This window comes from Vitis vinifera, chromosome 14, assembly GCF_030704535.1.
Source record: "Vitis vinifera cultivar Pinot Noir 40024 chromosome 14, ASM3070453v1".
NCBI classification, from domain to species: Eukaryota; Viridiplantae; Streptophyta; class Magnoliopsida; order Vitales; family Vitaceae; genus Vitis; species Vitis vinifera.
The window spans coordinates 28,163,820-28,285,715 of NC_081818.1; the positions used below are offsets into that span (position 1 = coordinate 28,163,820).

At 36.2% G+C, this 121,896-nt stretch overlaps 13 protein-coding genes, 2 long non-coding RNA genes and 1 other non-coding gene across 24 annotated transcripts; 10 read left to right on the forward strand and 6 right to left on the reverse strand.

Annotated features, from left to right (window-relative positions):
* The first annotated feature begins 817 nt into the window (after window positions 1-817).
* LOC100243919 (potassium transporter 8) lies at window positions 818-6,792 on the forward strand. The gene is made up of 8 exons (XM_010662640.3): window positions 818-1,576; window positions 1,671-2,157; window positions 2,254-2,307; window positions 3,942-4,202; window positions 4,290-4,342; window positions 4,843-4,966; window positions 5,065-5,319; window positions 5,416-6,792. Exons 1-8 carry the CDS (start codon window positions 1,538-1,540, stop codon window positions 6,492-6,494), a joined length of 2,352 nt encoding a protein of 783 aa, XP_010660942.1. The 5' UTR covers window positions 818-1,537; the 3' UTR covers window positions 6,495-6,792.
* A 283-nt stretch (window positions 6,793-7,075) lies between these two features.
* LOC100266244 (uncharacterized) lies at window positions 7,076-12,062 on the forward strand. Of its 2 annotated transcripts, XM_010662643.3 has the most exons (9): window positions 7,076-7,253; window positions 8,391-8,614; window positions 8,735-8,815; window positions 8,945-9,121; window positions 9,978-10,148; window positions 10,416-10,628; window positions 10,719-10,807; window positions 11,151-11,175; window positions 11,344-12,062. In XM_010662643.3, the coding sequence occupies exons 2-9, from the start codon at window positions 8,530-8,532 to the stop codon at window positions 11,841-11,843; spliced, it is 1,341 nt and encodes a 446-aa protein (XP_010660945.1). In that variant the 5' UTR covers window positions 7,076-7,253; window positions 8,391-8,529; the 3' UTR covers window positions 11,844-12,062. The 2 variants fall into 2 exon arrangements, with proteins under 2 accessions (XP_010660945.1, XP_010660944.1); XM_010662642.3 differs by having other exon boundaries at window positions 11,151-12,062.
* Window positions 12,063-12,540: 478 nt separating this feature from the next.
* Window positions 12,541-13,638, reverse strand: LOC109123936 (uncharacterized). The gene is made up of 2 exons (XR_002031802.2): window positions 13,157-13,638; window positions 12,541-12,786 (listed from the first exon to the last, which is right to left on the reverse strand). It is a non-coding gene; the product is annotated as an uncharacterized LOC109123936 (long non-coding RNA).
* Window positions 13,639-15,822: 2,184 nt separating this feature from the next.
* Window positions 15,823-16,921, forward strand: LOC104881674 (uncharacterized). The gene has a single exon (XM_010662641.3). It carries the CDS (start codon window positions 16,195-16,197, stop codon window positions 16,657-16,659), a length of 465 nt encoding a protein of 154 aa, XP_010660943.1. The 5' UTR covers window positions 15,823-16,194; the 3' UTR covers window positions 16,660-16,921.
* Window positions 16,922-22,706: 5,785 nt separating this feature from the next.
* Window positions 22,707-26,258, reverse strand: LOC104877278 (probable inactive receptor kinase At2g26730). Its single transcript, XM_002275052.5, has 2 exons — window positions 23,601-26,258; window positions 22,707-23,502 (listed from the first exon to the last, which is right to left on the reverse strand). The coding sequence occupies exons 1-2, from the start codon at window positions 24,856-24,858 to the stop codon at window positions 22,928-22,930; spliced, it is 1,833 nt and encodes a 610-aa protein (XP_002275088.2). The 5' UTR covers window positions 24,859-26,258; the 3' UTR covers window positions 22,707-22,927.
* A 1,876-nt stretch (window positions 26,259-28,134) lies between these two features.
* On the forward strand, window positions 28,135-38,395 carry LOC100245663 (DNA repair protein UVH3). 2 transcript variants are annotated; one of them, XM_002275076.5, is made up of 15 exons: window positions 28,135-28,279; window positions 28,361-28,611; window positions 28,704-28,873; window positions 28,968-29,073; window positions 29,697-29,774; window positions 29,891-29,944; window positions 31,131-31,315; window positions 31,519-33,115; window positions 33,623-33,817; window positions 34,457-34,542; window positions 34,839-35,124; window positions 35,243-35,379; window positions 36,157-36,241; window positions 36,802-37,353; window positions 37,619-38,395. In XM_002275076.5, the coding sequence occupies exons 1-15, from the start codon at window positions 28,192-28,194 to the stop codon at window positions 38,288-38,290; spliced, it is 4,542 nt and encodes a 1,513-aa protein (XP_002275112.1). In that variant the 5' UTR covers window positions 28,135-28,191; the 3' UTR covers window positions 38,291-38,395. The 2 variants fall into 2 exon arrangements, with proteins under 2 accessions (XP_002275112.1, XP_010660946.1); XM_010662644.3 differs by lacking the exons at window positions 28,135-28,279; window positions 28,361-28,611 and having other exon boundaries at window positions 28,760-28,873; window positions 28,976-29,073.
* LOC132255141 (small nucleolar RNA U3) lies at window positions 30,454-30,655 on the reverse strand. The gene has a single exon (XR_009467759.1). It is a non-coding gene; the product is annotated as a small nucleolar RNA U3 (small nucleolar RNA).
* A 1,432-nt stretch (window positions 38,396-39,827) lies between the features above and the next one.
* On the forward strand, window positions 39,828-43,130 carry LOC100264674 (WAT1-related protein At5g40230). Its single transcript, XM_002279740.4, has 7 exons — window positions 39,828-40,390; window positions 40,500-40,568; window positions 40,663-40,776; window positions 41,886-42,126; window positions 42,246-42,404; window positions 42,498-42,649; window positions 42,806-43,130. Exons 1-7 carry the CDS (start codon window positions 40,200-40,202, stop codon window positions 42,957-42,959), a joined length of 1,080 nt encoding a protein of 359 aa, XP_002279776.1. The 5' UTR covers window positions 39,828-40,199; the 3' UTR covers window positions 42,960-43,130.
* A 1,832-nt stretch (window positions 43,131-44,962) lies between these two features.
* On the forward strand, window positions 44,963-47,578 carry LOC100259498 (WAT1-related protein At3g28050). The gene is made up of 7 exons (XM_002279726.4): window positions 44,963-45,432; window positions 45,552-45,617; window positions 45,771-45,884; window positions 46,510-46,753; window positions 46,845-47,003; window positions 47,095-47,246; window positions 47,342-47,578. Exons 1-7 carry the CDS (start codon window positions 45,242-45,244, stop codon window positions 47,496-47,498), a joined length of 1,083 nt encoding a protein of 360 aa, XP_002279762.1. The 5' UTR covers window positions 44,963-45,241; the 3' UTR covers window positions 47,499-47,578.
* Window positions 47,579-48,011: 433 nt separating this feature from the next.
* On the reverse strand, window positions 48,012-54,673 carry LOC100267985 (protease Do-like 9). Of its 3 annotated transcripts, none has more exons than XM_010662646.3 (10): window positions 53,986-54,673; window positions 52,112-52,311; window positions 51,474-51,654; window positions 51,079-51,270; window positions 50,490-50,722; window positions 49,037-49,138; window positions 48,823-48,873; window positions 48,619-48,723; window positions 48,381-48,498; window positions 48,012-48,222 (listed from the first exon to the last, which is right to left on the reverse strand). In XM_010662646.3, exons 1-9 carry the CDS (start codon window positions 54,560-54,562, stop codon window positions 48,400-48,402), a joined length of 1,740 nt encoding a protein of 579 aa, XP_010660948.1. In that variant the 5' UTR covers window positions 54,563-54,673; the 3' UTR covers window positions 48,012-48,222; window positions 48,381-48,399. The 3 variants fall into 3 exon arrangements, with proteins under 3 accessions (XP_010660948.1, XP_010660947.1, XP_002275131.1); XM_010662645.3 differs by having other exon boundaries at window positions 48,356-48,498; XM_002275095.4 differs by having other exon boundaries at window positions 48,012-48,498.
* Window positions 54,674-59,547: 4,874 nt separating this feature from the next.
* LOC100254380 (alpha-dioxygenase PIOX) lies at window positions 59,548-77,782 on the forward strand. 3 transcript variants are annotated; one of them, XM_002279848.5, is made up of 10 exons: window positions 59,548-59,696; window positions 59,810-60,073; window positions 60,252-60,401; window positions 60,506-60,639; window positions 60,762-60,975; window positions 61,066-61,211; window positions 61,466-61,693; window positions 61,776-61,978; window positions 62,077-62,320; window positions 62,415-62,732. In XM_002279848.5, exons 1-10 carry the CDS (start codon window positions 59,577-59,579, stop codon window positions 62,638-62,640), a joined length of 1,929 nt encoding a protein of 642 aa, XP_002279884.1. In that variant the 5' UTR covers window positions 59,548-59,576; the 3' UTR covers window positions 62,641-62,732. The 3 variants fall into 3 exon arrangements, with proteins under 3 accessions (XP_002279884.1, XP_059598492.1, XP_002275161.2); XM_059742509.1 differs by lacking the exons at window positions 59,810-60,073; window positions 60,252-60,401; window positions 60,506-60,639; ... (4 more) ...; window positions 62,077-62,320; window positions 62,415-62,732 and adding exons at window positions 75,047-75,310; window positions 75,381-75,530; window positions 75,620-75,753; ... (4 more) ...; window positions 77,076-77,319; window positions 77,437-77,782 and having other exon boundaries at window positions 59,552-59,696; XM_002275125.4 differs by lacking the exons at window positions 59,548-59,696; window positions 59,810-60,073; window positions 60,252-60,401; ... (5 more) ...; window positions 62,077-62,320; window positions 62,415-62,732 and adding exons at window positions 74,766-74,955; window positions 75,047-75,310; window positions 75,381-75,530; ... (5 more) ...; window positions 77,076-77,319; window positions 77,437-77,782.
* Window positions 77,783-88,900: 11,118 nt separating this feature from the next.
* On the forward strand, window positions 88,901-90,253 carry LOC100249281 (uncharacterized). Of its 2 annotated transcripts, none has more exons than XM_002279889.5 (2): window positions 88,901-89,026; window positions 89,410-90,253. In XM_002279889.5, the coding sequence occupies exon 2, from the start codon at window positions 89,476-89,478 to the stop codon at window positions 90,025-90,027; it is 552 nt and encodes a 183-aa protein (XP_002279925.1). In that variant the 5' UTR covers window positions 88,901-89,026; window positions 89,410-89,475; the 3' UTR covers window positions 90,028-90,253. The 2 variants fall into 2 exon arrangements, with proteins under 2 accessions (XP_002279925.1, XP_010660952.1); XM_010662650.3 differs by having other exon boundaries at window positions 89,004-89,292.
* Window positions 90,254-94,577: 4,324 nt separating this feature from the next.
* Window positions 94,578-97,584, reverse strand: LOC100257711 (xyloglucan O-acetyltransferase 4). Its single transcript, XM_010662651.3, has 3 exons — window positions 97,163-97,584; window positions 96,792-97,075; window positions 94,578-95,534 (listed from the first exon to the last, which is right to left on the reverse strand). The coding sequence occupies exons 1-3, from the start codon at window positions 97,371-97,373 to the stop codon at window positions 94,770-94,772; spliced, it is 1,260 nt and encodes a 419-aa protein (XP_010660953.1). The 5' UTR covers window positions 97,374-97,584; the 3' UTR covers window positions 94,578-94,769.
* An 882-nt stretch (window positions 97,585-98,466) lies between these two features.
* Window positions 98,467-107,451, reverse strand: LOC100252575 (uncharacterized). Of its 2 annotated transcripts, none has more exons than XM_003633786.4 (4): window positions 106,527-107,451; window positions 104,167-104,544; window positions 99,554-104,079; window positions 98,467-98,947 (listed from the first exon to the last, which is right to left on the reverse strand). In XM_003633786.4, the coding sequence occupies exons 1-3, from the start codon at window positions 106,632-106,634 to the stop codon at window positions 99,595-99,597; spliced, it is 4,971 nt and encodes a 1,656-aa protein (XP_003633834.1). In that variant the 5' UTR covers window positions 106,635-107,451; the 3' UTR covers window positions 98,467-98,947; window positions 99,554-99,594. The 2 variants fall into 2 exon arrangements, with proteins under 2 accessions (XP_003633834.1, XP_010660954.1); XM_010662652.3 differs by having other exon boundaries at window positions 99,554-104,097; window positions 106,527-107,423.
* Window positions 107,452-108,566: 1,115 nt separating this feature from the next.
* Window positions 108,567-111,572, forward strand: LOC109123810 (uncharacterized). Its single transcript, XR_002031669.2, has 2 exons — window positions 108,567-111,205; window positions 111,299-111,572. It is a non-coding gene; the product is annotated as an uncharacterized LOC109123810 (long non-coding RNA).
* A 6,628-nt stretch (window positions 111,573-118,200) lies between these two features.
* Window positions 118,201-121,188, forward strand: LOC100244115 (xyloglucan glycosyltransferase 4). Its single transcript, XM_002280088.4, has 4 exons — window positions 118,201-119,357; window positions 119,482-119,790; window positions 119,873-120,277; window positions 120,371-121,188. The coding sequence occupies exons 1-4, from the start codon at window positions 118,719-118,721 to the stop codon at window positions 121,010-121,012; spliced, it is 1,995 nt and encodes a 664-aa protein (XP_002280124.1). The 5' UTR covers window positions 118,201-118,718; the 3' UTR covers window positions 121,013-121,188.
* The last annotated feature ends 708 nt before the right edge of the window (window positions 121,189-121,896 follow it).

Below are 121,896 nucleotides of genomic sequence, written 5' to 3' on the forward strand. Positions count from 1 at the left end.
ATTTCAAATCAGTTCCCCGTGAAGAAAGGTATAAGAATAAGAATCAAACCCTCTCAATTTTCATTTACCTTTAAGCTTTTTATCTGGTACAAGACTCATGGGAACATTTTGAACTGGACAAATGAATACAAACCCATTTCTGAAAATTCAAAGGCAGCCTGAATCTACGGTCCAATTGCTCCAAACCCATTTTTCCCTAGTAAATTCAAAGACAACAACCAAACACTGTGGGCCAATTCCTCCATGCCCTCTTGCCAACGGTGGGTTTTCTCTGCTTTGAAGTTGATAAATAAGGCATTCAATTATAATAACTAAGAGAAAATGGCCATACAAAAAAGAATACCAAACTTTTGGTGCTAGGTGAGTCAAACTCCATTATCATCTGCAACACGTGTTTTAGAAAAATACTTCATAGAAAGCAACTGCTTCATTTTCGTTGATAAGTAAGAAAGCCAGTAGGTGATAACTGATGAGCAAGAGCCTTGTTCTTGACCAGAAACTCGTAATAAAACAAGAGACTTTGGCCTTTCCAAAAAGCTTAAAATAGGAGGTGTGGCGGCTGACACTTGTGTGATCAGCAGTCTCCTCGCAGAGATGGTCCTTGAACAGGCTTAAATCCTCCATCACAAATTTTTACAATTTGAAAAGATATTTTCAAGTGGTTAAGATAATAAATGCCTTACACTCTTACTACCAAACAAATGTTCAGTTTGTTGAAATTTTATTTTATTTTGTTTTATTTACAAAAAATTCATTTTTTGACTACCAAACAAGCTCTTTAAAGCTTATTAATAATTGACAAGAGGTTTCTTGTTTTGATTTCCTTCTATGATTATTCATTTATTATCCTCGCTTATCATTCAGACTTGTTTCTAGCAGGTGGGCTCCGGAGAAGTGGGTCAAAACTGGTTGGAGTTGCTGAGTTGAGTGTCTCACTTGGTGTTTGTTTCAGTAGAAGTTTAATAGGCATATTAGAATATTGATTAAGGGGCATATCAGCAAGAAAAGTAGCTTTCAGTGGTCAGTGTTGGATGTCAAAGAATATCAGTAGGAGTAGTGCTTGCTGGTTTACAGAGCACTTCCCAATCTACATTTTTATCTCTTCAGACAACCCAATTGTTGGAGTTAACCCCTTCTCTGAAAATTTAAAAAATATTCCTTCTTTTTTTTTTTCTTCTTCTCTGAAAGGAATTCAAGGAAACAGTGTCTTTTTCTCTCCCCAGGCACACCCATATTATTCTAATCTACAGCTCCAATTCCAACCACCATCCTCGTTTCAAATACCATTCTCTGTATCCGTTTGTGGTGTTTCGTGTTTGCTCTTCGTGTGTCTCCATTGGTGGTACTTGAATTGCCCTCCCCACTCTCATAAAAACAGTGTCTTATCCTTTCTGAGAATTTATTTAGTTGCTTCTCCTTTTTGTTTTTTTTTTTTAGTTTTTGAAAGTGGGGAGAGTGTGAATTCATCTGGTTCATCTTTGTTTCTCTCGCAACCTGATTGGAATATGGGTTTTTCGTGGTTTTGAGGGAGCTCATCATGGATCTGGAACGAGTAAACCGAAACGGTCGGACCAAGGTGAGAAGGGTGTGTCCGAGTGTGGTTAAGAGGTTCTTTGAAATCTCCGCCGTTGTTTTTTTTGGTTCATGTTGTTGTTCTCTTTTTGTTGCAGAGGGAATCATGGAGGACAGTGCTGACCCTGGCTTATCAGAGCTTGGGTGTTGTTTATGGAGATTTAAGCACTTCTCCTCTCTATGTGTACAAAAGCACTTTTGCAGAGGATATTCATCATTCAGAGACAAATGAGGAGATTTATGGGGTGTTGTCTTTCGTATTCTGGACATTAACATTGATACCACTCCTCAAATATGTGTTTATTGTGCTCAGAGCAGATGATAATGGTGAAGGTGGGACTTTTGCTTTGTATTCATTGCTCTGCCGGCATGCCCGGGTGAACTCAATACCCAATTGCCAGCTTGCTGATGAGGAACTGTCCGAATACACAAGGGACGGTTTTGTATTGCTCGATAAAAATTCTGGTTCAAGCCTGAAATCGACATTGGAGAAGTATAGAGTGTTGCAGAGGGTATTGCTTGTTCTGGCTTTGATTGGGACTTGTATGGTTATCGGGGATGGAGTCCTCACACCTTCAATTTCTGGTATTGGATGTTATGTGTTTGTGGTTTTAGGTCTAAAGTTGGAAGGTTGGGATGCTAATATGTGATTATTTTGTTTTGTTGTGATAATTTCTGCAGTTTTTTCGGCAGTGTCGGGTTTGGAGCTTTCAATGTCAAAAGAGCATCACCTATGTAAGTTCTGATTCTATTATTCGCCAATATGTTATTCCACATCAACAATCATTTTAATGTCTGAAGAATAAGAATTCCTTGTGGTGAAGGTGGATGACTGTCAAGTAGATCCTCTAATTGAAAAGGTTACTAATGTATTTCCTAGGTGTCAAATGTAGTTGCCCTCTTAGGCTGCTAAACTACTTGTCCTAAACTCCATCTCATCACAAGTAGGTTGGAAAACCAGATGTTTGAGGTTGTTAGGTAATCAAGAAAGCCTAGATCAGGTTCACTAAGGCACAAAACATGTGGGTGCTAAGTGACACGATTTTCTTTTATGGCCCGTCTCTTAGGTTTGTTTGAAGTGCACTTAGAAAACTGTTTAATCATCTTCATCTTATTCATGCTGTGAAACGAGGTGGTTCATAATTAGGTATCGATATCTTGACTTTATCATCAACCATTCAGAACCTGAATTTTATTTACAACAAGCTTTTTGTACCGATATTGCGGTTAGTGGACAAAGAGAGGTTACCAAATTGTAATAGAAACATGCATTATTGTGGGTCCCTAAAAGTATAACTAAGACAAAACTTTCCTGCTTTAATCAAAGTCAAATCACTATCAAGCCAATAAAATAAAGATGGACTCCATGGTGTGGAAGGCCAAATTGATGACAACCAATATATTTATAATAGATCAAGGATGTAACAGGAGGTCAAGAATAGAACTTTAATTTCATAAATTATAAGATGAAATAGGTAAAGTTATGCTTTTTTATAAAGTTGGTTCAGTCATAATAAACTGAAGCAAAAAGTAGTTTAGTAGGGAAATGGATGTGAGGCAAAAATGTATATAATACTCTAGTTTTCTCAGCATACTTATCCGAATAGTGGCAGTGATGAAGCATAGGCATTTTTAGAGCAGTCAATTGAGGTAGAACCATGATTGGAGTTCCCTATGGATAAAAACAATCATGACTATGGCATCAGCCACACTTTGACCTGTTATGACCAAGTTGTGGTGGTGAATGAACTACTTGAATGAAGCTGGTATCATCATTGTTTGATCAATTGGTGAACACGAATTTGGTGGTCCAATGATCTCCTTTATGGTTGCTACTGGAAATTTCCGAAGATCTTTCATTATATTTCATTTTCTAAGGCTCCACTAGTCATTCCTTTTTTCCTTTGTTTCTGTCATATATATGACTTACTTGCTAGTCATGATTTCCATGCTTTATTTTTATTTGGTTTTTTTACACTTGTGGGGCCTATCTGCAGTCCATGTTTAATTGCCATCCTTTGCTACTAATGGGAAACATATCCTTTGAGGCCATTTGATGATATTTTTCAACTATGACTTGGGGCAAACATAGACAGGAAGTTCAGGCTGGCTGTGGGTGTGCTGCTTCATATACTCATAATTTATGCTTGTTAGCTTACCCTAGTTTTGAGGAGATGCCATCAACTCAAGACTTGGTTTTCTTTTCCTACCGGTTTAACCTAAATAATTAACATTTTCACCTTTAACAAGTTAAGTTAGAGATGATTGTTTGATGAATTCTGTATCAAGTTTGCATAAATCCACTTATAAAATGGGATAAGTTACCTTTCAAACAGTACTGATTTTCCTTTCTTTTGAAATCTATGCAGATGTACAAGTTCCAGTTGCTTGTATAATACTGGTATTTCTGTTTGCTCTCCAACATTATGGGACTCACAGAGTAGGCTTCCTGTTTGCGCCAATTGTGATAACATGGCTTTTATGCATCAGTGCAATTGGTTTGTACAACATCTTCCACTGGAATCCCTGTGTTTATCAAGCTCTCTCCCCATACTACATGTACAAATTTTTGAAGAAGACCCAAAGGGGAGGTTGGATGTCATTGGGTGGAATTCTCTTATGCATAACAGGTGGAAGAGATGTGCATACTCTGTACACTTGCCATTTAAGCAATCGGCTCATTTTTCTTTCTAATTCAAATTGTTTTGGCATTTCAGGTTCAGAAGCTATGTTTGCAGATCTTGGACACTTTTCCCAGTTGTCAATCCAGGTACATAGGCTTGGTAATTTGGTTCAATGACTAAAGGGGACTTTATGCCTCTGTCAGTTTATACATAGAATAGGATTAATAAGCTAAGTTTGAAGGCCTTCTTTTTTCTTCGAAAAAATACTCCTATATTTTGAAATAAAACCCTGTGTTTCTTCTAAATCAAGGTAAATTCGAGTTGACAATTCACATCCCACAATGCTCATTAGATTCCTGCATTTTGCCAATATGATCTGTAACATGGTCACCTCTCAAGTTCAACAATTGATTGTTTTCACTCTAATAGGATCCGTGAAATTTTGATTAGATAGATTCATCATGCGATGGTTTCAAACTGCACAATTTTGGATGTTAACTGCATCTGATTTTTAGAAATCAGGTCGGGCACTGATGTCGACCATAATTAGTATTTCTGTGTAAAATGATTTGATTTCTCCACTAGAGAAAAAAAAAAAAGGAAAAATTAAAGCAACTTTTTTAATCTAAAGCTATATTCTCTGCAGATTGCTTTCACGTTTGTGGTTTATCCATCCTTGATCCTCGCATATATGGGACAAGCTGCTTATCTTTCCAAGCATCATACTATTGAAAGCGACTACCATATTGGGTTCTATGTATCTGTGCCTGGTACGGGGTTTTACTTTCTGTATAGAGAACAGCTACTTTTAACATGATATTAAGTTTGAGGTTTTAGCTAATTATTGGTACTGTTTTTCTTGTGTTAGAGAAACTAAGATGGCCTGTTCTGGGAATAGCGATACTTGCTGCAGTAGTAGGAAGTCAAGCCATCATCACAGGGACGTTCTCGATCATCAAACAATGTTCTGCTTTGGGTTGTTTCCCGAGGGTCAAAATAGTCCATACGTCATCTAAAATACATGGCCAGATTTACATTCCAGAAATCAATTGGACGTTAATGTTATTATGTTTGGCCATCACTGTTGGTTTTAGAGACACAAAACGCTTGGGCAATGCATCAGGTAGTATCCACAGTCTAAGTTATTTTTTATTTTTTAAGTTACTTATTTGCCATTTCTGTGTACTGGTTTACATTTTCTCCTTTTCTTCTGGAACAGGTTTGGCAGTTATAACTGTGATGCTGGTAACCACCTGCCTAATGTCCCTAGTTATAGTCCTCTGCTGGCACAAAAGTGTCATCCTAGCTATTTGCTTTATATTCTTCTTTGGCTCCATTGAAGCGCTCTACTTCTCAGCTTCTCTCATCAAGTTCCTTGAAGGGGCTTGGGTTCCCATTGCCCTCTCGTTCATCTTCCTAATGGTTATGTATGTTTGGCACTATGGCACACTCAAGAAATATGAGTTTGATGTTCAAAGTAAGGTATCTATTAACTGGCTGCTTGGCTTGGGTCCTACCCTAGGAATTGTGCGGGTGAGGGGCATTGGTCTCATACACACTGAGCTTGTATCTGGGATCCCAGCTATTTTCTCCCACTTTGTCACAAACCTCCCAGCTTTCCATCAGGTTTTGGTCTTCCTTTGCATTAAATCTGTTCCAGTGCCTCATGTGAAACCTGAGGAGAGGTTCCTTGTGGGAAGAGTTGGGCCAAAGGAATACCGACTCTATAGGTGCATTGCAAGATATGGTTATCGTGATGTTCACAAGGATGATGTGGAGTTTGAAAAAGATCTTGTTTGTAGTATTGCAGAATTCATCCGGTCAGAAGGGCCTGAATATGATACACCACTTGTCCAAAAAGAAGAATTTGGCACAGGAATTGAAGGCCTGGAAAAGAATGAAAGAATGACTGTTGTTGGAACTTCTTCAACACAATTAGATGGTATAAAACTGCGTGAAGAATCAGACTTGTCTGATACAGTGGGCACTTCAGAGCTGAGGGAAATAAGGTCCCCAGAGAGGCCGAGGAAGAGAGTGAGATTCGTTTTGCCAGATAGTCCACAGATTGATAGAGCCGCACGGGAGGAGCTGCATGAACTGATGGAAGCCAGGGAGGCAGGGATGGCGTTTATACTGGGGCATGCATATGTGAGGGCGAAGAGGGGATCAAGTTTGATAAAGAGAATTGTAATTGATATCGGATATGATTTCTTGAGGAGGAACTCTAGAGGCCCAAATTATGCGCTAAGCATTCCTCATGCATCTACTCTGGAGGTGGGGATGATCTACCATGTTTGATTTTGATTATAGAGTATAGTAGTGTATTCAATGATTTTCTGAGTCATTGTATATGATAGTTTAAAAGCTTTTTTCAAAATGCCATCTTATAAGGGTTCCAAGCAGTTGGTCCAAGATTTGATTTCTTTGGAAAATATTAAGACTAGTGAAAGAAACTCTTGTAACTCCTGCACTGTCATAGTCATGCCCAAGCAGTCTGATCATAGCGATTTACTTATTGAGAACTTCCAATTTTGTTAAAAATATGGCTATTAGGCCTATACAAAAGTTTACCAGAATGAAGAATGCTTTCTCTGAATGCTTAGCCATTGTGAGTAATGAGCAAATGAGTGACTGCAGATGCATGTGATTTAATCGAAGGGTGTCATCCAGTGCCAATGTTCAAGTTCAACCAGTTTTGTGATGTTCCAATTTGGACAATTTTCTTAGAGAAGGAATGAGAGGAAGAAACTACTTGCCATATTGCAGCAACCATCACCCAACAGAGACCCCAGTTTTGAGCCTCGGCAACTTTTGAACTTTAACAGCTCAATGTGGGCTAGATTTACTTGGAAGCATTTCTCACCTTTCCTTTCTTTAAGATTGTTTAGAAGTTAATGAAATGGCAGTGTCATATGATTGTGTAGCCATGACAAGGAAAGGGACAAATGTCATGCGGGGCACAGTGCCCAAAAAAAAGTAATTGATTTGAGAAAGATGGTCTCTATATCACCTTGCAGCAAAGAATGGCTACAGAATCTAGTTTCCCTACCATTGGAGGTAAGCTGGAGACAAAATTTGATTTTTCATGAATCTGGCCTTTTTTTTTTTTCTCCTTAATTTTTTTCCCAAGTGGGTTTTGGTAGTGATCTGTCAAAATGTTGTTAAAATGAACACAAGAAACACTATTTGATCAAAGTTATTGGCCTAAGAGATCATGAATGCACAGGGTTATGTGATAAAAATAATGCAAAAGAAAGGTGGTAATGATGACAAGATTGAGGGAGCTACTGATCTTCATGATGTATGCTGCAGACCTTAATGCTTTAAAGAAATCAAGAGACCAAATCCGTCAAAGAAAGAGAGAATTACACCAACTTTCACTCCATTTGGCACAGGATATCTGCCGAAGAGCACATGATGGATAAGGAAAGAAACAAAAAGAGGCACTAAAACAGACACCAAGTAAAGCATCAAAGAGAAAAAAAAACAGAATTAGAATAAGTAAAAGATTAGAGAGTCATCAAAAGGGATGAGTGAAGCCACTCACCTTTATTCTTGCAAACAAATTTGTTCTATGCACCACTTCCTACCCATAAACCCACAAGGCCACAATGCGGGAAACTCTCAGACATGTCCAAAACTGCATCTCATTGGGTGATGTACTAGCATATGGGTTTGTTTTGCCTTCAACAATCATACTAAATACTCTTTGGGTACTACTCATTTTTTTACCAATGAGCATTCCTCTAATTCAGAATCCATTGTTGGCCCTATGAAGTATAATTTTGTAATTTTACCTGCAGATAAATGATATTTCATATGGTAAAAAAGGAAGGAACATCAAGCTGAGAGAAAATACAAAGAAAATAAAGAAGGTTTTAGGTTATGGCTAGGTTATGGCTAGCCTTTAATATATTAATATTTTATTATCATATGATCTGGCTGTGTGAGCATATGTTGTCTCCTTACAAGAACATTCCATAAAGATGAGAAATAAAAAATATGATTTTTTTTTTTTTGGGGGTCCAAAATAGGAGAAAAACAGAGGATATGATACCCTGTCTACTGAGGCCCTCTCTTTTGACTTTACCTTGTTACATTTAACTTCTATCTTTACTGTTGAGCCTTAATCACTGTTGCTTGCTTTGTCTCTATCGTTTTCCTCTCTCCCTCTCTATATATCTCTCAAAAAAGGGGTGTGCTGATTAACATGTAAAAAGAAGCCAAACATTGTTGGTGGGGTATTCTACTTGAGAGTGTTTCTGACGATTCCAAGCTTGAATCTTCATGTTTGAGCACCAATGTTCTTTGGTTTTCTGCTGAAACAACAACAATGAGGAATAATTGGGTTGGTTTGTTTCTCATTCTCGTGGTTTTTGGTGGGTTCTCGTCAGTCTCAGCCTCCCCACCTGTTGCAAGTGAGTATAAGCTCCAGAACCCTTATGTTTCTTTTGCATTTACTCACCTCTCTGCTTCAAATGTTTGGTTTTGCTTCAACTTTCAACTCTGCCTTCATTTTCATATTCTCCTTTTTGCAGAAATTGTTAGTGGAATTGTGTCCAATGTGGTCTCTGCTCTTGTGAAGTGGCTGTGGTCACTGAAGTCTACCACCAATACAGGTACATATCCTTTACTGATCTCACATATAGCTCTGTCCCTCTGCTTCTTGCGGTTATTCACACCTGTAGGCTAGACATTGCTCTCTGCAATTTTGTGGTTGATGGGCTTGATGGGATTTGATTTTTCAGCAATTTCTAGCCGTTCCAAGATGAATTTTGAGGATGGATATACTGTGGAAACAGTGTTTGATGGTAGTAAGCTGGGAATCGAACCATACTCTCTAGAGGTATCCACAAGTGGAGAGCTTCTAGTTTTGGACTCTGAAAACAGTAACATTTACAAGATCTCATCCCCACTGTCTCGATGTAAGCTACTTTTTTCTATAATGGTTAGGAATTGTTCTTAATTAAATGTGTTTAGTTGAGTTCTATTATCTAAGTTCCATCTTCCCATAAAGTTGTTGTCATTACTTGGTTTTAGTAGGTATGCCTTAATACCCAGTTAAAGTTCCATATCGAGATTTGTTGTTTTGTGTTTTTGGCCTTGTGGAAGGACTTGGCTTCATTCTTTGGGGATACTTATTTTTCTGATTTCTTATTAGTTATTTCTTGAAAGATCTCTCACCCAATCCCAGCTTTTAGTTTTCATCCACTTATGAAAAATGAGGTTTTAATTTGCTTTTGTTTAGCAGAAGACTCCACTTTTGAAAGTACATTAGACCTTTTAGTTTTGTTTCTGGAGAACCAATTCCATCTTTTAGTGATTTGCTATCTTTCACTTTTGTGACGAAGTTTCTTTATTGACACTCTAGACTTGTTCTTCTGTCCTTTTTTCTCTATCAGTCTATGGTCCTTTATCTTTGTTATCTAAATGAAGATTCTCACGCACTTTTCTACAGAGCAAACTCATGATTGTATACTCTAATGTTTGGGAATCTCTTTGAGCTTCTACAAGAAGCCACACCCATTTTAATTTTTCTTTTTTCAAATTTATGGGTCCATTCAAATTTTTTGGTAAGGCCTTTTTTTATGTAGAACAATTTGGGTAGATTTTCTTTAATCACCACCTGCATTTCATTACCATGGCTTCTGTTTTATATGGTTCAGGCAAAGAATGTTGAGTCAGATTATGTTGTTGTTTATGGTTCTACCTCCTTAGTAGCTTGGTTGTTTTGGTACAGTTCTACATGTTTTGTATGTTAAAGTTGATGATGAACTGCAGATAGCAGACCCAAACTGGTTGCTGGCTCGCCTGATGGGTACTCTGGGCATGTAGATGGGAAGCTAAGAGAAGCAAGGATGAACCATCCAAAAGGGCTTACAATGGATGAGAGAGGAAATATTTACATTGCAGACACTATGAATATGGCTATCAGGAAGATCAGTGATGCAGGTAAACTTCAGGTGTTTAAGGCATTCCCTCAAATTAATGAACACAACTATCTTCTCAATTGATCATACATGATACTAATTTTTCAATTAAAACATCACTTGTTATTGTTGATTACAAATCTAATAATCTTGACTTCCATAACATAATTTAGCAGTTTACCTATTTTTCACATGCCCTGTCTCTCTATATTAATATGGCACTGTCTATTTGCCATAGATGAGCTAAATCATCAGATTGGTATTTAACCCAAGGATTTGCTTTATGCAGGAGTTACAACTATAGCAGGAGGAAAGTGGGGGCGAGGAGGGGGCCATGTCGATGGTCCAAGTGAAGATGCAAAGTTCTCAAATGATTTTGACGTGGTTTACATTGGAAGTAGTTGCTCTCTTTTGGTTATAGACAGAGGAAACCAGGCAATTCGGGAGATCCAACTTCATTATGAAGATTGTGCTTACCAGTATAATGGTAGTTTTCATTTAGGTAAACTCAGATTGGCAAACTTTGTCATTGCCATCACTTCTCCATGGTTATGGAGATTTATGAGACGGTTTTCTCTTATTGCTGTTGCAGGGATAGCAGTCCTTGTTGCAGCTGGTTTCTTTGGTTATATGCTGGCATTGCTGCAACGTAGAGTGGCAGCAATGTTTTCTTCCCAATATGTAAGTGATCCAGCATTTTTTACACTTCGTTTTTGGATCTTCATTTAAGGATCAAATTTCTTGAATTATCATGAACTTACTGAATCTTGAAAATCAATCATTAATTGTTCTTTAAATGCTCAAATCGTTGGAAATACCTCAAAGTTATGCATGTTAAGTTCCTAATGGTCAGTCCAAATCTGATCTGAGATTTCCCTATCAAGCCTGGTCACAGACTATTCCTGCTAATGGAAACTTGTCAAAGTTCATTTGCCAATTCTTTTCATGATAAGTCCAGTGTAAGTTCAAACTTATTTGACTTGTTTGATATGTTATAAACATCTTGCTCGTTCATACTTTCTAGGATTCAAGCACTCCTATGAAGAAAGGTATGCCTCCAGAATCATATCAGAGGCCTCTTAAATCAGTCAGGGCCCCCTTAATCCCAACTGAAGATGAGTATGAGAAAGCAGATGAGGGGTTCTTCGGTTCACTTGGGAGGCTTTTCCTCAACACAGGTTCAACTCTGGCTGAAATATTTGGGGGATTGTTTTCAGGTTCTAGAAAGAAGCCACCCCACCAGCAAATCCAGCAGCAGTACGGGCAACCGAATGTGCACTCAAATGGCTGGCCCATGCAAGAGAGCTATGTGATTCCAGATGAAGACGAGCCACCATCAATAGAGTCCAGAGCCCCAACACCCAAGAAAACTTATCCATTTATGACTCCAGAAATGGAGAAGACCCACCATTTCAGGCAAAGTCGGACTTTCTACAGTAATGGTTGGGATGGGAATTATCAACAACTGCAACAAAAGCAGATACAGCAAAAGCAGCAATACCAGCAGCACCATCAAAAGCATTACTCATCGAATCCCCAGACTTACTATGAGCAGAGCTGTGAGACAAAAAATGAGATTGTTTTTGGAGCAGTTCAGGAGCAGGATGGACGACGTGAAGCTATGGTGATAAAGGCTGTTGACTATGGAGATCCTGTTTATAATCACCATAACATTCGACCCCGTCTCAATTACATGGGTTATTCCCATGCCTACTGATCTTGTGTCCTAGGAATATATATGAAACTGGAAGATGATATTTTTGAAATGAAAGTAGGATTGCACTGTGATTTTCCTTTTTTTTTTTTTCTTTAAGAAGGAATTTTAGTTCTCCCAAGTTTCCTTCAGTGAATGAATGTATGACAAAGCAACACACAAACCATGCAGAATCTGTATCGTCTTTTTGACTTTGAAATCAAGAGAATCAAAGATTGGTCACTTTCCTTCTAATTAAGCTGGAAATGTGGCAGTTCCAGTATAATCATTAGTTTTGTAATTGGAGGATGGAATATAGCCCGAGAATTTGGAAGAACTAGTCTTGACAACTCAAACTTATTAAACTTTGGATTATGATTCATCGATTCCCAGAAAATTCATGAGGCTTCTTCTGCAGAAGCTAGTCTGGCAGGTTGATCTCATCCACCTTACCAATGAACCACCCAGCTTACATACCTTATCAACTCATCTTTTACCTCTGAAAAGTTCATATCAGGGAAAGAACTTGTGTAGCTGAGGACCATTGCATAATGCACATACTGAAGTTAAATTGGCTGTTGTGAGTGGCACAATCACCAAGGCAGGCAACCGGATCCCCCACAATTAATCAAGATCACATGTATTCTGATGGGGACCAGATAAAACTGTAGCACTAGGAGGTTTCTGAATCAGTCCATTGAGAATCAAACAAGCATGACGATGAAAAGAATTGACTGAGTCATATCTATTATTTTTTTCCATTAAATTCTAATAACCCAATTCCTAATTTTACACAGAAAGATACAATTGTACCTCTGTATTTATGGGAGCAGCAGCATGACTTTTATCTTACATTGAAAGGTGAAAATTATTGAGCTCACTCCAGAAACTCAAGGGCCCCATTGATCCAACACATGGCATTTAGCATCCCAACATGTGGGGATTCCTCTTTGAATTCCTTAAGCATCTGCAGAAACATGTTTTTCTTATTGAAAGAACCTCATAACAGGGGCCGGAAAAATAGAAAATAAGCTTCATATTCTCACATCCAAATGGGAGAAAATTCATACAAAATAACTCCATCTAGCATTGAGAATCATTCTATAAATTTCAGAAAGACTGAAAGAACCAACCGTGTTTGAAAAGAATTAAAGTATTAATAGACACAACATCTGCAATAAATTATGATCTTCATTTATGAACTACCCTGTAGTTGATGTGAATAACAGAACAATGATGAACAAAAGAATGGTTTTCATTCATTGGTTTCTATACTTTTTTTTACAAGTAACTATAGTTTCCTCTGACTTTTGACATGAACTAAATGGATCTCATACCGAGAGCAAAGCTGGAGTCCCATTAATTGTGTGCACCATTAACAAAAGAGTGGCCCTCCCCAGGACTGGGACCAGAGTTCTTGATCCCCCAGAGGCCAAGCACTTCAACATACCGGTTGGCCCTCTCCATTAGGCCAGGAACTGACTTCATCATGGCGCTGTGGTCATGTATGGGGCGGGCTTGTATGTAGGAAGAGAGCAGGATGAAGGTGATGAAGAAGAGAACTGAGAGGAGGGTCTTGGCCATGAATGAATGAAGAAAATGAGGAAGATGATTGGATTGTATAGAGATGGCTATGAGGTTTGTGTATATTTATAGGAAAGAAAAGGTCGTAGCCGTGTTTGACTACAAATGAAGGAGAAATGCTCCATTCAAACTAGTACTGTGGTTTCTAAGTTAGGAAGCTGGGGAGGAAACTCACGGTAGTTGAAGAATGGGTGTTTGGAGACTCGGAATTTGAGTGTTCAACAAGTCTTTTGAATTCTTAAATGGCATTTTCCATTGAATTTCTCTGCTTTCTGTGTCCCAAATCTTGGCATGTTGGCTAAAATACTAAATGCAACCTTCTTAAAAAAATACATACAAAAATTATTAATTTTTATGGAGGATTGAATTTTAATATTTAATTTATTTAGATTTTACATGTAAGTGGATATTTGATAAATCAATTTAATAACTTAAATTGACTTAATAACTTAATTTAAGACATTAAGTAAATTAAATATATTTTATAAAATAATTTAATGTATGATTTAAAATCAAAAATAATTTTAAATAATAAATAAAAATAATTAATTTATTCTTAAATTTGTATTTTTAATTTATTTTTTTATTTTCGTTTACCCTAATTACTTCAATAATTTCTTTTATTATTTACCATCTTGATTGTTACTCAATCTCCTTTATCATAATCATAATTTATAAAGATAAATATATCAATTTGATTTAAAATAATTTTTAAATTAATTTTATCAATCAATTTTAATACTTATAATAAAAATTAAGTAATAAGTTTTAAGTTAATAATTTAAATATAATTTAACTTAAAATTAATTTAAATTATTAAGCGTATTAAATTTTGTCAAATAGCACAATCATTTCATCTTTTGTATGCTTAATTAGTCGAAGCATTTCCTTATGTGTTAAGTAAGATTAAATAATAATAATATTAGGTATGGTAGATGAAATCGGTTAATGGGTATTTGTTTTTTAAAATATTAATTATTATATAAATTGTTGGAAAAAAGAAAAGAAAAAATGAAAACATGTGCCAGTAGACCTTTGAATACATGGGGGCCACGTTTCTTGCGTGTATGTGTGAGTGACTGATCAGTCAAGTCGGACCGTTGATCTGCTGACTCATCTCTTAGATAAAGATCAACAAAAAAAAGAAGTCAAATTCACCTAACAAAATTTCAAAGAAAATATTTTAAGAATTAAAAATTTCAACAAAAGGAAATCAAGCTTGACTTGAACAGCATATTTAATTTCTTTTCATATTTGGAAAAGAAAAAAAAAATTGGCATTCAAAATTGGACGTGGGAAGAGGAAAGTGAAAATAATAAAATAAAATAAATATACTAGAATAATATTAAAAAATTGTTATTTAGCATATATTATTTTTTAAAATATTTTTTTTATTTCTTTATAAATATTAAAGAAATAAGACAGCTAGAATCAGTCAGCCTTGGAGTTCAAAGAGGTGCACATGTTCCACTTTGGATTTGTACGAATAAACACATTTTTTATTTTAGGGTAGTTGGGAACTTGGAAGAGAGATTTATTTTAACATTTATTATGATTTATTTTATTTTATTTTTCATTTTTTTCTACACATTTATACTTGGAAAATGTTGAAGCGTGATTGATGGTGTGATTTGAAAATAGTTTTTTATTTTTAAAAATAAAAAATTATTTTTAAATTTTTTTAATATTATTTGGTTGTTGTTTTTGATAAATAATATGTAAAAATAAAGTAAACTAGAGAACAATTTTTAGAAAATAAATAAATTGTTTTTATCGATTTTTAAAAACAAATTTTAGAAAGCATGACTAAAGGAGCCTTCAATTTTTTTTTAAAATAGAATTTTAAAATTTGTCTTATTTTATTCTACTATTTGCTTCTTCGAATTCTAAAACTTTTTCAAATTGAAGTGACCGAACAACCCTTTTTTCCTTGATAAGAAAATACATATCTATGTTTTTATATCAACAATCAAATCACATAGAACATGAATGAAAATAAGTAAAAGGGTTTCTTTCATTCATTTTCTTGAGAATCAAACATGAAATTTCTAATCAAATAATTAACCTTTGAAGAATTATTTTTGGGCTTAAAATAATGTATTTGTCCAAATCTTTAGTCTATTTAAAAGGAAGAATTAGTTTAATAAAATGCTTGTATGCCAAAACAAGTGTTGGATTCGCTAGTGGCTTAGATCTTATAATGCCTAAACTTTGGCACCATTTGATTGAAACCAATCAAGGTGCAAAACATGGCTCTCTAAGGGAGTATTCAGTCATTTCATTGACAACGACCATGACGTGGCACTATTACAACCAATCATCAAAAAAGTTGCACGGAACCTGATGCGCAGTGGATCCCATCCACTGCGCGCCTTCCCACTTCTCGACCGTTAAAAACCGTTTAAATAACCGCAGAGAAGGCAGAGAAACGGATCTACCGGCAACGACAGGTGGACAACCGCTACTAAAACAGTAGTTTCGTCTAAGAGCAAGTATCCACTGTAAACAGCCTCAGAAGCTCATAGCTTCAAATCCAATCGAGGCTTTCCACGTCAATGTGACTGTATTTTTTATGACGTGGCTTCCACCTATTGGTACAGCTGCGTTCCCATGCTTGGATTAGCTGTTACCGCTTAAATTGTGTCCCCGTCATGAATACCTGGCAACTGGCAATTTCAGGTAACGGTAATAATAACAGTTTTCGTATTAAGAGAGGCGGGGGAGAGGACAGCGAATTGGGGGTTTCTGGAGATCGTCTTCTCTCTTCGAAATCCTGATTTCGAAGAAGGAGATGGCTTCAGGAAACACTGAAACCGAATCCGAAATGGCGGATATGGCGTTCGCAAAGCGAGGTTGTTGTTTCTGGATGCCGTGTTTGGGCTCCGAGCGGTCTGCCAGGGATGGATCAGTGTGGTGGGAGCGGGTAGGAGGCCCGGCCGAGAAGAAAGATGGGTGGTGGAGCAGAGGCTTGAACGCGCTGAAACAGATCAGGGAGTGGACGGAGATCCACGCTGGTCCAAGATGGAAGACCTTCATCCGGCAGTTCGGGAAAAGCCGCGGCGGTGGCGGAGGCCGGCACGGGAAATTCAATTACGATCCATTGAGTTACGCCATGAACTTCGACGAAGGACCGAGACAGTACGGTCATTTGGATGAGGACCACGGCTACCCTGATTTCTCCTACCGGTACGCATCATTGCCGCCGTCGGTAAAGTCGTCGATGGATCTCGGCAACGATGGGCCGTCATTCACGTGAGTGGCACACGATGACAGAGACGAAAGAACCGCAAGCGGTAGACACTTGGCGCGAACTTCGGCGTGGACCCGGAGCATCGTCAAGTGTAGCAGTTGGTTGACTTTTTGGACGGTATTGATTGCCTGGCCAATCAGCGTCGTATTTTTTTTCCAGTATTTTATAAAAAATTATTTAATAATTCCATTTCCCATTGTCAAAACTCAGAAGAGTCAGATAAAAAAATAAAAAATAAAAAGGAGAAAAATAGAAGGTTTTGATCGTCTATGAGGATGTCCAGGGTCTAGATGGTGGGGGAGCAAAAGGATTTCTTTTCAATAAGATAGTGCAAATAAGTTCTTCAGACTGCACGCCAACAAATTCAGACCTTTTCCAAAAGTCGATGGCACTTCAACCACTGCCTCACGTAATCGCAGAGCTGAATCACTAACCCACTCCAGTGGATACTTTATTTGTTTATTTATATGTTGAGTCTGAAAACAAATAAATAATTGCTGATGGATTCTTCTATAAAATGGGTTCACTTCCAAAAGTGAGATCAATGAATCTAGTAGTTTGTATAAGTCTAATCTTATTATTTTGTAATTGCTTTGCTTTGATGGTACTTTTTTTTAAGCAAAAGCAAATGGCATGCTACCCAATTTAGATTTGGCTGATGTTGAGTGGTGTTTTGAGGCGTGGGGATGGAAATGGTGTAGAAACTGAGGATGACTGTCGACCCACTTCTTCTTAGTGATGAAATCCAAAAGGGGTTTAGCACTGAATGGGTTCAATTGTCGACCCACTCTCTTTTGTGTCATTATTTCTCCTTTTTTCTTCCCATTTGGCACCTCTCATTTCTTTCCCTCATCCCATCATGCCCCCTTTTTCCTCCTCGTGGCCTATCTCATCCTCACCCACACCCCCAATTTTCTCTGTCCTTATCCTTGTTTTCTTGCTGCATTTGAGTTCTCACGGCTTCTTGATTGACTTCCGTGGTGTTGGTTGCTGTTAGTAACCACATGTGCCACGGTCTTCCCATCACCTCTCAATTGCTGTGACCTGTCTTTGCGGCAAAGCATCATCCCTTTGTCCATGGAAGTAAAGAAGTGCAGAGGGGGAACCTAAAAGGGATGGACAAAATGGGGTTTGAAGCAGAAAAGAGTGCAAGTAATCCTCTTGTTTCAGTGCTGATATGTCCACGGGCAAATGATCGCTGAAACTCACACTGGATGTGTTATTCATGGGTCTTTTTGCCACAAGATTTGCTAATTCTGAATATGAATCAGGCCATGAATGTGCATAAACATGTACTAGATGTATGATGATCTCTTTAGCATTCTCTCTCCTCTACATGCTGTGCCCCACACACCCTGTTCTTCTTGGGCTAAACTGCACTTTAAAGGAAGCTTGAGCCCACCAGTCCCCACCATTTATCGGGAGTGGAAGCGGGGCCTCTTACCATTTATTATACTGTGATTTGACCCACGCGCTTCTACGTTGATGGACATACAAGAGACAAATGTACCCGAGTTGTCTTTTTGAGATACTTCACATTAATCGAAGTAGTTGGTAGCCAGACTGTAGAGCCCACTTCATGGCAGTAGTTTGATGCAAATCCAAATCTGTAACTGGTTGGCAACCGCGTGGGGTTCATTTCTGTATTGGAGTCTACTGAGCCCATATCATTTAGTGGATGGATCACTCATCCTCCAAAGTTAAAAATAAGCGTCTATAAAGCAGTAAAGCCACGGAGGAAAGCAGGAAAACAAACTTGGGAAATACAGTAAGAGGGAAAAATCTCAGATGCCGTGGGTGGAATTCTTTTTGGGTATCCAATGAGAAGGTGGAATCCCACTTGATTATACAGCCAAAGATGATGACTGGTGAAGATGAGAGAGAGAGAGAGCAAGAGGTTTTTGACAAGGGTGAGAACTTCTACGAGGTCACATGGGTAGATGAAGGCATGAGACTCCACGCCATGGCCATCACTGCTACACCCATGTTATGAATCAAAGGTCTCATCGCCAAAACTAAAGATTCTGTTCACAGTGCTTTTCATGGATCCCACCACCACTGCCCAAGCCCAAAAGATCGTGCTCGCATTTATCCCAAAAGGTTTATGAAAAAACAAAGAAAAAAAATTGAACTAAAGACTCAAAAGACCAACAAAGCCAAAAGAAATCGGCCCCTCTGATCTGGATCGTGTTCAGACAAACCCTGAAAAAAGGGTAAAAGAGAGGGAAAGAACATCTCATGCATTTGAATGTTGGACCAATAAATGGAAATGAATTGTCACAAAATGTTCGCCCATGGATGGGGCCATGGCATACTTGAACTTTTGGAGTTGTCCGGAGGAATAAGAGCTGAGTTTAAACATAGTCGAAGCTCCAAATTAACAATCGATGCTCCAAATTAACAGTCGATGCTCCAAATTTTCAAGGTTTAAATGCAAATGCAATGATTAGGCAACAACATAGGCGGGAAGGGGAGACGACACTGTTTAGGAAAAAAAATGTTCATGAGTGCTTGTCTGCCAACTAAACCCTGCTTTAAAATAGTCTTATGGCACAATAGTTGGAATCGCGGAAAGAAAAACTTTTTCTTTTTGGTATTTGATACTTTATTGCAGAAGAACAAGAAAAGACTAAAGATTGCATCCTATAATTGACAGATACTCTACCATCCGTCTCCACAAGATCGATCGCCCTTGAATAGAAAACATGTTCAATGACAACATTCCCAATACCAGCGCCCCTAGGATAATGTAATCCCTCTTAAGATCTTTCCCACCAAGACATGGTTCAACAATTGTTGGGGGAGGGGTACAATTCACAGGATGTGCAAAATGTAAACAATATACACTCATATGAACATCTTCTTCTACAAGAGATAGGAGTTAAAGGCATTTCTAATTCATCACTTCGGGAAAAAAGAGATCAAAAGATGAGTTTGGGTTTTCGAGTTTCAATCAAGGATACAAGTACAATGGTAAAATTACCGTGAGAGATCAATCATATTCTTGAATTAGCATCCCAAAAATTGTAGGAAGAAAAGGCAAACAGTAAGACTAAAACAAGCTTTGATCAATGGATCAACAATGAATCATGGAAGCAGAACAGAAAATACCTTTCACATCTCTTGTTTTCTCCCCATCCATGGCAGGTCCACATTAAGAGAAGGCATACCGGTCTGGGTATTGTCTGAGGAGCTTGGAAATTTACCCTTCTTCGACCAAAGCCAGATTTTGGAAACAGAATAGCTGTCACCTTTAGTCACAAAACTATTCCTTGTCCCTTCTGTTTCCTCATTAATTGAAGGATTTGCATTATTTTCTATCCCTTTCACAATCTTCCCATCTGGATGTTGTTGTTCATGGTTCAGAGCCACCCGCAAAATTGAATCACCAACAACATATTGAAATGAACCCATGGAGTAGCATCTTCTTGCATCTAAATTACTGCTGCTGGTCTCTCCTCCTGCTGTTTCCCCTGATCCATCAGCCACCTTTCTGAATTTACCAAGTCTCACAGGAAAAACCCCCTTTTCTCCAACAACTTCTTCAATTTCTACTGTCTTTGGACCAGAGGCGAACCCATTTTCTCCATGACCAGGAAAACCATCTTCTTCCCTCAAATCATCGAAATCAAAAATTGGGTTTTCCATTGAGAAGCCAGGAGCAAAGAGGGTCCCTCTACAGAGAGGGCATGTTGAATTTGATAGGAGCCAAGTATCTATACAATTGATATGGAATGCATGGCTGCACACAGGAAGCAATCTCAGCTTGTCCTTCTCAGAAAATTCACAAAGACAAACAGCACAGTCAAATGGTTCTTTCAGACCCACTATCTCTTTGTACAAGAACACTGGGAGGGCGTCTATAAAGGCTTGATCCAGACCAGAGTCGTGAAGATGAAAGAGTTGCTGCAGCTGCCTTTGAAGAGCATCAGATTCAGAAATTTCAGGGTATCTATTAGATTGTGAGGATGTGGAAGAAGAAGGATGCCTTATGAGAAATCTAACAAGCAAGTGGAGAAGGCCAGAGATGAAGAACAGAACAGCTACAATCACTATAATGAAAAGAACAGCTGGACTTATTCTAGTACCAGAGGATGATGAAGATGAAGGTGCTGTTGATCCTTTATGAAAAGCAGCAGTATATGGAGATGAAGATGATGGAGTCAGAGGAGGTGGGTAGGTCAGATATCCATCTTTCTGCTTGATTTGATGCTGAATCCAAGACATCTTCAAATGGGTATGCCCAAAAAACCATCTATGCTCTCTTTCTGACATTGAACAGACCATCTGGGAACACTCAAAAACCATGCCTTTTCCCTCATAGATCAACCCAACTCATCTTCTCACCACTAGAGCTAGCACAAACAGTTTCTTCTTCCCCTAAATATAGAAGCACAAAACTCCACTCCCTCAACTTTTTCCCTCAGATTTGACAGAAAACAAGGGTGGTTCAGTAGGTTGTATGGTGCAACAAGTACCATTTTTTTATGCTTCCAGCTGAAACCCAACTCACTGATTGTTCAATAACAAGAGAATATGACATGACAAGTGTTAAGGTGAGAACCACCTACCTTGATTCTGAAGAGTCCACCATTAATATAGACTTAAAAGCTCTTGCAAATGGATGCTCTTTGCAGCATGAAAAACCCTAAGCCACAGGCTTTTTTGAGGTGATTTTCACTCTTATATCTCAAACGTGAATAGGAAAGTGAAATGTGGCTACTCACTTTCTCTCTCTAGACCACCCTTCTTTCTCTTTCTCTCTCTCTCTCTACTCTGGTAGAAACCTTGGAACCCAGAAGGCTGGCAGTGACAGCAGTTTCCTAAAGGAAGCCAAAAAGAACTGAAGTGGGTCCACGCGCCAATCAAAGCGAGTGGGTAAAATAGTCAACCACAAGCGACAAGGTACTGCTTCCAATGTGGGCTCTTCAAAAGTGGGCCTGGGCTTTCCCACTTGTGGGCTTGGTGAACAACGATCCCATGCAATAGGGTGCAGCACCAAGACCCTGATGCCTCATTTTCACACCTTAATCAAGGGTTGAAATACTCATCACTTTGTTAAACATTGGGTCCATGGCACCCTTATCAAGCCCATCACATATGGATCATCTTTAATCAAACAATCACACTGTCTCGATCGATCGCCACTCATGCATCAAACCTTAATTAGTCCATACAAGAAATGCATACAAGCATCTCCCAAATCCATTTCATTCATCTTTCCTTGAATTGTATCTTGCATTCACTTTCAAGTATTTATTACATTCAAATTGATGGTATAGCTCACATTTCTTGAGTGATTTGGATTAAGATATTACTTGTAGTTGTGGGTGTCTTTCAAGATTGGAACATGTGAATGCCTCTTTATCTTGTGGCCAAAGGCAATTAGGTGAAGATTTTTGGATGACAATCACATGTTAGTTGAATTGTTAGAGAGAAAAAAGAAAAAGTATAATGGAGATGGAAGTGACATAGGCATTAGGTAATGTGGAGTAATCCAATGCTTATCCACCATTTAAAGGAGGAGGGGGTTGTATCTCATTTTGATCATCATTGCCATTTGATCATGATTTGCCATTATTTTGGTAGGTTTGGTGGCACAACTCGATGAAAAAAAGGGCTTTGGCTTTAGCATGTGTAAAATAAAAAAGAAATCAATTTTTCTTTAGTTTTTTTACTTTTTAGTTTTAATGTCAGTGACCTCTGACAACCCAATTGACCCTGTGTCTCTCTTGGAGCCAAATGAGTGACCAACCTTCTGGACTCTTGAATGACCTGATTCTTGATATGAGATTGCCCTATCAAAGAAACCAACTGAGAAGTGAGAAGGCAATTGTTCTTGGCAGACACCAATTTCCCATGTAAAAGGAAAAGCAAGTGGAGAGCCAACACCCTGTGTCTCTCTTGGAGCCAAATGAGTGACCAACCTTCTGGACTCTTGAATGACTTGACTCTTGATATGAGATTGGCCTATCAAAGAAACCAACTGAGAAGTGAGAAGAAGGCAATTATTCTTGACAGACACCAATTTCCCATGTAAAAGGAAAAGCAAGTGGAGAGCCAACACTTGATCATTTATATATTTGACTCATATAAGACTTAATGCTGCCATCATTGAAATGAAATCTTGGAATTTTTGTAGTACAGCAGTTTCAGATTCTTAAAGTAGAAAGGAAAGCTGAAATGCAGATTAGGGAAAAATGAAAGTTTTCCTCTGTCTGAGCTTTTTTTTTTCTATGATTTTGATGAATGAGGGCATTTGCTTTCTAATGATTCAGACCTCAAAAACCATGGATCTCTCCTCTTCCTCTTTTATTGCGTTGATCATATAAGCAACTTTGCGCATGGTTGGCCTGGTCTCAGGGGAACGGTTCACACATTTTATGGCTGCCTGTAGGAGGTCTACCATCCTTGCTTCACTTGCACCATGGGAAATTAGCCTCTTGTCAAAAACCTCTACTGTCCATTCTTCTCGGACCGCTGAGTGAACCCATCTAGCCAAGTCGAATTCACTGTTCTGGACTAGTTTTCCAGTTAGTAGCTCCAGGAGAATCACACCAAACGCATATATGTCTGCATTGAAGGTGCTGTTGGATGAAGTGGCACCAGTTTGCTCAATGGCTCTACGGCTATTTGTAGCGGAAAGTGATGGCAGTTCTTTACTGTCTGCTTCCCTTAGCCCGTATTCGCTAATGCATGGGACCATGTTTCTGTTTAGTAAAATGTTGGAGGACTTCAGGTTACCATGGGCAATCCCATCTGAATGAAGCTCCTGATGCATGAAGGCTAATGCTTCTGCAATGGTAGCTGCAAGATTGAGCCTGCTGCTCCAGCCCAATGGTTGGTCCCCTGTAATTCACATGTACTCATCATCATTATTCAATGAAGGGCAATTTTCAGCTCTATGCCATAGATTTAGGCTGCAAAAGAAGAGAAATGGAAATTACCACTGAGAAGCTGGAAGAGGCTGCCATTCTGCTGATATTCATAGATCAAGAGCTTCTCCAGTTTGGAACAGTAGAAGGCAAGGGCAGGCAATACGTTTGGATGCTTCACTTGGTCTATTCTCTGCATTCTCTTCTTAAATTCATCACTTGAAATTGCCCAGTCCTTAATCCTTTTCACAACCAGAGTCATCCTTTTGTCGAAAATGACCTTATAGAGGCTGCCATGCTTTCCTCTCCCAAGCAACTCAGCAGGAGCAGTGAGTAAATCTTCAAACTTCAACCCATTTACCACTGGACTAGTAAGAACTACTAGTGATGTGCTCGACACCAAAGCACTTTGATCACCTGAAATAACCGAAAAGTCTGATCTGCTCAGGCCTGTTTTGTATCCACTATCATCCACTGCTACAATCTTGTTTGTTGCATCGACTTTCTCTTCTTTTGTCCTCCGTTTACAAAGCCTGAAAACCACAAACATGATCAAAACCAAAACTATCAAAGCGTAGCCCGAGTACATGAGAAACTCTTCCTTGGAGACTTTCTTTGGACATTTATTTGGCAGTGGATCACCACATAATCCAGGATTGCCCAAGAAACTGCTTTCATTGAAACGGTCCTCAACATCTGGAATAGGACCTCTGAACAAGTTGTTGGAGACATCGAACTGCTCCAGGTTGGAAAAGTCCAGTTTGGGAACCTTCCCAGTGAGCTGGTTGTTTTGAGCCAGGAAGGTCGTTAGACCAGAAATCCGAGACAAATCTGGCAGGTCCCCAGAGAGGTGATTGTTTGAAATATCGAGTTTTTTCAAATTATTCAACATGGGGAGGGAATCTGGAAGTTTTCCTGAGAATCGGTTCCCACTAATGTTCAAGCGAGCCAGTTGTTTGCAGTCTGCAATCTCTTTTCGGACATCTCCGCTGATACTGTTGTTGCCAACACTAAGATAATTAAGAGACGCAGCAAGAGATTGCTTAGTACAGAGGGAACCCACATCAAGAATTCCAGCCAGGCTCAGCCCATCGAGAGAGATTTTCTGCACAGATTGGTTCTTTTTATCACAAGTTACACCGTTCCACCCATCCAAACATGGATCAGTGTCTAAATTCCAACCAGCAGCTTGAGCAGCTTGGCCATTGCTGCCAGAGAGGCTCCCAAGAAAATTGATGAGGGCCTGCCTAACATCTGGTTCAATGGAACTAGTAGTGTGGAATAGGAGAAGGAATGAAATGAAGAGAACCCAGATGGGGACTTGATCCATTACTGGATGATCAGAGGTTTTCAGTGTGGCTCTCTGTAAGGAAGTTGGGAGTTGAAGGCATGAGATGCTTTTGTGCTGCTGGGATTATGGAACGAATGGAAGGAACAAGGAGAAAACCCCAACTATAAAATGGTTGCTTCACTAGTTGTAATGCCATTTGGCTGATTTTCCAATGACAAACTGTACTCTTATGCCATTGATTGCCGCTATAGAGTTAGCAAACAAACCATTCTCCTCCAAACTTATATTTGAATATTTGGCGCCGGCAAGTAGAAACTGCTGAATGGGCATTGTCATGTCCTTCTCAATGACGTGTTATCAATATTCATGAAGCTGATCATCTACCAAGTAGGGTTAAATTTCATCCAGGATCCAACTAAGTATGGTGAGAACCCGATCGGTACATGACTTTTATAAAGGGTTACATCACTTCGGCTTCGGCTGCTAATCGTAAGAAGACAAAGCATTTATACTATAAAAAAAAAAACATCACGGTATCCCTTGTGGCTTTCCTAGTTATCTAACCATTGTAACTTTCAAAGCCTGATTCTGGAGGACTATCAGAATGGGTTGGGGAATCAGGGGGCTTGAGGAATATTGTTAAGATCCACCTGCAGGTTTGGAATAAAAAAAGGGAGCTTCAGTTCAGAAAGGTCCAAGCATGTGGCAAACCCATGGAATCAAAACTGAAATTGCTGAAATTGGCATATATCCCTTTATCTCCATTGTTCATTTTTCACAATCATCTGACTGAAATCTCTAGGAAATAATCCATAGGTGTTTATGTTTGAAAGATTGGTCATTCCAAATCATAACCATTCATAAAACATGTAGAAAGTGACCCAATTAATTTAATTTTCATACTATGAAGCATTTAAAATGGTGAAGAATTGGAATTATGGACTGATTTGATTGTCTTAAGGTAAAATTAAGTACTATGCATGGACTCCCCTCTAAAGCATAAATTATTTCATTTATTTGTTGTAATTACTTTTGGTTCTTGAAAAGTAGTAAAAAAAAAAGAAAGAAAAATATTAAAAAAATTAATTTTCTGTATTTGATTTTATTATAAAAAATATGAAAAAATAAAATATAATTACAAATTTATACATTTATTAATTATTTAATTTTTATATAAAAGATTCAAAATAAAAAAGATAAATCTTAAATAACATAATAATGTAGGACTCAACAATTGCAATTTGCAAATAGGAAGCACCCTGTTGCTATCGACCTTTTTCTCATAAGTTATGACAAAAAAAATGAAGTCCTAGCATCATATTGGAATTGGGGTGATAAAATAGCCCATTGACAGAAACCAAGAAAACTGTGATCCTTCTCCTGAGAACAATCGTGTTAAAGAGAAGGAAATGACGAAAGGAACAAGAGAGGATGTTTTCATGGTTGAACTCCAGAATCACAAGCCACTATTTCTCCCCGTAGTAATAGGCAGTGCTGAGCATTAGTGCCACGGTAGCACCTTGAACGACAACACGAGCTCTCATTAGTTTCTGACCTAGATGGGAATTCCCTTTCTTGAAACTGATCAACCCAGCTGTGAGTACTCCAGCAGTTAAAAGTGCCCCTGAACCATGAAAAACCCGTCAAAGTTAGTGTTGGTCATGGAGAATAAATATACAAATTTTGCTTCAAAGATCAAGTCCCCTTGGACCATTTTGTTATTTTTCATAAAGGTCATCTCACAGAGAAACCGTAGATTGGGATAAATGGTTACAAGTCATTGTTTTGTTTAAACTGGCACATAGGTTTAGAAACAAAGGATGTCTGTGAATGGAAAGGAATTGACTACCCTGACTACTTTCTTTGAATGCCCTGACTGCTGTTATTCATATTTTTGCGGTTCAGAAGGAATATGAAACAGTATCTGAGACACACCACCAATCTATATCGACATTGGCACTACTACTGCATCCACCACAGTAACCATTATAGTGCAACTGCTGTCCCATGATTTCCATATTCATCATTTTCGATTCCTACAAATGCCAACAAGCTTGGCCGACACCGCTATCCCTATCATGATCTGCACATCCAAACAATCAGCAACCAAGGTCACAACCACTGATAATTCCACCAATACTACCTTCACTTCCAACACATCACTGCCGCTTCACAGCCAACCTACATTATCTTTTCTTTGCGGCGATTAGCACCACCTCTGCTCCCAGAACTCCCAAATCCATATCATTAAGTATACTGACCCACAAAGTGTGTATTAGACCCTTTAATTCAAAGAACTCCATGAAAAGGAATTCAGGTAAATCTAATTCAAATCTTGCCCCAAATCGATTTGCCCTCAAACAAACACTGTCACATTCCAACCAACAACTTGTAACCATGTACACAATTCATAGCTCCCATCACATTCTTAAAATCATTAGTTTTTTTAAACCCATAACCTTTTCAGTCACACTTGATCCCCATACGGCTAAAAATTGGGGCTTAAAAGGAATTTGATCATAAGATTCACCTGAAATTCTCATTTGGCACAATACCACACAAGTGATTGAAGCTATGCAAAAACCCTAGACATCACAAGATCTAAGAGTTGAATATATGCCAGTACGTAGGTTCCTTTCAGTAACTGTCTTTGATCGCAATGACGTTATGAATTCGATGCAGGTATGAAATACAATTAAAGTACTTGCATAGCATAACATGAATAAAGCATACAACTCCATGTTATTTCATCCCAAAGTTTCAATCTTTCTCAGCAGGAATGAACACCATCAACCATTTTCCAAATTCAAGTTCTCCAAAACAAAAAAAAGATAAAAGGGCATTTTCAGAAACCCAACATAATTCAAAAAGGCAAAGCATCATCTAAATCAGACCTAACAATTGCATAAAAAAAAGGATCAACATGAACAGATAAAAATGGTAGGAAAAAGAAAAGCGATTGAAATTACCGATGGGGACGAGAGGGTTTTTGACACGCTTCTTCTGCTCAAAGAGTTGATCCATTTCAGAATCAGCAGTTCCCATTTTCTCCATTAAACGCCCAAAACTCAGCTCCGCTTCCGCTTTGTGGTCTAGGAGACGACACAGTATCTGAATTTTGCTTTTTCCATTTACATATATATAGCTTTAGCATTTTGCCATCGGGACCCTGTACTTTCACATAATTTCGTTTTGGGTCCGATCCGGCCCAGAAAAATGAGCCCATACCCCTTCCTCCAAAAGTCAGCAGGCTAGGCAGGTAGGAAACGACGCCGTTTCATTCACCCAAACATCACTATAAAATGAGAGCAGTTCATCATTTTGGTCGTAGGCGGCAACGACAACAACAGAAGAGGAAGCGTAGGGAGCAAGATGGGAGTGCACGGTCTCTGGGAACTTTTGGCCCCTGTCGGTCGCCGTGTGTCTGTCGAGACTCTTGCCGGAAAACGACTCGCCATAGGTTCATCGTAACCCTAGCTTGAACCCTTGCCCTAAAACCCACATCATTTCTGATACGAATTTTAATCGTATTGTTCTGCAGATGCGAGTATATGGATGATACAGTTCATGAAGGCAATGCGAGACGAGAAAGGAGAGATGGTGAGGAACGGTCACCTGTTAGGGTTCTTCCGACGCATATGCAAGCTCCTCTTCCTACGCACTAAGCCCGTTTTCGTTTTCGACGGCGGCACCCCTGCCCTCAAGCGCCGCACCGTTGTCGCTCGTCGCCGGCAGCGAGAAAATGCTCAGGCCAAGATTCGGAAAACTGCCGAGAAATTGCTCCTCAATCACGTCAGTTTCATCAGTTTCTTATGAATTTATAACTTCTGATGCTGTATCTTAGTTATACTGAGTACCTTTTTGTGATCGATTCCTTTCAATAGCTTAAGGCAATGAGGTTAAAAGAATTGGCTAAGGATTTGGAGAATCAGCGGCTGAACAACAATGATAAGGGGAAAAAGGTTTTATCATATCAAACGGAAACGGCTGGAGAGGTTTCTGAAGGAAATAGTTCAGTATCCGGGACTTACAATCAGGAAAAGCTAGATGAAATGTAAGATCCCGTTGGTAATTGTAATTTCTGGGAATTATTTGTTGGTACAGGATTTGGATAATCTTTTATAGTCTGTTTTGATGAGTTGATTTAGGTTGGCAGCATCCCTTGCGGCAGAGGAAGATGGGAATTTTGTAGGAGATGCAGGGATTTCTAATGAAGAAGATGATGATGATGATGAAGATGAAGAGATGATGCTTGTGAGTATTCTTCATCTTATTTGTCATAACATTTGGTGTATGTCCTGCATACCTTGACTATCATGATTACTAGGTTGAATTGACTTTGCCTGTTGTCTTGATTCTGGACTGGTTTTAGCCGATTTTTTATCCTGAATGCGTTTAAAAATTTTAATTTGGGAATTATATTGGTTAACTTGTTGCAGCATTATAGACCCACAAGTGAAATCCTAAAAATGTTGAACACTTTCCTAGGCTTTCTTTGGTGCATCGAAAACATGTATGCTTTTCGAAATTATGTTTGAATCTAGGATGGGAATGTACTATCCTTTGCATGTATCTGATATTTAGTTTTATGATGTATTTGCAAAACAGAATGAAATATGTCAAGAAAGTTCTCATCATTATTTGGGTTGACGTTGAATTCATGACTTTTGCAAAATAGAAACCTTTGGTTGAATTATATGATCTTGCTGATGAGATAGTCATAATTTCCCTCTTGTACTGTCTGGATGGTACAGAAACCTAATAGGATTATCCATGTATTCAAGATCACATGTTATTTTCTAGGATCAACAACATTTCATTGATTTCAATTTCTTACTCATTATATTCTGGTTAGTTTAATTTAATCAATCTTGCAGCCAATTATGAATGGAAAAGTCGATCCAGCTGTATTAGCTGCATTGCCTCCATCAATGCAGCTTGATCTTCTTGTGCAGGCAAGTCATAAATATACATAATTATGGATTCTCGTGAGTTCTGTTTGTTCAGCACCCTTTCCCTTTGCTTTGTACTCATTTATTCTTATTTAAGACACTGAATTTCTGTTTTGTAGATGAGAGAGAAATTGATGGCAGAAAACAGACAAAAATATCAAAAAGTGAAAAAGGTAGTTTCTTGAAAACCTTAATATGGATGTTAGAGTGATTCTTTGATGTGATTCAAACATGAGATTGCAAACTTGGCATATGCACTGTAGCCAATAAATATGATCTGCTATGCTCAACTTATCATAGTGGTGCTTAGATGTGTGAATCGTTGCTCAATACTACAGCAACTGATAACTGAAAGTTAATGAATAATTACTGAAAGCACATGATTAAGGTTGTGACTTGGCATATTGTAAGAATTTTTTGTATGTACACTGAGAGCAATGAGACATATCAGTAAGCTTGACTACCCAAGTTGGCTAAGAATGATGGGATCAGTGTACCAGTGAGTGATGAGATACACCTATCATATTTTAAATTTTCTGCTCAGGTGGTGGAATTTGGGATGCTAAAATAAAAAAATCGATGAGATCATTTGCAATTTGGAAATTTTCTGTATAGATTGTGGTAGTACCTTTGGCTTTGTCAACCTGGTCAATCTATGTTTTGATAGTCAAAATTGAGGTGTAGTCTGTCAGACAATCGAATGATCATCCCAGTTTGAGCTAAATTGGCTGAGAATGATCCTTTATCCTTCAAGGCTCTGAAGATCACTAAACTGTTAATCACACTCTGATCATTTGGTCATAACTCATCCACTAACTTAGGTTCCTGCTTCCTTGGACTCAAGGAGGCCAAGGTATAGCTTATAGAAATTCTATTAAGGTCAGTCATTGATCTGGCCAATTTTTTACAATCCAATAGAGGCTGGATTCTGTGGAGAAAGAAATGGAGCTTCTCCTTGGGAATAGGGAGCTCAGTTGAATAAAACATCCTCCACCTTAACACTTTCTACATGATGCCTCTTGAGATGGATTCTCAATTATTTGTACTTTGAAAATGGGAGGAAAATATGTTACAAGAGTTAAGAATGGGAAAAAAAAACAGAACTATTATGTCACCTGCCCATTTCACCTTAATGTCAATCACTAAAGCACCACTGCCCCAGTTTTCTGTAATGTATTTGGAGATTTACAGACTTGAGATTTGTAAAAAGGCTGCTGTACTCACTTGTTGCTTCCCATATGAATGAATGCTTCTTTACTCTGCTTAAATATGCCTTTATATCACTGCTATTTTATCCCTTGGATATTCACAAAATTGTAATTCCTCAGGGATGTTGATCATTGTTTCATCTATATCTAGGCCCCCGCAGAATTTTCAGAGTTACAAATACAGGCTTATCTTAAAACCGTTGCTTTCCGTCGGGAGATAGATGAAGTGCAGAAATCTGCTGCTGGGAGGGGGGTAGGTGGTGTGCAGACTTCACGGATAGCCTCTGAAGCCAATAGAGAATATATTTTCTCCTCATCATTTACTGGTGATAAAGAGTTAGTAATCTTATCTTCAATATGTTGTCTGTTACTATCATATCTTCAACATTTTGTCTGTTACTTATGGGTGGCTAGTAATGGTTGCATTGCTTGACATCAGCTTTTATTATATCTGCCTTTATAATAATATGCTGTTTTGTTGGCATCTTTTATTGTGATGAAGACTAATATGATATCAATGACATGTTTAAATTTGCCAGAGCACTTACAAATGGTGGAGTAGAGAAAAATGGAGATAAGCAATATCAGATACCAACAGAGTGTCCTCCAGATTCCCCAAATAATGTTGCATCTACCAGTAAGTCCAATACTGCCGCAGAATCAGTTGCAGGTGAACCTGCAAGTGTTTTTAATGATGATGTTGAGACATACCTGGATGAGCGGGGGCGTGTCCGAGTTAGTAGGGTAAGAGCTATGGGAATTCGTATGACCCGAGATCTACAAAGGAATTTGGATTTGATGAAAGAGATTGAGCAGGATAGAACTAATGAGGATAATAACGGAATTGTTACATTAAACAAAACAAATGAGCAGTCTATCCCTGACAATGGGGCTTCTATAGAGATATCCTTCGAAGATGATGGTGAGCACAACTGTTTAAATGGTGATGACGAATTATTTGCTAGTTTGGTAGCAGGAAATCCAGTGATAATTTCTTCTTCTGATGCTGCTCTCTCAAACAGACGACCAGCTGATTCTGCTTCAGATTCTGACTGGGAGGAGGGAATCATTGAAGAGAAAGGTGGTAGCTGTATTGACAATGTTGGAGTGGAAATTAAACCATCTGTTATGGAAGAAAGAGTTAGTGATGATAGTGAAGTGGAATGGGAGGAAGGACCTTGTGATGTTTCAAAAAATGTGTCAGCATGCCCATCTAAGTTTGGAAATCCTGCTTCCAAAGGAAGATTGGAAGAAGAAACTGATCTCCAGGAAGCAATAAGGAGAAGTCTTGAAGATTTAGGTGGTGAGAAAGCTGTTGGTGAATCATTTAAAGATTCGGATATTAAGGAATATGATGAAAAGGTTCATGAAGTTAAAGATGATGCATTTCATAAAAAAAATGATAAGGCTGAACAAGATTTTCCATTGGAAAATTTACCAGAGCAAAATGGATCATTTTGTAAAATTGTGGATGTAGTTGAGAAACTTGATAGTGTGGATGGAATGAACACCTCACAGAGCATTGATGCATCAGGGAGACAGTTGACATCATTGCTGGAAGACAATCCTCATAAGATGGAAGTACTGAATAATGAACTGTGTGAAGAATACCAGAAAGATGTTGGTGAAAGTGGAAATGTGGGAAGAGAAACAAATGAGGTCTATATGATTAGGGAGCAGCTCTCTCATGCCTCAAAGAAGAGTGTTGATACATCTACTTTGGCTAACAGTTGTTCGGGAGATGGTTCACATATTTCTGATGCAATGTTGGGTAACATGCCTGACGCCACTCCTGCTGATTCAAGCAAGTATGATTCTGAAGCTGCACCAACATGGCATTCAAATGAGACAACTGACCCTGCCATTCCTCCAGGAGAAACTTGTATAAAAGGAAAAACTGCTGTTGAGCAAAAATTGGCTGAAGGAAATAATCATGTTAATTTTTTCATGGAAAAAGAGCGGAACATGGGTAATTCTGTAACTGAGGACAAAAAAAATGTTCAGTTTGGAGTTACTGAGGATGTTTTGGAGGAAATGATGATCCTTGATCAGGAATGCTTAAATTTGGGAGATGAACAGAGGAAGCTTGAAAGAAATGCTGATTGTGTCAGCAGTGAGATGTTTGCAGAGTGCCAGGTGTGTGTTTAGACTTGGTTATTAAATTAAGGAATGCATTATCACATCTAACAGACTGACTAGTAATAGCTTGTAATTTTTAATCTATGATTTTCATTGCATGAAAAATCAATTTCTGTTTACTATTTGTTAGACAGGATTCTTTGTATTTTTAATTTTTTGTTATTATACTGTTATTACTGTTACTATTATTAGCATTTGTCATAATTACCATGTTTACTACTACAGTGTTTATATTATTACTGGTCATGTTTTATTTTTATTTTTTTGGTTTTGGGTGTTTGCAGGGGTGTGGTGGGGAGTGGGCATGTGTTAGGGTTGGGTTATTGGGGGGATTATTTGTTTTGGCATGGGAAAGTTGTCATTTATCTCTTTGGTTTGGTTTTCCTTTCTTCAAAGAGGAGTTCAAATGTTGATCTGTATTTCTTCTTTTCTATTGATAAATTTCATTCTTCTAAAAGAAAGCCATCTATATTTAATGCATCTGATTTTCTTTTTTGATTGCAGGAACTTCTCCAAATGTTTGGCTTACCATATATTATTGCACCTATGGAAGCTGAAGCTCAATGTGCTTATATGGAACTTGCAAACCTTGTTGATGGAGTTGTAACAGATGATTCAGATGTATTCTTGTTTGGAGCACGAAGTGTTTACAAGAATATATTTGACGAACGCAAATATGTTGAGACCTATTTTATGAAGGTGAGGATAGAACAGTACCCTCCTGATTCTTCTCATAGTTTTTTTTTTAATTTAGTAGCAGCCTAGGTAATTGATATGTTTCAAGCATGGTAATATACATTGGAAATTTGATACCACATTAATGTTGTATGAACTTCAAAACCTTTATCTGAGTTGTCTTGCAAAGAAAGGTGGTAAGATATGTAGACATTAGTGGAATGGTTTGGAGAGGAGTAAGACGAATTGTTTAAGAGAAGGCAAGGCAAGAAAAACAAGATTAAAGGGAGAAGGGTACAGTCTTGTACCTAGGAGTTCAAGCTGAGCAACTCTTAGCAACTTCAAGTTGTTTTCCATTCCAAACTTATCTTCTTTTTTTTCCCCATGTTTTTTCTTTTCAGATTGACCTTATATATGAACATTAAGAGTCCTGACATGGCAATATGCTAACGTAATTTGTGGCATGCTATAGTTCCATTTCAGTAACTACTTATAAACTTAGCTACTAGCATTCCTTCTAATTAATTGGTATAGTAAAATCCCCCTTGGATATCGTAGTATTTCCAATAAAAATAAGTTCCCAAGTAAATTCAAGTTTCTTTTTTGATTATCATGCTCAGCATTTGCAATCGACTTACCATCATCCCCTTTTTTGGTTTTCAGGACATTGAGACTGAGCTTGGATTAAATAGAGAAAAAGTAATTCGCATGGCACTCCTTCTTGGGAGTGATTATACTGAGGGTGTTAGGTAAATTGCCATGTTGGAAGTTTGGCTTTCTGAAATATCAGCAACTAATGTTAGTCATGTTCTGTTCTTTTACATTTGGGCCTTGCCATGAGTACTCCTGTTTCCTCATTGATGCAAAGTCATTCTTTTAATCCTGTTCTTTTGGAAAATTTATGCATCATGATCATCATAAACAAGTGGTAGAAACTTGACAGTATTTATCAGTAGATACACAGGATGTATACACAGATGTTGAGTTCATGTTTATTAAGTAAATATCTAATTTTTATTTTTATTTTTTGGTTCAAATGATGTAGTGGAATTGGCATTGTTAATGCTATTGAAGTTTTAAATTCTTTTCCTGAGGAGGACGGTCTTCATAAGTTCCGGGAGTGGGTTGAATCACCAGATCCAAACATCCTAGGAAAGGTTAATGTTGAAACTGGATCCAGTTCAAGGAAACGAGGATCCAAGGTTGGAAGTGGCGACCAGAGTCACTCAAAAAACAATATGGATGCATTTGATGAAAATGTTTCCCAAAACGAGCACAATGAGTCTGTTGATGACATTCAATCTGGAAAGCAGATCTTCATGGATAAGCACGTAATTACTATATTACCTGCCTTAGGTTTTACCTTATTAATTTTGCTGTATTATTGAAGAAATCATTTGTGGCTTATGCATTGCTTTTGAATATTATGAATTCTTTTGTTTTATTTAGAGAAATGTGAGCAAGAACTGGCACATTCCTTCTTCTTTTCCAAGTGAAACAGTTATCTCTGCATATGCCTCTCCCCAAGTGGACCAGTCAACAGAGCCTTTCTCGTGGGGAAAACCAGATCTTTTTGTTCTTCGCAAGTGAGTTGGCTTAAAATTTCAACAATTTTTGAAAGAGATTGGTGTGTTGGATTAAACCTTGATGATTTGTTTTCCTTCCAATATGTCAAACTTCATAGCTTTAATAACCAGAGTCTGTAGATGCAGAGACATTAAGGAAACCATTAGAAGGTTAAAGATTCTAAATCAATTCTATTAATTAATTATAAAAATAATGCCATTTGTGTTGGAGATGGGTCCTTGTCCTTTTAATCTCACCTGTGTAAATTAATATGGGTAGAGCCATAATATTTGATATAATTTGTAGTGGATTTATGTGATTGGTGAATAACTTATAAGGATATTAATTTTACTTCTTAGCAGAACATGGGGATACGTGTTTCATGTCATTACATTTTTCCCATTTCTTGGAGCATTCCAAATATGTAGGTTTGGTTTTCACTGACCAAATGCTAGAGGATTATGTTCTTGTTGATGCACTTTTAACTTCTTGTCACCATGAAACCATGTTCCAGATTCCACCAATTTCCTTGTCAGCAAAGTTTTTGTCATATGGGAATGTATCTGTCACTAGTTATTCTGGTACTACCTGTCTGCTGCCTTGGAACTGTATTGCTGGCTTCCACCTAAGTTATATGCTGTAGCAAGTGGTTCATCCTGACTCCTTTAGCAACAGTGTTTCCATGTTATTATGCTGAACCAACTTGAGGTCCATATAGAACTCACAGAGAGATCTTGTTTGCATATTTTGTGTTGAAATTCATATTTGAGTGCCTGACAAGCTTTGTTTGCATACAGATTGTGTTTGGAAAAGTTTGGTTGGGGTAACCAGAAGGCTGATGAGTTGCTACTACCTGTTTTGAAAGAGTACAACAAACATGAGGTTAGGAGTCTCTCTTTCTCTCACTGATGCACACACCCACACATGCATGTTGGGATGCACCCTTTGCAGTTTGTTCATCATCTATTTAAAGTGTGCATTTTCAACTCGTTCATCATCTATTTAAAGAATAATTTGGTGCATAGAACTTAATCAATACCTATATTGTTGACTTTCTCTGCCTACAGAGAAAGAGAAGAAAAGAACACTTGATTTAGTACTCCAAATTCTTTTTTGTATTTGAGGTCTGCATTGACTCAGAGCAACTCTTTGTTTTTCATATGTTCATGGTGAACATATGTTTTTATCATGCTATTTTTTTTTTCTCAGAAGTTATTTACTCATCAGCATTAGTAGATTATTTTTTATTTCATCATCTCCTTTTTCATGTTTGAGGTTTTGTTTTTTGTTTTCCATTTGTGGCAATTTTAACACTCTTATGTGCCTATCAAAAAATTGTTTATTTTTCATTTGTTCCCTTCTACTTGTTTCGGTGAAAGAGGAAGCTGAACATTGATATCTTCTTATAAATTATGTTGTTTTCATTGGCTTGATTGATGAAGACTCAATTGCGGTTGGAAGCATTTTACACTTTCAATGAGAGATTTGCCAAAATTCGTAGTAAGAGAATCAAAAAGGCTGTTAAAGGAATTACCGGGAGTCAAACCTCAGAGTTGTTGGATGATGCTGTGCAAGAAGGTTCTAAACGTGGAAAGAGAAGCAAAGAGAGTCCTAGTAAACTTGACAACAAACAAGAAATTCCTATAAATGAAATAGGGAGTACTGCTGCTAGAAATGGGAGCAATGCTACAGCAAAAACAACTCCAAAGCAGTCAAGAAGAAGAAGGATCCGTAAGCCTGTTCCATCTGATGGAGAGAGTGCAGAACCTCCTGTGCAGGCAGGACAGAAGCAATGCAACGATACAGGATCAAGCAAGAATGGAAGAGGTAAAGGAAGAAAGAAAGGCCGGGGAGTCAGAAGGGGAAGAGGAAGAAGTAGGATACAAGAAAATCCTGGCTCTGAAATTAGTGGAACCAGCTCCAGTGACTGTAACAGTGGCAATGAGGAGGAAGTTCCAGCTCAAAAGTTGGACGGGTCAAATGAAGTGCGAAGGGTAAGTTTTTCTCTTTCCTGTGACCCAATCTATAGCATTGGCATATATTGTTGTTCTGGTAGAAATAGAACAGAGACCTAAATTCCCTTGGGTTGGTTTAGTTTTCAGGCATGCTTTGTCTGGTTATGGTTTAAAGATGTGAAGAGTCCACAGTTCGTACATTCTAGATTGGTGCCTTGCGCAAACCAATCTAAGTTGGGGACTGAAGCAATTTTTTTTTTTTTTTTTAATTTTTAATTTTTACATGTTCTTTATAATCTTCCAGTCAAAACGTCCTCGGAAGGCTGTGAATTATGCTAATGATGACTTAGAAATTGATGACGAGGGCAAGTCATTAGACCAAGGCAACCAAAAGTGCACCAATGAGGAGGCAGTGGAGCTTGAGCCATCTAGAGATCAGATTATATGTGGAGATGCTGCTGCTGATTTCAGTGGAAAGAACCAACAAAAAGCTGAAGATTCTTCACCTGGAGAAGACTTGTGTGGAGACTACCCAGAAACAGAAGGTGTCATGTGCATGGATGAAAATGAAATAGGTCAGTTAGATTCAAGAGATGATGATCCCACTTTTGCGGATGAATTTTCTGAAGATTACCTTAAAATGGGAGGTGGATTTTGTGTGGAAGAAGATGAGAAAGATAAGGACCACAATGCTCGCACATATGACCCAGCTAAAGCAGACACCATCTATGAAAATCCTGATCCTGAATCTGAACTCGCTATTCATCCAGCTGAATCAGTCTCAAGCCTGCAAAATACTGCAGGGGGATTTCAATCTGAACCAACATGTCAACCTGATACTGAACTGAATCTGGACTGTCCAAATGCAACAATTGGGCTGTCTATGCCGGAGAACACGGGAGACGACACTGGAACAAACACTGTAAAAGCTCTTCGTGCTATGCCTTTCTTAAGAAAAAAGCGAAGGTTGAGTTGAAAATATTTAGTTTTCTGAAGTAGTATATATGTTTTCTTCCTGCCACGCTGAGTAGTGATATTTACCCAATGATATAGAAAGCTTAGAGAGTGGCTGTTTGTTTTCTGATGTCTCCCATTTTTTTGTATGTAAAGAAGCTAGGGAGAATTTTTGAAACGGCCTAACCACTCTGGTTATACAGGGACCATCCACCATTGGTAATGGACTAGAGCAATTGGATGACCTAATTGCTAGCGATTTTAATGTCCCCCGAATGGAGTTTGAGGTGGAACTTTCCTCCCTTTGTAAAAATTAATAAATAAATAGAGAAATCATTGATGTCCCTTTCAAAATAATGCTCCAATTCCTACAAAATAACAATTATTCAAATCAAATGATAACAACAACATTTGTTGTTGCCATTATTATTATTGTTAATCACTATTATCTATCATTCACAAATCAATTATTATTTTTTTTCACATGAAATATGTATTAAATAAATTTATAATATTTGGGATTTATAACCCAAAAGTAAAATATCATACTACTAAACAGTGAGCCTGTAAGTATTAAGCTTAAAGTTTTGTTACTTATAGGTGCTTGAGTCTAATGGTAACTTGTCTTGACCTACCACATATTGTCAACGAGGATTGAAAAGTTTTCTACCTTGAAGTCAATTTGGTTTGGTCTGTTTTGGGTGTTTCATAACCCACTCTAATAAATGGAAATATAATTAATTAAATTTGCATTTCTATATTAAAAGTAATTAGGTTATGTTTGGATCCTGAAAAGTTCTAAGGAAAATGTGAGGAAAAAAGATAGAGAAAAAAATTAAATAAAAGAAAAAATAAAGGAAAATAAAAAATAGATTTAAAATTAATAAATTATATATATATATCGTATTTTAAATTTTTTTTACTTATTTAACTCTTTTATATAAATATATGAATTTTTTAATAATTTTAATTATATTTTATTTTCTTTTTTCTTTTTCTTTTTTTAATAAAATCAAATATAAAAAAATAATTTTTAAAAACATTTTTTTTTAATATTTTTCTAGAATCAAACATATCCTTAGGGTTTTAAAAGTTTTTGCAAGATAGATCCAGGTTTTGGTGATTGTACGATGTTGTGAAGGATCGGATCCAATCCCCTATAAAACCTAGCTATTATTTATAAAATCATATCCAACCTATTTAATTGTCCTTGTTTACATCATTGTAACAGGACCTTAATACATTATTGTAACTTGACTCTTATGATAAAAGAGTTAATAATCTATATTAATTTTATAATAAATTAGACGGGTTAATAATTTATATTAGTTTTGTTATATTTTTATAAAAATTTAACTATAACCCATAATTATATACAACCTGTTTAATTATATACATTTGTGTGGATAATTTATTAGAAAATTAAAAAAAGAAAAAAGGAAAAAGAAAATAAACCTCTTACCTTATCATAGAATATAGTGTTCCTGGCCTCATCTCACAGGGGGTCTTGATATTTTCAGGTGGGCCCAACACCCATGCCATTTTTGAACAGTCAGCATTTCAGCCTTCAAAAATACCGGTTCCTCCAAATTCAGACCTGCTGGAAGCAACATCTCCAAGAATGCAATGCTCTCAGTTTGCAATGTCTCACCTGTTTGATTCAGTAGGAACCTACTGAACCAAAACCCCACAATTCATCTGCAATCAGCTCAATAGGGTTCATCTATTTCTGCATATCCTCTCATGTCAGGTCCAGTAAATGCAACAAAACCCAAAAAGGTGAATCTAATTTCTGCTTTACCAAACTGCCCCATGACTGCCAAGCCAAAAACACCAACCCCATTTGCAGCCTAATTTTTGTCTATTAAATCCATCTTGGCGCACACAGTGGAAGTCATAGGCAAAGCCTTTGATGTTACAGAGGAAGAGAGATGGGAGATGGGCACTGTCTGAGGGACATGGTGCCATTTCTGGGCATGGTCACAGTGGAGGCCACCAATGTAGTCTTGAATGTCTTGTTTAAATCAGCCACATCTAGAGGGATGAGTGTCTATGTCTTCATTGTCTACTCTTATGCTGTTGCCACTCTCATTCTCTTCCCTTTGCTCTTCATCTTCAACGGGTTTGCTTCTCTATCCCCCAGTTTTCATCATCATATCATGCAATCTTTAACAGTACAACTTATGTCTACTTTTTTTGTTTTTTTGTTTTTATTTTTTCAATTTTTGCAGAAAGAGATTGCTTCTTCCCCCTTTCAAGTTCTCTCTCCTTTGTAAAATATGCAGCCTTGGATTCATTGGGTACAGAATTTCTACTAACAACCTGTGCATATATGTTATGATTTTTCTGTGAATTATGTACTCACTTTTCTTTTAATGTATTCTGAGGTTTTAGGTTTTTAGCTGAAATAGTCGCTTATAAGGGTATAGACTACAGTTCTCCAACTCTTGCTTCAGTTATCGGCAACCTCACACCAGCTCTTACTTTCATGCTTGCCATCTTTTTCAGGTTCTCCCTTTCTTCTTCTTCTTCAAACCTCCATTGTCTTTCCCTTTTTGTCCCTGCATCTTTTTCTTTTTTGGGGTGTTTATGTAATTGCAATTGTTCTCTTTCTCTTCATCCATGGCCATATCATAGAAAATAATCCAAAAAAAGGAAGAATAGATAGAAGTAGCAGAATTGCTTAATTATTAGTAGTCACAATGAGCAAAATATACAGAATACAATGCATTACAAAAGTAAAAAAGTGATTGAATACTCTATGTTTGTTTGTTAATGCGTCTCTTTATTTATTTTATTTTGTAGGGCTGTATAATAATGATTAGCGAACCATCCTCCTGTGTTACTAGCATTTCATTTAAATAATTTTTGTATGCTGTAGCTGGCGAGCCAAGTGAAGAGACCTTGTAATGATTGTTAGAATGTATGATTATAAAGAATTAAGTTGAAGTAAAATACGGGACGGAAATAGATTTTTCTGAATTGAAGAATACAGAAATGGACATCATTGTTTGTTCTATGATTAGGTGCAAGAATTGTAAATATTTTCGTGCTTTTAAAGAATTAAGTTGAAGTAAAATATGGGATGGAAATAGATTTTTCTGAATTGAAGAATACAGATATGGACAGCATTGTTTATTCCATGATTAGGTGCAAGAATTGTAAAATTTTCATGCTTTTGGAGAATCAAGTTGAAGTAAAATTTGGGATGGAAAAATATTTTTCTCAATTGAAGAATGCAGAAATGGACATCACTGTCTATTCTATGATTAGGTGCAAGAATTATAAATTTTTCATGCTTTTCAAGGTTTTACCTGAGGCATTGTTCGGTATTTCATGTAATGGAAAGGATGGTTTAATTCTGAAGTCGAGTTTTGTCTATATGATTATGATAATCCAGTATAAAATATTGAATTCAATATTTAGTTACTGCAGAACTTAGGAGGATGGAAATATAGCAGGGGTTTTGTGACATTAGAATGGTGATGATCCAATCTTAGATAATTAATGAATTCAATTTTCTATATGATTATGATAATCCAGTATACAACCCTTTTCTTCTTGATCACCATCTGCAACTTCCGTATCTGTTTTGTCTTATTGGGTGCACCGAAAAGGATGGAAAAGCTAGCTTTGAGAAGCTTGAGTAGCTGGGCTAAAATCACAGGGACCATAGCATCAATATCAGGTGCATTGATAGTAGTTCTTTACAAGGGCCTTCAACTCACTTCAACTTCTTCTCCGTTGCAATTCATTTCACTTCATCAGCCTCTAAACTCACAGCAAATGAAATGGGTCATTGGTGGCCTTTTACTTGTTGCTGAAGACCTTTTGGTTTCAATCTGGTACATTGTTCAGGTATATTTCTCTGATGGTACCATAAAAACCATTGCTAGAACTTGAAATGGATAAAAATTTGGTGAGGACCTGGAAACTAAGAAAATTAAGCTGAATTTGCATTTGCTGGTGTCTTACAGGCCCAAGTGATGGAGGTGTACCCAGAAGAGCTAGTTGTTGTCTTCTTGAGCAACCTATGCTTGACCATCATATCTGCGCCAGTATGCCTAATTGCAGAAAAAAACTTGAGTGTTTGGAGAGTTGAACTTGATATAGCATTGGCTGCTATTGTTTTCTCTGTAAGTACTATTGTACTACCATTACGGAGAATTTATCAGGGATATAGTGTTGGCTATCTGGAAATTCTAAATGTTGCTTCTCTTTCTGTTTAGGCATTCTGGGGGTCTGCCTTTGGAATGGTTGTACCCACATGGGTTGTGCGCTTGAAGGGCCCTGTCTATGTTGCAATGTTCAATCCATTGTCCATTGTCATTGCAACCGCCATGGGGGTTATGTTCCTTGGCGATACTTTATATCTTGGAAGGTAGCTAAATTTCTCCCTTCTTCCTCATTCTCTGTTTGGGCTTCATGCCCTTGGAATCAACTACAAGGAGAAGCTTTCAGCATTTATTTGATTTACTTGGATTACCTATTTGTTTTTGCCATCTATTTACTTTGCCTATTTTTCTTCTTTTTGCAGCATCATAGGAGCGATAGTAATATCCATTGGGTTTTATATTGTAACCTGGGGAAAGGCAAAAGAAGAGACAATTGAGGACTTTGGAGTTGGAAGCTTGGAATCCTTGTCTAACCCAAAGATCCCTCTGTTGCTAAGCTGTCAAAGTGAAGTATAGGATATATATATGATATATAAAATTCATTATTGTCAAAATGTAAATTGTTTTCTGAGTATCATTTTTCCGAAATATCGAAAGAGTCATTGGCTGGAGTGTAGCAGAATCATGGAAACCAGTCTTTCTGTATGCATTCACACCTGGAATAGAGGTACAATATGGGTTTCATGATCTTCAATTTACCAAACAACCCAGCCAGATTTTCAGTCTCGCAGTCCATCCATGGTATGTGTCTGAGTTACTATCACATGACACTGTCTAAATGGACTGAATTGGATTTTTCTTGAAGGCTTGGCCCTACCCCCGCGTGAATCTCAAGCTCGTTAGGTGCCAATCCCATCAAACCACTGCCAGTGATGGACAACAAATAATACCCCTGTAGTGTGAAACTATAGCTGATGGCTATTGGACTCTGTTTGCCAGGAAAACTTTACTGCAAATATATTAGTTTCCAAACACAAAGATAAAATAACCCTTGTGCAAAGATATATTGTGCAAAGATATATAAGGTTTTCAACGGAGTTTGACCCGATCATACTTATATTTATGAATGAGAAAGAATCATTTCACTATATCATAAAGAATATTATAAAAGATAATAAAAACAAATACAATTATTGGATTTCAAAAATATCTTACATTTTTTCTCACTTTATATTTACACCTCGAAGCATCTAAGGTTTTTCGTTCATTCCTTATGCCTATACCTTGAATTGATCCACTAAGCATTCCCTTTTCTTATTAGAAAATCTCATATTATAATGATAGGTGGATATGGGAAACATTTTATATTGTCAATTAGGAATCAGATACACTTCCTAGCATGATATTTGCCACCTAGCTCGCCATGTAGGCTAACTAGGCAACCGATAACATGACTCCATTGGTCCTCCCGCAACCGCTTTGGCCTGTGCTCTTTCAGCAGACTGAGAAACGTGTGGGGGCTTCTTTGATGTTACATCTTTCCCCCATGGAGTAACATTTTGTAATTAGCAAGGATGTGGTAACAAGTTACAGTGGCCTCTACCAGATTGTTTGACTGAATGGTACTCCTAAGGTCACTATAGTAGGTCTGATGCACTTTTAGAAAGCGAACTTCTGGTTGCTCTTTGCCCTTTTCATTTGTGAAAACCCAATTCAGTGGAAATGAGAGTAGTGTTGCCCCTTCGAAATCCCACCCTCCCCATATAATAACACTTGGGTGGAGGTGGAGGGGGTGGAGGCGGTGGTGGTGTCACTCTCATCATCATAAAAAAATGCCATGATATCCCATCTATCACTGGGGAAAGCCATGATTATGCTGAGATAGAATAAGCAATTGTAGCCATTATCATTATTTAAAATTTTTTTTTTTTGCTTGTGTCAGCCAAAAGCAATAATTCACAATCCTAAGACAATTATGGTTGGTTATTAGATTGTTAAACTTGTCCATCCAATTATCTCCTCAAAAAGGGTGGCTCTAGAAGATGAGCATCATAACCACTTGGTAAATTTGAGATGCTCAGTTGGTTCAATTAAGACCCAACACAGTTTTGAAGAGATCAAATACAGAAGGAAACAGAAATAGTTCATTTTTATCAGAATTGATGCTTGAGAAATATTCTCCCACTCTACTTGCCCATCAAAACCACCATAATTTTCTCCCACATCCTAATCCAACATGCAAAAACATCAGTCCTGTTGATCCCCAAAGCCTTCATCTCTGTTCTTTCCTTTCCTTGTCCTGGACCCAGAAGGATACAAAGTATAAAAGCAGATGCCATTGGAAAACCTGCCCCCATCCGAATCATCCAAAGCTTTTAAGAAATCAAGAATTGGCACACTTCAGTGGGGCCATGCATTGGCTTTTTTTTTTTTTTTTTTCCTTTCCTGACCTTTCTTTGTCATCTTCTTCTCCTTCCATTTTCCTGTGGCGCGTGGGCAGTGTTATTGACAAAAGATGACAACGTGGGACCGTAACATGTTATTGTGATTGCATGAAGCGTGAAACCACTTTTCATTATTATTATATGTCACAGGGCAAATGACTTTTTCCACCATATTAAGCCACACCCAACCTCCTCCCTCTAGGATGTCCAAGTCAGCATTCACCCCCAAATGCCGGCCAACTTTTGTTGATGATCTCATATAGAGATCACAGAAAACCGTCGAACCCAATTGTGGATTTTGATGATCTTTCATAGAGATCACCGAAAGTTCAACTCCATGGTGGGTTAGCAGAGAAAATTCTTGAAACCCAACTGCGTTTTTGTTCTCGAGAGAAAGAGAGAGCAGGAGAAGAGATGAGGAGGGGGGACTGGTACAGGGATGTGGTGTCATTTTCAGCCATGGTGGCTCTGGAGTGCACTAACGTGGGGCTGAACACGCTGTACAAGGCAGCCACCTTGAGGGGTTTGAACTACCATGTCTTTGTGGTCTATGCTTATGGTATTGCTGCGCTTGTTCTCCTTCCCTCACCCTTCATTACCCACAGGTCTCTCTCTTTCCCACTCATTTATTTTCTCGCAAATTTTTGCAAGTTTCCTGATTTTTTACAAGAATCCCAGCAACATGCATCCACCAATTCAGAATTGTATCTACGATGTTTTGCAGGAGAGGAGTTCTTCCCCCACTGAGCTTCCCCGTTCTGTGTAAAATCTTTGTACTTGGATTAATTGGGTAAAGTCATATTGTTTGTTGTTGCGAATTTCAAAGCAATCCCATGAATTTGAAGGATAATTGAAAGATGCTTACAATGCTTTAGTGCGAGGAATGAGTGGAAAACCAGAAACGATTAGGAACTAATTGTGTTTGGATGGTGGGGTTTTGCAGGTGTGCATCTCAGACAATGGGTTATAGAGGCATTAACATCAGTTCCCCAACTCTTGCTTCTGCCATCAGCAACCTCGTTCCAGCTTTTACTTTCATACTTGCAGTCATTTTCAGGTTTTGAACTTTACTCTTCTTCCCCTCGTGTAACTGCTTGGCTGCAGTTTTCAATTGCATAGGTAGGTGCGTCACCGGTAAAAACTAAAAAGTATGTGTTGGGGTGAAACAATTCGCCCATATGGGTGACCCACCTTTGGGGTCAAATATCATAAAAGTCTTACTCAACTCTCAGACATCAATTGGTGGTTTTCAGACGAGATCATCAAATCCAATACAAGAGTATTCTTTTCACAAAGAAAAAAAGGGATATTTCTTTTAATACTTGTAGGATATATTCATATCACAATCTAGCTAATTGAATCCATTTTTGAGTTGCTCGAATACTTGATATTTAATGGCTACACCATGAATTGAGGTCTCAAACTTTCCCCATTTTCTCCACCAGCATATGGAAAGTTGGATCATTATGGAAGGGCCCAGTTATTTGTCTTTTTCCTTATACTAGAGTTTGTATTTTGCGTAACGTCATCATCTAGCCTGAAAATAACGCGAAGGACCTTGAACCACAAGTTATTTCAATAACCAAATGGCCGAATCATTGAAAATTTCTCTTTGTGAAATGACTGAATCTTGATTCTGAGCATCCAATGTTCTGATTCTGTTCTTATTTTATAACAAAAAGGATGGAAAAGCTAGCTTTGAGAAGCTCAAGCAGCCAGGCTAAAATCATTGGCACCATAGTATCAATATCAGGGGCATTTGTAGTGACTCTGTATAAGGGGCCCCCAATCATATTGACTCCATCTCCATCCATTTCACTTCATCAACCTCCTCACCCTCTGCGTTCATCAGAATCAAGCTGGATTATTGGTGCCCTTTTCCTTTCAGTCGAGTATTTCCTGACTCCAGTTTGGTACATTGTTCAGGTATGATCCTCCTGCAATCCTCATAAAGAACTTCTGAAGTGATTTGAGAGTTGAGTCTTTCCAAATTTCAAACACGGTGATGTTTTTACAGGCACACATCATAAAGGAGTACCCCTCAGAACCAACTGTGGTCTTTTTCTACAACTTATTCGTGTCCCTTCTGGCGGCCATTGTTGGTTTGGTCACAGAACCAAACTCAAGTGTTTGGATAGTAAGGCCAAGAATAGCATTGGCTTCTATAGTGTGCTCGGTGAGAAACTAATGAACTACCACCACTGCAGTGTGATTGCCTAGATTGCTATATTGTTGTAGTCTAAATGTGGCTTTGTCTCTCTGTTTAGGGCATTTTCGGGTCATTTTTAGGTAATACTATCCACACCTGGGCGATACGCATGAAGGGGCCAGTCTATGTAGCAATGTTCAAGCCATTAGCGATTATCATTGCAGTTACCATGGGTGTTGCGCTCCTCGGTGATTCTCTCTATCTTGGAAGGTACAAACCAAAGAATCTCCCTGCAGGTGGGGTAATGCTATAAGGGTTCCTTTTTTGGTTCATTTTGCCTATTCTTTTCCTTGCCATTTTTGCAGTGTCATTGGCGCCACAATCATAACCATGGGGTTTTACACCGTGATGTGGGGGAAAGCACAGGAAGACATGGTTGAGGACTGTACAATCGGTAGCTTGGAATCACCATCTGCTCAAAAGGCTCCTCTATTGCAGAACTATAAAACGGAGGAAATTTAGAGCAAGTATGTGCAGATAATGCAATGTTAATACAAATGATTCCCTATCTACTTCTAAAAATGCATACAAGGCTTACAAAATCCAGCTGCTCAAAAGGGTTGAAATGTGTAATTCATCATGTGTTATATGCAGTCACAAAGAAAAATATGCCATAATATCTCCTGAACCAGCCCAAGTACCACACTAGGAATGGGACAGAAATGAGGAAAAAGTAACAAACCCGCTTGGAACTCCAGGTACTTCATTATATGAATTGAATTGGTGGGTTGGAATGCTTGTGTGCGCCACAAAGTGCTGGTTTTTACCCTTTTTTCCAGCAAAGATGGTACAATACATCCCCAACTTGGGCTGAGAACACACGCATCCTCCACTGTATGACTCATCTATAAATGGTATAACATAAGAGTTGAGATGTTCCTTCCGATGAGGTAGTAATCTAGATATGAATTGAGAATATATATTTTTTTCAGAAAAAAAAATGCTAATAATAAAGTGATAGGAAGATATCTCGAGTGGCTGATAACACTGGAGCCGATAAACAAACTTCCCATTCATATTTGGCAGACTGTTACAAAGTGACTGATAACCTTGGAGATACAAAACACTAATTTCAGATGCAATTTCCTCATCACTTGCTTCCAACAAAATATGGGAAAGCAGCATCTTAGTCCCCATTGAGATGTGCCTAAGTATTACAGAACTATCCAAAACGCAACTCCGTAGCCTGCATCAACAAATGAAAATGCAGAAGATATCAACAAGCAGCAACAGATTTCTGGCTTCCACAGCACTCAAGCGGGTGGAACTGCATTTTGTTACAGCACCCACAGTAGGAGGGAAGTGCAGAAGTTGATTACAGGGTTAGGCAAAAAACTGGCATACACTTCCACCAGATCTCTTTTCATGTCTTGAGATCATCTGACATAGCTGAAGGTATGCAATGTGTTGTTAAAATATCTAAAGTTGCTGCTTTGGCAGTTTTAGTTTGGAGGACCACTATCTGCATGAAAAGGAACAACACAAACTCAGCAAAGCTCAGAGAGAGATAGATGGATAGATAGATAGATAGAGAGAGAGAGAGAGAGAGAGAGAGAGAGAGAGAGAGAGAGAGAGAGAGAACCTGTTGATATTCCAGTTCGAATTTTAAAAATTCATCATCACAACTCTCAACCATGGTGGCCAGGCTCTTCAGATTCTTTACAGGCTTACCATTGAAAGAAAGAACCTATATTCACATGCCAAAAGAAAGAATAGGGAAAAACTTTATTATGAAAGTAATTGGGCAATGCTAATCATCAAGTTTGTATTCAAAGCTTTTTCTGACCTGTGTATTGACAATTTCCTCATATCCAATATTAATGTCTGCCACAAGCACCTGTCACAAATTTAGACATAAGCTATTTATTGGGTTCAGGATCAGAAAACTTGAGGATTCATGTGGATGAATGTCATGAATGATACGAGGAAGATAAAATACAGACACTGAGTGCAGACTCTTATCCATCAATTTGACAGGAGAGAGAGAGAGAGAGAGAGACCTGAGCAACCACAACAAGTTGTTCATCGACGGATTGTGCCATTGAGTACAGATGCTTATCCAACAGCTTGACTGGAGCATCAAATTCATAATCCTTGCCATACTATATATGAGTGCAAAAACAGAAGTTAAGAAGCAACAAAATCCAACACTTTGTTTACAAACTCAACCCTGAGTGGGTAGCTCCTAAAAAGTAGATACTAAGTTACATCATAGACATCAATTAAAGGCAGAAATCCTCCAAGAGGTCAACTGCTTGACATAATTAAGACATTATCCTATGTGGATAAAAATGATTCAATGAGCAAATCAAGCACAGAAGCATGAACCAACTCTCTAGCAGAAAAAATTTAAGGGGGGAAAAAGAAAAAGGCAAGACTCTAGCAGGTATAGCATCTAATATCTTATTGACATTCCTTATTGTAATTCTTAATGTGAAATAGAGTTTCCAAGATTTTTTATACACATGGTTGGGTAGGACACACGCATCCTGAAGAAAACTTTACATCCACAGGGCATTTGCTGTGCCATCTGTCCTGATAGCCCAAGAGAGAACTGGTTTGCCCATTTGAACCAAATGGAAACCAACACAATATCAGCTTACTGTTCTACCATTTTACTCTGTGCATAATATTTTACCACAGAGTTGCACATCCATATGAGGAAGGGGAATTGCCGCTTATCAAGCAGCAAAACAACAAATGGGCTAGGATTAAACTTGCTAGGCACAATTTCCTACTATTCATAAAAGCTCCTATTTATTATTGATATGTTAGAAGTGACGATGAGAGTTGAGTGGACCAAGAAGAGCTGTAGCATACTCTTAACAGTTGGAACAAGGTCTGGGTCAGAATAAGGACAGGTTGACGATAATACATGCATCCTCACAAATAAGAGCCTTTTTTTTTTTTCCATATAGAATCAATATATTTTGTATTCATTCCATGAGTCATTCACCAGTTGATGAAGTCCAGGCGGTCCTAGAATTGTATGGTTGAAAGGGACTTCATAGTGGTTATTTCTTCAACATGATATGGACTGACTGTGTCTTGGTGACCACCTCAAGAAGGGGTTTATGGCTTGGATTGGGATAATGGAGTGTGGGGCTGGGGATTTGGTTTGTTTTAGGTGTTTTCTTTACTGTGCTTTTTTCCCTTTTTTACCTTAATGATTCCTCATCCTTCTCCAAGTTTTAATCGATAATACTGTGGTCAGGACAGTCTGGTCTCAATAAAAGAAGTGGAAATGAAAGGTTGCCAGTCTTACAAAGAAATTACAAAGGACAGAAGAAGAGTAATACTCCAATCTTGAGAACTAAAAAATTCCTACAGTCAAACAATAAAATACAAGTTGAATCATCTCCACAACAGTGGACAAGTCAATGCAGATATAAAAATAAAAATTATATATGAATGCACACACATGTGGAGCAAAGACATGGTCAAAATGTGTACCTCAGAACGCAGATATGGAACAGATACTGCTGTAAAAACAAATCCACCAATAATGTAATAGGATGGAGGTCTGCCCTTGATGTGTGCAGCTATGAGCCGCTTGTGAATTGCAAGTTTTATGCAGAATTCAAGTATCTGTGAATTCCGGAGAACTTTAACTACAGCATTATCCCCCGTATACTTTTGAGAAACAAGGTAACTGAAACCAATGCGCTCTCCATGCCTAAATGGAACTGCAATTTTAATCCCAAAACAGAAAAAGTGAGTTGCTATTTTTTCCATTGCATTGTTTTTTAGGACAGTATTTTCTTGATTCTTCATTATGGAAGTCATGTTATGGTCACAATACAGCAAGATGGGAATAAAAAGTCCTTTAAGACAATGGTTTGGAAAACTACTTATTATGTAAGTACCCAAAAGGTAAAAATTATACAAGAAAATAAATAGCAACGGCAATTTTTTTCAATCAATTTTTTTATGGGATGTTTATCAGTCATAATAATGAACAAAGAACAAGAAAGCTGAATGAACTAAAAACAATACCATAAATGATGGTGAAATGCACAAAAATGTGAAAGATTTTTGTTACCTGTTCCATCATTGGCAATATTAACCCCATCAAAGCTAAGAATAACATCAGATGGCTTCAGAACATGAGACTCAGGAGCTGTAGGCTCAATTCTTCTAATACGGACACCCTTCTGATCAGGTCCCATCCCCATTGACACACGCAGATCAGGATTTTCCATCTTCTGCCATTCAACCCCAAGAATTGGGAATCCTGTGATGTTACAAATGCCAAAACGAGTTTAAGCGTAGGCAGCAATTTCAAGCAATATGCAGAACACAAAAACACAAAATTTGTGTTGTCTCCATTTTGCAAATAGCCAACAAGAACACATTTAGATAATTATATAAAGAGAGTAACTCGTGAGAGTTAAAACAGACACAAACTGAAAAGCACAAGACTACACTCTGATGCACCTGTATATGCACCATTCTTCTCATAATCCCGGATGAAGTGCATAATAACTGGCGTTGGTATGACATAACCTATATTCTCTACATCTTCATGTTTAAGGGACTGAAATGCGATACCCACACATTTGCCTTTATCATTAATTGCAGGTCCACCAGAATTTCCAGAGTTTATTGCAGCATCTATCTGCAAAAGCAACTCATGAACAACAAGAATGTTTAAGACATAATTTTTTTCCTGTTAGATAGGCAAAGGAGTGTGTTTATATGTAACAAACATATGAAACCCTAGCAAAATGGGGGTAATGTGCAGGAACTATATAAGGTACATGCAAATACCAGCCTGGGGTGTGTGTGAGAGAGAGAGAGAGCACTCATATGGAGACACATGCATGTAACATACATGACAACTAGCAAAAAGGGCATAATGTACAGGAAGCAGGAGGTATATAAGGTACACCCAAATACCAAATGTGTGTAAGAGAGAAAGGTTGGGTTAAGGGAGGATGGGAGAGAAAAACTTAGGACTTAGTGATAAGAACCTCAAGCCATTCACAACCTATCAATGAAATCGAGAATTACAAGCAAGAAATGTCAAGGCATTATGCTAACAACCAGGCTAAACATTATAAAGAATGGATAACCTGAAGACCAAGAAGCTCAGTTGAACCATGAACATAAGATAATATCTCCATGCGTGATACAACACCACTTGTGACAGAGATTGTGTCGCCCCCGATTGGGTAGCCTACAACTGTAACAGCATCTTGGAGTGCAGGCAAATCTCCAAATTCCACCGGCTTAACCCCATCCCAGAACTCATCATCATTGACAGTCAACAATGCTGTATAGATTAAAATAAAATAAAATAAAATAAAAGGAAATGATATCTTTCAGTTATGGAACTCATGACACATTAGATGGATTTTTTAGGTTTTCTTGAACTCATAGCAACAGTCCATATATTCAAACTACACAAGTAGATCAATGTTCATATTTCTTTCTTTATTAATTCAAGAAAATCATAGTAATTAGTTTTTTCCTTTTTCTTTTCTTTTTTGGCATTTTTGCAACATCATTAAAAAAGAAGAAGCTAATACTCCAAATAAGAAACCTATAAGTTTATGAAAAACAATACTTTGCCAAATGAGCACTCCAACACACACAATCACATGTTTTGTAATTTTCAAAAATCAAGAACGTTTATGCATTGTATTATTAACAAGGACCAAAAAATTGAATTCTTAAATCTATCTCCAATATTTTTCATGTTTCTGTCATCCTCAAAAATGATATAACAGGATACATCTTTTTTTTTTTTTTTTTGATGAGTAAAAGCAATTGTATTAAGAAAGCCTGATGTACACCTTAAAGTATACACAATGTATGCAAGGCAACAAGGCCAAAAAGAAAAGGCACAGGATACATCTTTTTGTCATAATATATCTGATATTTCTTCTATTTTCATAATGTTATTGATATTTTCAATATTTTTGCTATTCCGTTCCTAACACTCCTTTTGGGGAAGAATTCACAAAATATATGTGTTACAAATTTCTATCATTTTTCTCAAAGATTTCGTCCTTTCTTTTGAAATCTCCATCATCTCTCTTGATGTGCACTAATGGACATTGACCTGATTTGTATCTTCTTTTCAACAGGGGACAAGATTTATAAAAGAACTCCCAAAAAGGACATCACCCATGTACACAGGAGGTATACAAGCAGTAACCAAGGGGGAAAAGCAGGAAAAGTAACCAACAGGTCCTTAGCTCAACTAAACTATCAATGAATTCATAAAAGAAACCCATTTCACCCTGGGCCCTCTTCCCCCACAAATAGAACAAAACAAAACCCAACAAAAACAAAAGAATTGGCTGACCAAGCATTCAAAACATTTACAAACATGTTCTCTAGTTTAAACTCTAAATAGCTCCAAAATTTGAAAATTATGAGATTTGTCTACCTTCAAAAGCACCAAAATACATAAAGAGGGGTTGTACTCCATACATTCTTCAACCTTTACAATGGTCCTGTGCGAAATAGCCAAAGTTTCTTCCTTTTCCTTCCTATGTTGTTTGTAAAACAATTTGTAATTTAAGAAATGGATCTTTTATGAAATATTAGTGTTACACAAATTACAAATGGTTTTATACAACACAAAACAGATATTATTAGAAGAATATATATATGAATCCATCACAAGTTTGTGCTGTGTAAGACTACGATTGTGTTCATCCTCGCTTGTTAGGGAGCTCATCCACAGAAACTAGCATTACCCTAGATTCAACCTACACGACCAAATGTGTTATCAATATCTTCTCTACTCTAATAATTGGCATTTTGTTCTCATTCAAGCTCAATAAAATCATATCAATCTGCTTAGAAATGCTCAAGAATGATCCCAAAACCAAATCATTGTTCCTCCCACCAAAGAATCAGAAGATATAACCCATAAGTACAAAGATGTAAAAGTACCCATATAAGAAAACATCCCAAAACAAAGAAAGACACTAACCGATATCACACTCAGTCCCAATAGCTAGCACAGTAGCCAAGTATTTGGTATCTGAGCCGCGTTTCTTGAGCTTCACCTGCGTATGATGCTCAACCGAATGAGCATTCGTCAACACCCTCCTTCCCTCAATGATAAACCCACTGCTACTCGAACTGTATTGCCGCTTCCGCTGCCATGGCAGCGAGAAATTCGGCTCCGTGTGCACGCAAAACACCTTCACCACCGCGTCCATAGATGGCACCACCCTCACAACACTCTCCCACCTGGGCGGCGCCTCCGGAACAACCACAGCACCCACATGCCTCGCGTCACCGTTGCTCGATTCCACGAACCGGGAGCTCCGACGTTCGGGGGACTTCTCGACATGTTTACCGATCTTCCTGGGCCTGCCCCGACCCCGGCGAGCGGACGGGGGGCTGCCTTCAGTGAGTTCCACGGCGGAGGCAGATACAACGTCGTTGGCAGCAGCGGTGGCTGTGGCGGTGGTGCTGGGTCCAGGGTTCGTGAATTGGAAGTCCATGGATTCTGTCTTTGGGGCTTTAGGTTTGCGACCTCGCTTCCTCTTTGGCTCTCCCATTCCCAGAAAGCCACAACTGTGAAGACTCGATTTTTAGGGTTTTAATTCTTCGTAATGACACGGAAACGGAGCTCTGCATCAGAGCTGAACCCAAAATGGTGAGTTTACGTCTTCATGTTAGGGTTATGAGTTTGGGCCGGAAACGATTCGACTTCTTGGGCTGGGCCTCAACTTCATTCTATTTTCGGAAAAACAATTAAAAAAACAACCTATTCAATTCACATTTTAAGAATATTTTTCAAAAATGGACATCATCGTAATAAATCCTCAAACCAAAGACAAAATGGCCTATGGAAAATCAAAGACCCCGAAAAAGGGCCTAGAAGCCCAAATCCTGACCAGATCTGATCCGAATTTTCTTTTGGGCCTACCGAGAAGGGCCCATTTCATTTGCCATAAAATGAATGGATATTCATTTCTTTCTTATCTCAACAATTTTTTCATGAAGAAACCATTTGAATGTATATTTATTTATCTCAGAATAATTTATTTTTAAATTTTAATTTTAATTTTAATTTTCTTTGTTAATATTCCTAGTTGTTTTGAAGCATTAGACACTTAAAAATTGACTGGTTGATACTTACAAAGAAGAAATAAGTGAAAAAACTAGGTCACAGGCACTCATGATAGAAGCAAGAAATAAAATTAATATTCTTGGAGGTGTTCTAAATCTTGAAAGAAAAAAAAATGCAAATTTGAAAACATATTAAAAAAAAAAAATTTGGCAAGTTTTATAAAATGTAAAAATATTAGTTTTCTTAAAAAAAAAAATATATATATATATATATATATATATATATATATATATATATATATATATATATATATAAATGTTTTCAAGTACTCATATAAAAGTAATTACAAAATATGAACTTTTTAAAAATAATTCAAGTTTTATGTATTTATCGGTTAAAAGTAGTGCCTAAGATGATAAAAAATAGTACATGTATCATTAAAAGGAAGTACTCGAATGGTCAAAGATAATATTTTTGACTTAAAAAAAATGCATGAAATATTAATTATTTTTAGATAGTTGTTTAAAATTTGTATTTTATAAATTTGGATTCTTATTTTATTGTTGTTGTTTTTTTTTTCTTATAAATGCGAATGAAAACACGTTTTTCCCAAATATATATATGTAGAAAATTATGAATATCATCATATTCGATGTTAAACTTTTCAAATATACATGTAACCTTCACAATTATTGTAAAAACATTTAGGATAGTAATAATGATTGTAATCCTCTAATACGACTAAGATTATTGAAATTTATAACTTAAAAGTTATAAATCTTCAATCTAATATTGCAATTCCTATGGGATCAATTAAACCACCATTCTATAAAGCCGTTTATTCTTTTTTTTTTTTTTTTCCTTTTATTTATTTATTTTATTTTAATTTTTGGTTTAGGAAACATTGAGTATCCATTTGAGATTCATAGATTAGATTTTAATAACCCTTCGTCAAACCACTTTGTCACATTTAAAGACAATACAAAAAGGAAAATCATTGTCAAAAGTAATATCGGGAATGATGTTTATTCTTGAAAATGTCATTCTTATTGATAGTCAACTATGTGATAAAAGTTTTTTTAAATCGTTTTTGAATGATAAAATCACTTTTATGAATCATGGAAATAAAAATACTTATACAATTGATATTAAAAAACATACAATTATGATAACCGTTCTTTCAAGCATAATGAAAGTTGGTTAGTATAGAAGGTTAGGATATGTAAACACGAACTTCATTCCACAACTCAAAAACTATGAACTTGTAAAATATCTTTTCATAATTATTTTTAAAAATGATTGGTTTGTAATGAATGTCAAATGGGGAAATAAATAAAAAGCATTTTTAAAAAACAAAAATACTATTTTTATATCAAAGCATTTAGAATTCCTTCGTATGGATTTGTTTGTTTCTTCTAGAACTTCTAGTTTTAAAGGAAAATATTATGCATATGTTATTATGGATGATTTATCTGGATTTGCTTGAGTTTATTTCTTAAGTCAAAAGAATGAAGTCTATTTTTTTAAAAAAAATCACAAAAAGATTTAAAATGAATATATATATAGAACACCTCAACAAAATGAGATTATTTGAAAGGAAAATATTGAACTTTGTAAGAAATGACATGAACAATGTTTAATGAAAATAATTTGTCAAAACATTTTTAACCTAAATAGTTAACATTGCTTATTATGTTTTAAATCATGTTTTAATAAGGTTCATTTTTAAGAAAATCTACTATGAAATTCGAAAAAATAAAAAACCTAATATTAGCTATTTCATAGTCTTTGAGTATAAATTTTTTATCTTAAACACCAAAGATAAATTGAATAATAAAATTTTCCTTGGTTATTCAATTACAACAAAACTTTTTAAGTGTTTAACGAGAGAAGCCTTGTAATTAGGGAATCTATCTAGGTGGTTGTTTTTTTTTTTTTCTCTTATGAATTTAACCATTTTCTTCAAAAAAAAAAAAAAAAGAAAGTGTCAAGATTGATGATGAAGTATGTTTGGAAGAGAGCTTAAACAAATTGAAGATAAGAGAGGTTCATCAATCTTAAGAGATCAATAGAAAATATTGAGATAAAAAAGGAGAGATCGATCACTGGCTCTTCTACCACTTCAAGGAGAATGACCAAGTCAAGAACTATTCGCTAAGAGTAGAAATTTGTCCCTAATCATCTATAAGAACAAATTATAGGTAATCAATATTTTAATAGAATGAAATCCATATTTTTACTTAGAAATCTTTACAATAATCTTGTTTTTCTTTCACATATTGAACCTAAAAATATACATGAAGTGGAAAATGATGAATTTTAGATAATGACAACGCAAGAGGAATTAAGTCAATTTAAAAAAGAAATAAGTATAAGAATTAGTGTCTAGACCTAATAATCAATCATTAATTGAAAATAAATAGCTTTTCAGAAATAGAATATTGGATGAAAATCACGTAATAGTAAGAAACAAAATAAGACTACTAATCCAAAGTTTCAAACAAGAATAATGAATTGATTATGAAATAAGTTCGATCTATACCCATTGATACCCATTGACAGGTTAGAAGTCATTAGAATACTATTACCTTTTGTATATAATAAAGGTATTATCTTGTATCAAATTGATGTCAGGAGTGCATTTTAAAATGAATATATTATGGAGGCAAATGATAAAAGGACAAATTATGGGCCTTGTCGTTTCAAATTTAAGGATATGTTTAATCAAAATTTAATTATAATCACAAAATATTTTGTATATGATGAGTTAGGTGGTGCTATAATATTTTATATGTGATGAGTTAGGTGGTGTTATAATATTTTATATGTGATGAGTTAGTTGGTGCTATAAAAAATTCTTCTATTTTGTTTGAACTATGTTAATAATTAAAGTAGGAGGGAATATTTTATATACGATGAGTTCTATTTTTTATTAGACTATGTTAATAATTAAATTTTCTATTTTATTTCAGACTAGGTTAACAATTAAAACATGTGAGAATATTTTATATACGATGAGTTGGGTGATAATATAATTTTTTTCCTTTTTTTATTTAATCTATTTTAATAATTAAAGTAAAACTTAAATTAAATGGGGGTAGTGAGGGTTGAATAAATTTTCCTTAATAAGAGACAAAATTATCTCTTATTTTTAATATAATATTAACATATATTAATTTAAAGAAAAATTTGAGCATGATATGTATGTTGTTGGATTGTGAAGCGTGAATCAGTTTTATTGCACTTCATTTGGGATGTTAGGAGTCGAGTTGTACAATCAACTCGTGGGATTAAGCTTCATTATTATAATTTTTCTTATTCTTTTTTATTAATGGATTGTTGAGTATTGGTATACTCCTTGATCGTAAGATGATATTGATTGTTGAACCACATTAAATTTTTTATTTTTTTTTAAATTTTTTGCTCACGTGTGATTGGTTTGGTTGACATATGTATCACCAAATGAATATGCCCATTATGTCATTTAAAATGCCTTGAAAATCTCTATGCATCCAACTACAATCCGGGCATGGAACTTGTTTAGACAATAAATTAAAAACCATCAATAATTATCAACAAGAGGACGAAAGAAAAATAATTAAAAACTAGAAATGACATGAGAAATGATCTATTCGATTAAAATTTATATTATCTTTGTTTTAGTTGGTTGTAAATTGAACAAGAAAACAAAGATTGAAAGACAAGAACATGGAGTGGAGAGACGACCACATGGCCGGCATGATGACAGGACCAATTAAAAATGCCAGCCAGGAAAGTCAGACAACACGAACGCTTCTCTCCGGTCCTGAGTTTTATAAGCGTAATCTCTTACGTGTTTGTTGGATTCCTAATTCTAAACTATTGCAACACATTGGAGAAGAGAGAAAAACAAAGGCAACAGTATAATATACAAAGGTAACACATTTGTCCAACGTTTTTAGAATGGCAAAGAGGTGGGTTCTCCATCAAAGAGAAGAATTCAAAATGGGTGGCAAGGGGAATTGACCCAGCCCATTCGGGCACCCAGATTTTGATATTTTGAAACATGGAATATGAAAAGTGAAAAGCACATGGTTTCTAGCGAAGAATAATTGCCTTGAAATGGTCGTCAATGTCACCCTATGTTTATCATGTTTCTAGTAGTATATCCAGCCACTTCATCTTGATAAAAGTCTATTTCATTTCAACATAGTCATGGAGCCTTCTTATTTAACTAGGGTTCATTGTATACCCTGGTTTTGTAATAATCGTTGTTATCTTTGCTTTTTTTACCTGATCGACCACTTCATCTTAAAAACCGATGACTAGTTAAAAACATGCACGTACGCATCTAAGTGAATGGTTTTTAAGATCAATTTGGCCACTAGATTAATTAATCGTCACAAGTTTCTCACTTTTTTTGTTTTTTATTGTTGAATTACCCACTTGGGCCTATATATATATATATGCATATGCTTGTTGGTTCGTGTATATTTATTCTTCAAAATAAGAGACTGACTATGTTCAAAAGAATGGCGTCCCTCGTATCCCTCTTGACGGCCCCTCTGCATCATTTCATTCATGAAGACTTTCATGAAGTTGTAGCAAGAATGACTCTCATAGATCGTTTTCTCTTCCTTGTAAAGCCTCAGCCACCTCGGTTTCTACACACCTCACGTTCTTGTTCACTATAAGCTTTTTGTTTTTCCAATTATCATGTGGCATCATTAATTTCTTTAATGTTTTCATGCAGATCATACACTCCATTGATAAGTTGGGCATATGGCATCGGTTACCTGTGTTCTTGGGTCTTATTTATCTGGCAATTCGTCGACACCTTCATGAGCAGTACAACTTGTTTAACGTTGGAAGCACCCCAAGAGGTGTTCGCTATAACCCAGTCGACTATCCTTATAGGACGGCGGATGGGGAATATAACGATCCCTTCAATGAAGGTGCAGGCAGCCAAGGGACTTTCTTTGGCAGGAACATCCTTCCTGTTGATCAGAAAGATAAGGTACTACTTAATTAGTTTCTTATCCTCTATTTTGAGGATCAGCTTCAACACCAAAAGTTCACTAACATGTTAAAAGTAACGATAGCAATGAATAAATGTGCAGTGTATGGCCTGTAATCTTGCAGTGATCTTTTTCTTAATTTTGATGATCTGATTGTAATTCAATACATTCATATAGCTAAAGAAGCCGGATCCAATGGTGGTGGCCACAAAACTTCTGGCGCGGAAAGATTTCACTGACACGGGAAAGCAGTTCAACATGATAGCAGCGTCTTGGATTCAGTTCATGATACATGATTGGATTGATCATATGGAGGATACCCAGCAGGTCTTGCCATTTAAGATCAACTTCTTACTTGAAATAGAATTTAATTTAATATTCAAGAATGAGATTATAATAATTATGAATCTATGGTCTGAATATCTTTGTAGATTGAGCTGACTGCGCCTAGAGAAGTAGCAAGCCAATGCCCCCTCAAATCTTTCAAGTTCTACAAGACAAAAGAGGTTGCAACTGGGTTCTATGATATCAAAAGTGGTTCATTGAACATTCGAACACCTTGGTGGTAAGAACTACAAACTGATTTCAACTAGGTCATTATATATATGCAACATGGATATGCCTGATTTTGAACATCTTTATTACTAATTTGATCACATAAATGGTGGTGTATATATAAATATGAAGGGATGGAAGCGCGATATATGGGAGCAATGAGAAGCAGTTGCAGAGAGTAAGGACTTTCAAAGACGGGAAGCTCAAGATATCAGAAGATGGGCTTCTTCTCCATGACCAAGATATGATTCCGGTGAGCGGAGATGTTCGCAACAGTTGGGCTGGCGTATCAACACTGCAGGCTCTCTTCGTCAAAGAGCACAATGCAGTTTGTGATGCCCTCAAGGTGCTATTATATAATTGCTAATATGCCCTCAAGGTGTCATATTATAAATGAGTAAATTAAAACTTTGATTTTGGTTTTGTGATGTTTCAGAAGGAATATAGACATATGAACGATGAAGAACTGTATCATCGTGCAAGGCTGGTGACTTCTGCTGTAATTGCAAAAATTCATACCATAGATTGGACTGTGGAGCTTCTCAAAACCGATACACTACTTGCAGGAATGCGCGCCAATTGGTAAATATTACATTTTCTCAAGAATCTAGCTAGCTAGGTTACTCAATTCAATGGATTTGAAAAAACCAGAAGCATGAAAGTACTATATGGTATAACCTTTATGTCCAAAACCTCTACGTGTGAAAATGTTTTACAACCAGTTCAATTGTAGATTAAAACTTGAGAGCTAAGAGCTAAAACACAAGATGCATATCATGTAGCTGTTTTCAGTTTCAGTAGAAGAGATTTGAGGATCTGGGTTGTTTAATTTTCAGGTATGGACTGCTGGGAAAGAAATTCAAGGACACATTTGGGCATGTTGGGGGAACCATCTTGGGAGGGCTTGTGGGCCAAAAGAAACCCAACAACCATGGGGTCCCATATTCATTGACTGAGGAGTTTACCACCGTTTATAGGATGCACGAGCTCCTTCCTGATCACCTTCTTCTCAGAGACATCTCTGCCGCCCCTGGACTCAACAAATCTCCACCCTTGGTCAAAAAGTAGAAATCTGTTTGAACTACTCTTGTAAATTTCTGCTTTTATGATTGGGTTTATGACTAGTGTATGTAAACAAAAATGTAGGCTTTCTATGCCGAATCTGATTGGTCATGAAGGAGAGAGGGCCTTATCAGAAATTGGGTTTGCAAGGCAAATGGTTTCAATGGGCCACCAAGCAAGTGGGGCACTTCAGCTTTGGAACTATCCGGTGTGGCTCAGGGACCTCATTCCACAAGATGTGGATGGCAAAGATAGATCTGATCACGTTGATCTTCCAGCTCTTGAAAGTAAGTCGAGCTTAAATTTGAACCCTCCTTAATTAATTAAAGTGTGAACACCATATAGTGATAGGGGAATAACCCATTTGAGTGATGATGGTTTGCAGTATACAGAGACAGGGAGAGGAAAGTTGCAAGGTACAATCAGTTCAGGAGGGCCCTACTATTGATCCCCATCTCTAAATGGGAAGATCTGACGGACGATAGCGAAACGATTAAAATTCTTAGAGAACTGTACGGTGATGATGTTGAAGAGCTTGACACTCATGTGGGCCTCATGGCAGAGAAGAAGATCAAGGGTTTTGCTATAAGTGAAACAGCTTTTGTCATATTCATCGTCATGGCTTCCAGGTAAACAAAACAAAATAATGGAATATTAAAATAGACCTTTAATTGAATTGGTTATTGACCGTATTTGGTGGGTTTGGCCATGCGTGGAATGCAGGAGGCTAGGGGCAGACAGGTTCTTCACAAGCAATTTCAACGAGGAGACATACACAAAGAAGGGACTTGAATGGGTGAACACCACGGAGAGTCTGAAAGATGTGTTGGATCGTCATTACCCAGAGATGACAGAGAAATGGATGAACTCAAGCAGTGCATTCTCAGTGTGGGACTCTGCTCCAAATGCTCATAATCTTGTCCCACTCTATCTTCGTGTTCCCCATTGATCACCACTGAACCATCATGCATTCACCACACTGCATCACCGGTGCTACGATATATTGTATCTAATTAAATAAATGGAAAAAGTGTTGTTCGTTAATTTCTATGTTATATAAATATAGTTTGTTTTAGAAATAAACAGAAACATTAGTTTTACAAAGTATGATGCTGGATGAAGAAGGGTTATTACTAAAATTAGATGAATAAAAAATATTCATGGGCACTAGCGGAGCCATCATATGCCCAGAGGGGCCAAGTGCCCCTCGAAAAACTAAATTCCCACTAAGTTAAAGAAAAAAAAGTACTTTATGTGACGGCATTGTCTCCCTTGAAACCAATTTTTTCTATTCCTCCCCCTACCCCCATGCCCTACATTTCTGGCTCCGCTAGTGATCATATATATATATATCTTCTTGACATGGGTTGATGGTAAGTATCAAAGCTTTTTGAAATGAGCAATAATTTTTAAAATTTTGTAGGGGAGCTTTTGCCCCTCTTAAACCTAAGGTAGTTCCGCCACTGCTTGATTCCACTCATTCAAACCTTTATTCAACAATTAAAATTTAGTTATACAAGTCACTTAAATTAAAAGTTTGGTATGATGTAAAAAACGTTCTATATAATTTTCTTATTAAAAAATATCTAATGATTAATGGTAAAAAAAAAATCAGACAAGAAAATATTTTTAACAATAACTTTCACATATTGATTATTTTCAACTCACAACTAAGGTTTTAAAGATCCATTTTATTCTTGAAAAATGAGTTTATGAAGGCAAAAATGGATTAGGGACGTAAAACTTTAATCTAGAAACTATGGAGAGCTTTCAATTGGAGACTGACCAATGAATGCATCGCCACAAAATAAATAAATAAAAATTGTGACAACTTTTTGTCAGGGACATAAAACATCATCATCATAGGAGATATTTAGTGATGTTTACCACTTTTCTAAAAATATAAAATAAAAATAAATTTAGTAAACCTTTAAATAGCGATTATTAAGGTAATTGTGGTCAAAAGTAGGATTCAAGCCATATGAGTTATGGATATTTGCACAATTGTGACTATAGTTTAACTTAGGAAGAAGTCAATAAATTAGGCAATTCAATAGTGTCAACTAGGCATCCTATCTAAGTAGAGTCCAACTAATTGAAGGTTGAATTTATACATGTATCTAATATTGAACTTGTCATGGAAGTTGTTGAGGTGCATTTCACATGCCAAGTCATACCAAACTTTACCAATAATTTGAACCATATCTACTTAGGTTGATAGAGGATGTCTTCACTGACCATCACAAATTAAGAAAAGAAAGTCTTCCCCCATTGATCTTCAAGGAGGTGATGCTAGGATGAGGAGGTTTTCACTTGGGTAAGATGAAAAGAGATTTTAGAGTTTTTATTAATTTAAGTGGGATGAAAAGGTTTTCAATTGAGTGAGATAAAGAACAGGTTTTCATGTGGGCTTTTCTGGCCTTTTTTTTGGTTGATTTGATTGTTTGCATCAACCTTGTTAAGGGCGAAAAGGAAAGGTAAGGGTATTTACTATGCTTGAGCTCTTGTTGAGGTTTTCTTTGCCAATTGGGCTCAAAGCTAGAATGCTCATAAGTTTGGTCACTAAATTTTTAATAGAACCTAATTTCAACTTGAAAAAAATAATTCTTCCTATGAACAAATTCTCTTCTACATGTTCATTTTTTCCAAGTATGGAATATTCCTCTAACCATAAGCTACCACCCAATCATTGTGGTGTGAGATTTCTTACATTAATCAAATTAAGGTTAACTAGCAAAGATTTATAAAATTTATGCCAAACCTTGGGTTGTCATTAAGGCTATGCTATATAATGATCACTTACTATAAGGTTATTGTTGGTAGATCAGAGGTTGGCTACGTCCATTAACTCCCCTTATGTTCAAATGTTATGGGCATTTGGGTGAATGCACCATAATGATATGGTATACGCCTTTCCTAACAACAATTACTTTTAGAAGAGTTGACAACTTTTAAGGCCCTACAACTAGTATCAGAGCCAAAGTCACAAGTTCAAACCCTAGGGGTGTCACTTGAGGGGAAATTGTTGGCAGATTAGAGGTTGGTCGCGTTTATCAACTTTCTTTGTGTTTGAATGTCGTGGGGGCTAGAGTGAATACACTATAAGGTTAAAGTATGTGCTTTTTCTGACAACAATTACTTTTAAGAGAGTTGGTAATGTCTGAGGTGCTATAGTTATGCTTAACAAAGTCTTGCAATTAATGCTCTACAAGATAAAGGCTTACCATTATGGTTGTGCTAAATAGTGGCTTTCCATTGAGGCGTGCTCAAAAAAGGCTTGTCATTGAGGTTATGCATAATAGAAGATTGCCATTTAGGTTGTACCAAATGGAGGATTTCCATTGAGATTGTTATGAATAGAGGCTTACCTTTGAGGCATTTGTTGAGTAGAAGACTGCCATTTAGATTGTTCTAAGGGCCTTATAAAAAAACATTATGTTTTATTTGGTATCAAAATACAAAATTAAACAAAATAAACAAAAATTAATGATGGTATTTATGCTAAGTAGTGACATTCTAAGGGAGAGAACATCTTTCTATTTAGATCTTCAAATGATTTATAGGATCCTTCTTTCCCTACTTCTCAGATTCAATAGGGTCCTTCCCTATGTGAGTCATGTTTTTTTTAGCATCCACTTTCTTTTGTTCTCGAACACTCTTCTCAATGCTAGGTCACCAATTTGGAATTGCCACATTCAAACTTTAGAGTCATGAATGATTATCAAGGTATTTTCTCTTTTGTCTAAATATGTCAAGAGAGCCCTTCAATACACACTATGATAGGGATCCTTCTCTAAGTCCACCATATTAGTTGGTATTTTGATCTTGAATATGGGTTAGAATAAAAAGAGGAATGTGGGTTTCCTCCGAGTCATCTTATAAGCCCATTGTACTTCAAGGAGCCCTTTAGTCCATCTCCCTTTCGCTTCATCAAGCTTCTTTCAAGAAGTTGAGGAGGATTTTGTTGGTAGTTTTTGCTTGTCCATTACTCTAAGAATGTCATGGAATAGAGTAGATATAAATTTTGTATCCATATTAAGAAGCTCATTGTAGAAATTTCTAAAGGTTGTATTGTCAACTAAGACTCCATAATCTCTTAGAATGTTGAACCCATAAATAATAATTTTTTTCATGTGAATCATTTGACACATTTAGGTCCCATATATTAGAGTAAAACTATACATCTACCCAATTAGTGAAAGTAATTAGTATAGGAAGGTGTTGTAAGCCCTACTATGTCTAACCCTTATCGAGTGAAGGTTAAGGAGGCAGAGATTGGACTATGTAGTTCAAAAGGCATATATATATAATAGTACTTGGATAGAAGGTTCACACTTATCCCATTTCCTTGCATGGAAAGCATTGTCCTTGTGCACGTAGACTAGTAGCCCTAGCTAAGGGCTTGTTGTGTTGTCAATCCTCCTACCATATGATTTCCATAAGTTTTTTTTATAGATCTCAACTAACATTTATTTGTCTCGATTGAGTATCAAAAATTTTAAATATAATTTGTTGGGCTTTGTGGGGCCTAGTTTTGTTTGATCCGATTTGACGACCCGACCCAAATAATATTGCATGGTTTTTTAATGGGAGATTTACTGAGGCTTGTTGGAGCCGTTTAGCCCATTGTGGAACCACCTTTTGTAATTAGGGTTTTTTTTTTGTGTGGTGGGGTTGCTGTGTTATATATAGAGAGAAAACATTGTAATCGCTGTGGTTGTACTTTGTATTCTTCCCTGATAATAGTGATATCCCTGCAACTCCGTAGATGTAGGCAAATTGTCAAACCACGTAAATATTGTCTTATGCGTGTGATTGTTTTTTCTTTGGCGTGTGTTTTTTCTCTATGGTTTTGTTTCTCACGGGTTGGGAATTCGGTTTAATTCCCTACATAATCATTGAAGGATTTCTTTTATTGGTAGTTACTAATGACTTATTAGTGAAAATCAAGTTGCCTATGAACACACTATGGCTACAATCTTCATATTTGCTAGGAGTTTTCCTTTAAGGAGATTATTATTTTAGAAGAGCTTTAATGTTCATGGGGAGGAAAATTATATCCTCAACATATTATTATTGTAAAGGAATTGCTTGTACTGAAAAAAGGAAACTATGGAAGAAAACCATCTAATATTCATTTAAAATGTAGTAGTTGGATTATTCTAGATCAAACAAGGAATTCAAAATGGGCAGCAAGTGGGATAAAATCATAAAAGTCCATTTGGGCTCCTAGGTTTTAATATTCAACCTTGGCATATATGATCGGATACCAGACCACATACGTGGTTTGGGACAATTAAAGGAAAGCAATTGGTTTCAAATGTTACCCACATCATCTTTTTTATTTCTCATTGGTCATTTTCTGTAGCCCAACTCCCACCTTCATTTGAAAAATGAATGCTTAACTTCTCAGCCATTAATTACCCTTTCCTACTTCTTTCTATCATCTACTTTTTCTTCAAATGATTAGTATGTTAGATAAATTTTATTTTGGTTATCCATCAATTAAGATTGCCATAAAATGTGACTGAATAAAAACAGTCAAATAAAGACTTTTTTTTTACTTCAAATGCCCATTATGTTAGTTAAATTTTATTTAGTTATCCATCAATTAAGATTACCATATATATATATATTGACGTGTAATATTTCATCAATTTATTTCGTACTATTATTAATTTCTAATTAAATGATATATTAGTTGTAACTAATTATAAATATTTTATAACATCAATTGATATTAATAAGCTATTGGAGAAGGGTATTTATGGAATAAAAGGTAAGGATATGGGATATTTTTTATATAAAATTTTTTGACAAATACCTCATATTTTTATTAGTAGGCTAGGTTTATGAGAGAGAGAGAGAGAGAGAGAGAGAGAATTAAGCTTCAACACATTAATCATTAATATTTTGTCCTAATTAAGGTTGACTTGGTCCCAGGATTGTGAACATGCATGAACAAGCTTATTCTGAAGGGCAAAAGGTGCAATAATATCTAGATTGGCTCAAGAATTAAGCTTCAACACATTAATCATTAATATTTTGTCCTAATTAAGTTTGACTTGCCTAATTTTCTCTTGTGGAAAACACTAACCTAATATTAGAATCTAAGTAAATGGTTTTTCACATCAACTAACTTTATTAATTAATTAGCTCTAAGGACCGACCACTTAATTCTCATTACCAACTTGGATTAGATGCAAATCCAGGTCTTTAATTCTCAATTGATCTCTCAACTTATGCCACTTATATCTACATACCTGTTGAGCAGAATTCGGGTGCTATGTGCATATATGTAATTGATCTCTACATATATGAAAATACACATCGTGGATTGATCTACCTTGTATATGAAAATTCAACAAAACAAAGTAGAACAAAGAGCTGCTTCTCTCAAGCACACAGTATAATGCCATATAAAAATTCAATGTGTTGAAATGGATGATGTTAATGGGTTTGGCCATGTATGCAGGGGCTAGCAGCACATAGGTTCTTCACATGGCAATTCAAATGAGCTGAAACTGAAATTGAATACCAACTCTTAGAGTTTGGTACGTATGTGAATTTTTCTCACATAGGTTTATTATTATATTATTATTAATATCTAATTATTAATTAATGGGGGTAAAGAAAAGTCTAATTATAAGTTATCTTCTTTTCAACTCACATGTAAGGTTTTGAAGATCCTTTTCATTCTTGAAAAAAAGGGTTTATGTGGATAAGGATATGGGTTAAGGAAAATGAAACTTGAATCAAGAAGGTTGAAGCTTTCAATTAATTTTTAGAGGGCATGGATAGAAAACAAGAGTTACTTTATTTAGAAAAAAAACGATTTTATTTTATGTTCTAATTTTGTCAATCATTTTATATATACTAGTAATTGTCGACGTGCAATATTTCATCAATTTATGTTGTACTATTACTAGGGACAATTGTGTTTTGGAGCTAGTTGGGCCCAAAAATTAAGTTTTGGTCCATATAAGTTCACTGTTTAAGCCCAAGACCTAGAGAAAGTGTGGAAATTGAAAAGAAGAATATGAATTTTTTATCTTTCCAAAAATAACTTTTATTAACTATGAAAAAAAAAGTAGGAAAACATTAATTTAAATTTTATTCCTTTTGTAAACCTCAATAAATTTTATTTTAATTTAGTGATTTGGAAAAAAATACACCATTTCACAAAAAAATAAAAATAAATTATTATTATTATTATTATTTAAAAATCAAACATCTTGGAAAATATATATATTTTTAAATAATGTAGGTAAAAAATAACTAAAAATATGTCAAAATTTTTTTTTAAAATGATAGATTTTTAGAATATATATATATATATTTTTAAAAAAAATTAGTTTTCTAAAAATAATAAATTTTCAGAATAATTATTAAAAAAATTAAAAAAAAAGTTTGTCAAACATTATGATAGAAAATACTCAAAATAGTTTTGAAGGGTATATTGGTCTCTTCACATTTTATATCATTCCCATCAATTATGCAACTTTCATGGGCCAAATCTTAATTTTTGAGCACAACTAGGTCCAAAACACAATTCTCCCCTATTATTATTTTCTAATTAAATGGTATATTAATTACAATTAATTATAAATATTTTACAACATTAATTGATATTAATAAGTCATACCAAATAGAATAAGTAAATTGGAGAAGGGTATTTATGGAATAAAAGGTAAGGATATGGGACATTTTTGGTAATGATATATTAATTGTAACTAATTATACATAGTTTATAAGATTAATTGATATTAATACGTTATAACAAATAAAATAAATAAATCAAAGAAAGGTATTCATGGAATAAAAAGATAAAATTATGAGACATTTTTTATATAAAAAAAATTGACAAATACCTCATGTTTTTATTATATGTAGCATACCAAATAGAATAAGTAAATTGGAGAAGGGTATTTATGGAATAAAAGGTAAGGATATGGGACATTTTTGGTAATGATATATTAATTGTAACTAATTATAAATAGTTTATAACATTATAATTGATATTAATAAATTATAACAAATAAAATAAATAAATCAAAGAAAGGTATTTATGGAATAAAAAGATAAAATTATGAGACAATTTTTATATATTAAAAAATTTTACAAATACCTCATGTTTTTATTGAGAGAGAGAGAGAGAGAGAGAGAGTATCATACGTGCTCCTTTATCATATGTAATTATTCGTCAAGTCACATCCTTTTGATGGTGAAGACCTTTTTTTCCCATAAATATTGGTCCAAGCTCAATGATATAATTATTAAAAAAGTATTGCAAATAATAGGTTGCACCATTAATTTGGGTGGTTATGTCCTTTTGATGGTGAAGACCTTTTTTTCCCATAAATATTGGTCCAAGCCCAATGATATAATTATTAAAAAAGTATTGCAAATAATAGGTTGTACCATTAATTTGGGTGGTCTTGCGTTTGAGAACATGCATGAACAAGTTTATGCCTTGTATGTTTTGTATTGGCATGATCATTTAAAAGGTGACACAAAATTAAAGTTGCTAGTGGGACAACCTAAGGTAAAGATAGGTCATGTTATCTACGCACCTAATTTTATAACATAGAAAATAATTTATAAATGTATTTGCTTGAATATTTACTCTTTAAGTCAATGTTGCAAAACTCATTACATACATCAAAATATTTATATTTTCTATATTTGGTTATTTATTTTATAACTCTTCAAAAGATTATGTTAAAATTATCAATCATAATGCATCTTGAAAGCTCATATGATTTTGTTTTAAAAGGCAGAGTCTTTGATGTCGTGTTGTATGATAAAAATAATAATTTCTGGATGAGTAGGTCAATTATCAACCAATAAGATAATTTTCTACTGTTCATTTGTCTATCAAATCATCAAATTAAAATGCTCTTAGAGTAATGTTTTAGTCATCCTTGTTTGTTTGTTGATAGGATACTCAAAATTCATAGTGGACAAGTTTACATTCTTGAAATTCTGCAATTTAGCACACTTCCTTATAATCCATAAGAGAACTTTTTTAAAACTATCCTCATTCTAACAAATAACATTTGTAAGTCTTTTCCCTTCAAGTTGTTTTATCACAAGAGAATATTGATCTAGTTGTGGCCTATAAAACAATTTTCTTTCATTCATATTGAAAACATCTTTCTTTGCAAATTGATGCACTTTTTCTCTTAAATACTGCAACTTGTTCTCCATGCCATTCATATCGATCAACTTTATTCAAAATGGTGATATGTTTTGATCTCATATCTTAATTTAAAATAATAGAATCAACCTTGAGAAAAAATGAATTGTGTAGTATTCAGTATTTATAGGTACATCTTTCTCATAAAATCTTTTGTCTTCTCCACAATTTGTTTTGCAATCATTTTTACACATTCTTGGTATAAAACAATCCACTCATATAAAGTGTTCTCTAGGTAGGGAAACTTTGCAACTTTGTGTCATTTAACATCACATTTTTCAAAATTAACATAGAGATGCTTCAAAGACCGTTCAATCATATTTGATATTGTCCATTGATTTGCTTGCATGTTTAGTTAAACTTTTCTAAAACTTAGTGTTATTATTATTATTTCCACATATAAGTTGGATTTCCTTTGTTGCGCGCACTCGCATAATGTTTTACACATTTTATCAATAATTGTTGCTTTTTTCATGCAATAACATGTTGTGCTATGCTTTTTGTACTTAAATATAAGGCAAATGTTTAATTCAATTAATTAGACATAAAATATATAAATTTAGTTCAATCCCTTCAAAATTTTGAAGGTAAAACATTTGGGTTTGTCAAAATAGAATAAGAAATGTGAATTGGTATAAAGTCACGAGTAACTACAAAAAAAGTTTGGCATTCAACAAAAATTTCCAACTAATACCTAAAAATAGACCTTCCAAAGATGTGTCGACTTCATGCAAATTAAGATGAAAAAGCAAATGTTGAAAAATGGATTGCGTTCCCTCAATTTAAATTTCTTACAATATCAACTAATATTCATCAGTTTATTTTCCTTTGGCCCTTATAAGTATATGCTTGTTGGTTCATTTGCTCTTCAATTGAAAGGTTTTGTTAAGAAACCATGTCTATGATAATGGAAGCCCTCAAAACTCTCTTGAGCGCACCTCTCCTTCATTTCATTCATAAAGACTTTCATAGAGCTTTAGCAAATATGACCCTTATAGATCGTTTTTTCTTCCTTGTAAAGCCCCAAACACCTCCTCCCAATTTTATAACATAAAAAATAATTTATAATTATATTTGCTTGAATATTTACTCTTTAAGTCAATGTCGCAAAACTCATTGCATCAAAATATTTATATTTTCTATATTTGGTTGTCTATTTTATAACTCTTCAAAAAATTATGATAAAATTATCGATCATAATGCATCTTGAAAGCTCATATGATTTTGTGTTATAAGGCGGTGTCTTTGATGTCGTGTTGTGTGATAAAAATAATAATTTTTGGATGAGTAGGTCAATTATCAACTAATAAGATAATTTTTCTCTAGTCCATTTGTCTATCAAATCATCAAATTAAAATGCTCTTAAAGTAATGATTCAATCATGATAGGATACTCAACAAACAAATAACATTCTTGAAATTCTGCAGTTTAGCACACTTCCTTGTGTAATCCATAAGAGAACTTTCTTAAAACTATCCTCATTCTAACAAATAACATTTATAAGTCTTTTCTTATTTTGTTTTTTTCCTTCAAGTTGCTTTATCACAAGAGAATATTGATTTGGTTGTAGCCTATAAAACGATTTTCTTTCATTCATATTGAAAACATCTTTCTTTGCAAATTGATGCACTTTTTCTCTCAAGGACTGCAACTTGTTCTCCATGCCATTCATATCTATCAACTTTCTTCAAAATGGTGATATGTTTTGATCTCATATCTTAATTTAAAATAATAGAACCAACCTTGAGAAAAAATGAATTGTGGATTATTTATAGGTACATCTTTCTCACAAAATCTTTTGTCTTCACAATTTGTTTTGCAATCATTTTTACACATTCTTGGTATTAAACAATCCACTTATATAGAGTGCTCTCTAGGTAGGGAAACTTTGCACCTTTGTGTCATTTAACATCACATTTTTCAAAATTAACAGAGAAATGCTTCAAAGACCGTTCGATCATATCGTCCATTGATTTACTTGTATGTTTAGTTAAACTTCTCTAAAACTTAGAGTGCGTTTAACAGTGATTCTAAGAAGTGTTTTTGGTCTTTCTAACACTTGAATTTTTTTATTTTTCAAGTATTAGGAATGCTAGAAACACTTCTGAAAATCATTGTCAAACGCGTTCTTAATGTTATTATTTCTATGTATAAGTTGGATTTCCTTTGTTGCACTTGCATAATGTTTTACACATTTTATTAATAATTGTTGCTTTTTTTATGTAATAACATGTTGTGCTATGCTTTTCGTACATAAATATTAGGGAAATGTTTAATTCAATTAATTAGAATAAAATAATATTAGACATAAAATATATAAATTTAGTTCAGTCCCTTCAAAATTTTGAACATAAAACATTTGGGTTTGTCAAAATAGGATAAGAAATGTGAATTGGTATAAAGTCACGAGAAATTGCAAAAGAAGTTTGGCAATCAACAAAAATTTTCAACTGATACCTAAAAATAGACCTTCCAAAGATGTGTCAACTTCATGCAAATTAAGATGAAAAAGCAAATGTTGAAAAATAGATTGCATGAAATGTATAACCAGTCCCTCGATTTAAATTTCTTGAAGTATCAACTAATATTTATCAGTTTATTTTCCTTTGACCCCTTATAAGTATATGCTTGTTGGTTCATTTGCTCTTCAATTGAAAGGTTTTGTTAAGAAACCATGTCTATGATAATGGAAGCCCTCAAAACTCTCTTGAGCGCACCTCTCCTTCATTTCATTCATAAAGACTTCCATGGACCTTTAGCAAGCATGACCCTTATAGACCGTTTTCTCTTCCTTGTAAAGCCCAGACACCTCCTCCCAATTTCTACTTGCACCATGTTGAATTATGGTAAGTCTTGTTGAAAATTTATACATATCTCAAGTATCAAAATTTTATTTTTTATCAATTTTTTATTTTTTAATATACTCATTTTACAAAATAATTTTTTTCATTATAAATTAAATTTATGATTAAAAAAACTAAACAAATATTTATAACATAATATTAATATATGATATATAAATTATTTTTATATATTAAATACCATAATATAAAAAAATTATTTGTAAAATTTAAATATTTTAATCATGAATAGTATTAAACATAACAAAAATTTTACTTTTTAAAATAAAAAATATTTGAATATAATGTAATTTTTATTTTAAACATTAAAAATAATATATATTTCATATTATTTTTTATTCATTTCACAAAATAAATATAAATATAATATAATATAGCATATCTCATAGATATACATATCTTATCCAATATACATATCTCAACCTATCATATCCCACCAATCAAACATAGTTTAAGGGAAATAAATGAAATTATCCCTTCTAATGTCATATGTCACACGTTATCGTGAGGACTTTTTTTTTGTTTTGTTTTTCATAAGCATAATATATATATATATATAGGTGATGTCATCTGTTTTGTGTCCCGTTGATCAAGACCTCTCTTATGTGTGTTGAGGATTTGTTTGTATTAATTTAATTTTTTTTTTCATAAACATTAGTTTAGACTTTTTTGTATTTTTCGCCCTGGTCCAAGCTCAAGGCTATAATGATAAGAAAAGTATAGAACAATAATTCGGGTGGTCCCCGGTTTCATTGTACAACTACTATCGATCCCTTCAAATTTTTTAGGATGAGAACTGCGAATTGGTATAAAGTCAAGAACAACAGCAAAAGAGCTTCGTCATTCAGCAAAAATTTACCACTGATACCTAAAAATAGACCTGCCAAAGATGTGTCGACTTCATGCAAATTAAGATGAAACAGCAAATGCTGGAAAATTGATTGCGTGAAATGTATGACCAGTCCCTCGATTTAAATTTCTTACCGTATCAACTAACATTCATCTGTTTAATTTCCTTTGGCCCTTAGAAATATATGCTTGTCGGTTCATTTGCCCTTCAACTCAAAGGTTTTGTTAAGAAACCATGGCTATGATAATGGAAGCCCTCAGGACTCTCTTGAGTGCACCTCTCCTTTATTTCATTCATAAAGACTTTCATGGAGCTTTAGCAAATATGACCCTTATAGATCGTTTTCTCTTCCTTGTAAAGCCCCAGACACCTCCTCCCAGTTTCTACTTGCACCATGTTGAATTATGATACTATTTCTCTTATTTTCCTTGATGTCTGAATGCAGATCATACACTCCATTGATAAGTTGGGCATATGGTACCGCTTGCCTGTGTTCTTGGGTCTTGTTTATCTGCTAATTCGTCGACACCTTCATAACCAGTACAACTTGTTCAACGTTGGCCCCACTCCGGTTGGTGTTCGGTTTAATCCCGCTGATTATCCTTACAGGACGGCAGATGGGGAATATAACGATCCCTTCAATGACGATGCAGGCAGCCAAGGCACCTTCTTTGGCCGGAACATTCTCCCTGTCGATCAGAAAGATAAGGTAGCTGGTAATTCCTTGCATATATCTTGGTGATGGCCTTTATTTTAATTGAATTCATACATGTATGTAGCTAAAGAAGCCAGATCCAACGGTGGTTGCCACAAAACTTATGGCACGGAGAAATTTCACTGACACGGGAAAGCAGTTCAACATGATAGCAGCTTCTTGGATTCAGTTCATGATACATGATTGGACTGATCACCTGGAGGATACCCAGCAGGTCTTGCCATTTAAGATCAATTTCTTACTTGAAATAGAATTTAATTTAATATAGAAGAATGAGATTATAAGAATTATGAATGCTTGTAGATTGAGCTGACAGCACCTAGAGAAGTTGCAAGCCAGTGCCCCCTCAAATCTTTCAAGTTCTACAAGACAAAAGAGGTTCCGACCGGCTTTTATGATATCAAAACCGGTTCATTGAACATCCGGACACCGTGGTGGTATGGTCATATCTGTAAACGGCCGATTAGTCCAAATATATATTGTATAGTCAAGATTCATATGTCATTACATGTTACCAGAAGCCTGATACAGATGTTTTCATTCACATAACTGGTGGTGAATAAATATGAAGGGATGGAAGCGCCATATATGGCAACAACGCCAAAAAATTGCAGAAGGTGAGGACTTTCAAAGATGGGAAGCTCAAGATATCAGAAGACGGTTTTCTTCTTCATGACCAAGATATGATTCCGCTGTCTGGAGACGTCAGAAACGGTTGGGCTGGCCTTTCAACTCTTCAGGCTCTCTTCATCAAAGAGCACAATGCCGTCTGTGATGCCCTCAAGGTACACCGGCCGGCCCTTTAATTAGGATACACATATATATGTATATTTGTATATTTAGATGCTCTTATTAATTTGATGAATTCAATCTTCCAAATGTTTTAGAAGGAAAATGGACATTTGAGCGATGAGGAACTGTACCGTCATGCAAGGCTGGTGACTTCTGCTGTAATTGCAAAAGTTCTTACCATTGATTGGACCGTGGAGCTTCTCAAAACTGATACTTTACATGCTGCAATGCGAGGCAATTGGTGAACATTCTTATTCTAAATTAATCTCTCTACTTAAAACATGGAATTACATATATACTTGGCATCTTGAAAGAAAATGAAACTGTGTTGTGTCAAGAAATTTTCATTTGGGGTTTTAAAAATATTGTTTCAGGTCTGGGTTATTGGGAAAGAAATTTAAGGACACGTATGGGCATGTTGGGGGAGCCATCTTGGGAGGACTTGTGGGTCTAAAGAGGCCCAACAATCATGGGATGCCACATTCATTGACCGAAGAGTTCGTCAGTGTTTATAGGATGCACCAGCTCCTTCCAGATCACCTTCTCCTCAGAGACATCTCCGCCTCTCCGGGTCCCAACAAATCTCCACCATTGATCAAAAAGTAAATCTCCGATATCATTTCCTCTTCCTTTTTTGTTCTATGATCCAGTGTATGTAACTGGAGTATTTGTACAAAAATGCAGGGTTCCTATGCAAAATCTGATTGGTCATCAAGGAGAAAAGGCCTTATCAGAAATTGGATTTACAGAGCAAATGGTTTCAATGGGTCACCAAGCATGTGGGGCACTCGAGCTTTGGAACTATCCAGTGTGGCTCCGGGACCTCATTCCACAAGACGTGGATGGCAGAAATAGGCCTGACCCCGTCGACCTTCCTTCTCTTGAAAGTAAGTCACCATCCATTTTCTGGGGTGAGTGACCAACATATGATATGAGAGATTAACCCATTTGATTGATGATGATGCAGTTTACAGGGACAGGGAGAGGAAAGTCGCAAGTTACAATCAGTTCCGAAGGGCTCTACTATTAATCCCCATCTCCAAATGGGAAGATCTGACAGATGATACTGAAACCATTCGATCTCTTCGTGAACTGTATGGTGATAATGTCGAAGAACTCGACACTCAAGTGGGTCTCATGGCCGAGAAGAAGATCAAGGGTTTTGCCATCAGTGAAACAGCCTTTGTCATATTCATCATCAATGCCTCAAGGTATACACGATAAGATAAAAGGAATAAAGCAGGTTATAACCATTAATATATGAAAAACTACATGGCCTGACACTGAAAATAATGATACACTAATCGAAATGAGCGTTGAACATACAGGAGACTAGAGGCGGATAGGTTCTTCACGAGCAATTTCAACGAGGAGACATACACAAAGAAGGGACTTGAGTGGGTGAACACCACAGAGAGTCTGAAAGATGTGATCCACAGGCACTACCCAGAAATGACAGACAAGTGGATGAACTCGAGCAGTGCATTCTCAGTATGGGACTCTCCTCCAAATCCTCACAATCTTGTCCCGCTGTATCTTCGGGTTCCCCACTGATTAGCAATGGATCCCATCCGTACACCCACCACGGCACTGCAATATTTGCTGCATATTGTGTCTAAATAGTAAATAACGGCAAATACGTGTTGCTCTTTTTAGGTATGATAAATAATTTTTTTTTAAATAAGAAAATTCAGGCTTCTAGTCCCGAATTTAATTAAAGAGATTTGAATTTTCTCTCCATTCCCCTCTTGTCTTAAGACTCTATCCCATACTTTTCTTGGCAGAAACAGTAGCCAAAAAGATGGGAATATCTGATGATTATACGTACGAGGTAAAATCAAATTAGACATCATTTTTAACAAGTTTCACGTGTTGCCTCTTCTCTACTATTAAACACTGGTACTATGAAGTTGACAATGCTGACGGAAGGGATTGTGAGGACCACCATTGCATTCATAACCTTCTATAATTACCTATGAAGGACTTCATATATTTGGTTAAATTTGAATGTTTGAATAATGATGTAAGTTGTATGATAGAGTTTAAATATTCATTATTGGTTTCAAGATTTTAAAAACAAATTAAAAATAAATAACACCTCAAAAAATGATAGGTTATGGTTTTTTTATTTTTTTTTATTTTTTAAGTTTTGAATGATTTACATCTAGATTTAAGATATTATACAAGTGCTTGTTAAAAATTTATCACCTTTTAAAAATAATTTATTTTAATAAAAAAAAGGTAAAAGATTTTACTTTCCACATGTTAGGCTTCTTCTACAAGATATGAAGGGAACAAAATGCATCCATTAGAAAGTGTTTCAAATTTCTAATTGATATAAATTCTTTTTTGTGAAAAATATTGTATAGAATATATATTAAGTTAGATTTGTTATTATAATATTATATTTTTTTATGGAATAAGGAAAGTTATTAGGCACTTATAACAATTTTACAATATAGATAAAGATGTAAGGAAGAATATAACAAACTCAGTGGAACAAGGATCTCAGGGTGTTAATACAAGGAGTGAGAAAATATAGGATATTTTAATAACCTAATAGTTATATATGGTTTTATACTTTATAATATTTTCTATGATATTATGAAATAATTATCTTTCATCTATAGATGTAAGCATATTTGACCGAATAAATTAAAACCTTATGTACTTTTTTGTAGATCAATTTATCTTTGTATTCTTAAATTAACATTATTTGCATTAAAACTTCCATTATGATAATAAACTAACATCAGAACTCAAAATGAAAATTTCTAGAAGAGCCAAAGAAAACGGAATGTATAAAAAGATGACAAAAAGAATTTTAATTTATGGTGAAGTTTATTGTTCTCTAGTCAAGATATATATAAAAAGATTTGATCCAAGTATTCAAATTCTTAATTGGTATAAAAAGTTATGAGACGAAGATAAAAAGTAGATAAGGATATGAGGAAGAATGGGAGTATTTAAAATTTTGAGGTGGATAGAGATATGTTTTCCCACAAAATTTTAATAGATCAATGTTTGTAGTGTGGCACCCAAGCTTCCAAACCTGCAATTGTGCAATGTCATTATCCGGAAGGTGATATCCCATCCACCCCCAATTCAAAATCCAAGCTGTAATATCTATGAATATGATGTCTGAATGATTTTCCAGATGAATTTGAGTGGTAATACCCAAGTTTTGAGATTTACCCACTAAAATAATAATAATAATAATAATAATAAAAAGGGAAATCTATCACTGCATTAAATAGAGCGTTGAAGAAACTGGTTTTTGTTATTGTCATTCTCAATAAATGGCAGAAAGTGATGTCACAATAAAATTTTGAGGTGGTCAAAGAAATTTTTTTCCTCAAAATTTTAATAGATCAATGTTTATACCATGGCGACCCAAAGTTTCAAAACCTGCAATTGTGCAATATCATTATCGAGAAGGTGATATCTCATCCACCCCCAATTCCAAATTCGAATTTCAAGATGAATTTGAGTGGTAATACCCAAGTATTGAGATTTAATTACCCACAAAATTATAATAATAAAAATAAAAATCTAACACTGCATTAAATAGAGTGCTGAAACTGGTTTTTGTTATTGTCATTCTCAAGTGAATGTCTCCACATATATAAGTAAAATTCAATCTTTAAATAATTCTTCAGAATTCCAAATTTTAAACAATTCTTTGAAATTTCGATTTTCAAATTTTATTTCCAAAATTCCAATTCTTAAATTCAATTCCCAAGACTCCAATTATCAGATAATCTTCGGGACTTCAATTTACAAATAAATTTCAAAAATCTAATTTTCTCCCGAATAGTTTTAATTCCGCTCTGGCTTTCAAACAATCTTCTGCTCCTCTTGACTTTAATAAGCAGGAATTTATAGAATTAAATTCCGTAATTCCAATTAATGGAATTTGCGGAATTACTTCATGCAAAAATAAACGGGCTTTGGTGGGGGCCCTACATACATGAATTTATAATTGACTGATTGATTTGATTTTATTATAATACATGATTGATATATCCTGCTCTATGACATGCTCGAAATTATTCACTTAATTGTGCACTAACCTCACTTTTTGATAGCTTATTGTGGCTCGTCGCCCAGGTACGTATCTACTCCCGCTCGGGTCATTTTCTGTATGCATGTTTAGATTCTCACATGTGCATGATCACTCTGAGTATTCATTGATTCCCTCATCAATTGCCATGATTGCTTCATTTTATTAGTAGAGACCCGACTCTAGGGACTTAGAGGGGTGCTATGGTTTTTACCGTACCTTCCTGATAAGTAACCTGACCCCCGAACCCGATCCGGTTTTTCACAGACCACCTTTTCCAAAGTAAGGAGTCACACTTAGGGTTTTTCTTTCTTATTTTGTTTACCCTTTTAAAAAATAAAACAAAAATAAGTGGCAAATCCAAGTCATTTTCTTAATCAAATAAAAATCAATTTTTCAAATTAAAAATCGAGCTCGCCATCGAGTGGGAAACGCATGAGCCGAAATGCGGGGTCCACAATAAGATTAACATAAATGATCTTTTTTCACACTAAAAAAGATTTTATTTCAGAGAAAAGATGTTGTGATTTGAACACCATTTTCATACTTAAGAAATGAAATACTACAATAATGAATCTCTCGAAAAACACTCCTCAATGATGATCGCAATCTTTAAAAATATAACAAATATTTTCATAACTGGATCAATCATTGAACCGAAAAAGTTACTGGTTCACAGTTCAATGGTCGGACTAGTAGTTGAACCGCGGTCAAATCGATAATATCATAAATATATAATTTAATAAGTTATATATTATATAAAAATAAAAATAATTATAAAAAATAATAAACAAATATAATTAAAAATTTTAATAATATTTCATTTTTATTAAAAAAAAACATACATAATATTTAAGTATGAATATATATTTAAGATTAAAGAAAAATTATAATATTTAATTTTATTCATATATCTTATTATTTTAAAATTTATTATATTAATTAATTTATATTATTTTCATACTTTTCATTATATAATTATTATAAAAATAAATGGAAAAAAATCAATGTGTCTACATTATTTAATTTATTGCACGATAACATATGCTAAAATTATAATGGTACAGTGGTCCGTGTCTTGCATTCTGTAACTACAGGTCAATGGCTCAAGTCCCCTTGGGTGCAAATATAAAACATTTTTCCTCATCTTCAAATGAATCCCACATCGAAAATTTGTAGCCTCTATTGACTATTTAAATACCTTGAAACAAATATGGTATAACACATGAGTGTGGGCAGTGGACTTGGATATGGCTTTGAGTAAATATGGGTTTTGAATGTGAAGGGCCCAATTAAATTTTATGTCAATCACCCTTTGATCGGTTCCTTAAGAGCCGGACGAAAAACAGCCCCATCAGTTGGGCAAACTCGATCCCCAACCTTCCAAGTGAAGTGCAATAAAAATTATTCAAGCTTCACAATCTAACAATTATTATATTTTATATAAGAATGAAAGCTCAAGAGAATGTTGTACTCATGTAAAAAATAAAGTTTGGGATTTTGTAAGACAATAGAGCTTGCAAAAGGGTTCGAGATAAATCAATGTAGCCTTGAATAACCTTTATGTTGATTTTGTAATGTTTTTACAAGGAAAATAGAGATATGAGTAATGAACAATTGTGTGTCATCATGCAAAGGGCCAACGACTTCTGTTGTAACTACAAAAACTTATGTCATATATTAGATTGTAGAGCTTCTCAAAACTAATACACTACTTGCAATTGCAGTAATGTTTATACTGACCAATAAATACCATATGTTTTCTCAAAAGTTCTCTAACCATGTTACATAATTCATTACAATGTATGAAAATCAAGAATGTCATCATGCAATAAAAATTATTCAAGCTTCACAATCCAACAACTATTCTATATTATATAAGAATGAAAGCTCAAGAGAATGTTGTACTCATGTAGAAAATAAAGTTTGGGATTTTATAAGACAATACAGTTTGCAAAAGGGTTGGAGACAAATCAATGTAGCCTTGAATAACAAGGGCTATACAGTAGAAAGTTTACTGCCTTTATGTTGATTTTGTAATGTTTTTATAAGGAAAATAGAAATATGAGTAATGAACAATTGTGTGTCATCATGCAAAGGGCCAACGACTTCTGTTGTAACTACAAAAACTTATGCCATATATTAGATTTTAGAGCTTCTCAAAACTAATACACTACTTGCAATTGTAGTAACGTTTATACCGACCAATAAATACCATATGTTTTCTCAAAAGTTCTCTAACCATGTTACATAATTCATTACAATGTATGAAAATCAAGAATGTCATCATGCAATAAAAATTATTCAAGCTTCACAATCCAACAACTATTCTATATTATATAAGAATGAAAGCTCAAGAGAATGTTGTACTCATGTAGAAAATAAAGTTTGGGATTTTATAAGACAATAGAGCTTGCAAAAGGGTTGGAGATAAATCAATGTAGCTTTGAATAACAAGAGCTATACAATAGAAAGTTTACTGCCTTTATGTTGATTTTGTAATGTTTTTACAAGGAAAATAGAGATATGAGTAATGAACAATTGTGTGTCATCATGCAAAGGGCCCGTGACTTCTAGTGTGACTACAAAAACTTATGCCATAGATTAGATTGTAGAGCTTCTCAAAACTGATACACTACTTGTAGTTGCAGCAACAAGATTAGTTGTTGTTGTCTTAGCTTCTTTCTTCAATGTTAGAAGGGATTTTTGCACGTATGTTAAACTATGAGAACTTCGCTCAAGTATGGCGAACTTTGGAAAGTTATTTTGTTATTCAAATTCGAGCAAAAGTGTTTCAATTTAAAACAAAATTGAGAAACACTAGGAAAGACTCTCTGACTATGAATATTTGTTAAAGATTAGAGGCTATATTGATTTACTAGGATTAGTTGGTCATTCAATGTCTGAAAAAGAACACATTGATGTCATCTTTGAGGGTTTATCAACAGATTATGACACTTTTATTCTTTCAATTGAATCGCGCATAGACCCTTACACAATTGATGATATAGAATCCTTGTTGTTACCTCAAGAAGCTAGAATAGAGAAAAAGAATAAGGAATTAGATTTTGCACAATCTAGCATGGCAAATATTATTGTTACTAGTCAAAACTCTCAACAAAGCACAAAAAGGTATACTAATGGTTTTGCACAAAATTCCAATTCCAACTTTGGTGGTCCAAACACCTTTAATGGTCAGTCTTTTTTTGGTAAAAAAAAAAAAATGCAATTTTTAGAACAATGCGAGATGAGATTTTGGTTTTGCCAATTGAGGAAGAGATCGTGGAGGCCAATTTAATGGTTAATTTGGTGAAAGAGGTTTTTAGTCTCAAAACAAACCTCAATGTCAACTTTGTGGAAAGATTGAGCATGTGGTGATGAACTATTATTATTGTTTTGATAAGAGTTTCATGGGACCATCTTAGTTCAAGAATCAATAGTCTTATGTTCAAAACCAATTTCAAAGTACAAGAGGCCAAACGACAGTCATGTTTGCTACACCAAAAGTTGTCAGTGATACCAATTGGTATCTTAACTCATGAGCTTCTAACCATGTTACTTGTAATGTTACAAACTTGATGACTAAGGTTGAATATTATGGATCAAATCAAGTTCATATTGGAAATGGTATGGGTCTATCCATTAAGCATGTTGGTCAGTCTACATTTTCCTCTCCTTATACTTCTAAAATTCTTTCTCTTAAGCAACTCTTACATGCCCTAACTATAACAAAAAAATTACTTAGTGTTTCGAAGTTCGCCCATGATAATGATGTTTTCTTTTAATTTCACTCATATTCTTGTTTTGTGAAAAATTAGACTTCCAAAACTATGATATTGAAGGGAAAACTTAAAAATGGGTTGTATGTCTTTGACCACACTCAAATTGATCTCAACAAGCAGTTGCAACCTCCGTTGTCTTCCTCAAAGGTCCCAATTCCAGCATCATCATTGCCTTACATGTACTTGTTCTCTCTCATTCTTGTTCATTGTATGATTTGTGGCATAATATATTAGGTCATCCTTATGAGAAAATTGTAAAACATGTACTCACAAATTGCAAAATACCTTTTCCTAATTCAAATTCTCATTTTTTTTGTTCAGCTTCTTGCCTTGGTAAAATTCATAAGTTTCCTTTTAGATTGTCTGATACAACCTACACAGAACTTTTACAATTGGTTCACTCTGACTTATGGGGACCCTCTCTAATATTGTCATCTAGTGGTTATAGATATTACATCAGCTTCATAGATGCATTCTCTCGTTTCACTTGGATTTTTTTTGCAAAAACATAAGTCAGATGTTCTTCAAACTTTCTCTAATTTTAAGACACAAGTTGAGTTGCAGCTTGGTTATAAAATAAAGACTATTCAAATTGAATGGGGAGAAGAATATAGAGATTTTACGATCTCTTAATGTCAAATGATATAATTCATAAAATTCTTGCCCTCATACTCATGAATAAAATGAGATTGCGGAGAGAAAACATCATCATATAGTAGAAAATGGTCTTACTTTATTAGCTAAAGCTTCTATGCCTCTAAAATATTGGGATGAGGCCTTTAGAGTTGTTGTTTTCCTATACAATAGGTTGTCTACTTCAGTTTTACATTTGAAAACTCCTTTGGAAGTCTTGCTCCATTCATCTCCGATCTACTCTATGCTTAAAGTGTTTGGATGTGCATGTTATCCAAATACTAGACCTTACAACGGGCATAAACTCAATTTTAGATCAACTCAATATACTTTTCTTGGTTATAGCTTGAATCATAAAGGCTATAAGTGCTTAGACAAAAATGGCAAGATTTTTATCTCTAGAGATGTTATTTTTTATGAACACTCATTCTCATTCTCTTCTTCATATTCATCACAAATATCTTTAGCCTCACAATCATCAAACATCTCATCAATTTCTAGTTTTTCACTATTACTTCCTCATTTTCTTATGGTCATCTCTTTAATCAATCCCAAACACATGTTGAAACACACATTGGTCAACAAAGTCTTATTGTTGACAATGGTTGCAATTTGTCAACTTCTTTGGAAAAGACAACTAAACCTATTGTTAAACAGATTTTGATGGTTTCTTCTATTTCAACAAGGGTCCAAGTTACTGGAAACTCTCACAATATGGTAACTAGGTCAAAAAATGGGATTTTTAGGGCAAAGGTTTATGCTACAACCTAGCTCAGTCATTGATGCTTTGCAACAAGAACTATGGAAAGCAGCTATGGCAGATGAATTCTCAACACTTATGAGAAAAAAAAAAACATGGTCCTTGGCGTCTCTACCAAATGGAAGAAAAGCAATTGGATGCAAGTGAGTATTCAAGGTCAAAGAAAATTCTTATGGGACAATTAACAAGTATAAAGCCAAGTTAATAGCTAAAGGCTTTTTCATCAAGTAGCCAACTTCGACTTCAATGGAACTTAACAGCCCCCTTTGAAAATGGACATATAAAGTGAAAACTTGATACATAGGATCTTGTCATGCCACCATGAAAGTTTACAATTGGCTGTAAATGGACATATAAAGTGAAAACTTGATCAGATAGATGTATTCGAAAGATATAAATCCATATTAGTGGCCAAAGGATTTCAACAAGAATATGGAGTAAATTATGATGAAACTTTTGCTTCAATTGCCAATATGACATCAATTCATTATTTTATTGTTGTTATGGCCTCAATGTAGGAACATAGTCAATTAAGGCCTGGGGGGGGGGGGGGGGGGGCGCTTGAAAATGTTTAAAAAAAAAAAAAACACCTCCACTTCTTACAAAATGGGGATTTAAACCCAATATAGCTTTTACCTCCTTGAATAATGTCAAGACTAGACCATTAGGCTAAGGTCCACAATTACTTTTAATTGGAAAATTTTGTATATGTATTAAAGGTTGTCCTCCTTGAAGTACAATGTGGTTTCATCACTATCTCAATGAAAGGATGACATTTTCCTCAAATGGATGTTAAGAATATCTTTTTAAATAGTGATTTGAAAGAAGAAGTCAACATGCAACCTTCTCATGGGCTAAAACATCACTTGAATCACATAGGCTCCTCCATACCTTGTATAACCTTAGCAAACACCTTATGTTTACTTTGAGAAGTTTAGTTAACCAGTTCTTGGATTAATTGAATTCATGCAATGTCCATATTTTTCAACTATTTTTATTCACTCTAGTCAAGGTATTGTGTTGTTGCTTTTTTTATATGTAAACTAGTAGTAATAGTATAGTTTACCACACAAATCTTTTAAGTTGAAAGATCTTTGACAATTGTTTTACTTTATTTGCATTAAGGTAGACACATCTCCTAAGGGATATATTCAGTCTCAAATTAAATATGCATTAGTTCTCATTTCTCATACGACGTTGACAAATAATTAAGTCATTGATACCGCAGTTGAGTTGAATTTAAAGATTTGTATCAATGATGGAACACTTTCTTCCCGATTAATCCTATTTATTATGAGCAACTTGTTGCAATTATTAGAAGTCTCATTTAGTTGACAATAACTAAACCTAATACCAATCATGTTGTTTAGATAGTCAATTTATATCTACACCCCAATTTGTCCACCATGTTGCAATTCTATAAATTATTCAATACATACATGACACCTTATATAGGTTTATTATTTTCATTTAGTTCCAAACTTGAACTTCGCACCTATTCTAATAGTGATTGATGGGTAGGATGACCTTAGAAATCCTCACCCACCATCGAGGTTTGCATCTCCTTAGGTGATTCCTTAGGTGACACCTTGTAAAGCCCAAGACACTTAGTTTTGTGATAGTATTCATCTTAATTTCCTTAGGTTATGTTAGGTTCTAGAAATACGAGGGAAAGTGTAATGAAAATAAAATATAAAATAAAAATAAAAATAAAGAAAAAGTAAATAAAAATAAAAAATAAATTTTAAGTCATTAAATCAATTTTGTATCGTGCTTTAAACTTATTTTTAATTATTTTAATTTTTCAATATTAAAATATATATATAAATTTTTAACTAATTTTAATTATATATATATATATATATTTTACCATTTTGTATAACGCAGCCAAACATAAAATAAAAAAAAATTATTTTTCTTTGTAATGTTTTTTCTTTCCTTAATAAGCACTTCCATGGCCTGAACCGCCTCGTTCCCATCGTGGTCACCAAAACATGGGCCCTCCCAAACAGATTTAGTAGGGTTTACCCTTCTCTCTGCGGCCCATTGAGAGATGGTGTTACAAGCTTTCTTGCCGCAAATCAACACCATTTCACATTCTAAGAAGACGGCCTATTTCATAATGATTTTGAGAAAGTTTGGGAAAGTTAAAAAGCGATTTTCCTACCTTGTCAGAAATTAGGCTTACAGCCCAATTGGTCTCAATGGGTCACCAAGCATGCGGGGCAGTACTCCGAGCTTTGGAACTATCAAGGGTGGCTCAGGGATGGGCCTGATCATGTTGACCTTCCTGCTCCTCAAAGTAAGCCAGCTCATTTGAACCCCTCATCAAGTGGGGAACAACCCATATGATATGGGATTAAACCATTTGATTGACCATGAATTCTCATTTCTTTCTTCCCTTTTCTTGGTTTTTCCCATCATGTGTTGACAGTCTTGCTCCCAAGTTATGCAACTGCTTTGGTTTCAGGCAGACTGTAGCATACGATATAATCTTTTTGTCAACAAGCAGTTGCCTATGCAGGCCTCTTATCAAGCATGATGGAGCACCTTCTTGTCCCTGCTCACTGACCATCTGTGAGAGAAGTAGAACACACCATAATTTTAGCAGTCTTGAGTGTTGGGCTTTTGTAAGCATTGGTCAGCTGGTGGTACATCCAAAGCTGGGCCAGCACAGGATCAGGGCTTCTCCTAACTTAGTCATTTTTGGTACTTGGTACTTGGTAGTCATGGACGCATCTAATTCAAACTGGTGTTATGATTCTGACCATTCATTTTCATGCCAAATTATTGACAGGTGTTAAGAAATTGATTGTAAAATCATCTAATGGAAAGTTTCATTCATTTATGTCTATTGCATCAAGTGGCACCCATCAAAAGTTTTGGATTCTGTTTGTGTTGGCTGGCAACAATTTGTAGAGGATGGATACAAATGGCTGAAAGTGATTGGAGATGGGTCAATCCTAAAAGGAGCCTAATTAGGCTGTAACCACCTGGATTCATATTTTCAATTAAATTTGGACTCTCACCTTATGCTAAGACAAAATCAGGCAATAGAGATTTGACAGTGAAAAAATTCCTCATAATTCTTCAAAATATTTATTTGAAGAATATTTTTAATATATTTAGCATGAACATATTCCTTTTAATCACAATTAAGCAAATTTCATTAGAATAATGATCTATGAGGTACACAAAAAACAGTTTTTTGTTTTTAAAAACAGAAAATTGTTTTTAAAATTTTTTAATATTGTTTACTTATTGTTCTCTAAAAGTAATTTTTAAAATAAAGAACAAATAAAAATTATTTTCATCAATTTTTTAAAATAAGAGAAAAACATGAACTCATATGAACATGCCTTCTAAAATTTATTTTTTTAAATTGTTTTTAAGTTAAAAATTAAAAATTAATTTTTAAAAATAAAATTTTAAAAATATGGTCAAATAATCCCTAAAAAGTGCTATTTTTTTTAAAATATATAATTAAAATATTTATATATTTATTTACATAAAAGATTGAAAATGAGCTTTAATTTGTTTGAATTATTAAATATTTTGAAGGGAAAAATTTATATATTTTTTGGTGCGGAAATTTAGGTATATGTACAGAGGATGGCCCCCTATATTTTTGGTGTCTCCAAGTTGGACTGAAATCTCTGACCTCTCTCTCAGCTGTAGGGGTAATAATTCGACAGAAACAAGACCCTCATGCAAAGCTCTTTTGATTTTCTCTCCTTTATTCTCTTCATCTTTCTTTCTCATTGAGTTTTCAACCCACCATTTCACATGCTGCTGTTGCTGGATTTTTGTATTTCAACCTGCTTTCGTTTCTCCCCAATTTCCCTTTTTCTTCTTCCAACTATTTCGCTCTTCAATTTCCCATCTCTCATGCCACTTGCACTTCCTTAAACCTTTTTTGGGCACTGTAGCGCTCAATCTCATCTGGGTGTTTCTCATTTCCTCTGTTTATGTTCTCTAGCTCTAGGGTTTTGATTTGTCTTTCTGGGTTGGTTTTGGATTCTATCTGGTTTCTTTCTCATTTTTCTTTGTTGGGTGCTTTCAGATCTCAATTTTTGGAGTCGGGGTTTTTGTTTTTGGCGCGGAATTCTGTGCTTTCGATTCAAACGCAATGTCACAAGGCTATGCAATAGAGCTTTACTTCGACCCAGCGCTGGAAAACCAAGTGTTGAAGGCTTGGAACGTGCTGGCTCGCCGCCAAATCAGTACCCAACTCATTGAGATTGAATCACGCCCTCATATCACCCTATTCTCCAGCCCCCTTATCGAGCCCGCAAGGCTCGAAAACATCATCAAATCTTTCGCCGGAAAGCAAGAGCCTTTGCCCTTATCCTTCTCCTCAATTGGAAGCCTTCCCAATGACAAGAACGTCCTCTTCCTTGCCCCTACTCCGACCTTATCACTCCTTCAATTCCATTCCCAATTGTGCGATGCTTTGAAGAAAGAGGGCATCGAAATTGGGGAGGAGTATCGCCCTGACTCGTGGATTCCTCATTGCCCAGTTGCTCAGGAAGTCCCCAAGATTCGAATGGGGGAGGCGTTCAGTGTATTGCGGGATTTGAAGTTGCCGGTTACTGGGTATGCAATGGACATCGGGTTGGTGGAGTTTTCGCCGGTTCGAGAACTCTTCTCCTTTGTGCTCAGTAACACACTAGAAGCGTGAGGTTTTAGAGCAATTCAGTCATTTATCACCTCAATTTGGTATTATCTTTTGAATGTGTTCACATTGGTGTTGTAGAAACTCAATATAGATCAATATTAATGGTACTGTTTTAGAGGATGACAAATTAACAAATCTGGGTTTCTGTTTCTTAAGATGATTTGTGCTTTGAGAATTTACTTTGTTTTATGTTGAGAATGTTAATGAAATTTATGCCATTGCATACTAATTTGGTTCTATGATGCATTGGAGGAATTTTTTGATAAGGTGTTAGCCTGCCGTTCTGTTTATTCACATGTATGATCTTAATTGAAAACACTACACACTTGCTGTCAAAAGCATGCATGAAAGGATGAAACTTAACTGTATGTATTGTTGTAATGAATGCTTCGGAGTTGTTTTTTCAGCAATTTGAATGTTGACAAATTTTGCTTATATATCAAGAATTGTTAATTTTTCTGGATGTTATTGATTGACACTGCATCCTCCATGTGTCAGGGTTATCCTTACTGTTGTGTGAGGAATAACCTCTTATGTACAGATGTCTTTGTGTCTCAAAACTTCTCAAACACTTCTCTCCGTCAACCACCCTGATCTATTCTTATGGTAAAATTCTCCATGGTCTCTTCTCTGTTGTGTATCATCAACCCAAGACAACAGATTGTTTGCTTTGGGGTGATTTTTGTTGGTCAGTCTTGTAACTCCTCTATCTATGTATTTTTTGACCAATTTGTGTTGCATATTTGTTACTTTAGCCAACTTATTTTAATACTTTGAGTTCTGAGGCATAGACCATTTTTCTGCTTTTGCAACCTACTACACTTTCTTTCACCAAGGATAGGAAGTTAAATATTTACCCAGGTGCCCCAAAAACCACCAACCATTATTTTTGAGTTATGCCTTTATAGAATTTTTTTTTTCCTTTTTTTCTTAATTATCATCCATTCTGCCATATCCACGTTTAGATAGGTGGAGAAGATTGTTACTACACAAGTTTAGTAGCTGTGGGTAAATGTTAAAACTCGTTAACCACTCCCATGATAAGTTGTCTTTCTTGTCTTTTTTCTTGGCTGGTGTTCATGATGGCCTAGATTATGGCTAGTATATGTTATCATTCTTTGAATCCTTCCTTATGATATGCATATTGAGCTTTAGCGCAGTGCAGTTGTGGTGGTCTCCCTTGCATCAAGAAGTATATACACTCCATGGGTAGTGATAAAGCGTTCTAATGTGGGGACTGAGGGATGGTTGGAGAATTGTAATTATGTTTTGACCGATTGTTGACCTAGGCAATATTATTCATGGTGCTGTAAATTGACCATGAATTATTGACTGTGTCCTTTCCTTCATCTGTCCCCCTACCCCATGGTTGAATTTAGGTCCTGATGATATTTGTGAAGCATGCATAAACTAGCTTGAGTCTTGGTGTGTATTGTGTAATGGCGGCAAATGGCTTTTCTTATACTGGCTTTATCAACTGTAGAAAGTTCAACAGAATTAAAGTGTCCAAGCTACTTTGGCTGTCCTGTAAATCTTCCCAAGAATGATAATTAGTGTTTTTTTTTTTCAATTGGAGAAAGAAATTCTTTCACCTTATCTTTGTTGGTTTTAGCATGGATATAGGCTTTAAACGGGAGGGAGATTTTACAGAATTGTTTATTGGATTGTCTAACCTGTGGTATATAGGATGATATCTTTCTCAAGTTTGGTTTCATTGTAAACAGAAGCTTGGCTGAATATGAACCAGTGTTAGGAATAGAATGGCCTAACTATCTTGCTTTTGCAACTTCACTAAACCTAGTTTCCTATATTTATTAGCCACAATTAAGCTTTTGGCTGGAAATACAGAGATCCCTCTTATCAGAAAAAAAAAAAAAAAGAAAGTTCCCTTTGCCCCCTGAAGAGAAGAAAATCCATCACTAACAACTTGAGAAGGAATAAATTAAATGCCATTGAAGGTCGAAATTAGTTTTTATTAGCTTGCAACCGTCAAACAAATGCAATTTTGTCCAAGTTTGGATCCCTTACACAACTTAAGGAGAATTTATGATTTTGTTTCTTATGCTTCTAATCTTTCACATTCCACAGTTGCTTGTAATATAGTTATGATCATTTGTGGTCTTTGAAATTAGGAAGCACAAGGGCCTTACATATTGATGGCTGTTTGAAACATAAACAATTGTGGGTATGTCATAGTTGTATCTTCAATTCTCACATGCTTAACCCAGTTTATTAGTTGGTATCATAATATCTATGTTCCTTAGATTTTAGGACTCAATTGAGTTTGATTGAACTTCCATGGTTAATTAAATGGATTTTTGATGTTTGTTACCATGATCTTTATTTGTCATGCCTTGAATCATTCATACAAATATTTAGAGCTCCTAGTCATGGTATGTTTTCAGTTGCAATAGTATGTTTCATGGTCTCTGGTTTTGACAGGCTGGTTTTAGTGTGTATTATTAAGGTTTAACAGTAATCTAAACCTTGAGTCGTATGAACCTAGCCTTTTGTCAGTCTTGCATAAATGATCCCTCACTTGTACTTTTATAGTTAGGGGAAGATCCTAAAATTGAAAGCAAGCTGCTTAGCTTATGCGGACTTCTCTGATGACAATTCAAGCAAGAGCTTCTTTCAAATAGTCGGAACATTCCGAAAGCTTTCAAAGAAGTCCAAAGTTCTCCAGATTTCTCCAGAGTGGGTGAAAATCTCTGGAGTCATGTAGAGAAATATCAAGAAGTCTTTGTACAATGGAACATAGTTTTATAGCTTAATTGTATCTAGAATGTTCTAGAGGTCTCATGAACCCCCAAGGTTGTAGAATGTTCTTTAGGTGTCTATAATGGCCTTATATGGCTAGAGCACCGAGTGTTAAGAACTTAGAAGTGCTTTTATTCTTTCAAGCTCACTAAGTGTGTGCATAACATTGCTTAACATAGCTAGCTAAGTTCAAGACAAGGCTGACTTAGTACCTTAATGTCTTGAAGTTGTCTATGTACCAAATGGGTTGCTTGGGAGGAACCCTAAGTTTGTGACAGCATGCTCTAATTATGAAATATGAAGCTTCTATGTAATTTATCTTTTTTTTAGATATAGGCACTACCCTGCAATTTAGAGCATGCTTGTATTGAATTGATGTAACAAAAGAAAAGATTAAAAGGTCTCTCGATTTGGACAGTTTTGTGTTCATGTTCCATAGGAGGCCTTATCATATATGAAGCTTCTATGTAATGTAAATCTTTTTAGATATAGACACTACACTTACAATTTATAGAGCATGCATGTGATGAATTGATGTATCAAAAGACAAGATTAAAAGAGTCTCTCAATATGGACACTCTTTAACACATTTTCAAGCGTCCATATGATGAGAGCCATAGAATAAGTTGCTTCTACCATCCCTTGTTGATGAATTACTGGAGGAATTTTGCAGAAATTTTGTTGAATTCTGAGTATGTTGGTGTTTATACCAGCTTGGATGCTTCTACTGATAATTTATTTCCTATTGCTTGCATTCAATCCTTGAATAATCAAATCTTGTAGGACAGGGACATCTAAATCTCCAAAAGTAGGTTGTCCTGCATGATTAAATTTTTGTTGTCTGTGGTAAGATTGGTGTATAGAAGGCAAGAATCTCTACTAAATTCATTTTTGCAGCCTGTTCTTGAATTTGTCCAGCTGAATGGAAGTTTTACTGCTTGTGGATTTTAGAAATGACTCGTCAATTTGCTGGTTTACATTAGATTAGCAAACTTGCTGTTTAAGTTTAAGTTCTGTTCACCTGTTCTTTTTCAGACTGGAGATCAAGAGATGAACATTAATTTGATAGAAAGTGTCATTGCCAGTGCAGTCTGTATCTCTTAATTTGTAAGACATATGCTGTCACCCTCCCCATCTCTTTGTGTTCCTCCCTTGCCCTGTCATGCCATCTTCTTCTGCTAAACCATCCACACATTTCCAATGAGTTCCCCCAAGTGCAACCCTTCTATTCAAATCTGAAATTCTTTAACAATTTTCTCTCCGGGCCCCCTATTATTTCAAAATGCTCTGCTCCAGCAATCAGGGGAAATTAGAAGCACTGATTTTGTATGTGGAAAAGGAGGAACTTCTGATTCACAATCTAAGCAGGTAGTGACCCTTTTACTTATTGTGGTGTCAAGCTCTGGATCCTTTTTTGGCAATATCTTGGATCGATTGTGAGTGGTAGATTGTGGTAAAAAAATCAACACCCACCCCCACCCCCACCACCTCCACTTCAATTCTCTTTCTCCTTTTTCTTTTGATTTCCCTTTGGACATCATTGAAATTTATCACTTTCAAGACAAACTAAATTAAAGAATTTCAATCATGCAAACATGAGGGGGCCAAATTTTTGGATCTCTTGTTATGCCTGAGCAAAATTTTAGATTATTTTGTTTTGATACATAAAAATTTTGGATTGATATACATGTCCTCTCTACTATCTTCAAACATGAAGATTTTCCTTAAAAGCAGTGTCGCAACAAAGGACCTACATTGTCTTACAAAGGCAAAAAGCATTCATACTGATAAGAGGACAAAACGAAGCATCCCTTTCAAATATTTTATTGCTCCATTGGTTGCATTGCATGCTGATTTGGTTGAACCAACCATTAACTCAAAAAATGACCACATCTCTATGTTATTACTTATTCGCACCTGTATTGTATATGCTATCTTATTCTTTAAAAAGAATCATACACATATCGCAGACCCTTCACCTAGAATCAACCAGCCTCTCTTACAAGAACTGCCAACAAAATATCATTCCAGGCGTCGATCGGCCCGGGCAAGCACCAATGGACACAGTCATTGTAGCCCTTCATCCATTTGTTACCCCAGTGAGCTCCAGGGTGACCATCAGGTCTCATTAGCATGGCTGTAGTCACATCCAAAGCTCCAAACTTAACCACCCGAATGTCTCCTCCCCTTTTTGCTCTTTCCATTTCTTCTACTTGTATGTTCCCAAGTTGCCTCTCGAAACTTGCTAAGTCAACCTCTCCTTTACCCAGAGGACTAGTCCTTGAGCAGCCTCCTCCAGTGTTCCAAGAACCATTCTCAAAATGGGCTGGTGAGAATGTCCTCAACAATGTCACCATACCCTTGCACTTCTCACAACCATTGATGTACTCGAATGCTGCTCTAAAGGCCATTCTAAGAGCAAACCCGACACCAACTTCCTCGACACCTTCTTCATTGCAGTATACACATCCCATCACTTTGCCACCTTTGTGCAGGTACATTGGTCGGAAGAACCAGTGTGCATTGGAGATGATAGCAAAGTCAATTTCCGGAACCTTTTGTGCCCAGCTGTTATCTATTTTGTCAAGATACAAATCATAAACACCAGAGGCCGTCCCATTGCTCATCCTCTCCTCACCTTCAACCAGGAACTTGCTCCAGAGGATCATCAGGGTGAAATCATGTCTAGGAAAGTACCATGTTCGAAACCGGTCTTCTGAGTCCTTGTATATATCCCTTGGAACTTCTTCCTGTAAGATTGATATATGGTTGGGTTACAATGGAATCAAAGACAACAATGATCTTCACAAAATAGAGAAATCCTTTCATGCATTCATGGCTGAATCTCAAATGACTGAAGGTTCCATGTTATTTCTTGGGGATGTAGTCAAAATTATGAAGGAAGAAAGTACACATGGTGCTTATTAGGTTTTGAAGCTGTACTTGAAACTTGGGGTCAAAGAATTGGAAGATTTATGGCAGATCAACAACTATCAAGGATCATGCAAATGAGAGTCAAAAGATGATTAAAGGGGTACAAAAGCAAAAGGGTTGATTCAAAAAGGCATTAGTAAGTGTTGTATGAGAATCATTAGGAAGGTAAAGTTAACTCAAAACTCCAAAATGAATCAATGATTTTGGGAGAAATGAGTGAAAAAGAAATTTAAATTGAAAAGTCTAATAATAAAAGAATTTTTATGGCAATTGTGTGCCATATTTTTAGGTTGTATATAACATGAAAATGGCAATGATTTTTATTTTTTTTTTAAAGATTATTTTCACTTTTAAGAATAAAAATATTAAAAATAATATGATAATTTCTAAGTCTAATCATCCTCAACAAAAGTTTCAAGGGCCAAGTCTTTTCCTCTCTATATTCCTTAAAGTAAGCTTAGGTCTAATCACCCTTCTTTTGAACTTTAAATAGACGCCTGGGTCTATGTATACATGTTATAAAAATAAAACTAAGTCACGGATTCATTTTCAATCAAAGATGTAAAAGGTAACAAAAAGAAGTCAAAAATCACTACTAAAATATACAAGATAATCAATGGAAGTAAAGCTTTTAATTTGCCAATTGGCATATGCCAAGTTAACATTTTGAACAAAAATAAAAATTTTCCATTTTTGTCAGTGGTGGAAAATTTTATAATGAAGAGAATTAAATGACAAGGATTTCCTAGGAAAAAGACATCTAGTATGAATCATCATGGCCTACACGATTTGAATCACCCATCCTTGGCAAAAATAGCAAACCAAGGAAGAAATGCCAAGCAAGAGTTTCTAGGCATCTCCATGGTTTCCCATCTGCTTGAATGCCAAGCAATCCAAGTGCGAGGAAAGAATATCCAGACTTAAATACCATTGACTTTTCACCTAATATTTACTATCAAAAAAAAAAAAAAGTTTCCCTTTTTCATCTTTTTCTTTTTTTTTTCCTTTTTTTTTTTTTTTTTTTTGGTATGGTGGAAGAGAAATATGATTGATAGAATGTTTATGGAACTGACCTGAGACAAGAGACAAAGGAGGGATTCCATGTGGTTGCGAGAGACGGAGTCACCAACGAAAGCGAGTTTCTTGCCTTGAAAGAGTCTGAAAAAGGTGGCGGGATCAAACCTGGGAAGGTGGCAGCCTTGTGGTTTCCATCTCCAGTTCACAAAGTCGGTGTCCTTCCGCCCGTGTTTGAAACAGTTCTTGGAGTCTGGTATGGTGGTGCAGCTCCAATTGGTGTAGGGAGAGCCTTTCTCGTCCGGAACCCAATGACCCTTGAACAAGTCACACCTCTCATCACCTACAATTCATACACAAACTTGCATAAACAACGACAACAATCATCTAAACCACAGTGATAGAAGAAGAAGGTATATATGCATCTTACTTTGATGGGGTTTGATGAGGGGAGTGGTGTGATCATCGTCCTGATGAAGTTGTTTGGGAATTGTGGGGGCAAGGGGGAGAGGAGAGAAGAGGATGAAGATGCTGAAAATGAAGGTGACACTGGTACAACCAAACAACAAGGGAGTGAATCTTCCCATGTTGGTGATGAGGCATCTCTCCCTATCTTCACAGAGGGAGGCTGATGACTTCATGGGGTCATGGAGAGAAGAAAGAGAGAAAAAAATAAAAATAAAAATAAAAAGGAGTGAATTTTGTTGGGGATTCGGAGCAGGTAATTAAGGGAAAATGGAGGTGTTTAGAGAAAGGGAAAGAGGAAGGTGGGCAGTGGTGTAACTTCCACCTTGTGATTGTGACACTAGGCGGCTACATGTATGGTTTTGAGAGTAATTCCCCTGAATTCTCGGCGTAATCTTTCAAATCTGGAAAATACGCACTTTATTTTTGGGTCTTCCTTTTCCCACTACCCAATCGCCATCGTCATCACCATTACTCGTCTACGCTTTTGTTCCCCATTTTGTGTTAAGGTTGAAAATTAAATCAATTCTTGAATGAGGAAGAGATGAAATTATCGATACACAAAAGATATTTGCCTGTTAATAATCATTTTAGTGATTAGGAAATCTTATAATCTCTTCATTATTAAATACTAATGAGTAATTACTACACAAAATGGGTCAACCTTTAGTGCATCTAACTTCAAGTCAAATAATTAAGATTTGATGTGAATCTTGGTAACTTAATAAAGGGACCATCACCAATGCCCATTGATTTGATGTCTCTGGGCGTCTTCCTATAAATTTCAAACACGCGTATAAAATTTGGTATTAAAACATCACACTCATAGGTTCAAGCGCGACCAAAATAAAGACAAGATCCTGAATAGAGATGGTCCAGTTTAATGAATCACAACCCACACGGCCCTGAATTCCTGTTCTGTCTCTCTCTCTACATTTTTTCAACAAGCATCCCTTACAATAAAACAACAACGAGGCAACTTTCTCTTTGATTACAGGAATCTTCTAGGATAGCTGCAATGTCTGGCCTCCAGTTGCAAAGACTTATCCACGTCTGCTGAAAAGGTTAAGTCACCATCTTGATTATACAGATCCACAGTGGCAGGACCGTCCAAATTTAACAACAGCAATGAATTTCAAAGTTTTTTGTCAAGGAATTTTGGGGTGACCAAAACTCTGGATTCTGGGTTATGATACATTCAGAGAGAAAGGGTTTAAATTAAAAAAAAAATACATCACACATCCACAGTAGCTAACCCATCAGGCAATATCAACAAACAAAATGTAATAAAATACCAAAATTTGGTAGTCAGAACTACAGTTATAACTATATATGTAACAACTGGAGAAGGAGAAAAAAAAATTTAATTAAAAGGAAGATACAAACCAGCGTCAGCCTGGGCAGTTTCAGTTTCACACATCCAATCCTTTATTCTCAAAAGGATTGAGTTTGCAGCCGTATAGCCTGAATGGACAGAGTCCATGCATAGGACGGATTTCATAGTTTCTAGGGAGAACATCAGAGATGCTTTTCAAGTGTTAGATATCTACACAGGGGAACTGATCAGCATATAGGCCATTCTGTAAGAAAAGATTCAATTAAACATGCGAACTCGTCCCAGGCCCAGTAGTTTTGAAAAGTCAGAGTCGGTACAGCAGAAGAGGAAGTGGTTTGGGACAATGAACTCATTTCCATGCTGTCTGGTTAGAGACACCACTTCTCAGGTCCACTGGCATTCAACATGAAAGAGCTGCAAAATAAAAAAATACCAAAAAGAAAAAGAAACAAAGGGAATATGAAAATCAAGAGGCATTAAAATCCAAACATTTAGAGGACTATATAAAAAAGGAAAATTCCCCCCTTTCAGGCAAAGAGTAGGGCATGCCGAAATAAGCATTTAACCTACAATAAAACCATAGGATGATGACCCTAAAAAGAGAGTTCCCATTATTGCCAAATATTGCAGCTCAAGTTGTAATTCAGCCTTTGCAATCATGGTAGCAGTTGACCCAAGAAATGAGATCTTTTTACTTTTTTCCCAATAGCCAAAAAACAATAATAATAATAATAATAAGCATCTTTTTCCCCTGAAAATATTTTATTTGACTTTATCTCACTGCATTGTCCAGAACCCATTAAAATGACACTTCAGATTCTTACAAATCAATTGTTGTGATGGGCTTTATTTTCTGTACAGGTACCAGATTAGAGGATGCATTTGTCCTAAGGATTTCATGGAAAATACATAGTAAGAACTCCATGTCTCATAGAACTCCAATGAAAGCTAAATGTATTGATAACACCATCATCATCAACATTCTGACAACCATAATAAAAAAGTGGTCAGATGGCTCACCAGGCCTTAGCAGGTTTGCCACATTATGCCATAAATTCTTCCTACTGCCATGAGGGTTGCTTATAGCCAAATCTATCTGCTGCATCCCAACCACCATCAGGCTCTTTTCTCTTCAATACCCCTCCTGCCACCTGATGATACATCTTTAGCTGCTCCTCCGCCAGGGCTTGTGAACCAGCAACAGGAAGCTGCCTCAAAGCTGGAGGCAGCCTCTCATCCCTCCGTTCTGTATCTGTACCTCCAGGACCTGCATTAAGATCTAGACCCTGACTTCCCCATTTCCTATTTTCAGCACCAACATTACTTGCACTGCCTGGAAGGCTCATTACATAGGGCCGAGGGTACAGTGGGGGGGCAACACCAGCAGGTCCAACCAGCTGTGAGGGAATGGCAGGAAAGCAAAGTGATCCTCCAGATGTGGAATCTACATATGCTGTTGAACAACCTGAAAAGGAATTTGATGAGAGAGGGAAATTGGTCTCAAAGGGGAACCCAGGATATTGAAATGGGGGGGCAGGTGGAAAGGGCACAGCAGGAGAAGAAGATAGAACTGGACCCCTATAAATTTCAGGACCAAAAGGAGTTCCACCAGTAGGACCTATAATCCTTTGTGACCCAGCAGCAGCTGCAGCAGCTGAAGCACCAGAAGGAATAATTGGATAACTCTGCTCTCCTCTACCTGGCAACATTGATGGGATTGTGATGGCAGAATAGGAGCTTCCCTGAGGGAACCAAGATGAAAAGTTTCCTAATTCTGTACTGTTCATTCTGATGCCAGGAACAGACGACAGGAAGGGCACACTGTTTTTAGCATGCTGGGTACGAGGTGCTGTTTCGGTGCCCACATCATCAAGACTTGGTCCATTGTTCAAATCAAAGTCCCTAGATGCATTCACTTCACCATTGGAAAACCCACCAGATAATGATGACCTATTAGGCAATGGTGGAGCATCTGATCTACAACCATTGCTCACAGAAAACAGCCCAATATCAGGACTTTCATCAACTCTGTTTAAATCAAGATCCAGTCCTCCAGCGCTACCGTCACGAGGCACAGGTGCAGCAATAACAGAAGCAGCATCCTCATAAACTCTCTGGTCTGGCACATTCAGGTCGATGTCCAAAGGGTGGCGACCTTGTTTGCTAGCAGGATTATCTATGAGAGGCACATCAGTTGTATTGAGTGGCATCTCTAGAACCTTTCTAGGTTCAGCAGGCCGGAAAGCACTGGTAGCAGCTGATCCTTTCCATCCAAGCTCACCCTTAGTTCTCAATAGGTTTTCAGGAGGAACAAATGACCCTTTTGCTGCAGCAGTCACAGTAATAGAAGCAGGGAAGCTCCCTGACACAGCAGAAATAGGCACAGGAACAGGGCAGGGCACATGAACAGCAGATGAATATCCTGGAACCGATGACTTAACAAGCTCTCCTTGACTCCCATCATCAGAAGGGAACCCCTCATTCAAATCAAAGTCTAACTTTACAGCCATATCTGAACCTGCAGCAGAAAATGATGTATTCACAGTGGATGTCTGTCGCTCTTTTGTCCCATCCACTTCAACTCCCTCTTTTTTACACTCACTGGACTCCACTCCCCTTTCAGGTTCATGAATGGCAGTTGCGGGTGACTCCTCATGGGGAAGTGATCCACCAGAACGATGACCAACAACCTGTTTTCTTTCTGATTTCTCCTCAGCACATTCACCATTCTGCTCAGAGACAAATGAACTCATGTCTGTTCTCTGTTTCCCACTCTGCTCAACATGACACTCAGTCTTTAAGTTGTCAGCCTTCTCAGTTTTAGACTCTACACCCAAAACATTACCAGAAGCAGAAGATAACACAGCATCCTCACTTTTTCCTGCTATAGACTCTGAGCAAACCTTTCCAAGAAGAGGTGGCTTTTGCTCAGACAAGATGACACTAACTGAATCTTTATCCACAAAATCCATGTCCTCCCCTGCCCTTTCTGATAAGCAAGGTATTTCTTCATTACTTTCCTTCTTGAATTTTACACTTTTAGAAGTTGCCTCTGTTACTGCTGCCATACTGTTCTCTGCAGTTCTTTCATCCACACAATCAGCCTTCTTATCTTCATCGAGCAAGGGACTCCTTATATTCAATTTAGAATCAGAAATACAGTTGCTTCTTGCCTGGTGAGCACCTGATCTTCTTTGTTCATGAAATTGGTTAACACCTTCAGCCTCTGGATTACCCTCTTTTGTAGCATGGATAGATGACATAGCTACAGAAGCATCATGTGTGTGTTCATCGGTTTTTTCATCGGTTTTTCCATCAGATATCAGCCATTGACTATCTGTATTTTGTTGCAACTCCATACTCGAAGAATTCAACTGTGCACTGCACTCCCCTATTTTCTCCTCACAGGCTCTGTTGTCTCCAGAAAAGTCAGTCGCAACAGGGGCAGACGAATGTCGTAAACCGTTCTTCAACCGTGAAGAATCAATGGAATTGCCCCTCTCAGCAGCAGCACCAACAATCGCCTCATCATTAGGTTGATTTTGGGTTTGACCAATGTCTTCATCCAACTGAGTCAATTTGGCATCATCTCCAGAGCAAGAGTCCTCTGGTACAGGGGAATTCCTCCCAGGAGAACTCAATGGAGAGACAATGTCAGACTTGGATATTTCTCCAGCAGCCACACTAGCAAGTAGATTCATCCCAATGTCATCCCCAGGTGATGCAGATGCACTAGCTTCAGATATCTTGGCACAGCTTTCAATCAAAGCATTTATGGAGCTGAAAGAAGCCTCATATGATTTTCCTGACTTCGGTGTAATCCCTGATGATGAACCAGTAGTTTTTGACACTTCTTTTGGCCTCTCACCATCTTCACTCACCCTGTGCAGTTCATCACAAAGAACAGCAGCAGGTGACCCAGTACCTTCATCAGACCCAGCCAATCCATCTTTACTCTGGCATAATTCTGCATTTGTGTTTGATGCCATATTCACCCGCAAAGTATCATTTTTTCCCTTTACTTTCTTGTCATGGTGATCATGCTTTTCAGGGTGTGGAGGAGAAGATCTAGAGAATGTAATGGCAGAATCTTCAAAAGAACCACCACTGGCACTTCGAGCAGGACTACGACCAGTATTTGGCAACCTGACAATCAATCGCTGACTATTTAAATGATCAGAAGGGGGAACATCGGACACTTTTTCATGCATTGCTCCAGCTGGTGACACCTTTTCGGATGTCGAACTCCTATTTAAGGAACCAAATTTTCCCAACCCAGTTTCCTTTTGACTTCCTGAGCCATGAACACCATTGCTTGATTTTCGATGCCGAGAAGAACTGCTTGATATCTTATTTGCACTCAATGACCCCGCAGTGGAGCTCCTTGCATCTTCCCTGCACGAAGAACCCACAGCTTTTGCATGGTCACTTGAGCAAGACTGACTATTGTTCTGAGACTGACTAGAACTGCTGCTTTTCTCCTCCTTGATTGGAGTTAGAGGCACATCTGAGCTTCCACCACCAACCAACATTTTGGAATTTGGATCCTTTGAGTTAATACCTGCTGATCCAGTCAACGATTTAGTTGAGCCCGGAGAAGCAGAGGCAAACTTACCAACAGCTTCCCCACCACTGAGCTTAACTGAAGGAGTTCTAGATGCCGGTGGTTGTACAATGGAGCTCTTCATGCCAGCTTCAGACGATCCCCCAGTTTTCCTGTTCCCTGCATGAGAAACTTCAGAAGACACTGCCTTTGTTTGCCATGAAACACTGCGACTTGACCCAGATTTTGCATCATCAATGTTCATTTCAGCTTCAACTCGTCTCTTCCATGTGTCAACTAAACTCCTAGCTTTCTTCTGAATTTCAGAATTTTTATGACTGCGTAAATGATTCACAGACTTGCCAACATTGCAAGTCTGTAGCGCATGGAGATTCACAGGCAGCTTGTCTAGTGCACGAAGTGAAGCCAAGAGAAATTCCTCAACAGATTTATCGTTTTCCTTGGGGCTACTACCATCACCAATCTTCCCTTTGTGGGCCTCTTGGAGCCATTCATCCAATACAGGCAAGCCCCTGTGCTGTACAAACCGTACAAGGCACTCGACCCTCTCTGTGACTGCTATTACATCAACAAGCATTATTCGGCTCGCCAAATCTATTTTCTTTTCAGAACTGTCAGGTTGCATGAGTTGCACTAATCTGTCAACCCCATCAAGGTCTACAAGCCCTCCTTTATCTGTTATTTTGGCAATCTCAGATTTTAACATGTTTTCTGGTCTAAATTGACCAGAATCCCCATCATCTGTTTTAGATAAGCGCTCCCGTTTAGCGGGATCAGAGCTCTGATCACACCCCCTCTTCTTGCCCTTACCCTGAGAAGAAAAGGAGGAGGCACTGTTCTGTACACTATCTGCACCAGGTTTTAACGGCTGTGTTGATGCCGGAGCATTCAAAGGTTTTGGAGAACGGCCTCCCGACTGCACTACCCCATGCATTTCTAGTCGCGTCTTGTCTAAAAGCTGATCTACTTCTTCTTGTCGTTCCTGTGATTTAAAAAATGACTACAAACCTAATAAAATTATAATGATTGAAAAGAGTATGTGATAAACAAGGACATTAAAAACACTCACATTAATGTAATCTTTGTCAGTTAGCCACCATAAACACTTGTTCTCAATATCATACACTCTTCTGCACACAAATGAGGATATCCCTGGAGGAAGTTCAACACCTTTACGAAGGAATGCGACTTTACACGGATGGAGTAACGATGCAGCAGGTATCTCATCCTTGTGGAATGAGTAAAAGACTTCGTTTGGTGCAGCTTCCAGCAAAATACCTTTTCCAAGCTTTATATCAGCAGGTCGGTAGAGCCAATTCACTCCTAACTTTGGATTTGGATTGTCCTCTTTGCCTACTGTCAATCTTCGAATTATTCCAATGAAAGGTGGGGAATCTTGAGGCGGCTTGAAAAGTGCACAGTCACCGACACTAATCGTGCGTCCATCCTACAACCAGAAAAAGATTCAATGAAATATAATACACCACACCAAATTCCACAAATGATTTAAGAGGTGTGCACATGCAATTCTAGCAACTTAAGAGTGCTGACACAGTAAAAAAATGTGCCCCACTCAACTGCAGCTTGACTGCACTTCTTTGTGGTAGGCAAAGATAGAATAATATTAATAGCGTCTAACAAAAGGGCAAGCAAAGTTGTATACAAAGGAGCCAAAAGGCCAAACAACACTAAAGGATAACACAAAAAACGCCTCCGCCTCACTAAGAGCTCAACCAATCAATGAAGTCCAACATGGACAAATAGCTATCACCTATGTACATTCTTCCCCACTCCCAAAAAATATACATAAAGTTTGCTTGACTGCACTTTATCAGTTTCATATCAAATCATAATAAACAAAATATACCTTGAATCCAAAACAATAAGAGACAACACGGAAACAAACAGACTATGCCTTATACTCTCAGGAACTACTGACTCAAACTAGAAATGATTTTTTTATAGGCAAACAGGAGAAGGAGGGGGGGACTCAAAGGAGAGGAACAAACACCACACCTCAAGAATTTTGAGAAATTGTCGAAGAGAATTTTCACAAGACATCAATGGATATGAAAAATGATGCCCTATTCATACTAGAGAGTTTTAAAAAGACGCAAGACCTAATGAAGAATATTATATAGTAGTTCTAGAAGGCGATATCTACAAATAATGAGCCTAGATATTATAATCTGTCAACATATATATTTCAAAAACAAACAAAGTGAGAGAAAAAAAGGTCCAACAAAAGCAATTTGCTACAGAGACATTAACAAACCTAGATTTTTGGCAGAATAAAAATAGAAAATATGCTAGGTTATTATGAAACTGAAACTGAAATCACAATTAGCTGTTACGAATAAATTATCCAAGAAGAGTTAACTAATAAGAGTAGTGAATTTCAAGATTCTTTTATCATTTTAATGGACCATAATGCCCGTAGATTTGACCAGAAAAGTGGAACTACCAACTGAGTAGCAATTGCTGCCACGAGTTGACCCCCAGCCCATCATATATATAAATGATAGGAAAAGGTATTTAGGTTAATCACAACAACAAATTGATTTCATTTGTAAAATGAAAATAGCTTGACCTGAACTGATCTTGTAAAAGTAAATCTTCATAGAAAAAATTGCCTGAAGTGCTTAATTATACAGATGGATGGAAAAAGGTTGGAGAGAGAGGGGAAATAAGAGGTTCCCTATCCAAGAAAAAAAAAATGCAGAGAATCTAGAAAGAGATATGAGAAATCCATTAAAAATGGGCATATACTACAAAAATCACCACAGCACGGTGTATGGTTAAAGGCTAAATAGAATTATGCCAGCCATAAAAATGAAGTATGGCACTACATACAATGCCCTCTCAGAACATTGAAAGTATCCACCGCATGACCAACCCACCCATAAACAGAAGAGATAAACCCAACAAAGAAAAACCCATGAACACCAATTCAGCTCCTCTCCAATACACCCTTTTCCTCAGTTGCCTTGATGACGCCTTACATACATGCTAGGCTTTGACATCCATGGCTTATAATAAGGAGGATGTGGCTGAACACTAACCACAGATTCATTCATCCATTCAAGGCCTAATGATAGAATTGAGAGGAAAGGGGTGTAACAGATTGGGACAAGGCCGAGATGACATAGCATTCGAAACATGAGAAAACCCACTGAATCAGTATGAAAGTCATCAGAATACTACCCCTCGGAATTTAATCCAAAAAATAAGGAATTGAGCAATGTTCCACAGTCCATCCACAACTAAAAATCGCACTTTTGACCTAAAAGTAAAATAACCATCAGCATAATCAAATTCTCATAACATATGGTTACCAAAATGAAATTCAAATATATCCTATACAAGGGCACAAAGCAATGCGAAAACATTAGAAATGGAATGGAGAAAGGCCGAGAAATGGATATATACTTTGCAGAAGGAATAGGGGGCGGCGGAATCGGAAGCTACTGCCGTGTGTGGCGGGACAGGCCACATGTGCCGGCGCTGTTGCCTCTTCTCACCTTCCCGCCCATGCATAGCCCTCCATCGCCGTTGATTTTAGTATCGATCCGACCTGTGCCGCTAACGAGAACCATCAATCCTAGTGAAATTCCACCTCCTGATCGTGCTACGAAACCCTAGAAACTCGCAATTGGGACTTTATCAAACCCTAGATCCGGCACCGGATCTTCCATTACCCCACACAAAAAATCGAAACCCTTGATTTGGAAGATTGCGATTCGGCAATTAGGGCTTACGTGTAAACCCCTCCCAAGCGATTCAAGGCCGAGTCGATATGGAAATTAGATTGGTTTGGATCCTCGATCACAGATTCGGACAGAAAAATCGATTCAATTCCCGAAATCGTCGGAACGAGAGACAAAAGGAGAGAATGAGAGAAAATAGGGATTTGATATTGCTACGCAAAATAAGCAGCTCAAATCGTTCGGGGCAGGTCAATTTTGCCAAGGCAGGTTCTGATGAGCGACAAGGGAAAACGACGCCGTTTCCGGAACCCGTTAACTGCGTCATCCCTAAACGACGCCGTTTCGATTAAATGCATTGCGTAACGCCTCCTCACAATCAATGCCATCAATTTTTCAACTTGTACATAATATCACAGCCGTTGATCCTCCCGAATCCATCACAGCCCCACGATCAACACCCCCCCACCCATGTCTTGTACCACCCCGCAGATTGTTCGGGACTCATTTGATGGAAAATCTTCACCCAGGGTTTTTCAAATTTTCAATTTGATGGGTGTGGCTCACCATAATTTCAGTAGGAATATGATTACACTACACCATAGTCAGACCCACATGGGGTTGTCTTTCTAGTGATGTAGATTAGAGTTGTTCATTAACTCTCTTCTTCCCCCATAATAAAACCTATATTGGTCTAAGAAAGCGATGGGTCGGAAAGTGACCGATTGATATGGTTTGGTTCAAAGTGTTTGGCAAAGGTAACTTGAAAGCAACATGTTGAGGACAATTATGGTGATTGATTAGAAATTATTGTCTTATTAACACTCAACAAACAACATGGGTAGGGGAGGGGCTGGATTGGAAGAGCCACTTTGAATGGAAATTTTGTGCAGAATGTATTCTGATGTTTTGCCATGTGGCCACCTGTTTCGAGTGTGACACGTCTGAATGACAATCCCAAACACAGTTGGAAAATTAAAGGAAATGGGAATGGGACTGCAAGGGTTCCCACTTAATTCATACTGCAAACATTTGAAATGTGACTTCAATTTTGGGCAATTTTTGTGACATTTTTTATATTGTTCTATCTAGTTAGCAACTTAGCATGTGTAGGGCATGGGCTTGACGTTGCATTATTATTATTATTATTATTATTTTGTGAGAAAAAAAAAAAAAAAAAAAAAGGTCACATAATGATGAGTGGGGAGGGGAATTAGGCTAACATCAAGTCTAGAAGCCTTACACATATGTTATAATGTTTGAAAATAGCCAAAAAATGTAAAATTTAGTAACACTTTTCTCTCGGGATTTATTGCAGAAAATGGATCCAAGATCTTGAATCAAATGATTCAAATCCACATCATATTTCAATATTGTTTCTTTCCCTTTTTGTTCTTTCAACTTGTACCATATGGCAAGAATATGAATGGGGTTTACCGTCTTACCCACAACTCCAACCATCTTTGATATTTTACGTTCAATAAATGTGCCAGCAAGTGAAGTTGATGAACAAAATTGCAGCAAATTACTTCTCCTGAACAACATTTGCATCCACCATTTTAAGGCCAGCATGTTCTTGGATTGATGGCCGGCTCATTTTTCTTGTCCTGCTCATAATTAGAGTGGGTGTTCAAAAAATAATTTTTTTTCATATTTGATTAGTCCAATTGTTGTTGTGAACATGATGGATATACAAAATTATAAAAAGGGTTGTGAATGAATGAATGAATTTGTCAAACCCAGGCGAGATTGATTCCATAGTCACATGAAATCTAGATTGACTTAATTGTGGTCAATAGTTTGAAGAGGGCAGATGGGGTCATGAGAAAATCGTAAAGAAACATGCTTTTGGCTTTTGCTTAAGGGTTAAGTCTAGAAAGGAGCGGGATCACGAGGAATTCCCAACCTAGAAACAGACCCAGTTGCATAAGAATATGATGTGATACATGGGTCATGGTCATGACTCAGCATCACAGAGTTTGAAATTCTGGAGGTGGGTGTTTTGAAATTGGGCGGTAAGTGTTGAAAGCGAGAGGTTGTTGTCTGTGATGGTGGTGGACACGGCACTGCTTTCTTTGTTTGGGTTTGGAATGACTTTTGGGGCTGATGGGCATGCCCAAAAAGTCCAAGGGCTGAAGCCCAATGCAAGGAGTTTTGCTCAGTTTGCCTTTCAGGAATCGAAAATATTTGGGGTTGCCTACCTTCCATGAGATCTCCAATTTTGGGTCAGTTTGATTTTTGTTTTCCTTATCATTTTAAGTTCTTTTTACTTACTTCTTAGTAGAATATTGGTCTATAAGATGATATGCTATCTGTCCTCATTCAGATTTGAAATGACAATGAAAATAGTGATCAGAAATTGTGATTTTTGAGGAAGGGATCTTTCAGAAGAGTAGAACTATCTGGGTTTCAACATATTTTCTGATTTAGAAGGGTAGAAACTAGACTTTCGTCTGTCTTTTTTTTTTCTTCACCAAATTGGGAAGTCATGAACCCCAGATGGATTTTCTGGGATTTCATCTGATTTCGCACTGCATTCAAGGGTACTGACTCCATAATTCAGATATGTCTGTCATTGGAAATTGGAACCATCATCACCACCAACAGTTTTAGGATGTCGAGACATGGTTCTGTAACCCATTTCGTGTTGGTTATATGCATTTTCAAGCCATTCAAGGACCAGGCTCCAAGCATCACTTTGATGGAGGGCTTCAATAATAGCAGCCTGAAAAGGAATTTCCATTAATATTCAATAGCTTTAGGATCTTTGTTGCTGTGAATGACAAGTAAATAATGCCAAGAAAGAGACACGTACTCACAAAGAAATACGGTATGGAATCAGATGAATATAATGATAAAAACATGCTCAGAATTTCCCGTTGTGGTGTGTAGAAGATGCTTCTCGAATCAAACCGAGGGAAGGAGTGCTGTTGAGGACAAAGAAGCTGTAGCCGTGGTTCTATGAATAATGAAATAGCACTTGAAGCTGAACCTGTACTACTATTATCTAACCAAAATTCTTTGGGTCATATACCATTGCTAGGCCGATTGTCGGTGGTGTGGGTCTTGTGGTTATTAACATTGGAGTACCAGAAATGGCTGGGCCTTCCCAAACGATGGAAGAAGTTCAATATGATTTCTCCAGTGAGTATCATGTCATGATAGAGGAGATACACCATGACAGGCTTTTGTCAAATTGGTACTATTATCTGAACAGTATGGGAAGGGTGTGTTCATTGGCACTTCATGCTTATATGATAAGAATATCTTGAAAAGAACTCCAAACACCGATATTCTCTATGGAATCTGTTCATTCCAAAGAAAGTATAGAGCAACTTTTGGGGCAAAAATTTTTTTTTTCTCTTCTTAGGAAGAGAATAAGTTTCTCTATTCCCTCTACTTCTTCATCTCTTTGAAAGGTATTTTGGTGCTTCTAAATGTGGTTTCTCCAAAACAACATCAAACCCTTTTAATTGGAAAGGTGTGCAAGTTGATCCATTGAACCTAAGCTTGTGTTTCTTCAATTTTTTGTTTTAGAGCCTTAAGCATGGCTTGATGACCTCTTGTAGAGTTATCTTTTGCTGATTAGTTGAGTCTCCATTGAAGTCCCATGACCTTTCTCTTCTTATGATGGAGTTTACAATTGAATTTCCCGTTGACTGTTTCTTTTCCTCGTTTTCTTTCATTACTATTTGAGATTTTTATTAATTATAGGAGATTTATCTATAGTTTGCTACCATATAGAGTCCAGAAAGTATCACTTCCAAACAAACTGGCATTTTAATCCTTGGGTCAGTGCTTAGTGGTAATGCTCATTTTGCTTCTCCTCACTCTTAGAGAGACTAATTTATCTCTGCAATTGTCCATTACTCCGTAGTTCCATTCCTTAAATCCTTTACATCTGTTGCTTTTTTATCCAATTGAGATACATCTGAGAGCATTTTTAAGTTATTAACAATTCACAGCATTGTTACCTGACCAGTTGGGGTTTGCAACATAAATTCTCCAAATCCAGTTTTCTTAGAAGCAACATCTTCATTATATGTGCAAAACTTGAGTTATTAGAATCTATCCACATCCATTTAAGCTCCATTATGCCATTTCTCCTCGCTGAGTATGCATTTTTCTTTGAATTTTGAATAAGCTTAATTGCTGCCAGAATTTCACTCACTGTTTAAGGCACATGGCATCCTTTAGGATCAAATTCATGCACACTTGTTTGGAAATACCCATTCTGTAGCATTCTCTCAGTTCACTGTAACTAGACTGTCATCATCCCAATGAATGAAGTCTTCCTGAGGATTTCCAGAACGTGTGTGGAAGGACATTGGCTGCCAAAGGGCAGCTTAATAAGATTGTAAGCACACTTGGCTTCCTGCCCTCCAGCCTTTGGTGCATTGCAGAGTATGAGAAGCAAATACTACAGCTATTGTTCTTTAATTTGAAATATATATATATATATATTGACCTTTGAGTTTGTTCTTTATCTATTTACAGCTTGATTTTGGAACCTGAAATTGCAAGTTTCATGGTCACCATCATTCTCGTTTCTATTCGAACTGTCTGGCTACCGAGTATGTAAAGTGTGTTATAACCATGTAGTGTAATTGTTGGCACCTAGGGGTATGTATTGAATGATGACCATGCTGCTTGAAAAGAGATGTTATCTGTGCAGAGGAAAAAATTGAGTCTGTTTTCATCAGTTTCATATTCATGGTACATCTTTCATGTTAGAATTTCTTCAATGAAGATTGCCGAATTTTAAAGTTCATGATTATTGTTGCTGCTGATTTTGCTTTCTTATTGTACATATCATAATCAGTATTCAAGAGATAATCCTTTTGACAACCCTTGACTGATATTTAGCTCCTTTCTTTAAGATAATTTGAGATTGCCCTATTCTACCAAGGGAATTATCTGAGCTGTTGCATAGGTTCAATAACTGGTGTCTGGTCATGTGCGTGAAGTGGTGCAGACACATTTTATAGATGAACTAAATTTGAACGGTTACCTTCAGCAAGATCTTTTTCATGACTACATTTTGAAATAGGTCAGTTTATCAACTTTGAACTCTATAGATTTTTTACTTGGTTAAGAAGTGATTGTTGGGATTTAGTTCATATTTGTTTTATTAGTGCAACCCATAAGATCAATGGAAAAAGTTAACAACTTCTACTTCAAGCTAATAATAACCAGGTACTTCTCAGTAGTTTCTCATGACCACTCATGTTACCTGTTTTGATGTTTTGTCTTTAAGCTTGTTGTTTGTTACCCACATGGCTTACAGCCGTTAAGACGTGTGCCCAACAACCCATATGAGCATGCACTTCCGAATGGGAAAGTTTCCAAAGTTACTTATACGTCAGAAGATTAGGTTCATGACACTTGGTTGGAATAATGGTATTACATTGGTTTCTGAGACCATGCTTGTTGCTTTCTTTGTACTTGAATAGAACATGGTGGAAGCAGCTATCCAATGTCATCCATTCTGACAGTCAAGGAATTTATGAAATAGAATTACTTGCTAGTCACTATTTATACCATGATAGAAAGTAGAAACCCCATTTCTTATCTGAAATTTTCGTGGGTTGGGGTCAATGCAATCTCAATTCTATGAGTTAAAACATCTGGAGTGTCAGGGTCCACTCTGAGCCTCCAACTAAGCATCTTATGTTTCATGTATTAATTCTAGGATCAACTAGGATGGTGCAGTTATGTTGTAGAGGTTCATCCCTATTTGAAAATCATGCCTAAAAACCAACATAAAATTTGTTTTCTACTCACTAAATAACTAAAAGCCAGTGAATCTAGCCTTGTCCTAACAATCAACCCAGGTGATGCAGCTTTAGGGGTCCCTTTACTGTAGACTTGACTTGAACAACATATTTTCCAAGGATGCATCAATAAGAACACCAACTTTTAGTTGCCTTTCTGAAGTATGTTTACACGTTTAAACTCTCTCACACACACTTTCCTGTTCAAATCAAATCATTCAGAACTCTTTCATCCCTATATAAGGGTGATGCCATCCTGGTAGTGTTCCAGCCCCTGCAAATATAAAAAAAAATGTAACAAGTATAGAAAGGATTCCAAATATTCTACTTCGGAACTTAAATTGTATAAAAGAATGAAGGCTTGTTTCTTAGGCTATTATAAAGTGCTTAGAGAACCTAATAATATTTTGTGATACAGTGCAATTCTTACTAAAACTGAGGATTGATTGATTCACAAGCCTGCACAGTTGTTGAAAAAAAATGGCGTAAGTTATGAAAGTAGGTGCTATTTACTTCTTTTAATTCGTTGAGATGTGATTATAATATCATGTTATACAGAAAAGTTTGGTGGAAAGAACAATGTTTAAGAATCTAGCATTAGGCCTCCATAAAAATCAAAGCATAATATAATTCAAAGGTCGTTCATTGGTACATACCAGTTGCTTGGGTGGGTAGACATGGTTGGCAAAACCCGTTACTTTCCAACTTATTGTTCTTGAAAGTTTTTGCGAATTTAGCCCTTTTTATCCCATAGCTGAAGAATCTTTTCTCCTCTCCCTCATCCTGCCCCATTTGGCCAAAAGAGGACCCATGTGTTGGGGTTTAGTTTAGTCATAGGAGAAGGGTTCATATTTTTATAAATTTAGGGGATGGAAGCATCTTCCTCTTTCAACTAAGCTTAGGATTACACCTCTGCTAGATATATGAATCAGCTAAAAAGCTTAGTCTTTATGAGGAACAGGGTCCAATTATTGAGTGCTTTAGGAAGATCTAGGCTACATGGAGTGAGCCAAAATATAAGGCTAATATATAGTAGAATCAAACATTAATAGTTGGAAAGTATTTTGGAAGCCTCCCAAAAGTATTCATATTGTCTTTTTTCAAGTTTTGACATCTTCCCTGTTCCTAATCAAGTCATAGCTAAATTACATTGCTAAGGTGTGGCGACCCTGGTTACCACAGTTCAGCCATATTGACCTTCCTGGTCTAAACCCAATTTGAAATTGGACATCTCACCAAACAGACAAGTGGGAGAATCTCGACAGGCATCCCAGACACCATCACAATCTTGTTCTCTTGTCAAAGCAGTCATTGCTTTTCTTATCTACCAACTGGAGCCTTTTGGAACTCTTTTGAGTGTTTGTCTTCTCTTGGTATAGTCTTAGCCTGTGGACTGGCTTATGGGCCCTATGGAGAGTATTGTCTCTTGTTGAAGGCACATTGATATTTAACACTGTTTTGTTATTGTGATAATTGTGATCTATTATATATGACTTGTATATACAATATTTATTGTGTATGTTGGCGATGCCTGACCATTTGATGTGATAATACATCTAATGTAGCTATCAGTACTATACGTGGCCCGTTTTCTACATGAAGTAGCCTGATCAGGATCCTTTATCTTGTGTCACTATTGTATCATCTGTAGCCTTCATATTGATTTTGAATGGGGTCTATGTTTTGAACTGGTCGTTGATCTTGACATAAGAACTGTTGGTTGGATGGTTAGTCCTATTACAATGGCATGGTCCATCAGAGGAGCATCCCACTGTCCATGTGAGCTGAAATTTCATTGATCCACAGTTGGGATGGAGCCTATTCAGGCCCTATTCAGGGTTAGGCCTAGGCTCCTAGCATCTGAATTGGACTGTTATCATCTACAGACACTTGACTCCAGTGCTGCAACATAGGATCTGGCACAAAAATGCCTTCATTAATGGTTCCAGTGCCCAGGTGAAGCCGGTGTTTTTGGACCTCTGCCCTGGACTGTAGGTCACATAACACACACCGTGCATACTTCACTCAATAGAACTAGATGTCACATGGTGGATAGAAAAACTCAGGTTGTCATTAAGTATCCAAATCAATGATTACGCTTCCTGCATTTAAATACTGATCTGACAGATTTAAAAAATGCAGTTCCTTTCTTCGAATGCACATCAGTATATTAATATCATATACACACACTCAAAATCAGTTAGTGAAGTGAAAGTTCCAGATATTATACTAAAATGATGGGTACAGCCATGGCCAGGGTAGCTGATCACATGGGACTTGTAGTGGGACAGGGCTCTCACATGTGAGCTTGCCAAACAGCCAAGACAAAGGCGTTCCGAAAGGTGAATATTGGGCATATCGTCTATGCCAGTGGGCATAGCTGGATGAGGTTTTAAGCTGCCAATGTTTGGTCGCTAGGAAACACACCCATCCAAGGCCATAAAACTTCAAGCCCCTTTTGTTTCTTTACTGGAATTTATCTTAAAATGACTTGATCTTATCTCTATTCACTATGCTGCCTAGCTGCTAGACTTTTTCCCACTACAGATAAATTCCTCTCTTGTTTCCACAGGTTGCATCAAATGGGTCTCTGAGTCAGAATAATGGCTTCCATTTTCTTTCCCTTTCTCTAAGTGACAGTTAATATATATGTTTTATATGGATTGAAACACACGGGTGAAGTAACTGTATTAACCAACAAATCAAACTATAGAGGTGTCAAACTTATCCAACTTCTAGCAGTGAGGACTTGCCTCAGTCTGGTTCACATGGCTTCTCAATCCTCCCAGGGTGGGAGGCTCCACTTCACTAAATTCTGCATTTTGAGGTGAGCTGATCCCCCCTTTTTTTAACCCTCAACAACAACTAAAATAAGCCAATGTAGGCCCGTCTATTTGGAAAATGTGAGCATATAAATAATATAAAGTAAGTTTTATCTCTCTTATAAGATACACACCCAATTCTTGGAGCATATCTTTAAAAGTGCTTCTTCATCTAACCCTATTATCAGTATTGTGGCACCACACCAGAAGCTTTAATAGCATCTCAAAAGAATCTTCTCCTTCCCGTTCTCTATGTTTACAACATAAATTCCTGGACTAGTATTTTTGGAAAAGCTTTATGGTTGGATATAATGACGGGGAATATGATATGAAATCTTGTTAGATATTTGAGACTCCTTTGTAAGGGTTCGGTTTTTTCTATTTGGTCCTCACATCAATATAGGTCAAAGGTGTAACTATTTACAGTTTTAAATGCATCTACGTTATAAAGGTATTGTCTAAATTTTTTTCCTTCAATTAATGTGAGATATTACAATTACCATTAGGTCAAGGATTGGTATAATTTGTAATGATTTGCTGATATCCAAATCGGCTTTTAAGGTTAAGAATCAGTATTATTTGTAATGACTTATTGTCTCTTGCCATAAAAAATAGGGGTAGTAAAATTAGACACGATTCATAAACACGATGTGAATCCAACATGCTTTTCAAGGGTTTGGATTGAGTATAAATAGGTTTGGGTCAAATTCGTGTTGATTTGTATAATTCATTTAATAAATAGGTAATTTTTAGGTCAACATGTTTTTTATTGGTTTGAATTGAGTATAAATGGGTTTAAGTCAAATTCGTGTTGATTTGTATAACTTGTTTAATAAATAGGTAATTTTTAAGTCAATTTACATAATATGAATTTTACCTTAATGGACCAATCTAATAGTCTTATTATTAACTTAATTATATATTTAAACTATTTAACTTAAATTTGACTCATTTTAAATTTATTTTTAAATAAATAAATCAATTGAGTTTATTAACATGTTTGGTTAAGACATTAATCATATAAACATGTATAAGAACTAACTCAACATCACTATTAAATATGAGAATTTGATTGTTAAATGTGTTAAATAGGTTATACATGTTACTTGTTTAATAATTAGATAGTATTTGAGTTTTTATTTTTGACATGATTATTATTTATCGGGTTTGGGTTGAGTTATGTAGTTGAATATCTAAACTCCGACATGATACAAACATGACCCACCAATATGAATTGTCACTCCAAATTCAAAGCATATTATATGTCTAATATAATAATATCAAGGTATTCCGTTTTTTTCCACGACCCTATTACTATTTGTAATGGTCTGTTTCCTTCTATATAAACATGGTTCACCCAATCACTTTCGGGTTAAGAATCGAGGATGCAATGGTTTGGACTTTGGAGGAGTATGAGAGGTCCACATCTGAACTTCCTACCATCAATGTAATAACAAAAATAACAATGTACATTTTGTATACTTACCTACAAAGATAAAAGCTTATAATAAGAGTCACGAGAAAATGGAAACCAGAGCAGGCGGTTGTAGTAAAAGCATGTCATGCTCATGCATGCGACCTGGTCGCAATAATGGTGTCTACGTAACAATGAACGTGGCTTGCATGGACCATTGCATCATATCCATCATTCTCACACTCATCTTTCATCATCCATCCATATGGGTTGTTCACATCTAAACAACATTTTCAATAAATTAATATTTTAACCTTTTATTGTCTAATAATTTCCAAATGTATTTTTTTATTAGAAAACTAAATTTTATTTTAAATAAAAACAATTATTTTCAAGAATAATTCCTTGATTTTTATGTGAACCAACCAAATATGTTTTTGGAAAATTATGGAAATGTATGACTTATTTAATAATTATTTTCAAGAACATTTTTTGTTCTTTAAAATAAAAAATCTAGAAAATATGTTTGGTAATCAAAAACCATTTTTTGTTTTCTATTCTTAACAATAAAAAATATAGTATTTTTAGATAATATCTTTTAATCATTTTCTATTGTTTTTATTTATTTTCTTAGATCTATTTTAAAAAATAATTATACAAATATGAAAAATGATTAAAAATAAAATATTAGACATAAAAAAATATTTTTAAAATATTAAAAACAAGTTAAAAGCATTTTAGGTTTCAAATATATTTTTAAAAAACAATTTTTAAGAACTGCTTTTAAAAATTGTTTTTTATAACTGTTTTCCAAAACGGTTATCAAATTTATCCATAGTTTCTTACAATATGATTTTGAAACTTGAATTTAGATGATGAAAAACCAATGCATCCTATCTATTTCCTCTTTCTTCTTCATGAGCAAGCAACCAAAAGAAAATCTGAGGGATGGTGTATAAATTGCATCAAAATTAGGATATTAAAATCGACTTCTATCATATGAAACAACATAATTGTTTTCATAATTCAAAAGAAATATGGAGTAATTTTTTAAAGAAAAAAAAATCCATTTTGATGGTTTTTTCCATAAAAAGAAAAAAAATGTGATTTTTGAAAGAATCATTTACCAAATGATTATTTGGTTAAATTTTTAGAAAATTGTCATAATGAAACACTTTCGATAATTAGGTAATACTGATTGAATGATTTCTAATTCTCAGTAAAAAAATTAAATTAGATACTCTAAAAAGTGTTTTTACAAAAATCAATCCAAACAAGTCCTAAATTAAGATTTCACTCAGCAGATTAACAAGTGTGTCAAAGACTGATAGCTTAATCAATGACTTTACATCTTATCACATGAGGAAAAGGAGCAGTAGGGGGCATGAGATTTGCCATAATTGTTGAATCCAGTTGATGTTAGGCACAGAGTCAATTACAAAAACAGTAATCCTCCATTGGAAATTACAGGCCACCAAACCAATCACAGCCCAGAGAGAGAGATTTTCATGGCAATGGATCTGTATTTTGGCTGGCTCTAGCTGTCAATTCGCCGAAAACATGTCAATGCCTGTGTGGGAGTCCAAGTCTAGGCTTGAAGTGAACTCACCTGATTATTTCTCAGCACAGTGACAGTCCACATACTATATAACCTTCTCTTCTTTTTGTTTACTAGTAGCAGCCCTCACAAGCATTTCAGAATTCTGTGTTTTCTCTCATCTCTCACAGATGACAATGGCTTCTTGATTTGCTTTCCTGCTTCATAGCTTCATCTGAATTTCTGGTTTCTGTTCCATTCTCCTTTCATGGTTTCATAGCTTCATAATTGAATTCCCAGTACCATCTGTTGCTTTTAGTCTGAAGTTTTGATCTGGGTGTTGGTTTTTCTTCTGGGAATTCTGGGGAAAATGGCTCCAAGCTCGGTTGTACTCACAATCGAAAAGCCTAGCAACTTCTCTCTAGTGGAGATCACAGGTTCAAAGACATCCATGTTTCCCGAGAAGGAAAAGGCTGCTAGTCCCAAGCAGTTTACATGGGTTCTTCTCTTGAAAGTTCACAGAGCTCTTGCTTGCCTTTCATGGCTGGCGACTGGTGCGTGGACTGTGTTTGTTGCAGCCAAGAAGCGTTTGGCATTATCTGAGATAAAGGAAGAAGAACCCACGAACAGGGGAAGGTTGTACAGATTCATCAGAGCTTTTGTCTTCATTTCAATAGTGGCTTTGTTCATGGAAGTCATTGCCCATTTCAAGAAATGGAATTTGAATCTGATTCAGCCATTGGAGGTCCAGGGCCTTGTGCAGTGGTCCTACATGGCTTGGCTGTCCTTCAGAGTTGATTACATTGCCCCTTTGGTTCTAATTCTTTCCAAATTCTGCATTGTCCTTTTCTTGATTCAATCTCTCGATCGGCTTTTTCTCTGTTTTGGCTGTTTCTGGATTAAGCACAAGAAGTTGAAGCCCGAGATGGATGCAGACGCCTATGACATTGAGGATGGCTCAAGTTTCCCAATGGTCCTTGTTCAGATTCCAATGTGCAATGAAAAAGAGGTAATCCCACCTTCACTCTAGATTCTTTCTGAATTTTCTTGGGATAAAGGAAAATGAAAGTGAAATTTTACAGCCTTCTGTTGCTTGATTTTGATCTGATGCATACATATTGTGTGGTATGAAGGTATATGCACAATCAATCTCTGCAGTCTGTCAGCTGGATTGGCCGAGGGAGCGGCTCCTGATTCAAGTTCTCGATGACTCAGACGATGAAAATGTACAGCTACTAATAAAAAATGAAGTCTCTTCATGGAACCAGAAAGGGGTGAACATAATCTACAGACATCGATTTGTAAGAACCGGGTACAAAGCTGGCAATCTGAAATCAGCCATGGCCTGTGACTATGTTAAAGACTACGAGTTTGTTGCCATTTTCGACGCAGACTTCCAGCCCAATCCTGATTTCCTCAAGCAAACAATCCCTCACTTTAAGGTATTAACTAGTACTGAATCTACTGATAGTGGGATTATCTTTTATTCAACTCCCTGACCTTAACCAATCTTCTGATCTGCAGGGAAATCCTGAGGTGGGTCTTGTCCAGGCTCGGTGGTCTTTTGTGAACAAGGATGAGAATCTACTCACTAGGCTCCAGAACATCAATCTGTGCTTCCATTTCGAGGTGGAACAGCAAGTCAATGGCCTTTTCCTCGAATTCTTCGGGTTCAATGGGACTGCAGGTGTGTGGAGAATTAAGGCCTTAGAGGAGTCAGGAGGATGGCTGGAGAGAACAACAGTTGAGGATATGGACATTGCCGTCCGAGCCCACTTGCATGGGTGGAAGTTCATCTTCCTCAATGATGTCAAAGTGCCCTGTGAATTACCAGAGTCCTATCAAGCTTACAAGAAGCAGCAGCATCGCTGGCATTCTGGTCCAATGCAGCTCTTCAGATTATGCCTCCCTGCTATCGTAACCTCCAAGGTTTCCTCACTTCCTCCTCCACTCATCACTGCTAAGTTCTCAATACAAATATATATGCAGCCATTCACTTACAGTATGTTCTTGTTCTTGCAGATGGGGATATGGAAGAAGGCCAATTTGATATTCCTGTTCTTTCTTCTAAGGAAACTAATTCTTCCCTTCTACTCATTCACACTCTTCTGTATCATACTTCCATTAACCATGTTCATACCGGAGGCTGAATTGCCTGTTTGGGTGATCTGCTACATCCCCATTTTCATGTCCCTTTTGAACATTCTCCCAGCCCCAAAATCATTCCCATTCCTAGTCCCATACCTACTATTCGAAAACACAATGTCTGTCACAAAATTCAATGCCATGGTATCAGGGCTATTTCAGCTGGGAAGCGCCTACGAATGGGTGGTGACAAAGAAGACAGGCAGGTCATCAGAATCAGACTTACTAGCCATGGCAGAGAAGGAATCAAAGTCTTCAAACCAGGAAAAGATCCAGAGGAGACTATCTGAATCTGGCCTGGAAATGCTAAGCAAAGTGAAGGAACAGAAGGCCCCTCATCTGAAGAAGAAGAAGAGAAACAGGCTCTACAGGAAGGAGCTGGCACTGGCTTTTCTTCTGCTTACTGCCTCTGCAAGAAGCCTACTGTCAGCACATGGGGTTCACTTCTACTTCTTGCTTTTCCAGGGACTGTCTTTTCTGGTGGTGGGATTGGACTTAATTGGGGAGCAGATGAGCTGAAAATTGGAATACGTAAATTAATTTCCTAGCTCGAGCTTATGTTTTTGGTAGCTTATACTACAACAGATGGTTTGGGATTGGATTTGATTTCAGATTAGGAGTAATTTCATATTGAAACAGTACTAAAAAGGAGTTGACAGATGAAGGTTGAGTTGATTGTAAAATCTTATATGTTATCATTGTTTGCAACAATGAGGACATCAGTAAAGAAAGCAACTTCAACACGATCTTAGAAATTAGATTTTTTTTAGAATAGAAAATCATTTACAAATTTAAAAATCATGTTTTCAAAAACATATTTTTGAAAATTTGTTCTCAACAAGTTGTTATCGAGAATAAATTTAAGGTATTTCAATTGTTTTGTACATAAAAATATAAAGAAATTTTTTACTCTGAAAAAAAGTTTGTTATATTTGAGTTTCTAAATAAAATTTTGTTTCTCAAAATAAATTAAGAGTTATTTTGAAAAACAGTTTTTAAAAATTATTTTTGAAGGGCAGAATAATTATGGAGTTTGAGAGAAAATAATTTGACACCATTAAAACTAAAAGAGTTCAATTTTTCTACAATTTTGAAATATTTCTATTTAAAATTTTATTATCTTATATTAATGAAAAATATTTGTAGTCACTTATATATTTATTCCGGTTAATTTAAAACTTGATATGAATGAGAAATGGAATAAAATTAAATATAAAATAATTAAATATGAATTTTAATTTTGAAATTTAATTTCCTTAATTATTTGAATTTGAATTAAATACTTAATAATTTGTTTGATATTTCAATAATATTTTTTCTTTTTTACTTAAATTGATTTTTTTAGTTTATCTTACTAAATATATTATCAAATAGAAAATTTTAAAAATTTTCTGAAAAATACT

What these genes read in the sequence shown, in the direction of transcription:
- LOC100243919 (XM_010662640.3), top strand. Translation starts at nt 1,538, where the DNA reads ATGGATCTGGAACGAGTAAACCGAAACGGTCGGACCAAG. An exon ending in GTCAAAAGAGCATCACCTAT is followed by an intron (nt 2,308 to 3,941) that starts GTAAGTTCTGAT and finishes AAATCTATGCAG; the next exon opens with ATGTACAAGTTCCAGTTGCT. An exon ending in AATTCTCTTATGCATAACAG is followed by an intron (nt 4,203 to 4,289) that starts GTGGAAGAGATG and finishes TTGGCATTTCAG; the next exon opens with GTTCAGAAGCTATGTTTGCA.
- LOC100266244 (XM_010662642.3), top strand. Translation starts at nt 8,530, where the DNA reads ATGAGGAATAATTGGGTTGGTTTGTTTCTCATTCTCGTGGTTTTTGGT. An exon ending in CAGGAAGATCAGTGATGCAG is followed by an intron (nt 10,149 to 10,415) that starts GTAAACTTCAGG and finishes TGCTTTATGCAG; the next exon opens with GAGTTACAACTATAGCAGGA. An exon ending in TAATGGTAGTTTTCATTTAG is followed by an intron (nt 10,629 to 10,718) that starts GTAAACTCAGAT and finishes TTGCTGTTGCAG; the next exon opens with GGATAGCAGTCCTTGTTGCA.
- LOC104881674 (XM_010662641.3), top strand. Translation starts at nt 16,195, where the DNA reads ATGGCTTCAGGAAACACTGAAACCGAATCCGAAATGGCGGATATGGCG.
- LOC104877278 (XM_002275052.5), bottom strand. Translation starts at nt 24,858, where the DNA reads ATGGATCAAGTCCCCATCTGGGTTCTCTTCATTTCATTCCTTCTCCTA. An exon ending in CCTCTTCCAGCTTCTCAGTG is followed by an intron (nt 23,503 to 23,600) that starts GTAATTTCCATT and finishes TGTGAATTACAG; the next exon opens with GGGACCAACCATTGGGCTGG.
- LOC100245663 (XM_002275076.5), top strand. Translation starts at nt 28,192, where the DNA reads ATGGGAGTGCACGGTCTCTGGGAACTTTTGGCCCCTGTCGGTCGCCGT. An exon ending in CGGAAAACGACTCGCCATAG is followed by an intron (nt 28,280 to 28,360) that starts GTTCATCGTAAC and finishes ATTGTTCTGCAG; the next exon opens with ATGCGAGTATATGGATGATA. An exon ending in TCATTTACTGGTGATAAAGA is followed by an intron (nt 31,316 to 31,518) that starts GTTAGTAATCTT and finishes TAAATTTGCCAG; the next exon opens with AGCACTTACAAATGGTGGAG.
- LOC100264674 (XM_002279740.4), top strand. Translation starts at nt 40,200, where the DNA reads ATGGGAGATGGGCACTGTCTGAGGGACATGGTGCCATTTCTGGGCATG. An exon ending in CAATCTGGTACATTGTTCAG is followed by an intron (nt 42,127 to 42,245) that starts GTATATTTCTCT and finishes GGTGTCTTACAG; the next exon opens with GCCCAAGTGATGGAGGTGTA. An exon ending in GATACTTTATATCTTGGAAG is followed by an intron (nt 42,650 to 42,805) that starts GTAGCTAAATTT and finishes TTCTTTTTGCAG; the next exon opens with CATCATAGGAGCGATAGTAA.
- LOC100259498 (XM_002279726.4), top strand. Translation starts at nt 45,242, where the DNA reads ATGAGGAGGGGGGACTGGTACAGGGATGTGGTGTCATTTTCAGCCATG. An exon ending in ATACTTGCAGTCATTTTCAG is followed by an intron (nt 45,885 to 46,509) that starts GTTTTGAACTTT and finishes TATAACAAAAAG; the next exon opens with GATGGAAAAGCTAGCTTTGA. An exon ending in GATTCTCTCTATCTTGGAAG is followed by an intron (nt 47,247 to 47,341) that starts GTACAAACCAAA and finishes CCATTTTTGCAG; the next exon opens with TGTCATTGGCGCCACAATCA.
- LOC100267985 (XM_010662646.3), bottom strand. Translation starts at nt 54,562, where the DNA reads ATGGGAGAGCCAAAGAGGAAGCGAGGTCGCAAACCTAAAGCCCCAAAG. An exon ending in GAAGAATGGTGCATATACAG is followed by an intron (nt 51,271 to 51,473) that starts GTGCATCAGAGT and finishes GTAACATCACAG; the next exon opens with GATTCCCAATTCTTGGGGTT. An exon ending in TTCCATATCTGCGTTCTGAG is followed by an intron (nt 49,139 to 50,489) that starts GTACACATTTTG and finishes ACTCATATATAG; the next exon opens with TATGGCAAGGATTATGAATT.
- LOC100254380 (XM_002279848.5), top strand. Translation starts at nt 59,577, where the DNA reads ATGTTCAAAAGAATGGCGTCCCTCGTATCCCTCTTGACGGCCCCTCTG. An exon ending in CTGTTGATCAGAAAGATAAG is followed by an intron (nt 60,074 to 60,251) that starts GTACTACTTAAT and finishes ACATTCATATAG; the next exon opens with CTAAAGAAGCCGGATCCAAT. An exon ending in AACATTCGAACACCTTGGTG is followed by an intron (nt 60,640 to 60,761) that starts GTAAGAACTACA and finishes ATAAATATGAAG; the next exon opens with GGATGGAAGCGCGATATATG.
- LOC100249281 (XM_002279889.5), top strand. Translation starts at nt 89,476, where the DNA reads ATGTCACAAGGCTATGCAATAGAGCTTTACTTCGACCCAGCGCTGGAA.
- LOC100257711 (XM_010662651.3), bottom strand. Translation starts at nt 97,373, where the DNA reads ATGAAGTCATCAGCCTCCCTCTGTGAAGATAGGGAGAGATGCCTCATC. An exon ending in CCTCATCAAACCCCATCAAA is followed by an intron (nt 97,076 to 97,162) that starts GTAAGATGCATA and finishes TATGAATTGTAG; the next exon opens with GTGATGAGAGGTGTGACTTG. An exon ending in TCCTTTGTCTCTTGTCTCAG is followed by an intron (nt 95,535 to 96,791) that starts GTCAGTTCCATA and finishes TCAATCTTACAG; the next exon opens with GAAGAAGTTCCAAGGGATAT.
- LOC100252575 (XM_010662652.3), bottom strand. Translation starts at nt 106,634, where the DNA reads ATGCATGGGCGGGAAGGTGAGAAGAGGCAACAGCGCCGGCACATGTGG. An exon ending in CCCCCTATTCCTTCTGCAAA is followed by an intron (nt 104,545 to 106,526) that starts GTATATATCCAT and finishes TTCTGGTTGTAG; the next exon opens with GATGGACGCACGATTAGTGT. An exon ending in CTGACAAAGATTACATTAAT is followed by an intron (nt 104,098 to 104,166) that starts GTGAGTGTTTTT and finishes TTAGGTTTGTAG; the next exon opens with TCATTTTTTAAATCACAGGA.
- LOC100244115 (XM_002280088.4), top strand. Translation starts at nt 118,719, where the DNA reads ATGGCTCCAAGCTCGGTTGTACTCACAATCGAAAAGCCTAGCAACTTC. An exon ending in CAATGTGCAATGAAAAAGAG is followed by an intron (nt 119,358 to 119,481) that starts GTAATCCCACCT and finishes TGTGGTATGAAG; the next exon opens with GTATATGCACAATCAATCTC. An exon ending in AAACAATCCCTCACTTTAAG is followed by an intron (nt 119,791 to 119,872) that starts GTATTAACTAGT and finishes TCTGATCTGCAG; the next exon opens with GGAAATCCTGAGGTGGGTCT.